The following is a 144,179-nucleotide window of genomic DNA, read 5'->3' on the forward strand; positions in this document are numbered from 1 at the left end:
AGCTCTGGAACAATTCGGAGAAGTCCTTCACCTGTCTGCCTTTCATGCTGCTGTCAAGCATACTGGAGGTTTTCACCCTGGCCCCTCGGTCACCCAATGTGGCTGCATCCAGCATCCAGTGCAAAGTGGAGATGAGTAGCTAAAAAAGCTCATTTCTCTAGAGTCCACTCCATCCCCAACCTCTGACTCAGCCAACATACTCGATTTCTCTGCATTTTCTTTTCTCATTAAAAAAATGAAAAATCATTAAAATCATTAAAAAAAAATTAAAAAAATACAAAAATCAGTTTTATATAAGACTGTAAATATTGCCTTTCTTATATTAACTCTGTGGAAGAGCAGAACAGGAATGCTTGTAACTGTGGAAATGTTACAGTATGGCCTTCTCATGTAAAGTGTCACCTAGTGGCTGGTTGGAAGTTTTGCATCCCGAGTTAAATAGTATGATCATATAAGCCATAAAAGCCAAAGGCCAATTCTTATGCACAATAACTGATGAAGAGGCATTTCATATTCTGTTGATCTTGTTAAAATTCCTTTTTAATGTGTTTCATTTAAGCCCTAAAACTTGCACTAAACTGCTGCCTTCTTGGGCCAGGAATACATTATTTCAGCTTTAGTCTTTTCTATTCTGATGAGTAAAATGGCAATTAATTGCTAAAAAAGTTAATTGCCAGTGATCCTAGCAGTGAAATTTTGCCTGAACAAAATCATTAGACCTTGTTTATGCTAATAAGTTCCTTGTGCATCTGTGGGGTGGCTTCAGGCAGATTCCTTGTGACAAAAAGATGATTGTGCATCTGAGTATGCGGTCAGTTCAGAGCTACTGGAAAATGTCTTACATAACACATATGAAAAAGATTAGCAGTTTCAGAGTCATCATCATCTATAGTTCTAAAGGATATTACAAAGGAGGTTAATTAATGTAATATACTTGTAGCATGGACCAGGAAACATAAAATGAGCTCCTCCATTTCTGTAAAATTGTGCAGTTTACAAGCTCCAGAGATGTTACATGAATGGAAAAATGAAATATGTATTTTCAAATCAGTAGAAGTCATCCATGATGCTATACTTTTTGGTTTTGTTTCTTCCTTTATTTTTCTGGGTGGCCATTTTTAACTTAGGTAGGAACTTTCTTGCAAAAGAACTGACCACCTGTATGTTAGGAAGATATGCAGGAACAGCAAAGGCCCAGCATCTCTGAAAATGGGGCTGGACGTATTGGCTCGGGCACTCAAAATTGGCCACCAGATTTGAAAATTCAGTTGTGTTTTGCCTGGGTCGCTCGGTGACCTGAGGGTCCCAGGCTGGAGGAGAGCTTGGGGCTGCTGATTCCCATGTTTTGCCCATGAAATCATGAACTTCATTACCTGAGATACATAGGCAACACCATTGAGCGATTTTATTTGTGACATCTTTGGTTTCCCTTCTGCTGCTGTCACATACTGCTGTACTTACCTAGCACTTGAGGGTGAAGTTGTTTAACCACAGGATATACCAGAGGCTAAGGATGAAGAATTTTATAGGAACAACTAGTAAAAATTTTGGTGATTACTTTTCTCTAGACCTCTATGCACAGTTTTTTTGCTAGAAAAATATTGCCTATTGCAACCTATTTTATTTTCAACCCAGCTAGTGATGAAGTGAACATTAGAAGATGGGTCTTGACTTCACAGTCCTGGTCTGTGCAAGGGAGAGGAATACGATGTCCTGGTGTAGCTAAGATGTAGGACTTTTCAGGCTAATTGCATTTCCCTGAGCCTTGCAGTGCAAAGATACAGCTGCACAACGGAGCTACTTTTCGTTAAGAAACTGCATGAAAACAGATCAGCTCCTAGCAAAGGCTGGCAGGCTGATAAGATGTGGCTAGCAAAGAGGAGGGCTTTTTAGCCTCTGCCCTGTGAAGCTACACAGTGGGGAAGGAGAGAGATTGCAGCAGGTAAAAGGTACCTCTAAACAAAGCTCAAAATTGTACGTGTTTAATATTGCAAGATAGTTTAAAGAAAACTGTACTGTGTTTCTTAATGTCAGTGTATAATATAGGACAGGTCCCAAGGGAAGCTCAGTCTATCCGATGGCTTACAAACCTTGACTCTGTCCCTTTAAATGTAATTGTTAGTAAACACTTCAATGAAAGAAGCTTTCATCAGAGAAAAAAGTGGCAAACTACACTGGCAAATAATATTTAAGCTACTGATTTGAACTGTAATTCTGCTCAGCATTATCATTTGCTTTGTAAATAGAAGTGCTTATCCAAACAGCTGAGCTTTCTGTTGTTGTTGATGAAAATGGGAAAATGTGGGGCAGAGGGAATGTGTCACTTCCCTTCCTTTCTGGAAGTCTGCGGTTTCCAGCTATTCAGATAAAACTGCTTGCGTTTCCATCGATCCAAGCCTTGCACCGCCACAGCAGCACGGGAGAACAGCATTGAAAAATAACCCCCTGCTCTGAAGGTGTCCCCTCTTTTGGGGGGACTCTGCTCTGCAACCCAGGTAGAAACTTCTGCAGCACCCTTGGAGAACGAGACGGGCGCCTGAGCTCCCAAAACCCACCCGGCCGTCGCAAGGTCAGCAGCTGCAGCTGCGTGCTCCCGTGCGCCAAGCCCACCACGCTGCAATGCCTGCAACGTTGGGTGACATTTGAGGGTGGCATCGGGATATTTTCATTTCACAGCCCCGAGTGAGCTTCCCCCCCTTCTTCTCGGAGCCAGATGGAAATGCATTTGGTTTCTCTTTTAACCATGTTACTTTTGCGAGGAGAATAAAATGAGCAGGAACAGCTATTGGCCGCAGCAACATAAGAAAGCCCTGCTTTGCCAGAGGAAACCACATAAAAGCGTGCGTGTGTGTGTTTGGGGGGAGGGCGCAGCGAGGGATGATGCCTGGAGCTTCTTGCACTCGGAGCTGCGATTTGTGAGTGAAACATGATGAAATCACCCCCTGGACAAATCACACGAGCCTGTCAACCTCACCAGGTGGGATTACTTGTAGCTAATAGCCCGAACTCCCAGAGCAAACAGAGCTCTGCGCTCACTATAAAGAAAAGGCGACGGTGCCGCGCAGGCTTTTCAAGAATTCTCTAGTATGGCTAAGAAGGGCTGCGTCCACTCGCACCAGGTAGGGGAGGAGAGGAGCGTGTTTGCTTTTAGAGGAGGAGTAGCAGCCTGTCTCTCCTGAATAAGTTCCTACAAAAAGGAGCGTTTCAGCTTCAGAAAGAAATGTTTTATTCATAAACCCCTTCTGGTTTGTGTTACTCTCCAACGGTGACGCTGTCAGCTGCTGCTCCAGTGATGGGAACTGCAGTGCTGGGGAGCTCGAATGTACAGAGGACCATCTCTGCCCCTTTAATCATAACGCTCTTAGCTCGAAAATCCTGCTTTTTGCACAGTTTGCTTACTTTGCTGTTTTACTTTTGCAGGTTATATCTTTATTTGCTTTTGCCTTTGGAGTAAATGTCTGCATGGGATTTACAACAAATCGTTTTAGGAGATCTGAAGAATGGGATGAGGGCCCGGTCTCAGGTACAGTAACGGACATAAATTGTACATCGCAATATCCTTATGTTATATACTGTGGTTAGAAACCACTCCTACTCCGAAACAGTAGTTTGCTTGTTCCTTTTCCCTCTAGGATATAGAGAAGAATAAATAACTCGCCGAGCCCAAGTCAGTTGACCTTTGGGACTCACCTATAGGTCTCCTATTTACTTAAACTTTTGCTCTGTGTGCATGTGACTATGGAAAATCTAGCTTATTTTAGGACTGAGCACTGTCAGTCTCGCAGAGACTGATCTCATCAGCTCCTACATAGCATTTGCCATGTTTTGTGCTCCGCACAGTTTCCTTCTAGAGCTAAGAGAAACTCCCCGATGGGTTTAAGGGTACTGGTTTTATTTTGGTAGCTGTTGAAGCGGTTTCTAGAAACTTGATTAATGCTTTCAAGAGGCGCTGGTGAGAAAAGCTTTTGGGATTTCTGTGGCTCCTGAGGTCATGCTGGTTTGTGAACAGTAGACGGCAGACATCGGACAGCGGAGAGGGCCGGGGAGAGGAGAGCAGGTGTTCACGCAGATGTGCTGTCACCGAGTCGTCTGTTTTTCTTTTGCCTCCTACTTTTTTCTTTGGAGGAAAGTAAGAACATGCCATAGAAGGGACTGTTGTTTGCGTTCTGGGGCAGTATAGGGTTTTGTGAGCTCAGGCATAGTCCAAGTGGAAAAATATATAAAATGGAAAACTAGTCTTTTTTTTCCTTTAAAAAAAAAAGTAGGCTTGACTTGTGTCTCTGTTCCTTCCTTTGGCAGGAGAAAGGAAACCTGTGGTCATTGACTTAGAGCTGGTTAATATAACTGAAGTGAAAAGCTTTCATTTGCAATGCCCGTCTGTAATGATAGCTTGTGAATTTTAATTATAAAATTGTTTACCGTGGCCGGAGTTTGTTGTGTTCCTGGTAATGTATCTGTGTCCTTCTCTCCCCCATCTTTCACAGGAGTTGGTGTCTAATCACAGCCACAATCAGGGCTGCTGATCACTGAGCAGAGGCATTTTAGGTAATCAAAAAGATAGCGGCTCTTGCTTTTGATCTTTATATAACAGTTAAAAAAATTTGCTTGAAAAACAGATTTATTTCCATTTTTATCTTCTAGTATGTTAACTGTAGAGCAGTTGCGTAGTGTGTGTAATAGTGACGTGAAGGGTTTGCATTTCATATAGTCAACACCTGACTGCCAGTTGCTTTGCTTTCGCTGGTGACCGTCTAGGCTTTAGGGCAGGGCTGCTCAGTTGATTTTTACTGAAGTCCCAAAGGTCTGATATTGGGGACCCGTTGCAGCTCATCAGTGCCAGCTCTGCTGAGCCAACCAGCACTGTTTCCAATAGTAGGAGGTTTAGCCCAGCATTCCAGAAAAATAGGAAGAAATACAGGATCTCTTGCAAGAGGGCAGGAGGTGGGGTACCTTTGGCAGTCTATTGAGAACTTGCTTACAGGTGGGACTGGACCGGCACCTGGCACTGAAGTAGTCCAGTCCAGGCTGCAACAACGAGAGACAGAAAAGTAATGGAGGGTTTTGTCCCTTCTGTGTTTATGCAGCTTGGTTACTTTTATTGCAGTAAAAAAAAAAAGGATGTGATAGCAAGGAATAAAGTATTATAGTCACATCTGTCTAAAGGAGGAAGTGAAAAGTTACACTGCAGAGGTGCTTTCCTTAACAAACTAAAAGCACTGTGATCAAAGAACCTATTTAGGCTCTCCTAATCGCATGACTTCAAGTTATACTTCATCAGGAGTCCAGTGCAATGAAATATCCAGAAAAAAAGATTAGTATAAATTCTTTTTCAACTTCACTCTGCCTTATTTATTTCCAAGTTTCTTGGTGTTTAGAGTTAATTATTTTGGATTGGCAAAACACTCTCTTTACCAGCCATTACTGCATAGACCAATTTGTTACTTCTCCAGAGGTATGCCATGATTGTAAGCAAATTTCAGTTTTCATCTAGCATAGAACTCCTCTACGAGTCAAAAACAACATGCGGTTTTTTCCTAGTCCCTTATAAATGCATGTCAAAGAAGTACTATAATGCCTAAAACCCCCCTCTTGTTCTCTTTTTACAGTGTACAGATATATAAGCCTTTATACATTTGAGATGTTTAATATTTGTACCCAACAGATTATTTCATTGAAATAATTTTTTGACTTAAAATTTCTAAAAGACATTAGAGAACCAAAGCTCCCATTTTTTCATAACTTTGCCTTTGTAGTTATTTACTTTATGAGCTTTCTAGACATCTTTGTAAACACTTTCAGGGAAAATGACCTTAGTAGTCTCTTGAAGCATGTTCCTTGGTCATGATAGGATGATAGCTTAAATTTTGGAAGGAGAAACTGAAGTTTTTCTATCCCTTCTCACTGGATTTTTAAGCATGTCATTAAAAATAGAGTCATATCTTTCTTGTATTGGAACAGTTAGGATGTATTTTTTATTTTATGTGACTTTTCATTGACAGTTTACTGATTGCAATGGCATTCTGCAAAAATGAAATGCAAGTTCATAATATGAATATTATCTAGCAAAACTGGTGTTCCAGATGTTTTGTATAAGTATTTGGTTGATCCATATAGGTTCCGTATAGGATCCATAGGATCCAAAATGGCAGATTCTTACCAGGTAGTCGTCTTCCTGTAATGACTGTGTAAGCATGTCTATATCGTGTAGTCCTATGACTGACATACTACTGGAAGTAAATGGATTTGTTTTGTTTTTTTTTTAAATATTGTAATCAGATAGAATCAGAGCAAGTAGTTTGATACGACACTTTCCAAGGTAAATCTAACACATTTACAATGGAAATGTAATAATCTCCATTGACTGAATCAGGAAGGCACTTTTGCCCTATGTAACTTCTCTCTCTAACCTATGACATAAGAGACCATCCTTAGATGGTTGTTTTGAGCTTAGCTGGCCAAAAAGAATGCATGGAAAAGGATGTGAAAAGCTTTATGTGTTAAATAAGGAGGGGAAGATCTTCATGTTGAGGACTCTCTGCCTGCTGCATGGTCTGATTGCAGGACCTGTGGAGGGATGCAGGAATTTTGAAAAGGGTTTTGAAATTATGTAAGTTTGTTCTGTACGGGGGTTTCTGTTACTTTGAAAATGCTCAACAGGGATGGAGCTCCTGATGATATATTTTCAAACTATTCTGCATGCACCAGTACCCATGCCATGGCATTGTGCACGACCTGAAAATCATGGTTTGGCTGCAAAGGCAAGGTCAAGCATGATAAACAAAGGAACGATCTTAATGTATTCAGAGATCAGAGGAATTAAACCAAGTCCTCTTTTTTGTTGCTATGTGGAAAGTGTCCTACATTGACTCAGGAGGTATGACTTGAATTCACTAAGTAATTTGGGATAATTTGTCACATCACTAATAAAATGTTTGACAGGAGATGTGAAAAAATAACACACAAGGTAGCTGGGCTAAACCTTTCTTATGTGAAATGGAAACTCTATTTGCAGTTATAGAAGATGAAGCCAGAGGGGACCTTGAACAGCTATGTAGACCTTCTGTATATCCTAAGACATGGTCAGTTATTACTGAAGTGCTCCTGACAGATCTTGGTCTAACCTGTTCTTCAAAATCTCCAAGATCAGAGATTGCACAGTCTCTGTGGGCAATTTGTTCCAGTGGTTTCCTGATAAATGAGCTGCTCTTTACAACAGCTAGACATTCCTTGAGTTGCAGTTGACTCTGTTCCTTATGTAATCTGCAATCAGATTTACACCTTCTCTTTCCTAAACGCATGTTGACATGTGTTTTTTGACCTTCTGAAATGATCTCCCTCTCATCCCTTTGAAACGAAGAAGGCAATGCCAGTGTAAGGGATATATAGTATATGTTAGTATGTAATACCTTTGAGTCCATAATACCTTTGATTTGCAGCTTACTGGATCTGTGATTATGTATTACCTAGCTTCCAATAAGGAAAGTAGTAGAAGAGGTTAAATAACATGGAGATATTATTTAGTAACAGATTTTCAGAAGCATTTGGCAGGAAGCAGCTGTCATTAAGAATAAGGAACAAGACTTTGTATCTCTGCAAATCTGAGTGTTAGCATGCTTTGAAACAGTTCTTATGTGATTAATTTCTAACATAGCTTTGTGGCCTGTTTATGTGAGCAAAGAAAATACTGATCTGTGTGTTGCCAGCATAGATACATGACCTTTAGCTCCTTGGAACTCCAGATGGCCAAAATATGGATGGCTCATTAAGAGCATGCTTGCAGGGTATGTACCTATAGAGTGAAACTTCACTGTGTGTATGATGTTACTTGCTCTGAGCATTACTGACCTAATTGAAAAAAAACACAAAAGCAGAGAGAGACAGAGTTGTCTACTATTACCTTTTCCAGCAGTCATATGAATGTGCCTTGCCACTGCCATGATCCATGACTGCAACCATGGTAGGTTTGGTTTTCTTACCCGTTATCTTGCTGTAGGGTTGATTTGCTGCCAGGTTTGCCCCTGAAGTGGTTTATGCTGGTGTCCAACCAGTGCCAGCGCCACTCCAAGGGAAGTGGTGGAGCAGCAGTGCGGGGGGTGGGACATCAGCTGCTACAATGTCACCTCCAAACTCTCCCTTCATCTTCTTTTCCATCCATTCTCACGGTGTTGGGATAATGCCATCTTGTTTGGGAAGAGATTTCCCCTAAGTTTATGTGGAGACTAAACTTTCAGCTATGTAAAAGAGTAGGGGAAAAATATATGAGAAAAGATCAGGGCAACGGTTTCCCAAAAGTGCCATTGCATCAGTCCCCTTAAAATCATACTGCTAATCATGGTGAGGTTTGCCAAAACCAAACCGTGGTCTAAAAGAAAACAAACCCCAAGGCAATTTCAAAGACTTAATTTTAATAGGTCTCTCAAGGAACAAAAGGCATTGTGAAATTTTCCTTGGAACACCTCTGTTTTTAAAGAATAACTTACATTCATTATTTTATGTCATAAAATACAATTAACCCTAGAAAGTAGCACTCAGTTTTCCTGTTTCATATAAGCTGCTATGTAGGATTCTCTTATAGGAAAAATGTATAAAATGTATAAAATATATAAAGTGTATAAAATACTAAGTGTTGAGAAAAGAACAGAGAAGTACATATTAGCTTTGACAGTAAGGGCCCTTACTAATAAATAGATTATTGAAGTCTAATACATTATTCATGGTTTTCAGACTGGCTGTCCTCCATTTAGTTATACACATCAAATATATTGATTTCTTACATACTTCTGTATTTTGTTAAGTTTTTATAATTTAGTGCTCTGCAGAAGCCCACCAAAAAGCCTTGCTTTACTGCTCCATTAATTTATAGAGCATCTTACAGTTTTCTTTCACACTTGACATTGATTTGGTGCCTTCCAGTATAGCAAACCAAGTCCTGCTGACTGCATGTAGATTAATTGCAGTCCTTTCCTATGCAAACTACCCAGCCAGCCATGAAAATGTCACTTGGTTTCTGAAAACAAAGGCCTGCTTCTGAGGAATAGCTGCAGCTCCTGGAATGGGGCCTTGGAGACTTCAATACATTTCTGCTAATGATCTTTTGATTGTTACAGAGGTAAAGCCAGGGCTGTTTCTATGTTTCTATGCAGGACGTTATCACAGCATGCTGTTTCCTTCTTTTTTTTCCTTTTTTTTCCCTCCCCAAAAAGAGCAACCTTTTTGGGATTTGTTCCTTTTTTTTTTTTCCTTTTTTTTGTTTCTTCAAGCAACTCTTCTCCTCTCCCTGCTCCCTTCCCTTCCCCAGACCAGGCAGCTGAGGTTTTGCTCATCCGAGTGGCTCCGTCCTGAGCCACCCGTCCCACCGCTGCCGGCCTGACAGATGTTGCCCTGTTTCTTGTTCCACACAGTCCTGTCAGATTCCCCCTGGATCAGTACCTCTGGCTCCTGCAAAAACAGATGCTTTGAACTTCAAGAGGCAGAGCCTCCTGGCTGCCGCTGTGACAACCTGTGCAAGAGCTACAACAGCTGCTGCTTCGACTTTGATGAGCTGTGCTTAAAGACAGGTACGATGGGTCTCCTGTCCCGCACTGCCAGGCGCTGCTGACACCTGGTTTCTGCCAGCGGTTGGGACCTGCCTGATAAACCAGCGCTCCCTACCATAACCTGCATCTCCTCACCTCACCTTGCCTGGCCAGGCAGGCTTGGCTCAGGCCAAAATGCAGCCCATGTTTCCTTGCAAGGAGCAGTAGGGATGCGCACCTATCGCTCCTCACTGCTGGGCTTCGGCCATGGTTTCCAGGGCAGAAAAAGCAGGGTACTAGTCATCCTACATGAAAAGCAGATCTTCTGATACTCAGTTAAAAGCAATAATCAGTGTTCAGGCACCAGTTTGACCTCCAGGTTGCAATGAAAAGACCCATAGTAAAGGCTAGAGGTTGGTCATTCCATGTCAGCCATCCTTTTTTCTCCCAAGTGATAACTTAGTATTGGAGCAGTTCATGCTCGCTTGTGGGCTGTGCATTGTGGTTACTTGTGAAGGCGCCTTGGAAGCTGAGAGCACTGAAGTGGCGCGGGTCCTCTCGGAGTGAGCTGCAGGTGACAGGCTGAGCTTGTTACCCTTGCCGCAGACTCCGATTTCCAGATGTCAGGATGCATATAACACGCTGGTAAAGACGTTTGACTTCAATTCATTGGACCCTGGGGGCTGGAAATACAACACTGGGTTCATTTTGTTTTTTTCATGAGTCATAGGCAAGGAAAACTTCAAAGAGGGCCATGAGTTATGTTTTACTTCTTAGCATAGTGCATTTAAATTATTAGTTGTACCCATCTCCTTGAGTGTTTGCACAGTGGTCAGAGTTGACACAGGTGCCTTCTACTTTTGCCATTAAACGTTTTCTTGCTTTATCACAGAATTACACTTACTAAGGCTACACTAAGCAGCCAGAAAAGAAGTCTAAAGATTAAAAATATCAATGCCCATGGATGTGCCATGCTTGAGAGTCCTGGCTTCCTCAGTTCTGTTTATAATGATATCATTTTAATAGTTTGGTACCAAAAAATGGTGAGCTAATCCGGTATGAAAAACTACTTTGGTTTCAGGCCAAAAACCTCTGAATTTTAGGCTGACGCTGTTTTGCCCCTGGTGTAAATGGCTGCAGAATGCGAGGCTCTTTTTGAAGACTTTCAGCACAATACAAGACGTTTGCTACCAAAGGGCAGATTTTCAGTTCCTCAGCCCCCTGTCCGCAGCACACCATGTCCACATATGTGTATGGATACCTGCATAGCCCTTGGGACTGGCGTGTGAATTGTCATATACTCCCATAGGCATTTATTAAGGCAATTATTGCATGTACAATCTGTAACTATTACATATTTATAGAAAAAAGTCCCAAATGAAGCAGAAAAGGGAGTAAAAGACATTGCTCTGATGTGGTATGTTTTTTACTGTGTGCATGTTGTCTGAAGTGATTTTTAAAGTTTCTTGTTGGCTGGGCCAGGACATGGAAAACCATATGCTTACATCCTTAGGCCCTATTCCAAAGTGTAGCAATGTACTGCCCTTGAGAGAGCACCCTAATTTAGACAGGCCGTTAGATCCTAACTTCATTTGCAAGATGAGAAGAGCGGGAGTGTTTTACAGCAGTTGTGCCATGCTTTTCCTTGAAGAACAGCTCTTGTCATAACTTTGCCATTGGTGCTGAATCTCACCCTGTGGGTGAGGAACTGATGGGAGTAAAGCATCAATTTGCATCCACATAGTCTCTTTTCAACTTTCTCTTACTTCCTATGGATTGAACTGGGGACTTGAGTAGTAGGGAGAAAAAGAATGCATTACCCAAGAAACACCAGAATTCTTACTTTGTGCTTCAGGCCCCACCATTTATCTGTCAAGATCCTTTCTTGTCCTCTCCTTTCCAAACTTTTTCTGGCACTGAGGTTGTACAAAGCCTGGAGTACAACACCTGAGGGTAGCAGAAGCACTTGTGTGTGGGTGGAGGAGCCCTCCTGCACTTGCAGGACACAAGGGTTCTTTTTGTTTCTGGTTGACATGCCTACTTCAGAGGTCTTGAAATCACTAAAATGGGGCCATAAACTTTACATCCAATTTTAATGACTAGAGTGTTGTCATTATGGCTTGAGTGAGTACTTTTTGTTTTGATTATAATCTCTCATTCTTGCTTACCTTGTGAATATTTTAGCTCGGGGCTGGGAATGTACCAAAGATCGCTGTGGAGAAACCAGGAATGATGACAATGCTTGTCACTGCTCTGAAGACTGCTTAAGTAGAGGAGATTGTTGTACTAATTACCAAGTCGTTTGCAAAGGTACGTCTTTGGTCTTTCTACCTTTTATCTTTCCAAACCCGACAGAAGGCAGCCCTGTGGGTAAAGAGTTTTCTTCTAAAGGAGGAACCCTCTCCTTGTTTTGTTCTGATTTTTCAGAGGAGGGGGGGAAAATGGGGAATTGCATTTGTAATTTTTTGGGCACTAGCAGAGGTGGATACTTCTAATTTGTTGATGGTAGAAGGACGTTGTCTTTGCCTGTGGAGATACTGATAGAAAGAGAAGAGGCGTAGGTGGATGAAGAAGAGTTTAAAGCAAAACACAGAAGTGTTCAGATGCATTTGTCTGCATCACAGGGAAAGCAGGGATATCTGATGGTCTCAGAAGGAATGGAGCATTCCTAGATATGTTATCTCTGTCTCAGAGACCTCTCCCCACCCCCACCAGAAAAGCTCCTGCTCAAACTACTTGGCCTAACACCTGTAGGCTTTGTTTCTTGTGGGAGAGGAGTTGCAAGAATACAAGGGCTGTAATTTGCAGATGGGTGGCATGGGCTTCATATGACCATGCCACCTTCTAGACACACCACAGCTGCAGTACAGCCTACGCTGGTTGGTGGGTGGATGAGCTGTGAAGGCTTAATTTTCATCCTCTACCCCGATCTTTTGGAGCATGTCCTGCCTTGTGTAATGTGTCTCCCATTCGGAGCAGGTCTTATGATCCTTGGTAATGAGCTCTACAGGTTCTCACTTTTGTACCTCAGCTAGTTCTTAGTTTTTTCATTCATTAACTTTACTGGCAGAAGGGTTACAGTTTGAAACTTTTTCTTCCACACCATTTTGGCCAATGGCATATGTTCAGAAAATGATAATAGTCCAGATCCTTACACTGAAAATGGGCTTTTCTTGTTTACTTGAGTTTTGCTGTTGGGAATCCAGATGAAATATGTATCTTCCAGCAAGTCTTCCCCTTCCCAAAGAAACCCAAGGCTGAAACCACTTAAATACTGATACAGTTTTCAGTTCCTGCCTTTTTTGTGAGCTCCCTCTTACAAGGGTCAAGACAGAGGAATTTACGTGTCTCCAGCTTTAATGTACATAATCTTTGTTTAATTGGCTAATAACAAATTATCTCAGTGACCCTGGCATTCTGACAGGAGTAAGCCTTATGTGAGAACAGTGTTTCCTCTTTATTCGTGCCTTTGCCTATCTGAGGATAGTGTGTTGGTTTTGTTTTTTTTCTTGGAAATTGTCCCTCCACCTCCTGTCATGGTCAGTTGGAATTGCTGTAGGACACATTTCCTGCAGATCTTTTCTATGGTCCTTTTTGTTTTGTTCTTTTAATTGAACTGCAGTTCCTTTAATAGTGCCATATTCAGGAAGTGAGCCTGATTAGCTAATAATTTGTTTTTCAATTGACCTGTGAAAGTGCAACTCTATAGTCAGCATTCAGCAGTGAAAACCTTAAGAAAATAGTTGATTACATAAAGTAATTTTAACTAATCTAGCTCTGAAAGAGTATTAATACTTTTTTTAGCAGTGTCTGAGTCTCACCTGATCCATGAGCTGATCAGCTCTCTAAACCAGCTGGAAACTATTTGGAGTTGTTTTTCTTCCCCAGAATGAATTTTGGTTTGTGTCTTTAGCCAGCTGAATCAGCTCATGGAGACATCAGAGCTGGTGGGGAGGAGGGTGGGAATTCACAGCCAGAAGCAGCACTACCTGTTTTTGACAGATCGAAAATAAAAAAATTAAAATAGATGACCACTGTGCCTAAAGTGTTACCACTGTCTCCTGCGGTCAAAAGGACACTTTTAACTCCAGTTTTAAGAGATACTTCTAGGAGTGCTACTTTGGATATTCTTGTTGAATAGAATATAACCAGATCATTTGTTCAGCTTTGTGAAAAGACTTGCTTATCATTCATGGGAAGTATGAGAAGACAGTCTATTGACTGGAGCTAGACTTTATTTTTTTGACATTTTCTGTGAAACCTGTAGCTGTGTCCACAGATTTTTTTTTTTAAACTCCAATGTGACTTTTCTGGTAGGAGAAACCCACTGGGTGGATGATGACTGTGAAGAGATAAAGGCTCCTGAATGTCCAGCAGGGTAAGTGTTTTGCACGCAACTGGAAAGCCAAATGCAGCAAGGCCAATGGTCCCTGGCTCTGCCCCGGACCTCTGAACACCGCATTTCTGCACTAGCCCTGTCACGCAGGCTGAATGGCTTTGGGCTGGATGTTTTCCTGTGCTTCACCATTTGTACAATTAGGCTGATAATATTGTAACGCATTTGCCTTTGAGCTGCTGGATGAGTAGCGGTGTATGATATGTGGGCTTGAGCTCTTGGTCTTTGATCACCTGCTGATGGGTTTGCCTGCTTCACTTACCCACATAGGGAAGGTAACCAAACTCCCTTGAAGTCAGTGGAAAGCTTTAGGTTTTTCTGATTTCAATAAAATTCAAGTTAAGCCATATGTGAACACAGTTCAGGCCATTTTTTTAAAATTGAATTTTGTACTTTTAGTGTTAAGTTCATAACTGAAAGGATTTCTAAATTGCAATGGGATACAGGCTTGACTTAGTGACGTATTTGAGCACATGAATAACATTGAGAAAGTAAGCACTTTTGAAACCAGTTGGCTCACTGTTATCCTTAAAGGTAAGCGTCTGCTCAGGTACTGCATTGCGTTGCAGCTCAGTCTGCAACTATTAGGAGGATAGTTTGGAGGAGATAGGAGCCCCTGCTTCTCCTGGTGACAGTGATGGCTGCTTACCCCCGCAGCAGGTGACTAACATTAAAAGCCCAGGTGTGTCCGTCCAGGACACATCTCTGCCTGCTTAGGGTCAACTCCCAGTAGCAGTAGTAAATAAAAATGTAACAAAATAACATGAAATACTGTCATCTTTAGTATGTGAGAATGAGGTCTGCCTCACAGAGCTCACTCAAAATGCCACATGGACTTTTGTTTGTGAAGAGAGAAGACCAGCTGTCATGAGACGTGTGGTTTTTAACTACAGATTGTATGCTAGGGTGGGTACTCATGCATACTATTTTTTTTCCTTCTCCATCTCCTTCTATAAGCACTTGCCTTTTTGGGTTATATGCTTTTAGCTGCTCAGGGAAGATGTCTTTTATGTTGGAGCTCAGACCTTTCACTGACTGTGAGCGAACACTGGATGTTACTAAGTGTGAAGATTATCAGTTTGTGCTGATCTGTTAAGTAAGCAAAAAAATTATAGGCATATAGCATATGCAGTAACTGTACTTTAGATTCTCTGGAGTCTCAGTGAGCAAGTGGAAATAAAAAAAAAATCATTTTGAAATGCTGCCTTACACTCCCACTGCTTTTGCTTTTAGCTTTGTTCGTCCTCCTTTGATCATCTTCTCTGTTGATGGTTTCCGTGCATCATATATGAAGAAAGGGAACAAGGTCATGCCCAATATTGAAAAACTGAGTGAGTACATCTGTTTTCTTACAATAAACAAAAGACAATCTCTTGCAGCCCAGTTGTTTTCGTTGTTCATTGAGCAACAGAAGTCAGCGTGGAGCTGGCGGGTAGAAGGGCTGCGCCAAACACAGGGAACCTCTGACTGAAAGGTCTAACAAAGATTAAGTCTTTTTTTCCATGAAAGCGAAATGGCAGCAGTCCTCTTTGGTTTAGATGGTATCAACTGGTGGCTTGAAAGCATCCTGGCTAAAGCAGCACACAGCCATCAGAGAGTGGGGAGAGAGCTGCTGCTTTGGGGAACGTTGCTCAGAATTGGTGACCTTCATATGGTTTTGTCAGCAAAGAAATGCACCTTCAGTACATGATATGTATCATACACTGTTGGGATACATACATATGTATCCCAACATAAGCTAGTTGGGAGGTGCCCACAAAATTTTTCACTTGATTCAGAAATGTTGAAGATACGGGTAAGTGGGTGCAGGAGCTGCGGTGAATGTGTGATAACTGGTTGGGGACGTGCCCCGGTGCTCACCTCCAGGGGAGCGGGCATCCACCTGGGTTTGTGGAGTATTGGATGCAACGCGTATTTGAGCTTCTCAGTATAGTGTAGCAGTTTGTGTGTGCGCGCCCATACCCTTGAAAGGTGGTGGTTTTTTTTTCCCCCTCTGTGTGTGCTGTCCCTTGTATTTTTGTAGCCATTTATGGTTGGACTCAATGATCTTAAAGGTCTTTTCCAACCTAAATGATTCTACGATTCTGTGATCTGGGGGGTTGTGGCCAAAGCCCATTGTGAAACTGCAGCTTTAGTATATTTGTCACTTAAAATTAGCCTGTGTATTCTCATGTTGTTTTACTTAGCTAGATACTTCCAGTGACTCTGGACTCTGGAAAGAGGCTAGCTCAGACAGAAAAACAGTCTATGGAAATGTAGCTGGTTCTGTAGTCCTCTGGCTGCGTTATTTCAGTCGTTTATTGTGAAGTACAAAGAGTGCGTGAGTGGATTAACTACTGTCCCGTGGGAAGACCTACCAATGTTAAGCAGCAGAATGTTCATTTAAATTGGTTAAAATTTAACCAGTTTCTGCAGCATTTTGAGTCACAGCAAATGACTTCCTCTGTTTTTGTTTTCCATGTCTGAGCGCTTCACTTCCTAATGTTTGCATTCACTATTGATTTTTCAGGATCTTGTGGAACGCATTCTCCTTACATGAGACCTGTCTACCCTACAAAAACCTTCCCCAACCTGTACACCCTTGCTACTGTAAGTCCCTGGGAAGGATTTTTTGATGATAAAATGTTGCACTGCAGTAGAAATGTGTGTTGTGGGAAGCAAGATTTTTTTTTTAATAAAACTGCTTCTCTGTCCATCCTTTTTGGTCTTCAGTTGTGTTAAGTATTTTCTTCAGTATTTTGAAGTTCTGAGATAAAGTGTGTCTCACCATTATACGCTGTGTTACAGCTTTCCTGTGCTTTCTTATGCCTGCTTTCGCAGTTATTTGTACTGCTGCGTAATTACAGGTCACAGTTTTTCTAGAGGGAAAAAAACACCCCTGAAATCCTACCCAGAATACAACTAGCAGTTGTTCCTTCACTGGAGTAGCTGAAGTCAGCGGGGCTGACTTAGCAGCTGACTTACAATTTACAGCTGCTGAGCGTGTCTGGATGCTGCGTTGGCCCTGCAGTAAAACGATCACTTCTGCACTCCGGTGGCACGGCTGGCAGCCAGGCTGTCCCCACCCTGGCATGCAAACGCTCCTGCGTGACAGCGACAGTGCTCCCAAAGCTGGGCTAAGGGACTCCCTACCTGTAGCTGCACTCTTTTCCCCTTCCTTTTTCCCTGCGCCTCTGCACAAATGTTAAATGGGAAGAGAAAGGAGGGGATGGAGAAACAAATAGCTGGGGATGGGAGAGGGCCAAGAGAAAGGGAGAAGAGCAGAAACTTCTTAAATTGCCTTTACTGCTGGATAAATTGTGATATAAAGCCATGGTTTGGGGTGACTTGCCTCATTTTTTTCTTGGAAACAACTCTTATCTCACAGAGGCTCTGGTGAAGATAAAACATTATAAAATGGAAATGCTAAGTGTTACTCTTGCAACCAGAGAATGAATTACTGTTTCCAGAAAGGGAATTCATGAAGAGGAACTGAAAGTTTAAATCAATCTTCTTTTCATAAATTTTTGCTTACTTTAGATGGCCTCAAACTAACTTTTAACCAGTGTGAAAATACTTCAAAGTATCAAGTAACAGGAGTTTTTATGCTTTTTAGCACAATTCAGTCATCTCCTACTGCTTTCATTACTACAGCCAGTTTTAAATGTGCTTATCTTAAAGTTAAAACATTTTCTGGTGTGCAGTTACAAAGATACATATTTTAAAATAATTTAGTGGTATTTGCAGATAGCTATGAAGAACTGGATTTGTGTGCATTAGGGTTTTACTAATTAATCTACTTCTGCACAAAGGGACTCTATCCTGAATCACATGGAATCGTTGGCAATTCGATGTATGACCCAGTGTTTGATGCCAGCTTCAGTCTTCGAGGGCGAGAGAAATTCAATCACAGATGGTGGGGAGGTCAACCAGTAAGTTTCAGATTCCCTCCTCCTCCTTCACCCCTCCCTCTCCTCCCCTCCCCCTGTGCTGTGGAACATAGCCAATAATAATAATTAAAAAAAATACATCTGTGAACAATTTGTACCTAATCTCCCCCCCCAGCTGGCCCTGTGTCTATCAATTTAATGTAACATTTTGAGTTGGCTTTTGCTTTTCAGAATAATAAAGCCATTGATTATGGAAAGGTGCTTGCATTGATAAGTATAAATTAGATGTGGCTAGGAAAAAACCCTCACTTTAGGCAGCAGTTTAACACTATGTTTTCGTCACCATGGCATAATGTTTCCTTTTCATTATGGGTTTCTCAGGATTTTGTCCTAGTAATGTTCTTGTGGCAGTTTTAGTATTAATGTTCTGTCAGCATAGCATGGCACAACTTCATAATTATTATTTGTTAAGTCCACAAGCGATTGCTGTTAGCTGACTTGCTGCAGAGGCTGTAGAAGTTTGTGAATTAATTTCTGCCTTGAGCACAGCAGTAGTGGCTGAACTAGGTCCTCTCTCCTAGATTAGTGCTGGACTTGGTGGTTTCTCTAGCTCTGAATCCTTATTCTGGGCAAGGAAATGGCCTCCTTCAAAGTATTCTGTGTCACTACAGCTAAGAAGGTCCCCTTGCTTCTGCTGCACTTTCCCCTATTAGTGTGTGTTGTGGTGGCTTACTTTGCCAACAAAAGTGGGTTTAAATTAAACTCATAAGTTTTACGTGCAAGCAGCCAAGGTGCACGCACATTTCATTGCACTGACTGCTTAGAGAACTATAGTTTAAAAGCTCCCTGACCAGTTAACCCCACAAAAGTGAGGTGATAGAGGTGGGGAAATTGGAAGAGGTTTGAGAACACCATAATCTATCATTGCTGTTTGCTAAAGTGATCAGTGTCATCTCCCAAATCTCTTAAGACAGAAATATCCCAAGAGACTAAAGGAAGTTACTTGAATGGTTTTAGGCTTAGCAAGTGTGTGTGTTATTTGTCTGCATGTGGTTTTAGTCTGCAACAAAGGCGAGACAAGACAATTTAGAGCTGCAGGCAGATGTGTGACAGGCAGATGTGTCTGGCTATAGCTGAGCCAGAATGAGGTATTTGTGCTCTTGTAAAATTTGTCAGCATAACAGTGAGCGTAGTCACTCCCTTGCCCAGCTATGACCCGGGTTAGCTTTTAGCATGGGTTGTGTGGAGAGGAGAGGGTGAGGAACGTGCCTTGCTATTATCCTCCTAGATGCGAGCAAAGAAGCAGGATCAAAACTAGGAGCAGTGAAAGGGTGGCAGCGGGTAACCTCTTCCTCCATCCCAGCTACAGCCAGAGCCACACAGCTAACAAACCGTGCCTACTGCAGTCAGGCATCGAGCTCACAGACAATATTGTGGCTCAACTGCTGTGTGACAACTTGTTAAGCAGCTATAATTTAATTATGCATTGCAAATTTAATTGTGCATCTAACCTTAATCACAATTAGGTAGGAGTTAGTGGGGAACTAACTGTTGGGGACTGTACAAATGTCTGTATTTTTAAACTAGGATATTTTTAAAGTACAACATAAGTCTATAAATACTTCATTACCTGCTGTGTTGAGTGGGGAATATTGGTAATTCCCACACCCATCCATTAGAAACACCTATGCTGCTCCAGAGAATAAAAGTTTTTCTGGATTGTAAACAAGGGTCATGAAAAATGTCAGCTGAGAAGAGTTCAAGAAAGTTACACAACAGTGGATGACCATGCACTGGATGAAATCCTCAGAGGACAGAGGGGAGTGTTGCATACACAAGTAAGGATGATAAAAGAAACCAGCTGATCTGAAGAAGTGTTAAAAAGGAAAAACACACAAATAATGTAATAAACTGGAAATGTCTTTGGAAAATTGGAAACAAATGCATAGAGGAAGGGCTATAATTCAATCCCCACACACTTAATATGAGGGAAACCTATAAGTTTGGCAAACCTGATAGAGTGGCCAGAGTGGTTGGGTAAGGAGGTGGTAGATTTCTGATAGACATATGATAGAAATGATACTCTCTATGCACGTGGAAGAATTGCACATTTGATAAGAGAATTGCAGATTTTTGTAAGAGAAAAAAATATCTTCGTCTATATAAGGATTAGATACAGTCTGTTTCTAACTCCTTTTTATAATTTTCTCTAAATATCATATTGACATAGACTGCCAAAAATAGCTGGGTATTGAAAGACAAGACAGTAAAATTAAGGGGGGAGGAAGGGAAATCTGGTCTGCATATCACAGAAATCTTGTCTGTCATATCACATATTCATCTGGTTCTTTTTAGGTCTTGGGTCTCAAATTGGAGTACTTGAACAACTGCAGAGTGGTACTTGGTTTGCACAGAATTGGGAATTATTATTTTTCTGCCCAGGAAGGCAGGAAAAGTGTCTGGGACCCCCAGCCTCGTATTATGGCTAAAACTGCCTAGAAGAGAATGTCATTTAATGTTGATAATTTCTGAAATACTTTCTTGCTCCTGGAAACTAGTCTATTGTATAGGCTTTGTTAAAATGTGGGGGTTTTGGTGTTTTTTCTTTCTTTTTTTTTTAATTACTTTTTCTAATACTCAGCATCTTGCTGGGAAACAGCCAGATTACCATGGACATCAGTGGGATTTGGCAGATGAGTAGCTGAATGTTTCTACACCAGGAATTATGAGAAATTAATTTTAAGAGCATTAGGAAAAGGAGAAGGGGGGAGAAGGTAGCTTGGAAGTGTTTTGAGCTGCTGTAGCTGGTTGTGGGACTTCCTGAAATCCAGCCTTCTGATTTAGTATACAACCTTGATTTATTATATAAGCTTAAAACCACATTGTTTTCAAAACAAAAATGTTTGACAGGAAACAGCCGCAAAACCACTCCTTGTATTGCTACAGCATCTCACAGAAATGGTGAGCATCAGGGCCCATGCTCCCAAGGGGGAAACTAAGTTTACTGCTCATTTGTCATGATACTGAGATTCTGTTTTCATCCCAAGTAACTTTAAGCACTAAATTAGGCCCCGGCTGCCTTTGGCTTCTGTTAAGCAGTAGTTTTCCATGTCTTGATTTGATGCAGTGAGCTTAAGCTTACATTACAGACAATACATTGCTTTTTTTTAGTGATCTTTTATGATCCTTACAAATAACCCCTTGGCCTCCCCAAGGTCAGAAGATGACAGGTATAAAACTGCCAGTCTGTGGTTAATGGGGACAGAGGCTCCTTCAGAAGGTAACCCAGCTTGGATCTGAGTTTGGCTCCAAAGATGCCTCTCTCTTCAGAAATATCTTAATTATAAAAGTATTGAAGGTTGTTTAGGACACCTTGTATGAAGCTTTACTTTCACTATTAACCTATTCTCTTTAAGAGAATACAACCCTTAAAAAGGGCCCAGCTTGACATGCTGAGATAATCCTTAAAAAGGGCCATGATGTTCCTAGATAAGTTACAGCATGTCGTGAAGCTGTCTTTACAGTCTGCAAGGTATGCCTGTAGACACTAAGCATCATTGCTACGCATCTTAACCTGATATTCCTGATTTTATCCAAATTTCACATTCTATATCAGTCATTGGGATAAAACCATTTTGCTGTCCTGTTTATTGGAGTTTTGTTGATTTTGACTATCTAACGATTACAGAAAGAACTTCTTATTTTCATTTTCTTGCCTAGTCAGCCTGAGCATTGGCAGGATAGTTACATCTGAGAAGCCCAGGCTCTGCAGAAAGCTGTCATCTGCCTTTTTGTCCTGAGCACATTTTGCAATCACTTTGTTGATTGGTGGGGGAAGCAGAAGGAGGCATGTCTATAATTGTCTTTTTATAAGTGTTTATTTTTGTCTAGCTTGAGCCATGAACAAGCAACAGGGCTCTTTGAGTCTGTCTAATTATTTAATAGGCTTCTTGTACCAAAATCTTCTGTCTGGGCAAGAAGGCAATGCTTAGTTGTCAAGGCTGTGGGATCATTTGTGTTCTGTTAAAGAGTAAGGAGTGTGGAAGGGGCTACTCCACGTTTTACCTTGTTGGCAGGACAAACTGCAAATGGTGCAGGAGTGTAACATTTGGCACCACCCTGGTATTAATTCTGCATGCTTGCCCCAGCCTTGTACATGTTTCTTTACCTGGGAAATGCTGTGATTTCCCTTTTCCCATCTTTGCCTGGATGTGAAAGGGATTTCCCATTCATGCATTACCAACTCTCCACTGCAGTGGGTGTATGTGCTTCCTCTGCTCCTGACGTGACTCTCCCTCCCTGGTTGGTGAGCAGGAGCATGTTTGTGCAACTTTGCCCAAGGGCCGGACTTCAGAGCCGTCCCTCCCATCAGCCCTGACCCGAGATGTGCTGCTGCCGGTCCTTTCATAGTGCAACAAATACAGGGCAGCCTTTGCAAAGTTATGGGCTCTTATTTATTCATGGAAGATTATAAGTAGGGAGGTGCCTCATTTTCTGTGCAGGTTTTCAAAGACAGTTCAACAGCTATCTTTAATAACTTTGTATGTAGTATCTCTGTGCAAACGTGTCTAGCAGTCAGAAGAAGGGAGAACTTGGGAATTCCATGTTCCATATGGCATTGTCACCTAAACTATTGCTTAGCCTGTCTATTTTTATCCATAAATAAAAGAGAAGAATTGTAGTTATTCAAGACGGAGGATATAAAAATGACAGTAATTCAACTTACAGGATATGTTTCATATACATCTAGAAAAGCATGTATATTATTTCTTGGGACATTTGCCAGTGTACTAGGGTTGAATCTGTGGGTCTGTAATTTAACAAGTCTTTCTGCATTGGAAAAGTTAGATATTCTCTAATTCCTGTGGCATGGTATGAAGACAGAGTGGTTAATCTTTGATTTTTTTTTTTTTTTTTAAATTTTTATTCCCATCCTCTCTGCTTAAGCAAATTAATTCAGAAATATGGCCTTTATATAGCTTGCAATACAATAAGGCTTGTCCCATATGCAAACGGGGGTGCGCATCTGACATAAACAGCTGACTATAAAATTCTAACATATTAACAGTTAAAACCAACGTATTTACATATGGCAAATAAATTACATAAGCTTACAAATGGTACTGACCTTGCAACGCCTAACACAGCAAACTTTATCATAAGTGACCTGAACAGACGTGACCAGCTATAGAGTGTATATAACGCATTGCATTTACATGCTGAGTACTGGAACATCTAGGATTAATTAGCTTCAAGACTGTGACTATAACCAACAGAGAGGAAATGGAACAATAACCTTTATTCCCTTCTTAATTTCAATTGTTTTGGATGGACAAGGTTGAGAGGGCATCAGCTGACTTTTTTTTTCTATCCTACGTTGACTGACAGTGTAGACTCATGTTAGCCTGTGAGAGGCGTGACTTTTAGTCTGCCTTGAAAGACAATGAATTTAATTTAAAGACAGTGAGAGATGTTCACTGGTGATTAGGCTGCAGTAACAGTTTGCCATGCTTTTCTGCTGGAGTTACTATCCTATAGCTGAGCGTAGTAAGGAAACTTATGTGCTCCTATCAGCTGTTCCAGTCTGTTGTCTAATTTTACCTAGCCAGTAAAGGGTCTGGCTAACCAAGGGCACTTCTGGTAGAGATTGCTACCACTAGATTCATCAGCAATAACTGTCACAACTCTAAAACACACTGGAAACTTGATTTAAAGCTTGTTCAATGCAGATGATAGAAATTCTTCCACCTAGATGACTGCTGCTTCTCTGCATGCTTAAAGATGTCTCTGCAAATGTATTGTTATGAGTAGCAGCTTTAGGTATGATGTTGAATAGTGTTGAATTTTCTTATTTTGGTTTTAAATAAACCAAAGGCTTTTTTTTTTTTTTTCTCCCTTAAAAAAAGGAGTATTTTGTTGTAACCTTGAGTTGAACCAGGCTTTGCAAAAGCCTGGCAAAGTCAGGATGGAGTCATTCAGACTCACTTCTCAGATGTTGTGGTCAGATATGGGCCTTTTGATTTGCTGGTCTTTGACTTCAACAGATCATTGTCTTAGCTGTTGAGCTGATTTCAAGTGTAGCAGACACATGTCCTCATCCAAACTGTTAATGCCAATGTAAATGGCTGCATTCCTGAGGTGAAATGCTTGGGAGCACGGAGGGTGCAGTTTTTCCCTGTCTGAAGCCGGTCTGGGTGCCTTTGGACTGCCCTTATTGCTCACTTAGGAGTGCGCAACTAGGAGCGATCTCCACTTATTTGCATTACTCCTGGTTCAGAAAGGTGTTCATGCTGTTTTCACATGGCACTCATGAAGCACACTCTATGCTTGACAGGAATAAAAAATAGCTGCCACCTTCTTGCAGGCATGCTGGGTATCTTGGCAATGTATGTAGGGCCTAATTATTCATCTGTCAAGATGACTACTGTTTTACTTGCTTGGCCAGAGGGAGGGTGTCTTTTGGCACATGTTTAAAATCGTTGCCTAAAATAGACAGGGTCATGGGTGATTTCAGCAGTGCTAACAGTCAGGAGCAGCACAGTACAGCTTCAGCTGCTGAGGGTGGAACTTGGCTGGTCTGATTTGGCCAATGAGGCAGGCTAGACCACTTGGACCTGTGCAGGCCAAAGCACTAGAAAGTCAAACTAGAGTTAACAGATGGTAAAATCCAACTGGACTTAGTTTGCTGGTACCTTCCCAAAGATATCTGCAAAATTATTTAAACTTTGCAGGAACACAAACACTTTCAAAGAAAAATAAATCTGCTGCAGCTCTGTAGGGACAATGGTTTTCCAAGTACAGCAAGACCAAAGAGCATAACAGCAGCGGAGCTGACACTCCTCATGCTGAATTTGTATTTGACCTCTTTTCTCTGCCATGACAGGGTTCTACTCTAGGAACAAATCTGCAATGCAAAGAAAAATGTAATTGCTTTATATGTGGGCCCTTTTTTACCTAGGAACCCCATGAACCGCACATGAATATGGAGTAGCTCCTGCAGGGAGACACAGGGTCCAGGCTGAAGTTATATACCCTGTGCTGATTTATATGACACAAACAAGCTTGTGTATGCATCCTTGCATTGCAGTCACACCTCTGACTGCAGCATATGGGCTCAGTGACATGATCAGTAGATTGCAGGCACACTTCCTCATCCCTCTTGTTCACCTGCATCCTTCTGTCCCATCCTGTCAGGGCTAGTATTCTGCAAGCATTTGAAAAAAACACCCCTGTTATTCAACAATTCAAAACCAAATTCCAATATAAATTCAAAGCCATTTTTTTCTTTTTTGTGGGCGTTACTCTGCAGCCACATCATCTTGTGGCCATTGTCACCATGCAAACCCCAGTGCTGGTAGAAGGCTGGGGCTGCAGAGGCTGGGGGAGATGCTTGGGGGACTCCCCATTTGGTGGCAGCTTGAGCATAGATTAATATGAAGCAACCCTGAAATCAGACTCTTGAAGAGAAGCACCTGAAAACAGAGAAGGGTGGGCTGCAAATCTGTGGCCATTGTGCTCCTGCTCTTGCTGCATTTATTTAGTAAACCACCATTTCTATAGAGTTACCATGGATGTATTCTTCCCTGGGAAAGAGGATACCTTACCAAAAAGTTAGACTACAATGAAAACAAATGATCTTTTATAGCTGTGATTTTAATTTAACTGGATTGAGTCCAGTAAGATTTGGAAGAGCAGAAGAGACATAAGTTAAGGGGTGTGTCCGGGGCACTGGAAAGGCAAAGATGACCAATTTTCCCATAAATAACTTAACAATATCCAAATGTAATTGCTGTTAACTATAGCCTCAGTGTGCAAATAATCTTTCATCAGACTGTGCCAAATTTATTTCAATTAAGACTGATGCATGAATAATTCAGGCATGATATTTGAATAACGCATGCGCAGATGACAGTTTATACGTGCCTGTTTGAGCAAGGTAGAGGGGCCTTCAATGTATTTTCAAAAAGCTGATTTCAAGTAAACCAAAGATTTTGTAATTATTAAGTAAGGGAACCATGTTTTGGCTTAACTGCTCGTGAAATGGATAGATTGCAGTATGCATAAATAACAGGAAGAAATAATCTAGTTGTATACATAATGCTGGCCTTTAAGGCATTACCACTTTTGAAATGAGTTTTGAGATAATTTGGATAGTTCCTTGCAGGAGAAATTTAGTTCTGTAGGGCTGCAAACTCATACTGTTTGCGTTCCTTGATTGTGGACCTTTCTGATGTTTGGTCATTCTCATTCCCCTGCCTTGTATAGATATTCATAGAATAGAAAAGAGAAAGAGGGTGAAGGGGGAGAGAGAGAGAAGGGTAATGAGGATAACCAGGGGTATGGTATGGCTTTCATTAGAGAAAGATCAACAAACCAAGGCTACTCTTGCTCGAAAAGGAATAAATAGAGGGGAATATCATGCATGTTGTATAGAAGTGGGAAGAGAAAGGATTAATAACCTGTTTTCAAAGTATGAGAATGGTACCCTAACCCTAGTGAAACTGGCAGGTTTAAACCAAACAAAAATAAAAATACACTCATGCAGTGTGTGACTACATTGTGGAACTTTCTGCTACAAACTGATGTATAGCCAGAAAAATATATGGGATTTGAAGGATTGAAAAGAGGATTTGAAAAATTCATGGAGATTGTTTCCATCATTTCCATCAATCACCACTTCAGATGAGCTCAAAAAGTTCTTAAACATCTATGGAGGAAGGTGTCCCTCCCTGCTTTCTTTATACCTCTGCTCACTCATCTGTGCCCTTTTTTGTGTACTCTTTTCTAACGCATTTTCTGTTGATGGCTACTGATGGTAGAATATGGGGAAAGAGGGACATTTATGCAGACACTGATTAGTGTTAAGCTGTGTCCTTTCCTAACTAAGTATCCTCCAAAACTTAAACACTAAAAGGCTCAGGTGAGTAATGGCTGGTTTTTGAAAATTAAATGGAATATTGGAGAAGTTCCTGGCCATGAATCTTAATGTTTTGCATTAAAAGCCACACAGAGATTTAGGAGTGAAAGTCTACAGCACAGCGGCTGATCCACTGCTACAGAATTTGCACAGGTTTGTCACTCCATGTGTTCGAATTAGGGACGCAGGCTGAAAACTGCAATTTTCAAAGCTAGGCTCAGGGTAGAAGAATGTGTCTTGAAAACATTTTCTTTTGATTTCAGAGGGTCATTAAAGATCTGAACACATTCTAATCCTCTTATATTTTCCTCATTAGATTTGGATTACTGCAGCCAAGCAAGGGGTGAAAGCTGGCACGTTCTTCTGGTCTGTGTAAGTGCCCTCTGTTTTCCGGAGATTTGTAACTAAAAATTCAGAATTAATTTGATGCAAGTGTTTATTAAGTCATTTTCCTTGCTCTAAGCATTCGGTAGCTTGGAGACCGTACCTGTAACCCTCCCTTGTTTCATTTGTGGAATGTTCCTGATAACTAAAGCTGATACTACAGTTTGGTGCTTTAAGTTCATGTGCTGATTTTTAGCAGTTGTCAGAAGAGATGATGTATGACTATGTAAAAAATTACTTACTTTCATTTCACTGTGTGTTGTTTTGCCTCCTTAGTATTGCTAGCAATGTTTCCTAGTCCTCTGAGTGTTTGTGGAAGACTCTTTTATTGTCCTCTTATGTCATCTGACATCAACAGCCTAATTGACTCAAAAGCCTGACTCATTCATTTTACAATCCACTCTGACCTTTGAGTAAGATATCCAATTTCCCTTTCCTAAAAGACAGCCTTGAGGATCTTTGCTGTTTATTCTTTTGTTCAATGGTTCAAAATTATTTTCTCTTGTCTCATCTAAGACGTATCTTCCTATCTGAAAATGAATGAATTTTGATCATCTCTGAGTTCTGAGGAATTCATGTGGATCAATCTGTTTCATTTTAGTGGCAGGATTGCAGGAGCAAAGAAAATGGGCGAACTGTCAAGATTGAAGTACTAAGGGAGTTTGCCTATTTTTTTGTGATTCCATTAGGAATAATACTCTTTGCTATTCTAAATATCATGTATCATATGGAGGAAATAATAAAATGTACCACGTACAAAGCTGATGATAGGTTTAGGCTTGCAAGACTGAGCTGACAGAGCTCCAGTCTGGTGCTCTACAAAACAAAGAAATTGTGATTCCTAAGCTCTACAACTACATAGTCACCATAAGCACCCTGGTCAATGCATGCTTGGGGATATAAAATGTTACGGAAGGTAACCAAGGATGTGTCATATGAATGGCAATAGTAAGGGAGTGAGACAGTCACTTTATGTATGAGTGAAATATATATGCCTTAAAACTGTATTATTTAATTTGGGACACAGAATGTTTTTTGGAGAATTTTCAGGCAAACTCTTTTAGGAAAACAGAAGTGTTAAAAACATCTTAGTCATAAATGACTTAATGGAAATAATGGATTTTTTTCATATTGCACAATTAATAAAAATTTCAAAACTGGGCAATACACAAGATTATTATTCCACTTTATGATATTGCCTTGTTTGCAAATTTTAGCATAAATTCTCATTTTTATAGTTGTTTTACAACTGAAAGTTCTCTGTGTAGTTGGAGGCTGAGAACCGCTGTTGTTCTACAAGGCATTAAGATCTAACTTATTCCAAAATGGCTGTTGGCATCTCTATTTCTCTGTCAGACGTTTCCAAAGAGTGCTGAATTCAATTCAGCATGGTGGATCCAAGACAGTTGTATTTGATTCCTGCCTTGGGATTCTGCTATTGATCTAATAGAATCTGGACTGACTATGCTATTTTATTAAAATAACTGTGTGGTCACTGGCCTGCAGAGCTTTCCTAAGATGAGATATTTGGAACTTTAACAGCTGTTTATAAGGTTAGTCATTCTCATAGCATGAGCTTGGCCTCAGCAGCCAAGTGAGAAGTCTCGGGATACAAACAGTGAAATAGGATGAGTCTGTCCTGCGGAGCGAGAAGCTGTCAAAGTTGTGCAAGTCATCGTGCTGATGGCCTGGTGTTTCAGATGGCTCTGTTTTGATGTGCACCAGCCTAGCCCTCAGTTTGGTTACTAGTAAGTCAATGGGAAGTTTTCCAGTGTCTTCAAGACTATCAGAGCAGGATGGTTGTTTAAACCTGTACTGATGTGAGCAATTTAATGGTTTTTCTCATGCCAGCTATTCAATGGCAGCACCATTGTGCATAAAAAAGGTTCATCTGGGTTAAAGCTACCAGAACGGAGCTTTATTCACTCCTATTTAGAACAGTTAGATCTACTGCCTTGAGTTCTGACTGCAGTTACAAACTTTTAATCATCTTTCTTTTGGAGTATGTGGACATCCAGGAGACCTGAAGTGATTCTGTTTGCAAAATAAGAATCGGTATCAGATCTGAAGTGATTCTGTTTGCAAAATAAGAATCAGTATCAAGCAAGAGAGAATATATAGCATACTAAAAGCAAATTATGTTACTATGATTGATTTTAATCACGTTAGAATCAGTTCATAGCAAGGCTTTGTTGATGCTTTTTGTATTCTATGATAACAAGGTATATTTTTGTATTTTGTGGTCCAGTGTCATCCCCCATGAGCGCAGAATATTAACAATACTGCAGTGGCTAACTCTTCCAGACAATGAAAGGTAATTCACTTATTGTCATCTGCTGTTGGATAACTGCTAGCTTGTCTTCTCCTTAAAAGTAGCTGGAAGAGCAAGGAGAAATTTAATTCTAAAAATAATTTTTGTCTGTTACACGCTATCACTGATTTAAGGATTTGTTTGGGGTTTGTGTTTAGGGTTTTGAGGGTTTTTTTTAATCCCAGCTTTTAACCATCAGCATTTTGATTCTTCTCAATAAATGTATGGTATGAATTTATTTCTTATCAAGAAGCATTTAGTCACATGGATTAACTTGGCTTGTTCTTATCCTACTGACTAATATGGTTTAACAACCTTATAGGCAATGGCAGTTGCAGAACTGGACCCTGAGGACTGGGAAAATGTTAAGATTTTAATTATGAATATTTTTTAGTACACAAGTTCCCACATGCTGCTGGCTGCAAAACTCAGGCGAGCTGCTGTTGTGATCTTTCCTACAAGACTTAGAAAGACCGTGTGTCCTCAGATGGTAGCCCATGTGCCTCCCTGCATGTGTTCTTGGATTTAATAAAACTGTAGAACAACTAATTGCTTGATCATACCATGGAAACATATGACTGAGAAACAGTTCTTTTTCCATAAAGCCAACTCTCATTGGAAGGTTGACTTGATTTGACTTGACCTAACAGGTCTGGGACTTTCTGTTGTTGTCGAAGGAAAGCTATCCTGAACAAGACCTTTGTTTCTTTCAGGCCTTATGTTTATGCTTTCTACTCTGAGCAACCAGATGCTGCTGGCCACAGATATGGTCCTTTTAACTCAGAGGTTAGTACAGATTTTCTTCTGCAGAAAAAGCACGTGTGTCAAATACATTTTTGGAATAATTGCCAGTGCTCCGGAGTAACATTTTTAGCAACTTTTTTTCACCCGTTTCTGCAGTATGCTTCCCCTCTGCCAGAGAAAGCAAAGTTATTGTCTAAAGGATTTATCCTGTGAGATTCACTTCTGAAAGAAGGAAGTGCCTGTGCCTTTCAGGAGGCTATTTCTCTGTGTGATATGATAATGCAAATGGAAAGATTTATTTGGCAAAAACACGAGTATATTTGGGTGCAACAGCATAAATTAACTTTCCTCGAACAATTTATCCTTCTTAAAAGTAATAAAAATATAATGCAGAAAATATTGAGGAAAAATGCAGAAAAGAAAAGGCTTTCTTTAAAGCTGACAGCCTCCAGTAGCCAAAGTAATAATTCCAGTCTGTCGTGAACTGTAAAAAGTTGTTATTTCCAGTTTCATATAGGCCCTGCAGGGGTTCAGAAAGCTTTGCCAGTACTGTTCCCTCAGGACCGGACTGTTGAGTTTGGCAAAAGTTTTGAAGCACCGTAAGGTATTTTATTGAAAAATTATGTGCAAAACACTACAGTAGTTTAACCCCTTGTTTGAGCTTTGGGTAGCTGGCTGGGACTGATGAGTACTGCTTCCCTGCCAACACTGTCCAGGTGACAAGAACTTAAAGACTATGCACTTGTCTGGGATTTGTGGGGAGAGCAAATGAATTCTGCACCCGAATATCCTACTGCTTCGAGTGGCTGGGATCTGGCATCTCCGATGATCTCTGACATCTAGCAAAGGTCCCCTAGTTTCAGTGCAAATGTATGCCTGCACATTGCCATCACAAGACTTTAGGAGTTTTTGTACGTGCTTTTTAAAGGGTAAACAAACGTTTGCAAATCTTCAAAAACTGAGGACTGTATCAAATACCTACCCTTTGGAAGGTAATACAAATCTCCCCAAGCAGCCAGGTACCTAGCAGTAGTTTCTTACTTGTTTGGTATACATCTGATTGATAGCTGTTCTCTACTGGAGAAGAGAGCAAAGAGAAGCAGCATTAATCTTTTTTAATATGCTTGAGTTATTTGGGCCGTTTAAATAAGTTTGCAGCAGTTGTGAACTTGCTGTGGGTAGCATCCCCGTTGGAGCAGTTTGAGTCATGGTCCCAGAGCAGCGGGTGTGAGAAATTATTCCAAACCAGCACTGAAACACCATACTGGATAGGAAGAAGTAGTCCTTTTTCTGGATAAGCGGTGGTTAAAATCTGCCAACACTCTTGCTAAATTGACAGGCATTGATATGACTCCATGTTGTCATTTGGCTCAGAACAGGAGAGATGTCTGACTCAGTCAAGCAAGATATTGGTAATGAGAGCTCTCTGATTGAAGGATATATTACTCAATGATGCTTTATAGTTCTCTTATTGAAGTGTTACAAATATCATGTGTGGCTTATGACTGACAACTCTGGTTTTATTTATCTGTAGACAACTACTTCCTTCTGAACAGAGTTGTGGGGCTCTTTCCATGGACTTAAAGGAGAATATGAAGATGATGACATTGAATTTGTTCTTTAAATTGTAGTCTTTAACAAACCACTTTAGCATCCAATGTGGTAATCTAGTTTCAGGTTAATTATAAGTGTCTAAAAAGTGAAGTGTAACTGTATCATCATAGGAAAAGTCATTATAAAAGCAAAAAGCCCCCAAAGGCTCTTATTGTTTGGGGGTTCTTCTGGATGGTTATCTGAAGGTTGACCTCTAATTGCAAGACAGAGCTTAGGCTCTTAATAAGTGTGAATTAATAGCTTATGAAAGTTTTACAAATAAATTGATTTATGCCATTTGTGTTAAACAGAAGAAGAGCATGAAATTGATTTTTAGCAAATTGAGAACAGACAAGTTAGCAGATGAGCGTGTATGGGTTTGCAGTTCAAACAGTGGACATAACTTTGTGAATGGAAATGTAAATAAATGAATACAGCTGTGTAAGTATACAGATGCTGAGATTTGCTAGGGGCCTGGTTTCAGGATAGAAAAGCTAGGAAGTATTTTATATTGTTTCTCTTGACACTGTTTTCAATATAATTTTTAGGAGCTATGAAATTTACATAAATCAGCTGGGAAGAAAGCCCTCAAAGGGATCCGTTTCAGCTGCTTCCTTGATACCAAGAGCACAACCTCCCTCTGAAATCATTCTTTTCTTGTATACAGCTGGCAGCAGCTAGACAGTTGGAGTAGTACTGACCACTTCATTTTTCTTCATGCAAAGGCAGATCAGCCAAACAATAATGTTTGAAAACAAACTCTTAACAATTCTGTGTTATATTTAAGATGGGCTTCTTACTTCTTTTGAAGAGTGAAGAGTTTATGCTGAGTTTTTCTTGCTGCATTTAGTAGCTTGAGGAATGGCTTTATACCTTGAAAACCTCTAAATCTTACAAACGTCCATTAGAGTAAAGTGAATGTTTACTAGAGCTTATTATACCAAATAATGTTCTAAATGTATTTTAAATGTATAATCTTAAAGCTCTAATGGCATCCATTACCGATAATTTTCAGCTTCCAGACTTCAGCAGATGGCACTTAGAGCTTCACAGGACGTGGACAACAGCCTATGTGCAGAGTGTCTTAAAAGCTAGAAATAAAGGGACTTAGATGCACTTAAACTTTATTGGTGAATTGCCAGTATTGTTGATATAAATGGAATACAGATTACGGCCAGTGTCCACTAGTGTAACTTTGCATGTCCTCTAACATTATGAATTTCAGTGTAAATGAGTTGGTTGTCTAGGTTTGGGGAGTTTTTTTGGCTTTGGGTTTGGGTTTTTGTGGGACACGAATAAACTTCCTAGGAACTATTTCAGTGGGTTCCATTATGTTTCCAGGAGTAGTTATGGGAATTATCAAATATGTGCTTGCTCTTGATTTACTTCTGCATTTTTTTTCTTTCCCTCTGTGCTTCTGCGGTTGAACTCTGGTAGGTTGGTCCGTCCAGGTCAAGAAGCAGAGCTTTGGCTGGCTAGTTACCCTTGTGATGTTACAGTTCCCTTCTGTAAGCGGGGAGGGATTCGTTTCCCTCCTCCGTAACTCTGTTCTGACTCTTCTCAAGCAAGACTAAGATTTGGCTGGTTAATAAGAACTTGGCTTTTTTTTTTTTTCCTTCTACCTAACTTTTTTTTTTTTAAATAAATATTCTAGAAATATACTACCATAAGAGCTCTAAAACACATTGAAATCTGGCACTGCTAAGCCATTCCTGCTGCTCCTCTAACATGCTGTCTTGAGACGGCCATTTTCAGTGTTCAGACCTGGGTCTCCTGCGCTCGCGTGTTTCTGGCATTGTGGAGCTCTGTCTGAGCCGATTCAGAGACAGTAAAATGAGAATCCTTCCTTTCCCTGCCGCTCCTCTCATCAGGACTGCACAAAGCTTGAAGCGTTTTAAAAACAGAAAACTCTGGTGCTGCTTTATTAAAATGCCTTTCTGGAGAGAGACGAATGAGACTGGACTAGAATCTCCTTTCCAGCTGCTTGCCTTGGAAGCAATGAAACAGCATGGCAGATGGTAACATCCTCTTCCTTCCCCTCCCTGTTTACATAGCTCTGTAACTGAACAACTGTGAGAAGCTGCCTAAGTACATAGAAGTTAAATATCATCATAAATCTCCGACTCTTCTCAAGCCCACTCAGCGTGCTCCCTTATACGCAGCATATCGTAGTTACTATCTCCCGGTGGGCATCATCTATCAGCGCTTCACATGCAATCCTGAGCAGTGCCAAGAGCCTGCGGCTTGTGTTAAAGTCAGTGAGAGTGGTATAGTTTAAAATTATGAGCAAGCTGATTAATGGGATGGTAGTTTTTTCCAATTATGTCTTAAAAATTTTTTTCCCATCTATAAGTCTGTCCCAGGTATTTGTGCATTTATGAACAATAACATTACCCAATAAGATGCCACACTGAAAGTGCTAGGAAATTAAATTCTGAAATTGCCCATAAAGCTGGTAATAAGGCCAGTAGCAGTGCAGCTTTCTGATGCACTGCCACTAATATGCCCTGCCTAGCTGATTTGAAGGATACAAGCTCCATGCTAACTGAGTTTCACCTTTGTAGCTTTGTCCTGCAGACCTGCAGTCCCCAAATAGTGGCCAGTGGGGTTCTGGTGATTTCACTGGGGTGTCTGGCCTGGCACACAATGGTGGCACCTGCTAATGCTACTGATGAGGGTACCTGGTGTCACTGATTCAGCCAAAAAGTGGATGTGGGAAACCTTGCAGAAAGCCATTTGGACTGGACAGGCTCTAGTACTCGTACCTGAACCATCATCCAAGTGAAATGTTGCGTTTCCACCAGCACTCTACCCCAGACACTCATTAAATTGTATGCAATGAATTTTACTTAAATTGGAATTGTTTACTTAAATTTTGATAATATTAATGGATTAATATTTGATCAATAAACACCCCCATATAACTATATATTTTCAAAACCAGAAGCCCCACGTATCTTCTGAAACACCAATTTCATTTGCTTTTATGCTATCCGCTCTTGTAACTGCTGTTCTGCTTTCAGTACAATTTGGTGGATTCCTCCTTAAAAAGAGACAGATCCTAAATTGTCCAAAACCCTAAATTTTTGAAAAGGCCACAGCATTTATGCTTCAGGATTATCTGGCACCGGTAGCTTTACTATCTGATGTGAGTTGAGACAGGCTTTTTTTCTGAGTCCAGACATCTCTCCCTGCCAGTACAGGAGAGTAGTTATGGCTCCCCTCTTACTCCGCCTAAGAGACCTAAGAGAAAGCTTCCTCCTAAGAGGAGACAGGAAAGACCAGTTGCAGCTCCAAAGAAAAGAAGAAGAAAAGTACATAGAGTGGATCAATATGCTGCGGAAGCTCGTCGGAAGAAAGTAAGTTTACATATGTTCCAAAATTTTATGATGGAAGTGCCACTTTTTAGGCACTGCTCTAGCTTTATTTTTTTCAACTTGGGAGTTCACTCCATGCTTCAGGTTGGGATTTTGCAGACAAAACTTCTATAAATGTACAGAAGGATCCCAAGGAAAGCAGCCAAACCAGACCAAGTCTTCTGGGAGCTATGTTTTTCTTGTTTCAGACTCTGTTTGCGTTAGGGAAAGTCATCTTTATAATCTCTTTATATTTTTAAATCCAGCCATCGGCTGGAGGCAATGTCAGATAAATCCCTGGGAAGACACTACCAGTGTTGCTAACCCTTCTGAGCTATTACAAATTCTGCAATATGTTGTAGCCTCCTTAACTCTCCAGCTCATGGGAGCCTGGTGTTTATTTGAGATTCTGTGTCTAGTCATTGTGGTTGTGGAAAAGTCCTGAAAATGTGACTCATAAAGTTTAAAAGGGAAAGAACTTTAAAAAGCTGCTTTAAAAATATGTATTTTAAAGTCAGTTTGTGACTTTGGAGGTTAGGGGATTCCTGATTACATGATTTCTGAATGCTGTATTTGCAATAGAAGAGGTGCATAAGTTTGTTTTCACAAGAAAAAGGTCAAATAGAAATTGCTTTTTTAGGAAAAGGTGCAAGTGGAGGAAAAGGGTATTCCTTAGTGTACTGTCTTTCTCCACCTGGCACTAACACACTGGGGTGGGTTATAGACCACTTCAGTATTATTTTCGTTTCAGAAATTTAACTAAATAATTCAAAAACTCTTCAAATAAACAACCTAAATATTTCTCCTTTAAGCTTTAAACAAAAGCCTTGACACTCCACTGTATCCTACAAGAGGCTATAAACACTCTTCTCAATAGCTTTTTTGTGGGGGTGTTTTTTGACTTGTTGCATGATTCAACTTAAAACAGTTATTTTCAGACCAATTCTTTAAGTGTGAAGACATGGCAGACAGGGACATGCAACAAATTGTCAGGTATAAGAAAACAGGAATTTTCCAGAGAACTTTTAATACAGATTTACCTGAGAGAACTGATAACTGCTATGGATGATATTGCTATTACTCACCAATTTGCCATTCCAAGTTATACCCTTCTGGCATGAAGTATAGTAGATAGCTTATAACATTCCTACTGATGTGAGCATATGTCACTCTTTTTTTTCCCTTTCTTTCTCTGGATGAAAAGGTCATCCAAACTTATCCCTAAAGAACTCTTCCTGATAAGTCAACTGTGAAAATTTATCACTATTATTTCGGACAAAAAAATCCTAATATTACACAGTAGTTCCCATCATATCTGCAAGTTAATCTTCTGGTGCTGTTTGAGAGCAATGGAATATAGTACAGGCTGGATCCTATCAGTTAAAAAAAAAAAAAAGACAAAGTGAAATTCTTTCTTCCTTCTAATCAAGCTTCTTCTAAGAGAGAACTCAGGAGAGAATCCAAATGTGGTCTGTATGTCTCAGATCCCATACCCAATGCTTTCACAATAGTACCAACTCTTTATTGTAGCACCATCTTAGAGATCCATATATCTTGAAAGATAAAATGTTTCTGTACAGCCTTCCAAAGTCTTGATATCAACATATTAGGTGAAGAAAGGTATATGCAAGAGTTTTATTTGTTTACCATTATCTCTTTGGAAGTTGCATCTGGGAAATAACATGAGCTGTAAGAGCAGCATGTCCATACAAAAAATCCTTGCCTGAATATGCCACCTACAGCCAGCCTTAGGCTGCAAAGACCATTTGGGGAAAAACTTGGGTATCGTATAGTGTAATAAAAGATAGCTGAATTTAAAAATTGAAGAGAGACAGAATGCAACGAGATAAAGAAGTATTGGTGAGGGCCTTTCTAAGAGCTGCTTTGAACACAGTCAAATAGTGAAAACTGCAAAGTTAAAGGTGGTGGGGTTTTTTTGTGGTTTTATGTGTGAGGTTTTTGTTCCTTTTAAAAAAACAAGATTTTTCATTTATATTAACTTTCTTACAGTTTCAGAAATGTCTCTGCAGGTTTACAGATTAAGTTGATGAAGAGGGTAGCTAAACAAAATTACCATCACTTGAAATCCTTGAAATCTCTGGAAGTATTGTTGCTCTTTTTTTTAATTAATTATTATTTTTTAAAAGAAGCCTCAAGCCTGATGACAAAAGTAAACATTAATGTGAAATCCATCTGGATTTCCAGCTTCCCTGAATAAGCTTTGGATTCTGAGTAAAAGTTGTATTTCCTTATATGATTGATCTTATACAAATAGAGTTTCATAAAAATGGAATTCCCATTCATTGAAGAAATTCTTTGTATTTGAGAGTGGAAGAATGCTGAAACAGACAATTTTCTTTTTTTCTGAACTCAAAATGTTTCAAATTTTTTTTAACTAAACTGACTACTTAGGCTTTCCTGAATTAAAATATTTCAAAATTTTACCTTTTGCCTGAACCACTTCCATATGTTGCAGAAACTGTTCCTCCTGTTCCCCACCATGATTCCATCTCTCATGAGCCACTTCTCCATGTATTTATAGTGCCACATGGGAGATGACATTTTCTGTCTCATCTTATAACCTACCTATCAGACTCATTTAACATCCATCCTTTAATGACTCAGGCAGAGGGAGAATTTCTGAACCGTCTCTTTCTGGGTCACACTAACGTGGTGTTTATTTTTTCTTCCCAGAAAATTCTGCCAAAATCTAGTTTTCTCTCATCCAAATTTGTTAGCATTCTGTTTGTCACTGGGAGGGTGTTTTGTTGCGGATACTTGGACCAGCCAAATCAAACAGACAAGCGAGGAGGAAGTTGGCATGTAGTGACAAGAAGTGTTTTCTTCTCAAAACCAAAACAAAACCTGAGTCCTTTGCCTAAAATCTTACTTTAAAATGTTTCCTTTATCTGTGCCATCTGGTAAAAAATGTTTCATTTTCTTATAGCTGAAAACACATATCCTGTGAATATGTCTTGGTGTTTTCTGTTTTGTTTCTTAATGAAAAGGGAACTTACATGAAGAAATCACAGTACTGTATCCATGTGTTCTGGGGCCTGCTGACAATTTTTCCAAAACTGTCATTTGAGATGTTGGAAACTCTTGGCTTTGAAGCTGAAGAACGCTCCCTCTGAGCCCCATGTGCTACTCAACTGACTTGCATGTTGTCATCCTAGTATCAGATGTCCTTTGAAGTGAATTTCATTAAGTGACTTGGCATATGAATGCCAAGTCCAAAACTTCATTTCATGTTCATGTTTTGACTAAACCATTCACATAAAGTAGCCTTTTAAAAGTACTGCTATTTATCTATAAGAAACAAAATGAACCCCAAAGTCACATGCGTTTTTCTAATATCTATACTTTGATTTACCAAATGTACATGTGTCCATGGGAGGCCTAGGATCAGCCATAAAGATCTTTTGCTGTCTTGTGTCAGCATCTCAGCAGGTCATTCTCATGATGAAATCACAGTGTGGATATAGGAAAAGAAATGGTATGATAATTGTAGGTGTAAAAGCTCAGCCAAGGCTTTGCCTCTTGACCTGGATGGTTATCCTATCAGAGTTTTGCCGAAGGACCTCCATTTGTAGAAGAAGGGGGAACACTGCAATGACAGAATTAACTTTTTTCCTTTCTGCATATTTATACAGATGATGGTGAATCCCCTGAGAGAGATTGACAAGACAGTAGGACAGCTAATGGATGGACTGAAACAGTTGAAACTACATCGATGTGTCAATGTCATATTTGTTGGTGATCATGGTAAAATCAACAATATTCTTTATCAGTATATAAATGCTTGAGCAATGTAGCTGTACATATAATATGTGGCTTAAATGAATGTTCCATTTAAGATATTTTTGTGCTGATTTTTTCTGGTAGTTTAAATCCCCCAAACTATCCAGTCAGTGTGGACTGGCCACTCAGCTCACCTGTTAATTGTCATTGGAGGACACTTCTCTTTCGCAACAGTGATCTGGGTATTTACATCTCCACTTGTTTTTCAAAGCTTGGCATTTTTGATATCACATCCAAGTGCAGTTCTCCTTGCATGTATTGGAAGGCTATAATGTGCCTAGAGTAATCTTTTTGGCAGTTTTTATGGAAGGAAAAAGTTTAGTAGCACTGTTCTCCTTTTCATGAGGAGAGGAGTAGGACTTTAGAGCGAGACATTTCCACGGCTATTAGTGGGTCACGTTATCCTACTAGGAGAAAGACTGGAATATCTGTAAGGGACTGTGTCCAGCTTGGATGGAAAATGTCATCAAAATAATGGAAGAAGGAGGAAAATGGTAAAAAGATATTTCAGGGTCAGATGGAGAGTCACCCAAAAGCAGAGATATTGTTTGGTAGGTCTCATTCTTTCGGACATCAGAAGAAACTTTACAATAGAAAAAATAGTAAATACTAGCAAAGACAAAAAGAAAAAGGAAGTTTTATTAAATAAAAATGTGACCATGTTTGAGATAAACCTGTTTTTGCATAACTTTTTAGCAATGCTACCAAAGGTCCTGTTCTGTTTAGATCTTTGTTTATGGAAGTCTCACAACAACTGCTACATTAGCAATAAAATGGCATATGCCTCCTTTCTGGCTGTGGGGAGAGAAGGGTAAGGGGCAGAAAGGATTTCCAGGGGAGGCAGTTTTGTGCTGAGAACCGCCTGTGACTGGGAATACATTCCTCCCCGCCACAAACGGCTGTAGGATAGAATTGTTTATCTGCGGCTGCCTTAGAACAGACCACCAACAGACAATACCTTTTGTGTGCGATTTCTCTTAAAATCCTTTGTTTAAAAAAAAAAAAAAATCCCCAAAGTAGTACACTAAACTAGAAACAGACTTTGATTTTTCCATGAGCGTAGTTCGGAGATGTGTCAGTGCACACATGGTATATGTGGTGACTGTTTCTACGATGTTGAGACTGGTATTTCTCTTGTGTAGGCAAGTGCTAAAATCACACTTAGTTTGAATTCTACCAGTGTCTGATGTTGGAATTAGATGACTGGAAAGAACAAGAATAAGATTAGTCATCCAAAGGAAAAGAATACATAGGCTGTTTGGGGTCTCTTTTTGTGCTATTTTGGAAAACATGTTTATTTTCAAGCTGGATTAATTTTGCATTTTCCTTCTGCAGGGATGGAAGACACTACTTGTGAAAGAACAGAATTTTTAAGCAACTATCTGACTAATGTGGAAGATATCATTTTGCTGCCAGGATCTTTAGGGCGAATTCGCCCTAGGTCTAGCAATAACCTAAAATGTAAGTTAATTTAATTGTACCCCTGTCATGGTTTAACCCCAGCCAGCAACTAAGCACCACCCAGCCACTCACTCACTCCCCCCTGGTGGGATGGGAGAGAGAATCGGAAGAGCAAAAGTGAGAAAACTCGTGGGTTGAGATAAAGCCAGTTTAATAGGTAAAGCAAAAGCCCTGCATGGAAGCAAAGCAAAACAGGGAATTCACTCACTACTTCCCATGGGCAGGCTGGCGTTCAGCCATCTCCAGGAAAGCAGGGCTCCATCACACATAGCCGTTACTTGGGAAGACAAACGCCATCACTCCGAATGTCCCGCCCTTCCTTCTTCTTCCCTCAGCTTTTATTGCTGAGCATGATGTCCTATGGTATGGAATATCCTTTTGGTCAGCTGGGGTCAGCTGTCCCGGCTGTGTCCCCTCCCAACTTCTTGTGCACCCCCAGCCTACTCGCTGGTGGGGTGGTGTGAGGAGCAGCAAAGGCCTTGACTCTGTGTAAGCACTGCTCAGCAGTAATGAAAACATCCCTGTGTTATCAACACTGTTGTCAGCAAAAATCCAAAACATAGCCCCATACTAGCTACTATGAAGAAAATTAACTCTACCCCAGCCAAAACCAGCGCAACCCCTTATGCCCTAAGAACTAGACTCCATCCCTTCCTTGGGCTGATGTTGTCTGAAGGGTGTAAGTTTGCAGTGTGTTGGCAGGACATTCAGAGGGAAGCCCACTGAAGACCAGCTGCTTGCTCCCTTCCCAGTCTGTAGTTCACAGACCCCACAGTGGTAGAGCTGTGTCAAGTGGATGGCTGAAATGTTCTGGGTTAAAACCCACCTTTTATAGCAAGGAGGAGCGGGAACTCTTGAAGCCAGTTTCATATGCCAGTTTACATGTCATTGTGAGTTTATTCATGCACTTCTCCCCTCTGTCAAAAAATATGAGACTTGGGGGATCTCAGCACTGCATGGACGGATATAAAAAAAGCGTCTGGTACCTTTTCTGAGCTAATGGAAAAAAAGTGAATTGTTAATTTTGAATTCAGTAGCTTCTTCATACTTTTGGCCCAGATGAGAAGCAGCGTGGGTTGCTAAACAGCAACAGGCTGGGGATGTTGAAGGATATAAGGGAGATTTAGAGCCTGCATTCAGGGCCAACGTTGACAGTAAAACTTGCTACGTTTTTGTACTATGCTGTTAGAAATTCACCCTGACTTGTTGTTTGAGATTAGCTGATCTTTGATGAGAGCACTCGGGGCTCAGGCAGGAGTCCTCTGGTGAAGCTAACTCTGTGATCGAAAGCATTACAGACCCAGCTGCCCCCCTGCTGCTGCGCTGAGGACTGCTGCCTCCAGGGCAGGGTACCAGGACGGGGCTTGTGCCAGCACCGTGGCTGCTCTGCTTCAGCGTGCCAGGGCAAACCTGGCTTTGCCAGCAGTTTACGCTACCGTGCAAACTGTGAAACTCATAAACTAACCATAAGTACCTATGTTTTTTGCAACGTATGCTACAAGGGTGACAACTTTTTGTAGAGGGGAAGATCAGATAGCTGGGCTAGCCAACTGACCCCTCATAACACTTCAGATATACTTTGGTTGAGGAGAGATTTCACAAAAAAATTGATCTTTGAAGATTAAATATTTTCAGAATAGTAGCAGAAATCATAAGACTGCGGTAAAACTTTCTTAGATACTGATTTATATATGCATTTATTTTACTATAAACTAATTTACCTGGGTATTTATGCTTTAGGAATATGGGATGAGTGTGTAAAGATCTGTTGAAAATAGTGCGTACGTTGATAAAACTTACTAGACTAGCATAAAGACTGAATTCCTACACTTCACAGTCTACTGAAAACTTATATTTCAGTTCTGAGAAGATTTTTTTTTTTTAAAGACCTTTCAACCCTTGAATTCCCAAATTGCTGAGAAAAATTAGTTTTCTTTGGAGGATGAATGGCAATATCTTCCAAAAAGATCAGCTTGTCTGACTGACCTCTGAGTCATACTACTGGTTTTCCCGCAATACCATTTTCCTCTTTTGGCCTCTGTCTGCAGCTTCCTAGTTTGAATATTTGCAATTGCTTATAAATCAGCAGTTTGAACATAGAACAAAGAAGCATATTCCTCAGTTTTAGAACTGGGGTTTGCCCCCTTAAATGGCAAATTACCAACTTTTTTATTCCTCCTTCATTTTCCTATTCCGTAATACTGTGTCAATACTGCAGACACACCTTTGCAATGAATAAGCCTGTAGCTTGTGTTTTGAGATTCAGTAGAGCTCATTTCAAGCTCAGCAAGATTGTGCCTTAAGCAACCAAAACAATAATAGTTAAGCAAGAGATTTTAATTTCCTAAGATTTTCTCTTAGCCTTTTTTTTCTCTCAGGACTGAAAAATGCTTTCCCTCCCCCTCCCCTCCCACTCTGGAAGAAAACAGAGTTAGTGTGGACTGTTGCTGGTTTTGGGCTTTCTACATCTTGCATGTCCCTTTAATAGTCCAAAGACGTATCCAGAATATTTTACTGTGGCTTTTTACTTAATCTGTAGTAGCCCGTGAAATGTTAAAAGAGACAAAAAATGCTACATATTTATCTTACTGCTTCTAAGGAAGAAGAAGGTGTTCATTCAAATGTGCTTTCAAAAATTTTCAAGGAAAGTCTTTGTGTTTGGGGATGATTTTTTATTTTAAAGGAAAGCAGTCAAAAGACTTAAAAGTATATGTTTTCAGAAAACAGAATAAATATTAAGCTAAGGCCCAAATCATAAAAGAGTGGGCAACACTACCTAAGCAACTACAATATCACTAAGTAAAGAGTATACAGCTAAACTTTACTTCATCTTCAGGATATCTTATCTGATATATATAGTGTACTTTTAGTAAAGATCAGCCAACTTTTAGGAAGAATGCTTCTGTAAAACTACATTATTACCTTGTGTTTTCTTCTGTAAATTGTCCATCTTTTATATTTTTGTCTTTTTTTTTTTTTTTCCTTTGCTTAACAGATGACCCTAAAGTGATTGTTGCCAACCTTACAGTAAGTATTTAGGACTGGGAGGTATCTCTGTCTATACCACACTGCGCACTTCACATCTTAATTTGGGGCATTATTCAGCATTCTCTCCACACTCTTTAGGCAGGAAAACCAACCATTAACATGAATAAAGAGTGTGAAATGGTGCCCTTCATGAGTACAGATTAATGTTTGTCATAAATTCCACTGTTTGCTGCTGTAGTAGCTTTCATAACCTTTTTGGGCAGTGCAGAGCCAGAATATCCCTGACTGTCTTGACTCCCTGAATTGAATCTATTTATTCATTCCTTCAGAAATGGAGAGTAATCTTTTAGGGTAAATATTTTACTAGCACTTTGAAGACACTGAAAAAATTTATTTGATAGCCTTCGACTATAACCTTGCTTTTAATGGGAAAGAAGTGTTTAAAATAAAAGTTGATTAAAAAGAAATATCCAATTTTGTAACCAGATGGCTTTAAATATATCTGCAGATGAGATGTATTTTGAGCATTCAGCTTTCCTCTGAAACTTAAGCTTTGGTCCAGTTAGAATAAAATTCTTCACCCGTGAGCTAAGTAAGTGTGATGTTTTGCATGATGCTTTCAAAAAGACTGTCATGAGAATGAAGCTTTCCAAATACATCTTTGAATGACTCCCTGGGCCCTGGTCTTACGTAAATACTGCACAAAAAGGGCTGGACCACGTACTCTAGATGTACACTTTGTTTTCAAGACATCATCAATAATGACCTTAACAGCTTGATTTCTGTAGTTCAAGATTTCATGTGCATCTAAGCTAACTGACAGCAGTGTCATTTGTAACCATTTATTTTTCAGTGTAGAAAGCCAGATCAGCACTTCAAGCCTTACTTGAAACAGCACCTGCCTAAACGCTTGCACTACGCTTACAACCGAAGAATTGAGGATGTCCATTTACTGGTGGATCGCAAATGGCATGTGGCAAGGTAAACTCTTGCTTTTGCTTCCATCCTGGTTTTCAGCCTTTGTTTCTGAGGAAATGAGACACCTGGGATTGCCCTGTCTGTCAGCATCCCGCTCCTGTACCCCGTCAACAAGAGTAGTTTTGAACTCCTGGTGAGGTTCAATCACATTTGGTGCAGGGGGATGTGGCTCAGAACACAAAATTGTTTTAAAGTTTGGGAAAATCAGTAGCTGGATAGAGGGTAGAAACCCAGACTGGTTTCCTCAAGCAGCTGTGTGGTTTTTGACTGATTAGCTCAAATATAGGAGCTGATAAGCTTTTTTTTAATGAGGTGCAAGCTTATTCCAACCAGGAAGCAGGGAATATGGGAGGAAGGGGAAGGCATATGTGACCAGGGGATGTTAGGGAACAAGAGGCTGAGCAGATGCAATGGGTGAATGGAAAGAAAATGGAGATATTGGCAGAGTGGGTGAAAGCCTGAGAACATGTGGAAGGGTATGACAGGGTGGCCGTCAAAGTGCCGGCAGTGTATTGTGTTGCAAAACAAATCCACAGAAAACCAGGATGCTTTAGCTCAGAGAAAACCCTGTTTGGGGTTGTTCTTCCCCATATGCCTCTGAATTTTCAGTTATAAAATATGGGCAATTTTTAATATTCTTAGCTAAAAATTGAGCGAGGAAAAACAAGTTAGCACATATATGTATAGAGTGAACAGGAGAGGAGTAGCCTTTGTTTATGAATTGTGCACCCCTTTCTGGTTTAATACATATTCTTTTTCTTGCTATGATCTTTTGACACATGTTGTGTATTACAGTATGAGAATGGCTGGGTGTCTATGCATAAAGCTGACTCAGTGGTTCTTGGAAGATGACACAGCTTTTGGCTCATGGTAGTCTGTTATGAGCTTTAAATTATGGTAGGATTTTTTGCCCGTATAGCTGCCAGGCAAACACACGGTGTGTTGTAAGCGCCTTTTGACATCTGTGCTTATCTTTCCATGAATTATGCAAGGATCGCTCTGCTGAAGCAGTGAATGAGAAACCCCAATTGCTTTCTTGCATAACTCTGCTAGCTGGCAGGCCGGTGGCCCCGTGCAGTTTCTGTGGCTAGGGTTCATGTACATTTCAAAGAATCACACTCTGAGTTTTAGGCCTGTAAAAGTTTTAGTTTTAAGAATTTTACTGGAACTGATGGGATGGCCCAAGTTGATTTACATTTAGTAATTTCTTATTAATTACATCAGATGTTCTTTGGCTTATTTATTCATTAGATTTTCTGAAATCTCATTCACCAATAATTCATTTGTTAATGTAACTGTAATTCATTGTATATTCACAGCCAGGAAAATGGTAGTTACAGACCTGATTGCTGTAACTCTAGTAATTTACAAGGCCAATATCAAACTTTGGATGAACATCATTTTATTGCAGACGAAGAAATTAAGTTGTAGGATAATCTGGTCCACTGCATGTATTGCCTGCACATGGCCCTCATAAAACTGTAAAAAAAGTACTCTGGAACAAGCTGGTAATTATAATTCCTGTGACACAATACTTATTTTTCCACATATTTTGTAAAAAAAATACTCAGTAACAAGCTGATAATTAGCGTTCCTATGATACAGCACTTATTTTCTCAGCTATTTATCTCCTTTACAATCTTTCTCTTTTCCCTCCAGCTTTGTGCTCTCCATTTTTGTTTATTGGGTGGAAGGTGAACAGGTGAAAGCACTTTTCAGCATTGTATGACATGCAGCATTGTAACATCACAAAAGTGCTTTCTTAGAAGCCCCTGTTGGCCTTTTAAGGATTGGAAGAGTACGGTCCAAAATACCTCCAGTCTGTAGGAGATGATGCGATATGAGAAAGTCTGAGAAAATAAGTAAATAGATGCTAAGGTTGTTATCCATGAGTAAGAGCTGGCTCTTAGGTTTGCACCCTCTTATAATGGGAGCAGAGGGAGAAACCCTGGGGCTGTTGGATGAGCCTGCGGTCCCCACTACTGCTATTCAAGAAAGATAAGCAATGCACTGCCATGTAACCTCATCCCTCCTACCCAACGCACGTTGTCACGTCAGCCACCATACCTACACCTTTGAGGAAATTTTCTAATACTTTTTCAATTTAGGAAAGCTGTGGACGTTTACAAGAAACCAACAGGAAAGTGTTTCTTCCATGGAGACCATGGCTATGACAACAAGATAAACAGCATGCAGGTATGAGCAATGCAGTAACCTTTGTGGGAGGGTCATTGAAGTCAGAAGAAATTGGAGGTCTCTGAAATGTACATATTCACTGAAAAAAACCCTACCTTTTAATGCTCTTCTTTTATATTCTTCCCTCTTTTTTTTTTTTTTTTTTTTTTTTAAGACTGTCTTTATAGGTTATGGCCCTACATTCAAATACAAGACCAAAGTACCTCCTTTTGAAAATATTGAACTTTACAACGTCATGTGTGGTAAGCTACCTGCTTGAGAAATTGCAAGAGAAACATGCTGTTTTAGCTAACAGGGCTTCATTTAGGCACCTGTGAGCTCATGCCCTGACTCCCTCCCAGTGTCCCTTCCCCAGTCCCCCTTTCCCAAGCACTTGCCTTTTGGCCAGGAGGGCTGAAGGCACTTCTCAGAGGCCTCAGTTTGCTCTACTCTAGCAGCTGGCCAATAAAGGGGGTTAGCATAGTTTTGCTGCATGCAGCTTGGCAGAGATCGAATACACACCATTACAGTGCGTGGTGTCCACACCTCAGCAGTTTAGGAAGGAGGTTTCTGTTGAGAGACTGCTTCTGCACCTGCATGTCTCATGGAGCAGCTCAGGGGCATCACTTAGTTTTCTATGGTATCTCCTGGTATGATTATGTTTCCTGAACTCATACTGTAGCTGTGAAGAAGAATCTGACGATGTATACAGATGTTCATTAGGATCTTTTCTTTAATACTGATTTTCCAGGGCAATAAAACTTTCAAGCCAAAGGTATAATTCACTTATTTAAATGTTTTGTTCCAAACACAAAATACCAAAAAGGTAATTATCCCTTATCTATAAAGCAGGTGACTAATAACACTATGTTCCAGATGGTTGGTGTAAGGTCAGCGTGTTGACCGTAGGTTTGCCCTGGAAGCTGCAGAAGTAGTTAAAACTGTTTTCCAGTGTCTTGATGCAAATTAACCTTCTTGTCATAAGGGCTACTGTACTATTCAGGCAGCATCTGCAATTTTATGATTTAGACAAAAAGTTAGTATTTTTAGTACATTAAAAGCATTCATTAACATGTTGTGGCTGTAAACAGTATTGCAAATAAATGTCTTAGCTCAGTAGAGATACTCCTGAATACACATTTGCAATCTAACCATCATTCATCTTTGGTGGTTTCATAGATCTGCTTGGATTAAAGCCTGCTCCCAATAACGGCACCCACGGAAGTTTAAATCACCTGCTGAGAGCCAATGTTTATAAACCAACTGTGCCAGATGAAGTTGCTAAACCACTCTATCCTGTCGCTCTACCTTCTGCATCAGATTTTGATATAGGATGTACATGTGACGATAAGGTAGGTGTTTAGGATATGCTGCTGCTTCCACTATTAGCAGTAGTTGCCTAGTAAAGTTGTAGCCATTTTATCTATTTTGAGAGGGTTTGATCTGTAAGAATTCCCCAGATCCTTCCTGTGAAGTGTTTGTGCCCTTTTGGAACAATTATGGCTTTTTGTAAAACAGGAAACAAAAAAATCGTCAGTGTTTTATAGCACTAGTTTTGTTTTGCTAGATGCCTAGTAAAACGAGATGTCAGAATGCTCCAGTGATCCTAATCTTGTTCCTTTTTTCTATTCTTGAGAAGAACAAGTTGGATGAACTCAACAAGCGCTTTCATGTCAAGGGAACAGAAGGTAAGAGCCTGGCACCTCAGTTAAGAAAAGCTGTTTTTGTTCTCTTTTGCAAGGTACTTTGCGTCATTGATACCCGAGAAACTCGTGTTTTGGTTTAGTTAACGTGTAGTAAATCGTCTTTTCAAATAACTGTCAAAATAGCACATAGACATACATGAGATACATGGGCAAGATTAAGTGCTGCTCACATGAGGGAGTACACACTATGTTTTGTTGTAACCAGGACTAAAGTATTGCTCAAAGTGATACGAGTTTTAGCTCTTCCTTTCCATCACCTTTAGGAGGTTTAATCTCTGCTGTGGAAGCAGAGAGATGACGAAAGGAATGGGCACATGAGGCAGTACTCAATTCAACCACAAGCTATAAATGGGGTAAAAAACATAGACCACATCTGCACACTGTGTTTTACCGGTATTGTTCAGGCTTAGGTTTCACCAGGTCAATGGTAGAAAGGATGGTAGAGCTGCTTTGACAATCCCTGACTGGGTCTTTAATGCTTGGTTTTTAGGGTGCAGGTTATCCACTGAAACAATTGCAGAAATGCTCTGCTGGTTCAGGGATGCTCAGTGCAATTCTGTCCCTCATCAGTGTTCAAGTCAATGTTACTCCCAGGAGAAAGCATCCCCTGCTCTCCTGGACACTAGTTCCTGCACCCTCCCTGCTGTATGCCAGTGCTGACTTTTGTGCGGCTGCGCTCTCAGCCGCATCAGGGCTGTGGTCCAGGTTAAAACGTAGCAACGGGACCAGAGGCGAAGGAATGGGAACTGCTTTTCTGAGCAGCAATACTGACTGAAAGGCACACCAAAGCAGAGCTTGCCTTCTTACAGCTGTGATCCAGTTCAGCATGACAATTCACAGCATTCCCCTCACCATGCAATTGTCCAAATTAGCGAACTCTGAAGCTTTGAGTTTAGACATAGACTTTTGAGATACTTCAAATCGTATTACTCAGATGACTAAGGAGGTTTTTTTTTTAATTCCCTTATGAAGCTACTTCTTCAGTTTTTCTCTTATGAACAGGCAATGCAGCCTATCTTTTAGTTTCTCAAGGTGAAATTATTCCTTTTCTTTGTGAGTTAAATTGTCTTTCTGCAGCTTTCATCTTGTTAAACTGATTTTTCCAATTAGTGAAGAGCTACTCCCTGCTGTGGCAATTTCTGGCATCAGGAAAAAACACCCTCACCATTGCACTCCTAGATATCTCAACATCTTTATTTTGGTTTAAGGTTTTGATGCTTCTTCACTTCAGTGGTATAAAAATAGTATTTTTGATGTATTTTAAGATATAAGCATTTAAACCAATTTCACTTGCTTGTTTGTAAGTTAAGTGGAATGAAGTGCCCCTTATTTAAACAGCAAGCAGTTCTGCTACATGCAAGTTATTTTGTGGTATTTTATGACAGGCTGTAGTACCTGTTCACGGATCTTCCTGCGTTTCATTGGTAATTCCATTCTCCCACGTGGTACACCATGCATATTTAGCTGATGTTGTTATTCATGTGCAGAAGAAAAAGATTACTTCAGCTTCTCTTGAATAAAGCAAGTTTATCATCTTTGTCCTTAGACAAGGCTTTTCCTACTTTTCTTTCTTGTGTCCTATAAAAATATCCTCTACTTGGACTCACACACTAATAAAACATGCCCTTTTCTTTCAGGTTAAATGCCTATCTGTGAACAGTGTTAGGCCGCTTTCCTTGTTTCTATGTTTCGATTTCCAAAAGTGAGCCAAGGCTGTTTGCCAAATGGTTATCAAAATCAATGAACTGTGCAGCACAATGCAAGATTAGCCAGGAAATTTATTTTTCTTCTATCATCTCTTTCAATGATGTTTTTGTCTTTTTATAAGCAAGCTTGTCAGAGGTATCTAGTGACATTTAATCATAACATATCACCAAGACAGAAGAAAAGCAAGTTTTGCAGAGTTGGAGGTGTCTTTTTGTAGCCAGTTAGGAAAAGGGTTGGTTGGTTTGTTTGTTTTCTTTGCTATTACTGACAGAAAATAGCACATCAGTCTTCAGAACACCATCTGTATCAGCCAAGTGGAAAAAACTACTCTTTTAGTGAGTGAGCACTTTTGCCTCCCTTTTGAGAGGGACTTTACAAAAAACACGGGAAGGAGAGAAAGTCTGGAGAAGAGTGGCAGGAGTGATCGGATAGGGGCTGATTTAAAACTACAAAAAAAGTGCTTACCACCTCATGTGTGACTGAAATATGGATACAAAGATCCTTGTGGAGTCTCCTGTGTTTGGAGAAACACCCTCTCTCCAACCTATGACCTCAACAAGCTTTCAAGTGCAGAAGGGACTTTTAACCTCAAACTGGGTTGTGAGCCTGGAATGGGGATCCCAACCAAAACTGTTGAAGAACTGCTGCTCTCTCTGTTACAAGATTTCCTTAGCAGTTATTCAGGGTCAGTATCCCATTAAGGATCACTGTAAAATCAGCATGTGTTGGAAAGCCAACCCCTTTTTTTTCATCTTTAAGGTTTTCAGTAATAAATGTAAATGTAATTTCTTCTGCTCTGTAGAGAAGCATCTTCTATATGGGCGTCCTGCAGTACTGTACCGCACAAAATACAATATCTTGCATCACCATGACTTCGAAAGTGGCTACAGTGAAACATTCCTGATGCCTCTCTGGACATCCTACAGTATTTCCAAACAGGTTAGTGCTGTCTTCACTCTTGAAAAAGTGCTTAAAAGTCCTGGGGAAATCTGTTTGGTACCTGTATTCTTGAAGTCCTAAAATTCCCCTTCCCCAAGGAGATTTTCCTACCAGAAATTATGTCAAATACCATTGTAAACAATGGCAAAATCCTTTTTTCCTTCAGGAGAAGAGAGTTTTAAGGCAATAGGGCTGTATATTTCTTTTCCTGTTTTCATTTTTTTTTCTAAGTTTTGTTCGATGGAGGTTTGTTTTATTATGACGGAATAATCAGCGACTTCATTTGAATTATTTCCCATGGTGACTTCTGCTACCTGAAGGAGGGGCTCTGCAGCAGATACAGGAGAAGGATTTGGTTGTACAGCTGGGTGGTTTATTTTACTCCACACAAGGCCTTCCATGTAATCTGTCAACTGCATGAAATCTTTTTCTTTTAGCTATAAATGCTGGAATTACTTTTCTTGTCGTTTCTGTCTATGTTCCTCAATGCAGGCAGAGGTATCGGGTGTCCCGGAGCACCTGGCCAGCTGCGTGAGGCCCGACCTCCGCATTTCTCCAGGAAACAGCCAGAGCTGCGCAGCATACAGAGGCGACAAACAGCTCTCCTATGGCTTTCTTTTCCCTCCTCGTAAGTTCAGCTAGCTTTTTAATACCCAGAGGTTTTGTAATTTTCTTTTTTGTTAGGGCAAGCCTGAGGTATGACCGTCCCCTGCCCCAGATATAAACAGACTAAGGGTTTTTTTGAGATTGTTGGGAAAGAATATAGGTAGGAATGATTTAATTTCCCCCTGCTCCGGGGTGATTTCTTCCTCTGTGAGGAGCTGCTCAGAGGAGCTGCTCCTGCACCAGTGTCACATATGGGGCCCAATGGGATGGATACATTATTCTTGCTGCACTTGCTGAGGACCAAGGGCCCAATGCCACAAGTTGCCATCATGGCTGTGGTCCCTCAACTCCACAAGAGATGCTCCAAACTGGTGCCCAGCTTCATGCACTGAAACAGTGAAGTGTCCCAGTTTAGTTAATAAAAATAAAGGTGAACAAAGCATTGCACAGAGTAGGAGTACAAGCTAGAAGACAATCTACAAAAGCTGGCCCTTTAAAGTCAGCGGATAGATACTGACTTACATGAACTGGGAATCTAGTCAGAGTTTTTAATTTTGAATTCAAACAGCAGTAACATAAATGTATATTTAATTTATAAATCCAAATTATACTCTTGCATGCTGTAAAAATTTCTACCATCCTATAGAAATAGCGCTAGTAGAAAACCTGTGTAAATGAGTGTCCTGGATTCTCCTGGTACAGTTACATTGGTTCAGTCTTGGAGCAATGATCTTCTGGGATTAGTAATGTTCAAGGGACACAACCGTCTCACAGTTGTGAACTTCATTGCTCTGCCTTCCTCACTCAGTGGCTGAAATATTTTATGGTGGATTTCTGATATGGAGTTACTGGTGCAGAGGCTTGCTCAGAACTAGACAATAATCCTGCACTCCTCTCCCTGGAAATTGCCTCTTTTGTAAAAGCCTGCAGAGCAGCTCTCTGACTTTTGAGACTGCAAAAATAAATGAGCTGTAAAAATATTTTGAACTGGTTGACAGTTGAAGCAAAGATAAAATCCTTACTTTCCATGTTCAGCTGTCACATTAAAGACAAATTTTATGCATATAATGTACACTTCTGAATATAGCATTCAGATTGCTGTTTAGATGACAGTATTCCCTTTGGTTAATCTCTGAAGCCATTTTTCAAAACATTTTTATATTCTTTGAATTTCTGGTATTTCATGTTATTAATATTTTTCTATTTTATTGTTTTCAGAATTAAGTTCCTCTGCAGAAGCAAAGTATGATGCTTTTCTAATAACAAATATCATTCCAATGTATCCTGCCTTCAAAAGTAAGTGCCCTTTCCATGGCTTTACTTCTCTTTCCCAACATGTTTTTTTTTTAATATGTGTGTTGGACTATGGAATGAATTGATGAGAGAAGTTTAGCACATAAAGTTCAGTTACCTGTAGCCAGCAGATAATACATGTGGGCATCTGTATAGTTCTAGGTATGGGCAGGCAAAATACCACAAGAAAGGCTTAAGTTTTAAGAAAGGTTTATTTTCCTTGGTGCTGGGCTAAGATAAGAAGACAGACGTGCTGTAGTTCAGCAATTTTGCTTCATGCCACAGTAATTCAGTTTGTGCAAGACCATTCAGATTTTCTTGTCTGTAGCCCAAGCTAGTGCAGAATGTACTTAGGCAACACGTTTTTACTTCTCAACTGGAGCTGCCTGGGAGTGTGCACAAGCCTGGGAGTCTGCACTTAGCGTGTTGTTGTAGTTCAGGGACAAGTGATTATTTCTGATTTTTCTATCCGTGCCATTAGAGGGAGACCAAACATATTTATTACCTGTAAAGAAAAAGGAAGAGGAAACCAATTTATGGAAAATGAGGAATGACTTAAAGCTGGCTGAAACTTTCAGCACTGCAGGGATATAGTATTAATGTTTCTTTTGTCTGCACATCCCTTTGCTCTCTAGTTTTGCCAAGAGGTAGGAAAACTGTCAGACTATTCTGGTGGCATTCTTGGCTTGGCAGGAATTGAGAAGCCTTGGAAGAATCTCAAGAGCCTGTTCTTGTGAGATTTCCAATTCAGATTTTAGGCCAGAGAGGTTTGGATAAACATCAAAGCCTATGGGAGGCTTTTTCTTTTTAACCAGAAAAGAGTGTTTTGAACTGAAAAACCTCTGAGTAGGAACAAGTGGTGATGTTTGCTGGAAATTTGAGCAAAGGCACTTAACTGATTACAGAGTGCAAAATTATTGGGGATTTCCCACTCTCAAATCACTTCATAAAAATGCTCTTTATGCTAATGTTAGTCTAAGCAAATTAGCTGAGATGCTAATCACAGGAGAACAACCCACCACTAGCAGCTCATTTTGTCTAGTGGCCTTCCTCTTCATCACAAGCGGGTGAAGGATTCCCTGAGAATAAATGCTGGAACTAGTATCATTCCTGGGGAATAACGAACCACTACACGTGTGCAGGTTGCAATGCTGAGAGCTGATTACAAGCTCATTATATGGAGCTTTTTCCACAACAGGGAAAGCAGGAGGTGGCAGTTTTATGCTATGCTGGCTTTGGTGGCAGTGCTGGATGCAGAGGCCCCCTCCTCTGCTTTGTTTTTTTAATTCACTGTCCCATCCCATCCCCCCAGGCAATAATTCAGTATCCATCTTTTCTGTAGTGAGTCTGGCTTAAGCGGCTTCTGCTTTGCTGGAGCTGCAAGGTGATGCCCCTGGGCTGGCTCCCCATTGCACGGGTGTTGCTGTCTATGTGGCTGTAGTGGGAACCTAAGTGGGGAACTGATTTAGCTGGAAAACTCAGGGGGGAAAAAAAGCTTTCCTTTTTGGGCTATTTTTATTGTTAAGGCTGATGCATTGGAGGAGTGAGCAGCTGGAGGAGTGGTACTGCCAAGTGGTTACCGCAGCTGAGGTTCTTGTTAGACCATTGCTTGTGGAGCCCTCTGCATGAGCCCGAGCAGGGTGTTAGTGTGGCACTGAGCAGTCTTAGGACAAGGCGTACTGGGGAACTTGCTGAGGCTGGCGTTGCCATCAGTGCCGGGGAACCATAGACTAAGCTAGCAAGACAAAAGTTAAACTTTTACAAGTCCGAGATGTTTTGTTTACACATGCTTCTGTTAGTGTTAAAATAAAAGGGAAAAAAGAAGGAAAAGAATGACGTAACTGGAGATTCCAGTGTGTTTCCCGTCTCTGCAAGCATCTTAACTTGTTAAGGTTGAGGAGGGCATGGTGGGAGAAAGAGTGTCCTGCTCTTCCCAAAAGCTGCTGTAATGAAGTGCCATAATTTGGTCATCCTTGAGGGCACCTAATTTAAAAGTTAGACACTTTGTATCGAAGGAGAATTTAACTGGAAGAATATGACCTTTGTATTTCCCTTTCTTTTAAAATGTTTTGATTTTGTTTTTAATCACTGTGCTGTTTCCTTTCTAGAATTAAAAAAAAACAAAACAGCACCATTCCCTGTAACTAGATAAGAAAGACAAAGGAAGTGTTTACAGGGACATCAAAAGCGTGTGAATAGCTGTTTCTACTGCTTGGTGAAGGAACAGCAGGCTCTCTGTGTGATGTCTATAGCAATGCCAGGCTGGGAGTGGTACCGTGCATTTCCTTTATCACTGGTTGGGGAAAAAAAAATCAACAGAGAGCAAAGAAGTCTGAATAGGCTTTATTGACCAAACTGAATGAAGCTGCAGTAAATCTGTAATGCTTAGTCTTTGATTTCCCCTACCATCGTGTGAATGATGTCCACAGGATTTTTATTTTCAGGAAAAAAAAAATGTTTATAATCTTGACATATTTTGACTTATCCAAATTTTTGTGTGTGTTATTTTTTGTTGGTTTTTTTTCCTCACAGAGGTATGGAACTATTTCCAAAGGGTTTTGGTGAAGAGATATGCCACTGAACGAAATGGAGTCAATGTTATAAGTGGACCAATCTTTGACTATGACTATGATGGTTTACATGACACGCCTGACAAAATAAAACAGTAAGAGTTTGTCTTCAAATTAGTTTGCTGTTGCTTCTCTTAATGATGGCTTTATCTTAAACAATTCATTACCTGCATGTTATTCAATTTTTGGGAGGAAATATAATTTTCTAGCTCTTTCTAAAGTTATTGTTCATCAAGACTGAAAGCCTCTGTAGGTAGGACAGTGGTAAAAATAAGCAAATGGCAATTCAGCAGGTAACTGTTCCCCTTGACTTTGAAATTAAGCGTTCATTCATCCTTGAGGCGAAGATGAATTCTGTTCCAAATAATCTATTTTCTCTAAAATTCTCCAGAACTTAAGAGCTGACAACTGGATACCAGAGCAAACCATAGTAGTGCTATTGAGTTAGATACTCAAGTCTTTTGTTAATTCAGTAATGCTTTCTCTCTATGTCCCTGAACTGAAGAAGCCTTTCAGCACTGGCGTGTGGTATTTCTATAGCACAGTATCAAAACATGAGCTAAATGAATGCTCATTTTCAGATAGCGTTTAGGAATCAAACACATCTCAACAACGTATGTGTGTCCTCACACGTAGGGGAGGAAAGACCATGCTATTTGTGTAACCTTCTTCCAGACAAGTTTATCCTTTGTGGATAAATGTTTGCTTTATTCCCTCAGGTTTGTGGAAGGCAGTGCCATCCCTGTTCCTACTCATTACTATGCCATCATAACCAGCTGCTTAGATTTCACTCAGCCAGCCGACAAGTGTGATGGACCACTCTCCGTTCTCTCATATATCCTCCCCCACCGGCCTGACAATGATGAGAGCTGCAATGTAAGTTCTGCTGCACTACTGTAGCCCTGCGGTACATATATCCCTGGGACATGTGAAACCCCATTACTATTAAATGCTAGTGCTCACTGAGGTCTTGAATGAAAGCACAGGGTAGTGACTCTATTAAGAGCGTCATGTTCAACTCATTAGACAAAAGCACTCCTCCGTGATATCACAGAAAATATGGGAACTATTACTGCACCTAAAATTGTCTGGAAGAACTGACGTACAGTAAGTTGACAGTAAACAACCTGTAGGCTTCTACGTTTTGGCAGACACTGTCAGTGTAACTTCAGAGCAGACTGGGGGGAGGTTGTGTGCACAGACACATTGTGCTGGCAGCCAGCCTGATGTTTTTATTGAGGTCTGTTTCCATATGCAGGTACAATATAGTCTGTCTGCTATGGCAGTCTGGGTGCATCAGACAGCATGATTACATCCAACTCACACAGTATTAAAACTATATGCTAAAATCTGCCGAGGGTAGAGTGCCAGATCTTGCTGTTTCCAGAACATGGCTTGATTCAAGGGAAAAGTTTGGGTTCTTATTAACAGAGATGACCAGACACCCTCCTGGTTCCTTTCCTATCTTCCTTTAGGATGCAAGAGCCTATAGGGTAAGAATCTTGGTGAAGTTCAAAGGCTTTGATCTGGTCAGCACTGCAGAAAGTAACACGCACACTCGGCAGCTGATCGTGCAGCAGGAGAGCGGTCGGGTCCCCACGGGCTCCGGCGCTCTGCAAGGACAGCAGTCCTCCCAGGCAGCTGGATTTAGACTTGTCCTTCCGCCTGAACTCGTTCTCCCATTACACAGCTGTGCGGATTCCTGCACACAGACGCTTCACTATAGGCTGCCAGGAGACCGTTTCCTGAATGAACGCATTAATGTTATGAATTTTGTATTGGCACAAAAAGTTAAGACTCCCATTCCAGCTACAGGCAGAAATAGTCATTCCAACTCTGTACACAATTCACCTGGAACACTGTCTCTTTCTCATTCATCAAACATCGTCTGCTTTCAGGTCCCTCTTTTTAAAACCATGCTTTTGGAGCAGTATCCCTCTCTCTTGAGCAGGTCTGGCTTCCCCTTGTTTAGAGTCTTAACTGCTTTGGGCAGAGATGTCTTCCACCAGAAGACTCGGAAAGTCCTACATATATTGCATCGTGGTTCTTCTCTGGACTGCTTTCCTCTGAATCTCAAGATCCAGTTGGTGATCTAGAAGTTACTAATCTGGCAGTTATTAGTGCCCCGTCCTTGTATCTCTGCCCATATGTAATTTTATGACAAAGCCAATTTTTTTCCTCCCTATATTGTGTGTCATGGTCCTATTAAACTGCTGAAATCTTTTATGAACTATTTAGAATAATGGCCTCTTTTATTCTTTGATTTCTTGTATTCCAACCCAGGCTTCTTTTCTCTGTAGGTCATGCTACTTATGGTGTATGTATTTACAGTTCTGGGAGGAACTTCAGTGCTACTACAAGGTCATTAGCAGATATTGTTCTATGCTTTTTACATAGCAAAGAACCACTCCAAAAATATTTAAATGTAGCTTTTGAAAGAAAATACAGTTAGGCAAAATTTTGCCATTCAAATACAGTGTCAGTCTTACTTTTGCATATGGTGTTCCATTTAATTTGTTCAAAGAAGTGATTGTGTAAAACCTCACATACTTCACGGATGAAATGCATGGGATAATAGAAGAATTTTTCCTTAACCTCTCCACATCTTTCTTTTAAGATCTGAAGAAATATTAGCTTCCCCCCCGACTCTGCTCTTGTTGCACACACTTTCTCTCTCTTTACACGGCCGTTGGAGAACACCACTACTCTTCTCATTTGAATTTGTTCCATTTCCAAACTGTGTTTATTCATGGTGAGGTTATACCCATTTATTCTTGTGTCAACATTTTTCTATGGCTTAAATAGCCCTTCAGTGGGCTTCTTTGGGATTTACCCTAGTGATGATTTATGATGATTCTCAAGGCATATACTTCTCTCTATTCATGGGAGACCCAGGATCTTTTTTTGCTCTTCTTGTAAGAGAGGATGAGCATTTTAGTAGCCTTCCTATGCATCTGTTCCAGTCTGATTTCCCCCCCCCCCCCCCCCCCCCCCCCCCCCCCCCCCCCCCCCCCCCCCGGAACATGAATGAGATAAAGTACTCCAGCTGAGATCTCAAAATGAAAATGATTTTCTTTCCACTGGACACAACTCCTCTGATACTATCTAGGATTTGCTTTTTCCATAGCTGTGTTATAATGGTGGCTCACAATCATGCACAACCAGTACACCCAGGTCCTTCTCTTCTATCTGCTGTTTCACCTGAGAAGCTCCCAGCTTAGCAGAAATTTTTGCCATCAGTGTGAATAACCCAATTTCATACTGTACCAGGGACTCCCGCATCTGCATCCTCCAGTATGCTATTCCAGTCTTCCTCTGCATTGACAGGAGCTCCCAATTGGTGTGTTTGTTTTTTTTTTTACTAGCACACTAATGACCTTGGCACAAAGAGCATGTATGAAAACATTACACAAAATCCTTTCCAAGACCAAAGCTGAAGGAACCCTACTAGAAACTTCCTCCAGGCCACTATTTTTCCTTTCAGCAAAACCTTTAAATTTCTCTTTTAATAAGCGAGTTCCTCACCCACCTGTCTACACTCCGATCATGTTCAGCTTTCCAGCTAATAATTTGATATCCAGAGAGATTCTTTTGTCCAGAATATCTGGTCTCTTTTCCAGTGGTTAGCCTCCTAATGGGTTGCCTATTTCTATTTACCTCCATGTTTTCAATTGATATTTTTTCCTTCTAAGACTCACTGTATGATTGAGGTGAGACTAACCAGCACAGATGGAGAAAACTATCATTTTAAATGTATACACTTCATTCGTTGTTCTGCAGTAATATAATACCATGTTAACTGATCACTGTGTTTAAAATCCTTGCTGCTGGACCTGAGGTTTCATGGGCCAGTTGTGGAATGGAAAAACTAAAACCTAGATCAGTTGATGGATTTTCTCGGGTCATGCAAATGCTGTCTTGCTGGACTTGGTTTAAACCAACCTCACAGTCCTGTGATTTATTCGTATTGCAGATCTTTTGCAAACTCTTAGGAGTCCTCCTTGTATTCAAAAAAGTGAGCTTTGTAGCAACTGGACTTCCCTCTGAGCTTTGCAAAATGCAGATTTCCTGCTCAGAAGGAAGGCTTGAAGGCAACAAAAATGTCACAGTGATTGCATTTGCAGTAATAACCCTGTTGAGGCCCATTTGCAGACTAGCAACCTGATCGCCCCGCTGAAGGCTGAGCAGGAGGCTTCCTGCGGCCGCATGCTGCCAGGCAGCGCTCCTGGAGCATGGCACTGCAGGCAAAGGGGAGAGCAGGGCACGCTCCCTTCTCTTCCCTCTTAATTTGCATCTTTCTTTTCATGTTCCAGATCTGGCTTTGGACCTCAGGTTGCTAGCAACATGGAGAGGAAAGTTGGTTTGGAACTGAAAAGCTTCAAAACAGACAAGTGCTGACTGGGTCATGGATGTTTGCTTTAGAGCAGCCAGTTGTGACCTAGCTGGTACTTCGTGTCCTCTCTGTGCAAACGATCATGCTCACCCTCCTGGCCTTTGCAGGGTGACCCACTGCCTGGTCTGTGGCACACCTACTGCATTGAGTAGGCTCTGGCATTGCTGAAGCTTAGTCTTGATCAGTGAGAGGATCACTTTGTAGGAGGACCTTGCTGAGACAGTCAGAAAAGGGCTCATTTTCAGGAGTAAGCCCAGAAATAGATTTTTATCAGCAAGATTTCCAAGTCACACGTGTAGAGTCCAAATGCTTGGAGGCACAACCCTCCATTCCTAAACTGCTTCCCCAGCAGTGGTGTAGATGTACCAGCCAGAGAGGCCAAAGGGGGAAAAGTCCTGTTTGCTCTGTCCTTTTCCCACGTCTGCTCCCTGCCGTGCAGTCCCTGGGGCTGGCTGCAATGCTCATGGGACTTGTCGCTGGGCTGGTTAATGCACTCAGACAGCCAGTAACTGCAGTGTTTTGCAGGGCTGATTTTCTGATGTGTTAGTGAGTCACGTTAGTTTGTGGATGGCTCCAACATGTGCCGGAGCTGGCACAAGGCATGCAGCAGGAGCAGTCCTCTAAGAGAGATTACAACCATGCAACCTGACCCCGATCACTCTGGCAGCATCACCTTCCTGATTTTTTTTTTTGTATTGGGAAATGCTTAGTGAAAGTCTTTTTTCTATCAGTCAATAATGTGTATGTTCCAATAACAGAATTTTACAGGTACCAACATAAACCATAGTCCCAACTATGTAATGAATTGTGATGGTCTCCTGACAGTAAAGTGGAAAGATTAAAATAATGTTGTGTTAGATGAGGTGCTGGTCAGATGAGAATAATGTGTAGGGGTAGGGTTCAAAGCTAAACCGCCTAGAGTCTGGGCTTTGGTAATACACAACTGATTAATATGGACCTCTTCCTGTGAGATAAAAAAATATGTAGTGAGCAATGGATCTTCTAAAAGCATATGGCTGTTCTTCTGAAACACCTGCAACATGGGGCCAGCTTTTCTTAGACAACTATGGTCAATGTCTCAACCCCATCCTAAAATGGGTCCCGAAATAAAACTGCAGGAATCATCTTGCATGTTAAGTTTCAAATCTGTTTTCTTGGAACTTGTTTACATTAGTCATTCTTGAATAGTGCACAGAGATTCTTCAAATGGACCCAATGTTTAGAAAAGTTGCATTTGCTTTCGGAGCTTATTTTTGACATGGCATGTTATAAAACTTTTTTTTTTTTTTTTTTTACATTTCAGAGCTTGGAGGATGAATCAAAGTGGGTTGAAGATCTTCTTAAGATGCACACTGCGCGTGTGCGTGACATCGAACAGCTCACAAGCTTGGACTTCTTCCGAAAGACCAGTCGCAGCTACACAGAAATCCTTTCCCTAAAGACATACCTGCATACGTTTGAAAGTGAAATTTAGCTTTCTAACATTACTCAGTGCATCCTTTTATCAACTGGTGTATATTTTTATATTGTTTTTATATTTATTAATTTTAAACCAGGACATAAAATATTAGTATTTTAATCCTGTATCAAATCTTAAATATTAAACCCTTGTGTCATTTGTTTTGTTTCTGTAATGTTTAACATAGGTATGTCTCTTGGTTTATTTAGTAGCGCTTGTAATACTGCAGCTTGAGTCCTTACTCCGAGCTTTTAAGTGGTGCTGCAGGATTTGATACGTGCATCAAGGAAATAGTAATTTCCCATGCTTCTTTACCACACTTGTAGTCCTGTACTGTGTATCAAAATGCTGAACATGTAAAATTACATTCATTTACTGTTAACTGTGTGACAGACATATTTAAACCCTATAGACAAATAGCATCTTAAATATAATAAACCACACATTCAGTTTTTTTAATGTGTTTTGATTTCCTTTCACAGGGACGTTCAGAGGGACTTGCAGGGGGCTGAGTGCTGCCAGATCTCTCTTATTCACCGGGCAGAGCCCTTCTCAAGAGCTTAGGTTTGCTGGTAAGAGGACTGCCAGGAGCCCTGCCCTGGTACTCAGCAGTGAGGCCATGAAAAGACACCCCCAGTAGTCATTACTGGTTAGGTTTTGCCATAGGGGCAGAGCTGGGAGAGGAGGTTGGTTGGTGTCATAAGCTACCAGGGGTACCCCACGCTTGAGGGCACTTGGCCCTGCTCTGGAGCTGTGGGGAGGATGCAAGGTGACAACATCTGCTGTCACCGGTTGGGCTGTGTCGCATCCCTTCTCCACCGCTGCTGCTCTGGGCTGGTTCCTGGGAATACCTGTTCCATCGTCTCTTGCTTTGACTTTGAGGGAAGCTGAGGTAAGGCAGATGTTGACGGAGGTGACATTGCTAAACACCCAGCAGTGGGCTTTTACCTGGGAGGAGAAAATCTGATTTTCATCATCTTGTTCTAATGGACAGAATTTGCAGAGTTTTCCCTTAATCTGAGGCTGAGTCTGAGGCTTAATGCCAGCCCTCATTCTTGAAGGAAGCCCCTTGGCCTGATTGCACATATATAACTTGTGGTACTGTGAACCCCATACAGTGCACGTGATTTACAACCATCACCTACCTGGTCAAGTGAGTGAAGTCTCTGTTGGCTACTTCTGTGCAGTCCCAGTCTCACAATTCTGGCAAGCCCCTACGAGTGACACTGATGGCACAGTCCTAAGCCAATGGAAGAGACACTGTTGTATGCTGGTATATAGATAATGGCCTGATTGGGCTTGGGCAGCTTTTATAGAAGGCATATGGTATGGAGCATTAATGTTAGTGTAGTTAGATGATGTAAAAGATAAGTTATTGTTTAGAATGCCTCTTGAGGCTGAACCCACTAGTGGCACTATTACAAAGCCATCGTTTGGGCTTACAGATTTCCCCCTCTCTACCAAAGTGGTTTGTGTCTATTTTCTCTTCGAGGTTTGCAAATGCTGGAGGGAAGCGGGAAGGGCTGGAAAGCATCTCAGCCATGTACACGGATGAATAGCCAGGTCTCCTAAGTAAAATTAACCTGGCACAATTTTAGCAACTTGCATCCCTGTGGCATCCATCTAAAAGAAAGTAGTAAACTGGAATTAATCATGTTAACACTGATGATAAAGTTCTTGTGACCAGTAGACAAAATTTTATTATTCTAGGTGCCAAATTCGGTTTAAATTAGAAAGGCACAAAACTTGAATGCTTTAACATCCCCCCAAAATGCTAGGATGGAAATTCTAATAACTGCACAAAGCTCTGGGAAACATCCTATTCTTGCAACTTAAAAATTGTCTCTTGTGGTTGTCTGGTAGCACAGAAATATTTTTCTGTAAGCTTTTGGCAGGGCTTCCTGCCATGATAAACTTTGCGTTCTTACATGTGCTACAAAGGGTATTTCCTCTGGATTTAAAACAGTTTTCAGTTAAGACCTAATTTCTCCAACACCGACTTTAGCAATGATATAATGTGGTTGTTCATAAACTAAACCAAAGACCACCACTACTCTGTTGCTTTGACTTTCATCTCTTGCTTTGTTTTTTTAATGCAATCTAACAAATGATGTAATTCTTTTATTTTCTCCCAAAATAAGATGACAATTATACCAAAGAAACATTTAAGCTCTGAAAGATACTATTCTTCTTGTGTTCAGAGAAGTTTGGTTTTGAAATACAGTAAGTGATGATTGTTGGGAGAGACAGTTTAACTCTATCTCGGTTTCACTACAGAATGACGATTAGTGTATAGGGAAATGTGATTTTTTACTCAGTTGCTTACTGTGAGAATAAATACAAGTAATTTACTTCTGTTCTACTTACTTCTCTTCAGTCCTTGGCCCCATGCTTTTGTGTGGTATTGCTGTTTTATTTTACCGTGCTGGCAGAAGTAGCTGTGCTGGGGAGTGTTTGTGGTGACTTCTGTGAATTGCATGGGGGTTTTTTCCTGTTGAAAGATGCCTTATCAACACAAAAGCTCCAGGGCAAAGCTAAAGCCTTGTAAATCCCTCTAAGCAACATGAGCTCTGCAGGAACAACAGATATTTTAAAGGAAACTTGTAATTTCCCTTTGGTATTCATCAGGGTGAATGTTAGCTTAAGGCCGCGTGTAGGAAGGAACCCCTCTGCTTTCCATTCCTGTTAGACCATTTTGAAAATATGAAATACCACTTGCTTCTGTTACATGTTTCCTTTTCTTGATATTACTCTGGCTTCTGCAAGAGGTCCATTAAGGAGAACAAGTGCTGAAATTTTCTGTCGAGCAAACACCAGTTTTGAAGGTTTGGGTAATTACTGTTTGCAATTGGTGATGTAAATTTGAGGCATGTTTAATGAGTTAGAGGTGGTTCAGTTGAGCAATTGTCAAGGCAACAAAAGCCGTAGGTGTCCTGCACACCTAACAAAGTCCTTTTGCTCTGGGAGAAATCCTCCAAAGGTAGTTATGCAACTGGAATATCCCTGCTACAGGAAACTGTTACTTTTTTTAACCCTTTTTTCACAGTCACATACCAGAACAAAATCCTCAATAGATAAACACTGAAAGCAGGTCAAGTAACCTGACCAAGAGCATGGTTATGATGGCAAAATTATAGCAAGAGTCACCATCCTATACTGGCAGCAGTGACATAATTAATTACCACTGATTATATTCTGTCCTGATTACATTCATACTTTCTGCATGCTGCTAATTCCCTGTTCTTCATTTCCAGCTTTTAGTCCCTTTAAGGTGTTAGGTGCAGTGTTAAACAGTTTCTGCACTCACTTGGACACTAGCACTGTTTTGGTAATAGTGTTATAAAGCACTTTCAGCTCCAGATGAACTAGAAAATTAAAAACTATAATCGTCAGGTCTGTGCTGTCTTGTGAAGGTTTTCCAGTATTCACAGGGATATTGTGTGAGTAAATTTAAATACCTGTGTTTAATTAGGCCAATCTTGCTGTGTCCCTGGAGGCTGATCCAAAACAATCCTGCCATAGTCCCCAGCTTCTCAGTGCTTTATATGCAAACAGTCGGTCAACTGATTGTGCGAAGATTTTAACAAATGAAAACATGCACTTTTTGTAGGAGAGGCCAGAAAACAAAAGCAGTGATAAAGAGATAAGAGAGGAAGCTTCCCACTTCAGGAGACAGAAGAGGCTGAACAGGTTGAAGGTCCAGGAGATGCTGCCAGAAGGGAACCGGGGCTGGAGAAGATTTATTTGGCAGGTTTATGAAGTCCCTGTTCCCCCTGCATCCGGCTTCTTCCGATAGATCAGTCCTTCATGTACAACAGATGAAATAGCTCCCTACTTTCTGCACACAGCCAGGAAGCAGAAAACTTCTCAGGAAAGTTGAAGGAGTTCCCCTCTGAAGGTGTTGCTAGTTGCAGAACATGAACTCCGGAAGTGTCGAGGCCTGTACAGCGAGGACAGAGTGCAGGATCTGATCTGAAAGAAACAAATTTGTAGCAGCTGGAGCTGACATTCCAGCAGTCCTTCCCTTCAGTCTCATGTCCACCCCAAGCATCTTTAATTAACTTTAAATTCACATTACAGAGCTGTGCAGCTTACTTCAGCTGCTCTCTGCAGGAGACAGAGGAGACATTGCTTGCCATGTAATTGGGAAAATTCTGCTGTCCCCCCCCCCCCCCTTTTTTTGTTTTAAAACTGCAAGCCCCCTGCCCACAGAGGGGCAAATGCTCTTGTTCTGCCCTGTGAGAGAGATGGGAGAAAACCAGGCTTTCCTGGAGCAGGGGAGTGTGTGGGTGCTGCAGATCTGCCACCTCCCCTCTGCTCCGGTACAGTGCTCTTCAAACAAGCTTTGCACTTATGGCAGTGAGGTTTATTCTGCTGTTTTGGCACGGAGAGACAAATGAAAATTCACAGCCTTCCTGGGAGGCGGCTGTTATCGCAGGCATGGATGAAACTGTGGCATGGAGAGGCTGAATAATAAATACGTTTAAGGACATGCATACAGCAAGCCCAGTAAAGCTGGTCACAGCACGCCTGCGTTGAGTTTAATATGTGACATTTTAAAATTATTTCTCATAGTGCTACCACTGGTGGGAGGGCGGAGGGTAAGTTTTGTAAAGCAGAAGCCTCAGAATCATGTGGCTGAAATAAAATTTGAATACAGGGCTACAGAAGAAAAACTCCCTTCCTTTGGGGACAGTAAATCATGCTGAATAAGTTTTCTATCAATCCCATCCATCAAAATGCTTGTGATAGGCCTGGTTCCTTACGAGAGTCCTCCCCTGTCTCCAGAGGGATGCCACAGCACGTGTCTGTCCATCCTGTCTGTAGTCCTAGTCCAGCTCGGTTTTGTGACTCTAGTTTCAATTTCCCTTGCTGCAGTCCCAGACAACCATTGCACTTGACCTGAGATACACGGTATAGTCATCGTAATACAAGTATACTCTGATCAGGATAGACCTGCCAGCAAATGATTAGTACCACGTTAACTGTACGTCTTCCAAGTGGGGCCATATGTGTTTGAAATGTTTAAAGTTCAGCCCTTGTTCAAGACAGGAGAAAAAAAGGCATTTTAAACATTGTGGAAAAATACCTAATCTCGTTTCTTTGCACTTGTTGTGTAAATATAAGATAAGAGCAGTATTCCCAAGGTTACTGCAAACAGCCCATCACTACAGAGTACAAGCTAACATTTACTAAAATGTATGTTGACATAAAAAGCAGCATTACTGCAGTCAACTGCGGTAAACAAAACCACTGGTTTCTTTGCCTTTACAAGTCAAAAGTTTGGGATGTAACCTATTCAGACCTGCCCTCACAAAGAAAAATCCCTGCCCTGCTATAGCATCCACAGTATGTGCACAGTTGTTCTGGAGCCTTACCTTACTTGTTGTTTTCTAAATATGGTACGGAAAGGCAGATGGAGGTCATGGTGGTTTCATCTGCAGGTTTCACCATGGAGAGATCAGCAGGCAAGGAAGTCAGTAATTGTGGATTAGCACAGCTGTAACTGATTGACCCTAAAACTGGAATTTACTAGAAAAGAGGTGGGATTATTTGTCATCATAAACCCTCAATGGAAAAGGATGAAATCCTTTTCAGGGGATATTTTCCTGAGAAGTTTTCTGTTTCATGGCTGTGTGCAGAAAGTAGGGAGTTATTTCATCTTTGTGCGTGAAGGCCTGGTCTGTCGGAAGAGGCCGGATGCAGGGGAAACAGGGATTTCATAAACTTGTCAAAATAAATCTTCTCCAGCCCCAATTCCCTTCTGGCAGCATCTCCTGGACCTTCAACCTGTTCAGCCTCTTCTGTCTCCTGAAGTGGGAAACTTCCTCTCTTATCTCCTTATCATCACAGCTATTTTTTTTTGCTGGCCTCCCTGTTTTATTTCAGCTTTGATCTGTTCATCATCTGCAAATACCATTAGTATTAGCCTAGCCAGTGCAATTTCTGGGCACAGGCGTATCTACAGTGTGCACTGCCACCAGCTCTCCCAGCTCTTAGCTCTGTCAGGTCTTACACACTACTCCTGCAGAAGAGAGGACGTGGAAGATCCTGATATATCCCCAGTTTCTTCTCTAGTACAGTTAAAACCCCAGGGCCAGCTTTTGCAGGTAAAAACCCTCTTCAGAGTATTTAAGGTGGTGACCTTTACCTATGTGCATGGCTTTGTATGGAGGCATTTAATGTCACTGAGGGTATGACGTCAAAGATCTGATGAATCAACCAGAAATTCTCCACACAGGCCGTGACCAACTAGACCATTACTAACAACTGAGAAAATTAACTATTAATAATGTCAGTATTTTCTCCTCTGGGACTAGACAGTTCAGACCCAATCCAGACACGTCAGAGGTCAGGATCTGTCTCAGCATTGACTTCAGTGGGAATTGTGGCAGACCATCTCCTCCGGTCATCTGCCCGTTTTCATCTAACAAAGTCCCTAGGACATTGGTGATGGCTGTAGTTTCACCTACTCTCTTCCTGATGCACGTAGTCATTTGTACTTCTAGTCTTTTCCGTGTTTCTAGCTGGCTGTCGGAATGTGTTTTGGGGTACATGGGCATGGTGTTCTGGATCAACAGCAACTGCACGCTCCTCTTCCTCCTCCATTGTACAACCATATGAACAGTTGTCCCTACCCACCTCACTTAATCAGATGCTCATCTGCCTTGACCACCATTGCCTCCTCATGCCCAGGGGCCCCTGGCTGAACTTAGGGTCTGTAGTCCGATTACTGGGCGCATCTGCAGAGTCTAGCGACAGAGACAGTAGGAAGCAGGTCTCAGATGATATGTTATCTTCTGGCAGGCTGTACCTAATCTGTGTGGGCTGCAGCCTGGTCAGATGTTGACAGTCTTTTCCCATGTGAGAAAAATTGAATTCCCAAACATTATTCACTAGGAAAATCCCCTTTAATTTTAAAGGTTCTCCTTACTGGTAACACCAGAAGAAACACTGCTGCTTCAGGGATCTAACACCTGACATTTTTATAATGATTCCTTTATGGCAGTAGAGAAAAAGAAGTTTGCAGAAAAATACTTCCTTTTGTTTCTTTATTTTGTTGAAGATGAAAACCATTATATGTAGCGTGCTCAGCCGGCCTAGCAGGCGTCCAGTCTGAACTACGGGTGCAACTCCATGGCTTTCATCTTCCATGCCTCATGATATATTTCTAGCCTTTCTCAAAAGGTTTCCATATGCATTCATGAAACCTGGGAGCCCTCCTGTGGTCAAAATCATGAGCTATTCTTCTGGTTGTTACCCCAAATCTGATGTAGTCAATCCAGTTTTAAACTTTATCTTTGGAGTATTCATTGAGAAAAGTTTCAATTAATTACAAAAAAAAAGTTTAGATAGTTTCCTGGGTCTTTGGGGGGGTGATCTCATTACACCTCACTCCCCTTGGCCATTATCTGATGCTGTCCACATCTCTTTTCCAAGATTGGGGCATTGCCTGACAATCTGCCTATTACTTCATCTTTCTTCCCTCCATACTCCTCCTCCCTGTTTGCTGTCCTTTGTAGGCTTCTCCTGTTCTGCTCTGATCTAGCCAGGTTCTCATCACCAGTCTGTTTAAGGACCTTCCAGTTGTGCATTAAATAATTTAATTAACATAAATTCCATGTTTATTGCCTCATTGTCTTCCAAGTTGGAGAAGTATGTGATTCAGAGGGCTTTGGTGTGCTTAGTTTTAACGTTGCGCTGAAGTTGGAGAAAGGTTTTATGTTTCCTCAGGGACTTCATTTTGTGGTCTTTGCCCAGCCCCCCAGGAAAATTCTGTTTCCACATGGGCAATTGCTTGCTTTTTAACAGTGTTTCATTGTACACAAGAAGCAAAACTGTCAGTTATCTGGAGCAGGTTTATGAGGGAGTAGGAAAGGGTGAGATGAAAATGAGGAAGGGCAAGAGGAGTAATAGCCCCTTTGCTTTTGCCTTTGACGGGCTAATGCTGTGTGTTCTTCCCTGCTGTATAACTGAAGAGGGGAACCGCCACACAGTTGTGCTATCTAGCACCCATGACATCATGGCTGTTTGCGGTCTACGTCGGAGATCCCAGGATGGCCCACTGGAGATGTTGGATTCACTACACAGAGTGACTAGCGGAGAAGGTCTGAGATCCTCAGCTCTTCCCAGTACCCTCTCTGCCCTGAGCGTATTCATGAGGGTAAATACTTCAATGCTTGTCATTTGTAACATAATACAGCACATACCACAAGGGCTTGAAAAACGCTTGAAGCTTCTAGCTTGTACAACTGTTACAACATTTGAAGATATGGAGGAGCATGGAAAATCCCATCATCAAGTACGAATTGAGTTGGTCTCACAAGGCTAGCCTAGGATGGGGCAGAGTTTGGAGCTTTGCTTGTATCATAAGCATTACCTGACAGAGAAAGAAGTACCCAAAACTTCACAGTCTTAGAGGCTGGTCTTCTGAATTTCACTCAAAAGAGTGCACAAATACTTTCAGTAGTGAGACTTTTTCAGATCACTGCATCCCAACTTAACACTGAAGGCAACTGGTCTAGGAAACCACTAGTAAGAACTGCAACAAGCTGTAGCTCTGGTGGAGTTAAGCTGTTGGCCTCACTGCTTTAACTGGAAGCTAGATCCAGAACTGTAATGATAAAAAATGACAAGCCTAAATGTGTTTATGGTCAGATTATTTCTTCTTATCCCTTTTGTGTCAACATCATTCTTATCTTAACAAGCCCGCCTTCCTCACTAGTATTTAAATAATCCACCCCCTCCTTTCCAAAATATTGTTTTGTTTTTTTTTTTAAGCTGCAAGCACATATCTTCTGAATAAGAAAAGAAACTGTTGCAACTGATTCCTGGAAAAGAGGCTTGTTTAATTTTTATATTTAATTTATGGCTTTAGATTTATGGGAGTACATACCTACATTTTATGCCCTGGGTACCTTTGCTTAATTCTGGTTTTACAATATGGATGTCATAGAGAGGATTGTATTTTCCATTCTCATAATTAAATGTACACCAGCAAATAAAGCTTGCACAAAGATAATAATTCCCCAGCAGCCACTTAGTCCATCTCCACATAATTTACTGTTGGTTTTTGCCTAAGGATATATTCTTGTGGGACTTTCTGGAATGGTTTAACAAGTCACCACCTCCAGCAGAAGGTTAAATTTCTTGGCGTTGCAGAAGCAGATCGTGTGATGTTCCTGGGCTTTGGACAAGGACTCTTTCAGCTGCACTGAGTTGGCTGAAGAAATTATTGCCTCCTCTCCCTGCAAGGGTTATTTTTTCCTCAGTGCCTGCAGAATTGCTCCCACTAACCCACTCCAGTTGGAGTAACAGATTATTTCACTGAACAGTTTAAAAGCTAGAGATCTACTCATGTGGCTCATTTTACTTGGAAATGAGTTGGGAAGCAACACAGGATATGCCTAGTTAGAAAACCAAAAAGAGTGGTAATTAGTGATGGAGGGAGGGACTGAGTTGATCTAGTGGGGACTGTAGATATTTTCATCTGAGACAGCTGGAATTAGGAGAGATGATCCTTCACAGCCCTTGTCTGCTTCAGACATTTAAAAAAATCAGCCTGATTATTTTAAATCACCTTTACTAATGGTTCAAACTAATCCAATTACCCATGTTGGTGCAGGATTGCCCTGCAGTGCTACGAGGCAGCTGAGCCTGTTAAACAACGCATTGCTACCCAAAGGTATGGCCTTACCGACCTTAAGCTTCAGTGTGCTCTCAGCTCAGCCCATCTCCTGGCTCTTCATCCTGGGGCTGCTCTCAAAAGCAATAATTGGGGGCTCAGCTGAGGGGCTGTCAGGTGTTAACAAAGTAAACCTCTACTGCTGTTCATGAAAAGTAAAAATGCGTATGTCTGTAGGGTATATCCATGTATCAAAGAGTATGTCCTTAGCTGCAGTGGGGCAGAGTTAAGCAATTTTTTTGGCTATACTTTCTTCTAACTAGCTATGTCCCTGCTCATTGCAGGGGGGTTGGACTAGATGACCTTTAAAGGTCCCTTCCAACTCAAACCCTTCTATGATTCTATGATTCTAACTATCTCTTGCTTAAGAGAACTTCAGTCCAAAGCATGAGGACTTTGTATGTGCTGAGGTCATTATTTTAGTCTTTCAAGGCAGTTGCCTGACTACCTATTCGCTCAATTAGCCACATGACTTGATTTTTAATGGTGCTGGCTGTTTCCATTGACTCCAATAGGATTCCTTACTTGCTCATAAGCCCTGAAAATAAGGCCCTGACTTTGCTGAGCTCTCTGTTCAGCAAAGCATTTCAGGAGCTACCTAAGTCCAGGTATGTGTTGGTGTTTGATGCAACTGCTGGGAATGCTCTGTGTGTGAAAAATACACTCCTCTCTGGAATGCCAAGTATTTCTGGCCTGGTAATGTGGTCGTGCCATTTGTGTGATCTCCTCCCTTCAACAGCCTTTGTCTCCTTGGACCTGTTTCAACTCATATAACCATTGGGCAAAGGTCTGAAAAATCTGGGTCCAACAGGTGTCATAAATATGAGTGATGGTCCCCCCAGTGCTCTCCTTGGGAGAGGACCTTTGCAAATTAACATGCATAAACTGGTGGAATCACAGGCCTGCTAGTCAGGAGGAAGCAGAAAATGGAAATGCTGGGGGTATGTTTTGGCATCTATACACTTTTGTATGTCCTGTATATGCCACTTTTCTGAAAGAAAACAACCACCCATGAGGAGGGATGGGTCTGATAGGATGCAGTTTCAGCCTCTTCCACTGTACCAGACACTGTGCATGGAAAATCCCTGTTAGATGATCTTATTCTTGCCTGTGCGAATGTTCCCTGCAGTGTGTTCTCGCTTCACTTCAAATGACCCAAGGGCTGGGGTTTAACCACTTCTCTGGCAGTCTGTTCCCCTTCCCCACAGGCCTCCTTCTTGGATCTTTTTTCCCGCACCCAACATTTTCTTTGCTGTTTCATGCCTTGCTTCCAGCTGAAGATCCTCTCACTGAACCCTCCCAAGCCCCTTTTATGCAATGCCATTTTTTTCTGTTCACATTTTTACCTTTTCAGTGGGTATATTGGCAAAGTTGAAAGAACAGGAGAAGCCATTTTTGCAGCACTTCACTGCAAGCTCAGTGTATGCAGGATCTCTTCTTCAAAATGTGCTTAACATTTGAATGAAAAAGCTCCTATTATTACCTGATTCATCTGTGTTTTCTTTGATACCCTCTATTTGCAATGTAAAGAGCAGTATTTCCCTCTGAAAGGTGCTTAATCTCTTTCTGCCTTTCATCCTGGTCTTATGCTGAATTACCTTTAGATCACGACTCTCCACTGTGAATTATTTTTTGTCCTCCCTACCCAGGTAGGGTATTGCCAAGCCATTTACTAACCACATTTATTGAGGGAACAAGGAGATAGGTTTTACATTGGGTCTTACATGCGGTCAAAACTTGGGATTGTCCTGGTTACCCAAGCTGTACAAATTAGTAAATTTAGAAGTGTGAAACAGTTCCAAGAAGTTCCTTTCCAACCAAAAGGAATTTCAGTGCTCCAGACTTTTCTAGGAAAGATGAATATTTCATCCCGCACAACATAATTTTTTGCGAGGATAGATGAACACTGACTGTTACAGAAAAATAGATCAAATCATGTTAAATAACAGTTACTTCTTTCTGGCCTGGCCAGTTATTCAAAACTCTGGAGTCTCGAAGGCTGGTTAAGTTAAGAGGAAGAACCAGTAATGTCGTTCCTCTGATACTGTTTATTTCCAGGAAAGTCTCCTATAATTTAGCCTGGGATTTGAGACGATGGGTGCAGTGAAGGACAGACTGTCTATGGCACACCCAGAGCCTGGCTGGGACTCCTGGATGCTGTGAACATGCTGAAGCCATCAGCGCAGCACCCTGGTACATCCCAGGGCCCCAGATCAGATGCACAGGATGAGCATGGCACGTCTACCATCTGCTGGGACCAGAGCTGCACCCAGAGCCTCTGAAAGCCATGACTGACAGGCAGCAGTGACCAAGTCTTCCATATGGAAGCTGCCTGGACAAACTTCCCAGCTGGAAAAAGAAGAGGCACTGCAGGAAACATGGCCTTAAGGTAGCTCTAATTAAACTGAAATTAAAAAGTTGTGTTTTTCTAGATAATGCAGGACACTAACAAAGGAGAAAACTCTTCTCAGTGTCTCTACTCTTTCCTAACTCTTTTGTATGGACACCCACTCCTTCACAGAACAACTCCTGGGTGAAATACTGGGGTGTTGTACAATGGATATGTTGTACCGTGCGACTGCCTTGGCTTTAAACATATGCCTGTAATTGGAATGTGGATTCAATCAGTCATGTCAAATCTGTGTCAGTGTGTAATCCAGCAGGATACTTAAGTGTGTGCTTAGCTCACATCTGTATACTTAAATCCCTTTGATTTTTGAGGGCACTTCAGCATGTGTTTAGAGCTGTAAAGCATTTTTCTACGTTGGGTTTTACTTTGGGAGAGAAGTACATTGGGGTGTTGGAAAAAAATATTTATAAACTGTGAATCTTTTCATATCCTTTGGCTTGCCTGCTGTGTCAGCCTTCCCCTCTGCAAAGCAAAGTAATAATCTCATGTACTTGTTCTAGATCGCAGTGAGGATTAGACAGTGCTACACTGCACTTTCTAAGCGTGGAATGCCATGTCCTACTGCAGTCCCAGTGCAGGTCCCGGACCTGACTAAAGTCTGCACAGGGATAATTCCTGTTACCATGGTAATGCGTGGCCTTGTATTAAAATGTGTTTGGTCTCTTACACTAGGAATCGTAGGACTGAACTCTTCTACATAGTGATACCATCTGTGACTATGATACATGTTCCCTTTGGAAAGAAATCAGAGTTTCCAGTTTTCCAAGTCTGTCTAACCATGTCCTTGGCAAATCACTCAATCATTACTCCAGTTCCTAACCTGTACTAAAAATAATGTAGATTGATTTTCCAGAAATGGTAATGTATGGTTGAAAACAACCTTGATCTTTATAAGTAAGCATCTACGAATTATATGTATAAATTTACTTGCCCATTGCATTTCTGTATAACTTCTGCATGCTGGAATAGTAATTGTTTGCTCCATTAGCCTGAGTTTATTCCAAAATGCATGGGTTTAGGGGGCTTCTTGTTTGTTTATTTTGTTGTTGTTTAAGTATGCTGAACTTCAGTAAATTCTTATATTTGTTGATTATGCAAAATAGCATATAAAAGGAAATGAGAAAATAATTACGTATCTCTAACGGTGCCTGCAAAACAGCGGTGATTAAACGGCTGATTAGTGTGCAGTGAGCTTAGCATTTCATGGCCTACCAGGTAGTGAGCTTTCAGTAAAAACAAACAAAGACAGCAATCTTTGTTGATGAGATATTTGGTATTATAAATTATTGAACAATGTAAAAATTGCCTTTTATTTTGGTTAGATAAAGTGCCTTGGCCTGAGGTTGCCTGGGAAGTTGAGAAAAATGTTTCTGCAAAGTTTGGAGGGCGGCGGTGAAAGACAAAATAGATTTTGGCATTTTGACTCCTATCTTGATATGGGCCATTGACTACCCTGCAGTGTTTGTGCTGGTGCTGGTTTAGCTCACAAGTTTCAAAGCTTAATAAAGAATCTCTTTAACTCCTCCAAAAACACACTTAGCTTGCAAATGCCTTTCAAAATCTGTGTTTTCCCTGTATTTTTAAGTGCTACATCATTCTTCTCAACTGATTTCTTCTCAGTATAGATGAAACTTTAAATATCGAACCATGGAAGATTTGTAAGCACTTAACGCTCAGAACAGTTCTCAAATAATCTTTAAATGTTGAATTAAAATCTCTGTTTACAATGAGGTAAAAGATAAAATACATGTGTAACAGGTGTTAAAGTTGCAAAATGTTAAGTAGCATCTAGGCCAAAGATATAAATATCAAGCTAGCATCTTTTCATATACCAATTAACCTGTTTTACATATACAGTTCAGTCTATTTTTGACCTGTTGTGTTAAATCTGTTCAAATATATCAGTAAAGCTAATGTGTTAAGAAAAGAAGATGACCTCAAAACATGCAAAATCAAGCAGCAGATCATGGGTATTTTTTCTTAGTGGGGAGGCTCAAATCAAGTCCGATTTTTTTCTCAGGTTAAAAGATGAATTCAGAACACAGAAATTCTTAGGTTTTTTCTAAACTTTGTAGTAGAGCAAGCCTCCCGGCTAAAATTTTCTTAAGCAATGCAGGGCATAATTTAAGGTAGTAAATTTTCATTGAGCAATGTTCCTTGAAATAACTGCTAGAGTGAGAGGTAACTGTATGCCTAAATAGGACCTAAATCTGGGAGCATGTCTGAAAGGTTTCCAAAGAGATGCCCAACTACTTTGCTCCCCCATCTCGTTGTCTTTCTCTGGGAAATGCTGTTGCAGCCAGCTTGGCAAGGTAAAAGGGTGAGATGAGAGAGCTCACAAAAGAGACCAGTCATCAAATAATCTAAGAAGGGAAGAAAATCCCAAGAGGTCAGGGAAGCCCCCGCAGCAGACCCCACCAGCAGCATCACTCCTTGAAGCAACACAGTGGTTGCAAAAAAAGCTCGGTGAGCTTTTCTCCAGTCTCTGTTTCTGTGTAGAAATATATAGATATAGGGCTATATTTCCAGTCCCCCTTGTTTCCAGGGCTTGCATGCCCCTCTGAGCAGTTTGCCCCACTACTTTCCAAGGGTCCCTATGGGAGCTGGCTTGTGGGCCCCTGCTGGGGTGGCAGCGGCAGGAGCAGCCCTGGCTCCCAGACCAGCTGGGCACCAAGGCAGGGAAGAGGTGGATCAAGCCATGCTTGCGTACGTGTTTGCAATTTATTTCTACAGGTACTTGTACCACAGTTTGAGAATCCCATCTCGTGTACAAAAGAAAAAAGGGACCTCGCATCCAACCTGTATGAAATCCACAGCTCCTGGCCAGGATTGCCCGAGGGCATTTCTGTGGTGGAAAGCCAGGGCAGGAGCTCCAGCCAGCTGCAGCCTCAGCCGCAGCCTCAGCCTGGCATTGCGGGGTCATGGAATCATAGAATTATTTAGGTTGGAAAAGACCTTTAAGATCATAGAGTCCAATGTACTGGTCATTTCCCAGTAGCTCTTTTCTCTCTGGGCTGTCCCTTAAATGTGGCAGAAACAGGCAGCAAAGCCCTGTTTTGCAGAAACGTGTCTGTGGTTGCATTTATTCTTCTTCTAGCCAGCAACTATCTTAAAACTCCTTTGGTTGTTCATCTTTTGTTTTGTTCTGTTTTGTTCCTGAGGAGGATGGGCCACAAAGATATTATTTTAAGGCTTCTCATAGAACTAGGCAATACTTATTTTTTGATCTTTTTTTTTTCTCTTCTGAGTAATATTCAATGCAAAAAACTTGTCTGGAGAGGATGGAATTGCAGCAATGGGCTAAAAGCCCTCAGTCTGGGTTTGAGCCTTGGCTCCGGGTGATCTTGGCTGTGAGAAGAGTGGGCAATACCCAGCGCTCTCGGGCGGGTCTGTGCCTTTTCCTGAGAGCGAGCACACCCGGACACCGGAGGAGCTTGTGAACTCCACGGCCAGCCAGGCTTTACTGGAAGAGAAATTACAAGAAGAAAGCTTCAAAGAAATTTGGGATTAAATTAAGAAGGTTTGTAAACAAATCTTGCTCCTGCTCATTGTGTCCTTACAGACAAGTCCTTTCCTTCAAGCCTGGGCTTAGTCCTGCCACCTCGTACCAGCCTCTCCAATTGCATCCAGCCCTCCCAGTCCTCTCCAGGCATCTGGGAGAAGCACCTCGCTGCACATCCCACTTTCTGCTCCATTGAAGGGGCAAGGATTTGCCAAAGGAGGGATGTTCCCGCTGCTCACCGCATCCTCCTGCTTGACAGTTTTCTCCCCTTCCCAGGATTTTCAGGGAAGACACCATCTCCCTTCCCCACGGACGACTCTGCCTGACCCGCAGCGCAGGAGCCAGGAGGAGGCAAACTGGTAGCGTTTCCCTCTGTTGCTCAGCCAAATCCTTTCAAAAGAACGTAACGTATTCACATACAACCAGCTGTGAGCAAAACACATACCATCTGTCACAGCAATTTAAAACCACTGTTCTCATGGCCCGACTTCTTGGAAGTCATCGTAAATGCCATGGATCAAGTTAGCCTAGGAGTCTGGACTTTGCAGTCACTTTAAGGATGCCTATTGTAGGGCAGATGAGCATATTTCCAGTGAGCACTAGCACTGACGTCAATAATCTTTCAAGGGTGGGGTGTCAGGCTGCATTAGAGGCTAAATGAACTGGCAGAAAGCCTACAAAACCCAAGAGATTGTGTGCCTGTGAAAGGTCCCAGGCCCTGCCAAGTCGGAGACTGTGGGAGCTGGATATGGAGGGTGAAGGACGCTTTGTGGTGGCCCCACTCATGCTGTCCACCTCCGCCCGATCCGCTGCCACCGGCTGTGGGGACCAGGCATTGGCATGCAATTCAGAGGCCTGGGTTCAGCGTTTAACACGTATGGCCTTGGGAAGGTCATACTTAGGTTGTTTTTTGGGCTCCCGAGGTGCTCAGAGACCAGCTTTGTAACCAGGCACACAGCCTATGCTGCTGTGGGTATGGTGCATAAAGGTGGACAAATTTGCAGCATGGGAGAGGGATCTCCTGCAGAACATGTCCATCAGCCTGCACAGCTGAGTGATGTGGCCTTTTCCTCCTAACAGGCATCCTCTGAGAGCCCAGGGGCACTGCATGCCTGACTTGGGATCTGTGGTGGGACAGGGCTGTGCACGCAGCAAGAAAAGGTCCATCTTCACACCTTCGCTGCCATGCACTGTCCCCTGGATCCTGCTGCCTGTCTCAGAGGCACTGAACAGTGCTCCTTTGGGTAGGCATTTCTGAACATATTTAACGCGCACCAAATTGAATTTCTACTGTTGCATTGCTTTTTCCCCGTTCTTCAGTTCTAAATCGAAATCTCCTAATGGAGATCTAAGTACACAGTGACAACATTATGACCTTTATCAACATTTGTAACCTCAACAGAAAGAAGATGTGTGTTTGTTTGAGAAAGTCTATTTCTCATGTATCTATCGCCACTAACTGCGTTTCTTGCCTCCCCTTCACTCCCAGTTCTTTACTAACTCAGCCCCATCACAGCTATTCTGTTATTTTGCCCATACTCAGTGCCAGGCAGATAAATCTGTAATTCCTTCAGTTGCCCTTGGTCATCTCCTCTGAAAACTGGCCAAACTTAAACCTTCTTACTGTCCTGTATGTTTCTTGATACTCTAACAAACTGAAAATCACTATTTAAAAACTTAACTCCTGGGTGAGACCACTTGAAAGTGATGTGGGCTTGCCACTTTATTTAGGTCTATTTTTCATACCCTTTTTCATTATTGCATTTCACCAGCACCCCAGTCAGCACAGTACAGAACTAAGAAATTTTTTTCCTGCAAATGGAAGAAAAAAAAAGAAAAAAAATCCTGGAACTATGATTCATAGTTCTTCCACTTTTACCATCTAACAGTGAATAATTACTACTCTTAGGAGGCCTTTTTCCTCTGATATACTTAGGAAAAAAAGACCCTTCCTACTGTCATTCTGATGGCCATACACCCCCCTTTGTATTCCGTTGCTTCCCGTTCCCATCATCTACCTTTGCTGGTGTCTGAGACACAGTTGTTATCAGCAGTTCCTTCCTTATTCATTATGATATATGTGTTTTTGGTTTGTTTAATATTTTGTTGCTGGGAGAATGGTGGAGGGGGATTGTTTGTGGAGGTTTTTACAAAAGCTGATTTAATTTCCTCTCTAAGCCAGCTTGTGCTTTTGTTTTGTTTTGCTTTTGTTTTTAACTCCACTTGACCTCTTTTGTGCAATGTGAGAATGTGCCTTTTGGGGCACTTAGTAAATTTTGTTTAAATAGTTCCCAATTATCACTCACATTTTTCCTGTTTAAATTCTTTCATTGAAATAATTTGCCTCATAATTGTTTTCAGCTTTGTGTAATTTGACTTCTTGAAAGCACGAAGTATATAGAATTGCTGGTTTGGATTTCATTCTGGTTGCATGCAACTAATGTAAACCAGCCTCTCGCATTCCTTCCTTTGTGACTGTCAAGACAAGTCTAATACCAGTACTACCTCGAGTTGAGTGCCATATTTCTTATGTAAGAGTTTCTGTAGGTGTTGTTACATGTCCATTCCTGTAAGAACTGTGTGCTCTCTAGTCCTTCACTTCACATTTTCCTACTTGTCCTTGGGGATTCCCCTTCTCCCTTCTCAAGCTGAAGGTGTTTCTTGATGCTGTCTACCATGATCAAGTGAGTAAGAAAAACCCTTCCGCCTGCCTTTTTTCCATTACCAGTCCTTGCCTTATTGTGGACAAAGTAGAAGAGGAGTTGTGAATTTGTGACTCGCTGCTTTTCGTAAGAGAGCTCCAGTTTTGCACAGCCCTTTGCTGCAGGAGGGCAGGGCCTGCCAGAGACTCACCAAAATTATTAGTATCATTATTCTTTAATCCACTAACCTGGTTTGATTTTGGGGCTGAACCTTCTCCCCACCCCCATTTTGGGCATCTATCACAAAGAGGAACCACAGAAAGTGTGGTCTGGAAGGACACACCCCACATGAGGCAGGAAAGGGGTCAGTATGGAGCCTGTCCCCATGGACTGGTGGTGGAGACAACTGTAGAGGTTGTGAGGACCCACGTTCAGTTCACTCTTCCCCTTGAGGAGGTCTGTACCTCCTCTGTACAGGTACCTCTCTCCAGGCACATATACCAACCCTCATGGTATGGGCAGACCACTCTGGGATGTCTCCTGTGCTCCTGCTGATGCTGGTTCCCACTGCAGGTAATCCTACAGGATTCCTGCAGTGAGAGGAAGCAATAGTCATTCCCCAGCTTAGTAGTTGTGGCTACTTGGGTTCCAGACGTAGTGAATATTTCAGTAAAATAAATTGACATGTTTTTAAAGAAGAGACCCCATTCTAGAGCTCCGTGTGGTTGCCTCTGAGTTAGAAGGGAATTTAAATTGGCTCTCCTATGCCCGTCTTGGGCTTACGTCCCTGGATGTTCCTGAAGGCTAACACAACATAACATTTATCCAGCCACAAGGTATTTATTTGCTTATTCTTTTTGCCAAGTGATTCAACTGTTTCTTGTGTGCTTTTAAACTTCTCTCCTCAGCCATATTTCATTGCGAAGCATCTAGGATTTTAATTTAATGGTCCTAATTTGGTCCATAAAAATCTGCATGTTTCATGGGAGAAAAATTTTGTGCCAAAAGGGCCACTAATGAAAGATGATAACAGCCTTGCACAATGAAAGGAGGTATGGTACAGGGTGAACAAAAAGCCCTTTTACAACCTTATAAGGTTGTTCCCTTCTGTTTTGCTTAAGGCTCTATTCATTTTAAACTGAATGGTGTCTCTAATTCCACACTCTCTAATTTTTCCTCCTCCGGGAAGGGATTGATCAGTATCATCGCCTGGGTCACCACGTCAGATCTCAAGCACTGCTACTGTTTACTCTTCCCCAGAATGCTAACTTTGGTTTATTTACCCATCATTAGTAATCCCTGAGGTTTGGCTATTTTTTCCGAACCGTATGATGAAAGTAATTTTCAGTCTGCTTGGAGTAAGAAGTCCACAATGTCTTTAAAAGCACAGCTGCTGAAGCAATCTATCCTACATTTGTAAAGATAAATTTGTATGGTTTAAAAATCATTACACACCAAGAGCAATTGTTGTAATAGTTGCAAGTTGATCTGTCTCAGAGTTTGTTCTTGGTTTTGAGTTTCTGGACACAGCTGCCTATGACAAGTAAAAACATATAATCATTCGAGCACATGCTAGGGAAACCTTCAGTGCTTGCTAAACACAAATATCGGTGGCAGTATCTTCTTAGAGAGTGGGTTGAATAAGCAACAGCTAATACAAATCACGATAAAGGGAACTATGAAAAAAAAATCTGTGTGGTTTAAGAAACGTCTCAGTTATGACTATCTCTGTTTCAGAAAAAGCCTTTGGTTCCTAGTCACCAAATATCCCCGCATCCTGATAAGGCTGGTGCAGATAGGCAAAATCTGCTATGAGCTGTGATTTCCTCTTGCCCAGTTTACTCTGGTTTCAGGCAGGGGTGAGCTGAACCAATGTAAATTGTGGTTTCAAGCACATTTTCCTGTGTAATTAAGAAGATGGTTTAACCGCAGCAGCTGCAGGGGCTGCATCTTGGCTTTTGAGTCCCTGACCGGCCACCAAGCCACCCTGGTGGTAGCAGGAGCTGCTGAACTCTTCTGCCCGGCCTGGAGAGACAGGCCACCACTGCTATTTCTGGAGAAGGCATGGAGGGATGGGTCCTCGGTGGTACCCAAGGTCCTCCCCTGCTGCCTTGGGCTGCCACAGGCCCAAGGTGAGATGCAAGGTGAGGATGAATGCAAGACAACGGGGGCAGCCCAGGGGCAACCTGCCTGGAGCTGCTACCCACGGCTTTGCTTGGTGGGCCCAGCCCGAGGGATGGCGATTCCCTGAGGTGGTCGTTCAGCTGCAGCATCTCTCCTGGACGCATGGGTTGAAGGGTATTTATGCAATTTAATACACAGGAGGAGGTAAGTGTAAGCAAGGCCTGAGCAGCACATGTGGCGAGGTGTTTTAACCTTGGTAGGTTTGCTTGGCTATTTTGCATGAGTGGTGTGCCTCAGTCTGCCTTAAGTAAATCAGGAGAATGAGTTGAAACCTTTCCATTGAAAGACTTTTATCATTTTTCCAAATTTCAAAATCAAAAATGTTCCCCAAGAATGTGACCGTTTTGAAAAAGTTTTGCTTCGGGGAAATATAAATTAAGCCATTTAGATAAAGCTTGAAATGTATTGCTTGACCTTTTTGGAAGGAAACATGTCAACTTTTTAGTTTAAAAAAGACTGCTTTAACATTGATGCCATGTTTTTAAAATGTGGTATGCCATTATTAATCAAATGAAGCAAAGTGATTTTGTTGAAAAGAAACATCTTACGGTTCCAGAATGACTTTTAAAAAATGTTTTTTCATGTAAATATTGACTATTTTTTTTAATAATATGGAAAGAAAACTGATTTCCAGAAGTCAAAACATTCCTTGGACTAGGCACTTCTTGACTTTACATGGCTGTACATTACAGTTTACACCAATTCTCTTTAATTATTGTAATATCAGACTGGTTTTTCATATTTAACATAACTTGTTTTCATAAGAAAAACGGCAAGACAGTAGTGCATTGTTTTGATTCCATCCTCCTCGGGATTCTTTCCTTTTTATTAGAAAAAATTCAGCTGAAGCTTACTGCTATTTCTCAGCAATTAATTGTTTTAGGATTTTATTTTTTAGTACATTTAGCCAAAATCCTCCTCTGTAAACCTCAAAATATTCAAACAAAATGGTTTTTTTTTATGAAGCAGCAGTTGATTTGAAGCCAATATGAAAATTCAGGGATGGGAAAAAATAGTAGTTTTAGCATGGGAAAAAGAGCCTTTCACTTTTAGGTCACTGGTTCAGATCCTGCAAAGAACAGACTGCCCTCAGCTCCGAATCAATTAAATGAAGACTGATGATGCCTCACTTATCTGAGCCAGGTGCCTGGCCCATATAGCATGTCATAGCCTGCCATATATCATAACATATGATAATATGTTCTGATCTGGTCTCTAGTCACAGACGTCACTGCGTGCCATTGCACTTCACAGGACTGTGGGTGTGAGGGCTGTAGGGTGATGAAGACGACCACATTGCACCCCATCTTCAGCCTCCTGCTCTTCCACAGACCTCATGCGTGACCCTCAGCACATCCACCGAGGTTACAGCAAGCCGTGGCAAGGCCAAGCGACTTGCCCAAGACTGATGAGGAAAACCCAGATGGGTGTTCATGCTCCCTCATCAGTGGAAGGAGAGAGCAAATCACCTCAGGAGCTCAGTCCAAACAATGCGTGGAGTGGGGAGCAGCCTTGAGCCAGCGCTTGAAGAGCAGAGCACCATTCTGGGTCTCACACTGGATGAGGCCTGTCTCCTGAACCGAGACTTGCAAGGTTGGTCTTTCTGTCCATTCAGACCTAGCATGCAGATGGTGAACAGAAGTGACCTCAGGAAGCTGGCTTAGTTTTTAGGCTGATGTCAGGGTGACTGCTTTTTAGTAGGAGCTCTGGGTTTGCATCACTTCAGGTTGAGGAAGGTCTCCAGCCTCAGCTCCCACTTCTTGGACACATGCCTTGTCCTCTAGACAGAGAAGGTGGGTTGTGGTTGCATGCCATGTTCCAGCTGCGTCTTCAGAAAAAGTGGCTGTAGCTGCATTTTGTGAAAGATCTCATCCTGTTGGTATGCATCAGAGCCCAGATGTCCCTGCTGAAGGGGCCTCAGAAAGAGCTGTCCCATCCAGGTGATTGTGATTTTTGGTTCCCAGTAGGGTTTACATAGGAGCTTGGTGACTTGGTGTTGAGCAAGCAGAGCTCTGAGGTGCCAAGTGGCAGAGCCTGGGCAGCTCCCTCCCCAAACAGGAAAGCTGCTGACTCACGGAGTTACTCCAATTGGAATTTTGGATTTAAGGACAGAAGTCTCTCCACCTAGATGGGAGACTTCTATGAGGACTCTCAAAGATGGCCTTTGCTTTTCAGTTGTCCTGTGGAGTGCGGATCGGTATTTCCCTACCTCACAGGCATGCTGTGCCACAGGAAGCAGAGAGAGATGGCGACTTGGGATGATATGCTGTCCCCTATATGAGCATCTCCTTGGTATTGTGCTAGTGTTAGGGGCGGGAGGTGTATCTGAAGACCCCTGTCTACACTGATGGGGACAGGTAAGTCCCACAGAGGGACTTTAAAAAGAAGAGTTCTTTGCTAGCTCCCCGGTGGAGTGAAAACTAACTGCACCTTGGGAGTTCAATCCCTTTCTTCTGAATGGATTTTTTTTTTTCTAGATTAAAACTAACAAAAGAGGAAACTACTGTGAAGATTTGTGGCAGGCCTCAGAGGCACTGTTCATGGGGGAGAAAGTGTGGGGAGACCCCACTGTACACTAAATCAGCTGCTGGGATGGGTTGGAGGAAAAAAAATCGTTTTTTCCTGTGAAAGTATCTGCATTTGCAGACCACTTCTTAATCTGACTCCCTCTAAATTGTCCCTTTTTCAGCAGCTGAACCTCCAGATGTGCTGTGACTGGATGGACTGCTATTTTATGGGCATATGACTTTCTAATGCACTAATAATGCAGCTTCAGATATGCCCATTAAATGCACTGGAACATGAGAAGTTTGCATTAGAAAGCGGGTAGTGATAACAGGCTTAGTGGAAGGATGATAACAACAGTGGGATCATTTGCTTTACATTGTCAAGAACAATATCAGTACCTTTTACTTGACTTTGGTCATTTGAAAAATGAGGGAATGGAAACTTATAATTTCTTTTGGAAAACAGAGCAAACACTTGCATCCAAAACCTGCCCTGAAACGAGGAGATAAAGTCACAGAAAAAAAACCTAGTTTTTAAGTCTCCTTATCCTGGAAGGTCACGATGGACATAGAGATGGAATGAGTTACTGGTCAGGCAGTTGGGAAAAGTATATAAGGAGAAGAATGCAAAAGGATAGAGATGAGCTAAAATGCACCACTTAGTGCCCTCATGTATGGCAAACATAGGTTATGTAGCTCTGTGAGTCATAAGACATCCGAGGAAATATCATCTCAGTGAGCAGTGCTATGCAGTTGAGAAACATGTGTTTAGGGAAAACCCAAATAAAGCTGGATTTCTTTGTCTGTGGGTTTCTTCTCTTTTCTTTCTCTGTTTGTTTTTGGTTTTTCACAGGCTTTTTGAATTCCTCAAGGAGCTTCCAGGATGAAATAAGATGAGATTAGGTCTGGTCTTCTTGCCGTACTTCCTCCAAGCAGGATCTGAGGTATCATGAGAAAAACAGACTTTGGGTTATTTCAGACCCATAAGCTCCCAGATTCCAAAAACAGTCTGTGAAAAACATGAAAAAAAAAATATGTATAAATGCTAGTTCACAGGTATACCTCTGTGAGGAAGAGAAGAGCTGGCTATCCCCTCCCGGATAGCTCCAAAGCTGCAGAAGGACACAGAGCCATTGCCTCCCTGGAAGCTGAGCTGCCTTGCCTTCAGCTCCCCCGCAGAGATGTGCCAGCCCAACGTGCGGGAGCTGGCGAGCGGTGGGGCATGCTCCTGCGCTGTGCCACGTGTGCCAGCGCAGCTCCGTGTCCGCACGAGCAGCTTGCCGCAGGCTGGCTCCAAGCATGGGAAGCGGGGCTTGTGCATGCCTCTGAGCATCGCTAGGCTCACATGTGCTTGCACGGGAAGCAAAAGAAGAGAAATTCTCTTTTTTTCCAGAGGGACTTAGGACTGTTTCATTAGATGTCACATTCTTTTCTTAGTCACGGAGGCTGAGCAACGTTGGAACAGCACATCATGGTGGGGTGCCATGGGCAATGGCAAGCATTAGCATCAGCATAGTGTTTGTGTAAACTGAGTATATCTACATGATCTTCCTTGTATAAAAAAACAAATTTCCATGGCTCTTCCATCTCTTGAAGCCATGTGCTGCTGATATATTTTTTCCCAGAGTACAGCTTTGCCCAGCTCTACTTTCATTTTTTTCCCAATAAAAGGTCAGGGATAAAGAAGAATAATGCAAGTTTCTGTTACAACGAAACAAAAATGAGTTGGTTTACTGGCTCAAGTCCATTCTTGAAGTAACTTTGTCTCTTTCCTTCACTAATCATAGAATCGGTTAGGTTGGAAAAGACCTTTAAGATCATCGAGTCCAAATGTTGCACAAGAGATAAATTTGTCTCCACAGGCTTGGCTTGGGAGAACTGCTGTTTCCATGTGACAAACAGCTTTTTAGGGGTAGTATGCAATGTCTTCCTCTCTGCAATCTCTTTTCCAGAGTTTTTAATCTTACTCTTCTCTTGCTCCCTCCCTCTTCTGTGTTTGTCTAAGTGAAAGACGCCTTTTGCAGCACTGGGATGCAGGCGTAGGGTCAAGAGAACAGAACATATAATCAGCACTCCTTGCCTTGGTTTTTGGCCCTGCCGCTGATTTGCTGTGCAATTTAGAGTAACTGATCCAACCTTTCCATATCCAAATGATAATGTGCCATTTGCTTCCCAAGCAGCCATAAATACTGTCCGAAGAGCCTTACCAAGTCCAAATCAGAAAGTGCCAAAGATGAATTTTACATAAAATGTCTTCTGAGCCTTTAAATGCATTTGCAAAGGTTCACGTTAGGGATGGTAAAGGACCTCCAAAGAGGCCGACCCACCCCTTCTGGCAGCTTGAAATCCTCCTTTCTTGCCTCCTCGGACTTTGCATAATCTAAGCCTGTTGCCATGTGGGGACTTTGCAGCTTCACAGTGCTTATTTACCTCTCCACGAGAGAGTAAGGACTGAATGTGAATTTTCCTTTCCAAAGGCACCATAGAAGCCTGAAAGTGTGTTAGTAGTAAAGAATATGTCACTTCTTACAATATACCTACACTGCTCCATGGGGTCATGGCTACACTATTTGTAGTATCTGAGTAAGCTTGTTCAGAGACAATTTGGGCTTCTCTACCTTGTGGTATCCACCGACACCAGAAACGAAAAGGCTGGCCTTTAAGGTCCGCCGGGTTTCTGAGCACGGCTCTGTGCAGTGCTGTGCGGTCCTCAGCAAGGTCATTTAGAGATAGTTAAGGCATTTCTGCACAGCACCTCACTGTGTCCTGTAGATAAACCCTCTGTATATGTGTGTACGTGTGTGTACCTGTATATTACAGCAGATTAAACAAGTATCTGCTATTCAAAGATCAATGTGTATTTAGAGTTTGGAGGGACCTAAAAACATAAACCAAGAATTCAAGAATGCCCAAAACATATAAGAAAACTGTATTTGGGCAAGACTCGAAGTAGTCATTTGTGGCTAGAGATCTCTGGTTTGCACTGCTCCACCTCCTCTATGTGAGGAGGAGAACCAGGCCTTAAAATACAGACCCACAAGACTCAGGGACTTTGAAAAAGCAGCTCAGGCCCATAACTAGTTAAAGAATGAGGCAAACAAGAAGGAGCCCAATTAAACTATTTTATTAGATGTAGAAGAACCATCGGTTGTGAAATTTACTGGTAGCCAAGTTTTCCTCCCTGCCCTACCACTCATAATTATGCCTTAATTGTAGCTACTGGCTGTGACACAAAGCTCATGCATATAAACAAGTCCCAGGATGTGCTGCAAAAAATACACTGTATGGGAGGCATTAGCAAGAAGACAATCAGGAGCTGGAATTGTGTTCCCACATGGAAAGCTGCGGGTGGTATAAGGAGCTCTGTATCCATATGGTTAGTTATGTGTAATGTCTTTGTAATGACATTAGTACCCCACCATTGCTTTTTCTGGCACATTTCTAGCCTTGAGTCACTTGGACCGACAGTTACCAAATTGTGGTTTGCAGACCACTGGTGGTCCACAAGCTTATGGTAAGTGGTCCACAGCTGGGCTGCAGAACCAAAGTGAACAGCTTTCAGTCATGTTTTCTATTAAAAGTTTGATGATACAGGGTACATGGTGGTCCACAAGAGGGTCTTAGCATTAATGGTGGTCCCATTACCCTAAAAGTTTGGAAACACTGGGTTAAACAACCCTGCAGATCAACAGTCTATTTATGTTTTGTTGTTTGAAGTTAAATGTTACAGCATGTCCTCTCCTTTCATGTGTTAGGAGCTGCATTGCCTGCTCTGCTTGTCAGTTTTAAAAACAAAAATATCATGAAGTAGTGACAAATAATTCTTAGTGGTCTGGTCTTCCCAGTTTATGATTTATTTAGCTCATCATTTCATATGTATTACTGTAGTCACATATCAGAAGTATTTGCCCAAAACCCTGTAGTATTTTGGGAGGAAAACAAGAGGGGTGTTTTTCATGTTTCATTCACTGAAGTGGGAGTTGGGCAGATGTGGGGGGTAGAGCTGAGTAGCAGAGAGACTTTGGAGAGACAGTCATTGCAGTCTGTTCCTGGAGGTTAAACTGAGATGAGTAAATAAGGAGATGAACCTTATTTTCTTTGGGAAGTTCTGTTGGTCCTTTTATTGCTTCCTTAAGTTAAAAACTGGGAAATTCTCTAAAAGGGAAAGTACCTCAGTTTAGGCTGGATATTTAAGATTAGGCAAAGGAAAGAAGCTGTTCACAAGGTTTGTTTGATCTTTATAAGCTCTGGCTAGAGGCTTACAGCTCTTAAAGAAAACTGTTTACAGATTTGTCAGCTAGCAAATAGGAGTAGCCTAAGGCTATACCTCCAGCAAAGGCTGGTTCCCCTCCCATACCTTGGTGGTTACAACTGTTGTCCATCATTCAAAACCATGGCTCCCCTGAAACAGCAGCCTCTTAGTCACCAGCTCTAGACTATTCTGGACCGAGCAAGCTGCATTGCTCTTGGGGAAACTGCAGGGAAGAGTTCAGGATGCACTGGAGGAGAGGAAGAGCACAAACATGACCTTTTAATTCAGGGCAGAGGGCATTTAGCTGGGAAGGAAGTGGCCTGGCTTCTCCTTTCTGCTCCCAGAGCTGTTTTCATATCTTATCCAATGTCTGGTAACATCACAGAGAGACTCCTGGGAGCAGGGACAGGACCTACGGTTCCTTCTGCCCACAGACTTCTGACCTCCTCTTGCCTTCTCTGTCTTGCTGAGCCATGTGGTACTTATCTCCCGCTGAACATGGGTCAGGGTGAGTTCCCACCAGGTCTGCGTATCCTGCTTCCCAGACAAATGTTTTCACTGCTAAGATATAACACACTGGAGAGCAGCACTCCTGCCATTGTCACCTGAAGGAAAACAGAATTGCAATTGTGTGTGTATAGGTGGCTGATACTGCTGGCTGGTGGTCCCAGAGCAAAGCTGGTACCTCAGCCTGAACCTCTGAACTGGTTTAGGAGGCGCAAAAGACCAATTTTGGCATCCCAGTTAAATTCAGATGTTAATGAAGTGCCCAGCTGCTTCCTCTGGTAAGACTGTGCATAGCCAGGACTGTCCAATGTCTAGGTCTGTAAAGTAATCCAACCTCCAACTCAAGCCCTTTGCCACTGCAGTAAAACAGATGGTTCAAATGAATTTAACAAGCACTGTCCTAGAAATAAGTTGGGGTTTGTGCTTTTTCCCTTCCTACTGGAATATGCTGCTGACTTTCTCCATTGGGAGCCCTTTTTAAATTTCCAGCCTAAACTTCTTCATTGCCACTCTGTGCCCATGTGTTCTTGGATGAGCTTTTCTAGTTTACTTTATTAGCTCTTTCCCTTCTCTGTTTTTGGTCTACTTCTCTATCTTTATAGAGGGTAATCACAGTTTTTCTCCATGAGTGTTTGCTTCAGGCTAACCCAGACTCTTCTAGTAGTGTATCGTAAGGCAGGCATTCCCCTCCCCTGTTTCCTTCGTAGCTCCTCTAGCTTAAATTCACCTTTACTGAAAATGGGTATTTAAGAAAAAATGCATATCAAATACTATTCCTCCAAAAGAATCCTTCACCTGTTCTGGGTAAATCCTGGAATATCAGTTATACTCTGTACTCACAGAATTATCTCTCCTTGTATATGCCATGACACATCCCTGGCTGCCTCACTGTGGCAGCTAGGATACATGTCAGTCATTCTCCTCCCCTGATGTTCTCAAATCACAATGCCATGTTTTCTGTCAAATGCTCTTCTTAATTCCCAAAATCATAGAATCATAGAATATCCCAAGTTGGAAGGGACCCATAAGGATCATCGAGTCCAACTCCCTGCTCCTTGCAGGGCTACCTAAAACTAAATCATATAACTAAGAGCGTCATCCAGAATATTTCTGAAAAACTGCACAGATGCATCTTTGTAACTTATCTCTTTTCATGACTAAATCCTTGCTCTGTAGGATTGTTGGTCTCTCTGTGAGATCAGCGAAGGCTGTCTCGGCCCCTCAGGCCCATAGTGGTGGTGTTAGCCCTTCCAAGATCACAGATGTAGGAACAAAGATGTGTTTGGAGAGGGGCACACTCTGCTGTCTCATAAAGCTGCCTGGAAATTTTTTAAACTTTTTTTGTCAGAAAATGTGTATTTGTCAAAACACATTAACATGAAAATGTACAAACTACTGGTCTGTGGCAATTCAGATGTCTTCTGGGATTGCTTTTTTTACTGGAACTTAATTAATTTTATGGTTCTACAGAACGTTTTCTAGTTAGTATATTTTTTCTGTGCTTATACCGTAAAGTTTCATCCTGTTTCTGCTCCTCCAGCCCCTAGGTTCATCCAAACGTCCCTTGGTACTGCTTTGCTCTTCCTGTAGGCTGATCAGGGCTGCTACCTCCGAGCCATCAGCCAGGCTCACTGGCAATCTCCCCATGCTGGTGTAAGCCAGGGCCAGATGCACTGAGCATCTGCACCTTACTGCGATAAAAAGAGTGACATGTCCTAACAATACTAGCATTTGGGGATGGTAAAGCAGGGCAGTAAGAAATCACTTTGCATGGACTCCTCATGCAGACCAATATCCTGTTTTAATTTGGCCCAAACCAGAATGCTCTCTGGTTAGCCAAGAAGATGAAGGGTTTGCCAAAACACAGTGGTTTTCTTGCTGGATCTGAATGGCTTTGTAACTTTCAAACTCCCAGAGGTTGGACAGTTTCAGTTGTTGTTGGTTAGGCACAAGTGCTATCCCAGTTACAAGAGCTCCAGATGTTTGTGTGGAGGTTAATTCCACATTTGATTGATTCTTATTATAATTTATCATGATCCATATTGCATTAGAGCTATAAGTACAAGCACCATCATGCTAGGCACAGGTAATTAGGTTTGTTTCCAAGTGGTGATATAAATATTTGAAAAATACCTGGAGAAAGTTTATGCTGAGATTTTCATCTCTCTCTTATTCAGAAACCATTTTCTGTAAGTAAAAGTCTTACAATTTTTGTTTCAGGTAAGCACGTGCTTTGTGTGTGCTGTCTGATACTGTTTCTTGACTCTCTCTCTGAAACAGTAAAATTCAGAATTGAAACAGTAAAATTCAGATCTGAAACAGTAAAACTCAGAGCCAAAACAGTTCAAAGTTTAGAAGTGTCTACAACATGATCACGTTAGGGGCAATTTTCTTCTGGTGGTAACTTCATTGCAGTCCGTGAGATGGTGTGGAACTTTATTTTGGCTAAATCTTACAGGTATAATTTAAGAGAACACAGAATTTGGGGTTTTTTTTTCATGCTGTTATCTTTATCTCTACTGCAATTAAAATACTGACTTTTTCTATGACGAAAAAATTAACATTTGTACAATTGGCTTTTATTCAGAGCTCTCAAGACCTACAGGAAGCAGATCAAAACAGTACTGCTCTGCAGAGAGATTGTAAGACACAGTGACAGGGTTGTGCTCAGGTTGCCTGCTACCCACAGCACTGTGTAGGCATCAGAAATCAGGTTTTACATTTCCTTTTGATGTAGGTCAGACTGAACAACACAGTCTTTAGAGGCTGGGCCTGGGCTACATCATGTTGGAGGTGATTTCACAACCCTGTTTCTTATTTACGTATGTGGTATGATTCTGGGACTTGGGAGGTGGACAGAAGGACTGCCTGGAAAAATAAAATGTATTAAAATACATCTTGATACAATTCTCTCATAATGATTTTCTGGATGCAAATATCAAACAACTTCAAAAACATGAAATCAAACAGTGGAAAACAGACCTGCAAATGGCACACAACAGAGAGACCCCTGAAGGCTGGAGGACTGGTCCTCACTACACGTATCTCAGCTGCCAAAGTCATTTACGGGAAGTGTCCCCTGTGCAGAGCTCCTCTATGCATACAGAACAATTTGTGAAGATTCCTGTGGTCCTTGGGATCCTTTCTACTGATGACCCAGATAGATACCTTATTAATACATTTCTATCACTTCTAGCTTCCCAGCCTCCTATTCTTGTGTTATGCTGTCCTGCTGTATTCCTGGAAGTGAAATGTAAATACCATCTTGATCTGAAACATAGAAATATCTAAAAATGACCTTGTGAAAGCAAAGGCCCCAGGCAGGCCCTATGAAGAGCTCACGTCAAAAAAAGCAAGACGGTAAAAAGAGGCTCTGAGAGATCATAGGAGCTAAGATGTGACTGATGTTGTAAGTAAAGGAAAGTAGTTCCTGTGACGCAAGCTATTGGATTACAATCCATATAACCACTGCCTATTTTAATGATTGTCAATCATTGCAAGTAATTTTGGCTATTTAGATGCAATAAAACTGTCTGAAGTTACTTAATTCATTAACTTTTCCAAAGGGACAAATTCAAGCCTTAATTCATACTTCCATGAGAGAACATATGTCTCAAAGCTGTAGAAACTGGAAGTGCTTTGAACCAGGTAAGGTCCGTGTATGAGTCCCATGTTGAGGACCATGAGAACATTGTAAATGAGTTGCTCGCTCGCTTCTTTTAACCCTTCTTTTAAGGGTTAGTAGGAAGTGAAGATCTTGGAGATACAAAATGTGGATCTGGCAGAGAGAAAATGCCCAGAGGAATCAGGATGGTGTTCCTGTGATCACTCAAAGCAGCTGTGGCATCCACTGACCTTTCCCATATTTGGTCTGTAGTCAAGAAGGACATCCTCGCTACAGCCATTCCATCTCCTGCCTGGCTGATTTCACCTTATTTCAGAGGTAGCATAGACTGTTTGGCTCATACAGCTTACTTCTCTGTCTGTCTGCAAGGGAAAACCAGCTCCTACTGCCTTGGCCCCTGTCATCTTGGTTTGTCATCATGGAGCCTCCTCCAGCTGCTATACCCAGTACACCCAGTATCTTCAGAGGGGGGCTTTTGGGTTTCACAGTAGTTGCTTTGACCACAGATCCCAGATAAGATGTGAGTTCCTGGTTACTTTCTGCTGTGGGGATTGTAAGATCAAGATTCAACTCTTAAAGTAAATAAGAGGTGAGACTGATGAGGGAACCTGTTTGAATCACACCTCACACAGGCAGCTTTATCGGTGGCATTCCTAGATTGGGAGGGCTTGAATTTGCAATAATGTTAATTGTTCTCTTGTAAAATGGATTTCGTTTTTAACACAGATACTTCCTTCTGTGGCAGTAGTTTTTGCAGGCTGATTGCCTGATCTCCTGTGCATTGGAGAGGCTCTGTTGACTTTCCTCCATGTGATTTGAAGTAAAGTTCAATCAGGTAAGTCCCAGTGTTGTGCCAGGATCTAGCTCACTGTTGTCCCATGTTCCTACATGCCATCTGTATGCCCTTTGCCCTTGGCTACAACCCTCTCTTCCCACAGGCTTCCTGTGAATTCTTCTCTGTGTGGTTATGTATACCTCCATCAGAAATTGGGCTGGATGCGGGATTTTCATTTCGTGGTAATATGGGAAACGACTGCGCCTAATGGGGAGAGACCTTGCCAAGTGACACTATAGATCTGCACTAGGGTCTGAGAATTTCTTCCAAGATTTCTTTTCTATGAAATTGAGTTTACCCCAGGCCGTGAGACACCATCTGTAAACTCCACGGATCACAGAGGGCATAAAATGCGCATTGTCTGGGGTTGGCTCTGCTGCGGACGGTGTCACGTAACAGCGGGGGTGAAGATACCTTTTCAGTGGTGACATATTACAAAGGTTACACAGTTGTACCCCATCATAGCTGCCATATGATACGGTCCTGGTTCTCTGCGGCTCAGCAGGCTGCTTTTACAGCTGTGGCTTGAGCGACTCATGGTCACTAATAGGTGGAAAACGCAGTCAGCTCAGCGAGGTACTGAGGGAGCACAGCCCCTCGTCCAACCCTTGTTAGTGCCGTGCTGTGCAACACGGCCTCGGGCTCCCAGGATGGGGTGCTGCTGTGTGGTGTCCCCTCACCACGCCTCTCAGCATGCAGGCACGGCAACTTTCTGCAATTAAGAAGTGCCACATTTTCCATTAATCACTTAATCCACCGTCCATAGAGCGAGGCTGGTCTGAAAGCCATCCTTCCCTGCCAGGAATCCTAGGAACTCAAAAATATGTGATGGTGAACATCTAGAAACTAGCACTTTTGACAGTGGTTACCCCCCTTGACCTGGCGGGTGTGTGAGCAGCCCTGCTCTGGGCTTTGCAGCATCATCCTGCGCTGCAGGACTGTTGCAATCCCTGACTTTTTACATTGTGGAAACTGAGGCAAACAAAGGCTGAGTAAGTAGACCAGTGCTACACAGCAAGCCTGTGGCAGAGCTGGGAACCGAATGCAGACTTTCTGACTCCCGGTCCTGGGCTTTAGCTACCCACTGAGCTCTGACGTGGGACGAAGTGAATCTCACCAGAGACATCAGATAACCACAGTTTAATTTGGTTTCTCTGTGCTCCATACCCTGGGGAGATAGCAGACCTCTGGCCACGAAAGGCAAGTTATTGAGAGATTTACTGTTAATTCCTCCTTATGAGGTCCATCTTGTTATGTTTGGAGTTGCCATAGGTTTCTGTTTGTTTTGTCTGTTTTTTTGCGTGTGGGGCTTGTGTATTTTATTAAGCCCTTGGCTAGTATCTTGCGCATGTTTAAGATTTTATAAGGGTTTCTTTCGAGGTTATTCATTATAGCTTTCAAAGGTGGCGTATTCTGCAGGCTTGCTATTGAATGCCAATCTTTGATAGACTCGTGTCTCACACAGGGGAGAATACCATTTCTCATACGCTCATAATTAGTGTTCCCAAAGGGTTCCCCAGCTGCTTTTCATAGCTCTACACTCACGTTGACCTTGGACTTCGAATACTCCATGGCTTGTTGAAGTACAGTCATCAGAGAGAGAGACTGAGAGAGAAACCTCCTTTTATTTTCATCATTTAAAAAAGAAAACTCATCCAAGAGATACCTTGCTAGTACCCTGTATTTTTGGATCTGCCACTGATCGGCTGGAGACCACGGGGAAGGGAGTTGACCTCTCTCTACCTCATCTGGCTTTTTTCTCTGCCTTGTCTGCTGGTGCTGTGGGCAGTGGAAGCTTTTTTGTGACCCTAGTTATCGCCCTAAGACTTTTCATGTTCTTAGGTTTTGGTAGTTATGTCCTTAAAAATTCCATTTCAGACACACAGCAAATTAATTAGGTTGGGGAACAGATTTGGAGTGTGTAGAATATTCTGTTAGAAAGAGAAAACAGCTCCTTTTTTAGTACAAGTATGTATTTTTTGATTCAATGTGTAAATTTCACACTTGAAATTTAGAAAGATTTTTTCTTTGATCTACTTCATATTACTTCATTTGCTGGTTGATTTAAATTCTGGAGAAACTATTTCTATTATTTCACTCCACATATAAAAGCAAGAGCATTGTTTCCATTAGCAGATTTCCTTCCTCTGGGAAATGCTGAATTTTATTCTAACTGCAATTAATAAGATTTAAAAGAATAAATCTTGCTTAAAAAGATATGGATTGATAACAGCCATGAAAAGGCTAATATTTTCTCTAAGCCTGAAGACAGATTTGCTTGCACTCTTTTTGTGGATGTCCCTGTGTTTTCCACAAAAACATGAGTTCTAAGAATGGGTGTCTGATAATTTTTCAGCTGCCTCCCCCTCGTGGTAAATCTGAAAAACCTCTTTTCATGGAAATACTGAAAAGCTGGGTAAATGCTCAGCACTTGCATTTCAACAGATTCTTTTTTTTTTGGGGGGCGGGGGGGGGAGGGTGCCTTTAAAATGCTGAACAAATGTGAATTATGGCAAGAACATATCAGCTCTTTCCAGGAACCAAAAGCTCAAGTCAGCTTAAATAAAAGAGCACAAATACCTCAAAGAACTTAGTGTAACAGCTGCAACTGGCTTGAGGCTTTTTCTGTCTCTCAAAACCATGCTCTTGCCCTTCCCTCTCCCCTCCCACTTCAGGCAGATGTGAAGGTTGCAGCAGAAACTTCTCCTCTCTTCTTTTTTTGTGTGCCAAGTGCCCTGGGAAGCAGGGCAGGGACTCGCTCCCCAGCCGCGGGGCTCCTGGTCTTCCTTGTCTTTCTCCATAGTTACGGTTCTGCCGCTGTACATGGGCTGCAAATACTGATCCCTAGGCTTTGTGGTTTTTTTCACACTGATATGGAAGCTAAAATGTTCACTACAGCTTGGAAGAGGAAACATTTGGCAACCGCATTGACTAATGGTCAGTGCAAGTGAGAGATGAGCATTTCCTCCACAAGCATCCCAAGGAAGAGAGATGCAAAGCCGTGTTCCACCAGGTAATGCGTAACCCAAAACACGGTGATTTGCAATCACATGAAGTAAGACTGTCTTAAGTACATCTGTATCACACACAGAGAGCAGCCTTTTCACAATAGAGCAAACAGTCACCATTCCTGAGACCATCGTTTCCCCTGAGCTTGTTGTCCTTCTAGTCTGTAAAGGTCTTATGTGGTGCCTGGGACCCCTACGGTTCTCTAAAAAGAAAGCATATTTCTTCATTTCGTCTGCAACATGGTCCTCTGAAGTGTAGGATGGACTTGAAGGGGTAAAGCTAAAAGGAGGAGGACAGCCTTTGTGGTTAAGGCTGTAGATGGTGACTTAAGAGAAATGGGCTCATTTCCTGGTTTTACCACAAATTGTGTGTGGTGGGGAAGAAGCTGCTCATATATTCTGAGCTTTTAGTGCCTTGTGTGCTAACCAGAGAAAAGATCCTCTCCTTCCCTTCATCTTTTGTGTCTTTCCCACTTAACTGGAAAGTCTCTAGGATGAGAAACTTTCTTCTGCACTGTATATCTACACCAAGCAAACAAGGGCCCCGATGGGGCTGGGGCCTGCCATAATGCTAATAGTAATTTGGATACATTTAAAAATCGGACAGCTATCCAGGCTTCTGTCCTGCCTCACTGTTAATGTCCCCATAACCAGTGACAGTTGTCATAAATAACGTCAGTTGGCCTCATCCTTCCGGATGCATCCCTACTTGCAGGAGCAGGCCCAAAGCAAGTTTATCATTGACAAGACAAAATGGCCTGTAGCCACCAGATGTCCCCCTTCTCCATGGTTTGGAGGAGAACTGGGCCATCCCACTGAAACCCGTATTTTATTGTAAATTTGAAGTGAAATGCTGCTTGTAATTCTGGCCCCAAGTGATGGGCTCTTTCGTCTTCCCTCTAAGCAATGCGGTGGTGGCAAAGGCAGCCCTCAGGATGGCCCTTAGCATGGGCCTGGTATGAGAACACCAGAGTTTAAGGTGCAATCACAAACTCGTATCCCACAGAGCGAGAACATTAGTTACAGAGTGCTAAAGTTATATACTTTCAAAAGCTTGAAATTCTGATTCTTTTCCCCAAAGAGGTGCATTTTGTTTCTGAAGCAGACAACCTAACATGTTACAGTCTGAAGATACAGTTTTTGCACTGGTGAGGGTACAACTTCTTAAGCATTTCAAGGATTATAGTTGTTTATGAACAAGGAGGATTAAATCAGAGGATTTAATTCTGCCTCAATTTCTGGGATTTGCTTCTTTTTGCACAAAAACCCAGCTTTCTATTGAAGTGTAATTCTTTAATTAAAAACAGAGGGGGAAAAAAAGGCAAAACAACCCAAACTAGCAATCCTCCCACAGGGGCTAACATGCTTATTTTTCCGTCCTGGTTGTCAGAACACAGTCCTGGGTTATGTGCAGGCTCAAGTCTCTGTTTGGCCGAATGGATAGATTCTTTCTTTCTGAATTCCTCTGAATCAGGCAACATGAGGTGCTGAGCCTGGGTTTCTAATGAGCCAGACCCAGTGGTGCAGGAGAGCAAATCTCCCTCCCTTAACGCATCTTTTCCTCTTTAGAATATCCTTTATTATATCCTTTAAAATATCCTTTATCCTTTACCTTCAGCAAAATTAAATTTGATATGCTTCAAAAAGCTCTGATTAGCTCCCAGCAAATGTTTTTGCAACCACAATGGACATAACATGGAGCCTGAGGGCTGCGAGACTCATGGAGAAAGGGAGAAGGTAGGATGCACGGGGTGCATGGGGTGCATGGGCAAGGCCTCTGGCAATGGGATATGCATGTTTAATTTACCACTTGAGGGCACTGTAGAAGTGAATAATAAGGAGTGGGCTTTGAGAACTGGGATAAAAAGAATTTTGTGGAGGAAAGCATGGAAAAAATATGGAAGAGGGTGGAAAACAGACTCAGCACATGCTGACAGAATGAGAGGCTAAAGAAGAGAAGAGACAACCTAGGAGACCAGAGATACAGGCCTCCCTGTATGAACTGAAATGCAATATTTTGGGGGCAATATTTTATTCTAACATTGAGAATAACAACAACCAGGTTAACATCCATGAACACTGACACGTTTTAGGTCAGTGAGGCACTTTTCTTCATTATTTTAATGTGACCATTTGCATGCCCAGGGCAGATAAATCTACTTCTTGGGATATAAATGATTATTTTTTCCTGTTTGCTAGTCTACAAATCGTTCAATTAAATCAATTGATCAGCAATGGCTATTCCCTCCTCTTTCTCTGAGTGGAGAGGCTTAGTGTGAGATTAATTTTGTGTTATTCCGGCAAGCTCACTGGCAGGCAATCTTCTGGGCTCCCTCTACGGTCCGTGGAGGGAACACGAGACTTTAAAGATGTGCTTGATCATAAAGAAACAGGCTGTTAGCTCTAACTTTATGCATTGATAGGAATAACAGTGTTAACTGCAGGGATTTAAACAAGTATAAAACATATTTACTAGATATTTGCAAGTAAACCGTTCCTCTCACAGCTGCATGGTAGGTCTCTTGACTGATATCAGCGTAGTATCTCTGGTCATAGAACAGGTGCTCATACCTGTGTAATGCATAAACTGGGATTGGTAATGGGAAAATCAGAGCAGAACTTTCCCTCAGGTCACACTAAATTTTGTGCCTGCACTAGACAACTCATATTACAAAATTTAGCATGGTAAACATAACTAAAATTGCTTTTTGAAACAAGACTTAATACAGAAAGCTTTGGTACAAGAGAATTATTTTATTATTGCTTCAAAAAATTAAGAAGAAAAATAAATTCCAATGTAGTAAGTTGTCAGAGGAGAGAAATACAATCCTATTTCATGAAGTTCAGATTTGTTGTAAGATATAAATACTAGGACTAAAAACAGTAACTAAATTTCTTCCCGTCCATCTCCCCACACACCTATAAATAAATAAAAATAGAGTGAAGATAAATTATAGCTTGGACTAGAAAGAAAAAAATAGCGAGATTCTATTTTTTCTGAAGTTTTTATTGTACTACTCCTGGAATTATACTGGGAAACAGAAAGGGTGAAGCCGTGATCTTACTGAAATCAATTGTAGAATTTTACTCATTGTGAGGTTTTCACTCTAGTGTCAGGCATTAGCCGAGGAGGCTGACAGCTGCTCTTCTTACATAGTCAGTGAAGGCAAAAAAAGGACATATTTGCAATATGTCTTTGACTGCTGCATTAGAAAAATTCAAAGCAGATTAAATGCAAGAAGCACGTTGCTTTAACGAAGTCCTAGAGATGAAACAGTCCTGGAAGTAGCTACAAACATCTCTACTGGGTATATGTGCTGTAGGGGGTAACACTGGCTATCATCAGCATCACTTATTGAAGGTACACTTAGCCTATCAGTTCCTAACACCAAAAGCTGTTAAATTAAATGAATAAATAAATTTTAAAAAATATTGCTAACCAGCTTATTTTTGGGACACTCCTTGACTGGTACTAGAAAAGGAAAGGTAAATTTGTTCAGAGAGTATGGGATGAACAAGTCAACCAGCATATTTTGTGCTTGTTCAATCAACATATCATACTCAGTACATATTGCTATATAGACCCATACACTGAATGTCGAGTGATGTTCCCTGAAACACTCAGATGGGAATCCTTGGAGATATGAAAACAAATTGCTGACATTTGAATAATTTAACTTTGCTTGTTTGGGAAAAATCACAGCCCTAAACCAGAAATGTTCAGGTTTTTATCATTGGAGTTTACTTATACAAATGTCACAGGTTTGACACACCACTGTTGTGTTTTAATTAAATCGGTGTCATGGCCTTTTGCAGGAACAGGCTGAAATTGGCCCAAGGACTAAGCTAGTAACTGTCCATATTAAAGTAAAACAAATCTAAATGAACATAACAAAACCGATACCAGATGAAAAGCTGTATCAACTGAGTTGAGCTAAAAATAGCCACTGAATTGGTATTATGTATATAGTCTAAAAGACAGTGGAGAACTGGGTCAGATCTTTGGCTCCTTTTGTCCAGAGGAAACGTTTGTGTTCCTTTCCAAAAGGTATTTTTCCTGCTGAAATGCTACGGCATTGTAAGAAGACATCGAGATTGCAATAGTTCTGGTGTTAATAAAGATAGCTAATAAGGATTTGAACACTGTAGCTCTTTTCTTTCATGAAGGTTGTAGTGCTCGTAACAATGCAACTGCCTTCTCACAAAATGGGTTGAAGATGTGGAGATCACGTTGAGCAGCACTAAGGAAGGTTATAGGGGGCATTTTGGCACTGCGTGTACTGAAGTGGAGACCGTAGTTTAAAGTGCTGGGGAAATGTCTATAGACAAAAGGAGTTACTTGAGTTAGAATTGAACTCATATACCATAGTGCACATAGTCCCCTTTTCAAAGGAAGTAATGGACGATCCACAAGAAGTGTCTCAGCAGGAAGCTGGGTTTATGTCTCTTCAAAAATATCAGAAATTAAACTCCTGCCTTTGGAGGGGAAAAAACCACAAACTTAAGAGTAGTGGATGATCTTAATGTACAAGGGGTTGTGGGTTCATATCCTAGATGAGCTCTTCAACTTGCCTGCAAAGTGGAAGCTACTTATTGAACTGCTTCTCCCTGGTGCCTGTGCTTTGCTTGTATGATGAAATAAAAGGAAAACATAAGGAATTATGTGAAAATCTAGGTAACATGAAAGGAAAGCAGAGGGATAAAGGAGAAGCAATGCAACAATGATAAGCTGATGCACAAGTATAAATGACTTTGGGTGTGAAAGGAGAAGAGGAACTGTCAAAGTGACACAGTGAACCACTTCTCAGGAAATCAGTGGTTGACTGCATTCCTCTCTAATTACTCCTGGCTCAGGATTAGCTGGGTTTTATTAATCCAAAGACTGTTTAAATTTGTGCAGACAGTCAAATGCTGCATTGCTCAGTAGTTGATGCATCTCTTGCAAATCAAGATGCATGTAATTTGCAAGATGATCTGGAGAAATACTCGATAGACGGCTTGCGTTATATTAGAAAAGCATTGCACAAAGCAGCCTGATTCTCAGGGGGGGCAGATAGAGATGTGGGGTGAAAGTAGTTTTAAATAATCCTTCTTCCCTCTCTCCTAGATTCGAACCTGCTCCTTAACCACTCCTCAGGCACCTAGAGGAGTCCCGGCCTCATGCTCTCCAGCACTCAGCATTTCCTAGCACGTAAGGTTGCTGGGGTGCAAAATCAGGAAGAACTTTGCAAACTCTCTACATTAGAGAGACATGGACCTGTTGGAGCGGGTCCAAAGGAGGGCCACAAAAATGATCACAGGGATGGAACACCTCTCTGTCCTGGTTTCGGCTGAGATAGATTTAATTTTCTTCTCAGTAGCTGGTACAGTGCTGTGTTTTGGATTTAGTGTGAGAATGATGTTGATAACACACTGATGATTTAGTTGTTGCTCAGTAGGGCTTTTCTTGTTAAGGACTTTTCAGTTTCCCATGCTCTGCCAGCAAGCAGGTGTGCAAGAAGCTGGGAGGGAGCAGAGCCGGGGCAGCTGACCTGAACTAGCCAAAGGGGTATTCCATACCATGGAACGTCATGCCCAGTATATAAACTGGGGGGAGTTGGCCGGGAGGGGCGGATCGCTGGTTGGGCATTGGTCAGCAGGTGGTGAGCAATTGCATTGTGCATCACTGGGGTTTTTTCTTTTTTTTTTTCTTTTTTTCCCCTCTTCTTTTTTTTGTTATATTCCTTTTCATTACTATTATTATTATTATTATTATATTTCATTATTATTATTGTTAGTATTATATTTTACTTTAGTTATTAAACTGTTCTTATCTCAACCCACGAGTTTTATCTTTTTTTCTGATTCTCCTCCCCATCCCACTGGGAGTGGGGGGGAGTGAGGAAGCAGCTGCGTGGTGCTTAGCTGCTGGCTGGGGTTAAACCATGACAGTCCTTTTTGGCACCCAACGTGGGGCCCGAAGGGCTGAGATAACGACAGGTCTGACCAAAGCGTGTTAAAACGAATTTGTTATAAGCATTCATTATATTAGTTTAATAGTCACTGGTCACAATGTTGATTTATTGGCTCTTAGAGTTGTGGTGTTCATTCTTAAAAGTTGTGTTATGTATCACCTCACTGGCCATATATACTCCCTGTGCTGCTGCTTATCACCCATGGGAGGTGGATTAAGGTTTTCACTTCGCTGTACTATGTAACACTGGTTTATGGTACAATAAAATTATCGGTCATGGGACTAATCCAGTATTTGTACTCAGCATTGCCGTTATCTCTGTGCTTCGGGAGCTATCTAGAGGAAACTATTAATAATTACATCCTTTACCTTTTCTCTTTGGAGAGCCAATCTATGTGGGAGGCACCTTCCTTCACCTTCCCCTTCTCCTCCAGGCTAATTACAGTAGAGTTTGAGAATTTTGAAAATTTTTAATATCCTTGGAATTTTGAAACTAACATGGTCCTATTGCTAGGAACTAGCATGTTCCTGAATGTGGTTCACGTCTTGTTCAGGGTTAAACAACTATTTAAGAGGATCACCCAGAGGTCTGCCCCAAGGCTGGAGAGGTATGAGTGGCAGGGTGTGTGGGGTAGCATGGGCAAATGCCTAGGACGGTGGGCACCTCCAGTGTTTTGGAACTTCACCCTTGAACAAGTGCAGAATCCTGAAAAACTAGTAGAACATTTGGAAAATGTATGCTGTCACCCTGACAATTCCAGGGAGACACAAATCACTGCAATGTGCTGGGATCTGGCCCATGCCTACCGAGCCCTGTTCAAGACTATTCAGTACCCTCAAGGGGAAGAGGTGGTCTCTGGATCTGACAACATGACAGGCACTGCAACTCCAACCCCAGCGACAGGCACTGCATCCACTCCAACCCCAGCGACAGGCACTGCAGCCACTCCAACCCCAGCGACAGGCACCGCAGCCACTCCAACCCCAGCAACAGGCACTGCAGCCACTCCAACCCCCATGACAGGCACCACAGCCACTCCAACCCCCATGACAGGCACCACAGCCACTCCAACCCTGGTGACAGGCACTACGGTTACTCCAACCTCTGTGACAAGCACTGCAGCTGAACCAGAGAACCAATCCATGCCGGTATCAGTCACTCCTCTACAGAAGAAGAAATACTCTAAAAAACCAGCTCACTTAGCGAAGGATGAAGGTGAACCAGGGTCATCACAAGAACAGGAGGAAGAGGCAGAACTGGAGATAATCACCAGATCCCTATCTTTGAGTGAGCTGCGAGATATACGAAAAGACTTCAGCCGTCGTCCAGGCTAGCACATTATCACCTGGCTGCTCTGATGCTGGGATAGCAGAGCCAGTAGCTTGGAATTAGAAGGTAGGGAAGCCAAGAAACTGGGATCCCTTTCTAGGGAAGGGGGCATGGACAAAGCGATTAGAAAAAAGACACAAGCCCTCAGCCTCTGGAGGCGACTTCTGGCAGGCATGAGTAAAAGGTATCCCTTCAAGGAAGATGTTTTATGTTATCCAAGCAAGTGGACCACCATGGAGAAAGGTATCCAGTACCTGAAGGAATTAGCTGTGTGGGAGATGGTTTATTATGACCTGGATGATGTGCAGTTACCCACAGATCCAGATGAAGTCCACTGCACACGACCCAAGTGGTGGAAGTTTACACGGAGCGCACCATCATCTTAAGCCAACTCATTGGCAGTAATGGACTGGAAAGACAAAGAGGGACCAACGGTGGATGAATTGGCTGGCCGACTCAGGCAATATGAAGAAAGTCTCTCTTCCGCCCTCATCTCAGCTGTGGAGAAACTGCCAGACATACTAGCTGAGAAACTGTCCCGAGAGTTCCAGTGATTTGAGGATAAGTTCTGCCTCCCACCTGTATGGACCAATATCTCAGCTATTAGGAATAAGCATCCCTCTGCTCAAGAGAGAGGAGACGATAGAAGGTACACATCACGGGGTACCCTGGGGTCTTACCTGTGTGAACATGGAGATGATATGATGAAGTGGGATGGAAAACCTACCTTGGTCCTAGATGCACGGGTATGTGGATTGCAAGCAGAAACAATCACAAATGAGGGTTCTTCCAGGAAAATTGCTGCTCCAGTCTCCGGTGAGCAGTGTGAGCGGTGTGCGAGACAGAGTGGAAGGGCTGATCTTACTCCTGATCCTATGAGAAGGAATTCTAATCCGCTTTTACAAAAAGTGAGTAGAGAATCCTATGACCAGGACTAGAGGGGCCCCACCTCCAGCCAGGTGGAGGAGAGGGACAACTGGGTTTACTGGACTGAAACTGGACAACTGGACTACTGGACTACCGGACTGAAAACTGGGTTTACTGGACTCCCTCCTGGAGTGAGGGAGCGGCTGCATGGTGCTTAGCTGCTGCCTGGGGTTAAACCACGACACTCTCCTATGAAGACAGGCTGAGAGAGTTGGGGTTGTTCAGCCTGGAGAAGACAAGGCTCCAGGGAGACCTTATTGCGGCCTTTCAATACTTAAAGGGGGCTTATAAGAAAGATGGGGACAAACTTTTTAGCAGGGCCTGTTGCGATAGAACAAGGGGTAATGGTTTTAAACTAAAAGAGGGTAGATTCAGATTAGATATAAGGAGGAAATTTTTTACGATGAGGGTGGTGAAACACTGGAAGAGGTTGCCCAGAGAGATGGTAGATGCCCCATCCCTGGAAACATTCAAGGTCAGGTTGGATGGGGCTCTGAGCAACCTGATCTAGTTGAAGATGTCCCTGCTCATTGCAGGGGGGCTGGACTAGATGATCTTTGAAGTTCCCTCCCAACCCAAACCAGTCTATGATTCTATGATTAGGAATTAACCAGTGCAAGGGCAGGGAGTGTGCACGTATGCATGAGCACACTCCTGATGAGGGGCAAGACTAGTCTTGTTCCAGCTGTTTGAACAGCATAAAGCAGGCAGGGATGTGTTGAAAGCAATAGCAATGACTACAATGAAATTTATTATTGGCACAGTTAGTGGGGAAAGGCATGCAAGAGTCCAGGTGAGGACCCAAGATCTATCTAACCTTAACTGAACCAGCATGGGTTATAGCACCAGGGTCTCATACTTTCAAGGATGACCTAAAAGTTACTAAAAAAACTTCAGCCATTGATGCTTGCTCACCATTAGGTTTACTTTAGGCTTCATTGGCTAAAATGGGCATTTAGATGTCTACATGTAGACAGCAAATTTAGGAGTCTTAACCTGGATCTGAATTCCACCCTGTGTGTATCTCAGGAATTGCCAAACTGGAGGTTGCTAGCTCCTCCAGAGAAGGAGGACGCTAGGCCAAATATGCTCAGATTTGGCCTTCTGCCTTTTTTTCTCAAGAGAGAGTTGTTTCCTACCACATGGTTATAGAACGGCTGTGGCATAAGTACTACTCTGGTATCTCTAACAGAGAGACACACACCGAGCTAAGCTTGGTCCCACAGTCTAGGCAGCTGAGTGTCTGCACAACTGTACTTACGACCTATTTGCACAATCCTGTTCCATACATGATTTAACATACATGAAACTGCCACCCTTAGGCTCTATATTCCTTGGGGATATTGCCATACAGCATCAAGCACAAGCAGGGTCACAGGCTGCTTTTGTGAGGCTGAAATGCTGCAAGACCCAATTAAATACTTCGTTAGTACTTCAGACCGAAACCCAAACTCCAAATCACGTAATTATTCTTCCCCACCACCACTATGTTTCAGGGCACACCGCATCCAAACCTAACTTTATTTACATCATCCTATCTCCCAGGCTAACTTACTCTGAAAGAAACCTCCCTTCTAATGTGTGCCTCACAAATTATTCACCCTTTCCTGCATCAAGACACTGCATACCTGTTAGGGCAGCGATTAGGATGAGGTACACTAAGAAGATCACAAGATAGGGTCTTTTGATTTTAGGAGTCTGTAGAGCCTTTTTCTTCCAATTGCTTTTAGCTGTTAAAAGTTGGTAGGACTTTTAAAGTAAAAACAACTTTAGGAAAAAATATTTTTAATCACATAAAGTTTATTTACTTAGTAAAGTTATATTACAATATATACAGTTTCTATTTACATATACACCTTTCTAAGAAGTGCAGCACCATATGATAGAGTTAGTAGTTTAGAGGAATTTACAGAAATTTTATTTTTGCATCCAAGTAGTTATATCTACTGACACACACTGGTGAGAACCAAGTTCTCCTAAGACGCTGACTTCAGGGGGTTTTCGATTAGACTGCTAGTGAAGTTACCAAAGAGAAATTTAATTGCTGTCAGCTATCAATCTGCTATGCTTCAGGGTAAGAGATCTTAGCTCTGTCATTTCAGGGGCTATGTGCAAACTTAATCCTCAGAGAAAGCCAGAGGTACAGACAGAAAGTATTTGATAAGACACAAGAATGCAACACTTTCATCAGTAAGATTTTTACTGTCATCAGAAACAGAGTTTCATTAGAATGGAAAAAGAACACTGCTTAAGTGTTTATACACATTATGCAAAGTGAAAGTTAAGAACCTGGAAGCTTATGTGATATGGTATCATGCATTCCCCAAGGAATCCATTTACTCTTAAAGAGCCCAGTCTTACAGCTACTGAAACTTGTGGCATGATCCCCTTAACTCAAGGAGAAAGTCTAACTGTTTGCTTTGTAATCTTTATGCCACCGTCAAAAAAAAAAGAAGGCTCTGTCCAAGGTACAAAATTTCCTTCAAGTGAATAAAAGACATTTGGAGGGGGAGAATGTAAAATGAGGTATTTAATAAACTACAGGAAAAAAGAAAGCGCCTAGACTGTTCTGAAAAACATCTTAGATATTTTACATATGCAGTTGTTACATTCACCTGATTGTGGGTCAAGTTTTGTATAAACTATTTATACCTTTTGCGCTACCTAATTTATGCTTTTTATATTTTTGCTTCGCTAGAGGTTGGCTCTAATGGTTGGAAGAAAGCATTGTTACTCTGAGGACAGTTGTTGTGACAGACACAGGTGTTGATCAACATCATCGGCTTTTTTAGGACTTTGCCCTGAGGACAGCGGAACTCAACTTGAATTGTTTTGGTGTTGTGTGGGGTACAGCATCGCCCATCATTGCAGAGGCCACAGTAACGAGGTTTGTATGTCTGCACACTAGTGCAGTTCTTGTATTCAAAGCGAACAGCTTTCAGGGACTTCTTTGTTCGGATACATTTCTTCCCTTTCTAAGAGAAATATGAAGAGACATTAGATATATCATTGCATAAGACAGAAAGCAGTTAATTGACATGCAAGCATATAGGTCTACTCTGAAAACTTAAATTTGTTGTCTTTGCTCGTTCAACAGCTGTAAGACTCTGCAGCTACTTCAGTAGTTACTTACAGGTAACTCCTGCAAGATCTGCCCTTTGACACCAGTGTGTTATCAGGCCAGTAACAAATGACAAATAATTAAAGCCCACTCTTGTCACCTGAGACCAGCCAAACCAACATTCATTATGAAACTATACTCTACTGGAAACCTTCTCAGGCTAGTGTAGTTCCATCAGAGAATCAGGAAGCCAAATAAGCAAGTTACAGGACTAGATTCAGGGGAAAAAAAGAGGGCTAAAACGAACCTCAGAAGTCATAGCCCATTCTTGTGACCGAAGGCAGAACCAGCTTTATCCATGTTATTCTTAACAGATGGTTGTCTAACTTGTCCTTGGAAGTCTTCAGTGACAGAGACTCCACATCTGCCCCAGACAATCCTAACAGTTCACTATTCTTACTTCTTGGAAGGTTTTCACTCAAGTCTTAATTTTTATGCAGTCTAAACTCACCATTTCTTGTTGTATCCCCCATGGACTCAGAACAGGCTGCAATATCTGAACACAGTTATGAGAATGCATCTCTGTTCTCTTGCATTCAGAAAAAGTTCAGTTCATTCAATTTTTCCCTAGCTGAACATGTTTTCTAGACCTCTGATCATCCTTGTTAGTCTCCCCAACTCTTTGCAAATGTTTCATATCCTTTTCAAAACATAGTATTTAAAACTGCACAGAGTATTCAGCAAAGGCCTTAGCAATGCTTTCCAACACTCCGAGCATTACATAAAGTGATGCTCCTCTTACGTAGCTACATGTTATTCTCCCTGACAGTAACACTTGCATAATGTGTACAAGCACCAAAAAAGTCAGCTCCCTTAGAAACACATTTATTGCACCTGAAGTGTCAGTGTTGGATTTGCTTTTGGAAAAAGCATCATAAGGATTAAGATAAGGTTACCCAAGCAGATTTTGCAGGATTTCACTTATTTCTCTGCAGTTCCAGACGCTCAACAGACTAGAAATCTGACATACCCATTCTGCACGATGGGAGCAGCTCTGAAGTATACATACAGGTAGTACAACTGCATTTGTGCGAGAAGTTAGACTGCGTGAGCTGTCAAAATAGTCTGTACATGCAATACCTCTGATCTGCTCGAGATGGCTCAAATTATCATAGAATAGTTTGGGTTGGAAGAGACCTTTAAAGGTCATCTAGTCCAGCCCCCCTGCAATGAGCAGGGACATCTTCAACTAGATCAGGTTGCTCAGAGCCCCATCCAACCTGACCTTGAATGTTTCCAGGGATGGGGCATCTACCACCTCTCTGGGCAACCTCTTCCAGTGTTTCACCACCCTCATCATAAAAAATTTCCTCCTTATATCTAGTCTGAATCTACCCTCTTTTAATTTAAAACCATTACCCCTTGTTCTATCGCAACAGGCCCTGCTAAAAAGTCTGTCCCCATCTTTCTTATAAGCCCCCTTTAAGTATTGAAAGGCCGCAATAAAGTCTTCCCAGAGCCTTGTCTTCTCCAGGCTGAACAACCCCAACTCTCTCAGCCTGTCTCTCAGAATCACCTTCCTCGACCTGCTGGAGGTGCAGCGCAAAGCTACTAAGCAAACACAGCAAGTCTAACGCATTCCAAAAACACTGGGCTTGCGGCACAGATGCTAAAAGGTGTATTTATGTACACTTGCATCTGGAGCATTCTAGACCATAATATTGCAACCTTGGAATTACAGCTGAAGAGACCCCGCTCCCCTGCCAATCTTTGCAGCATACCTTATCAGATGGCTCTTCATTTTCACAAGGTCTTATCATGCAAACCCGTGTCTGCTTCACCATCTCACACTGCTGATTTCTGTTGGTAACACGGGTGGAAAAGCCCATTCCACAACTTTTGGAACAAGCACTCCATTCTGTTGTTTGCTCAATACAATTGGCACTTGAGTCTGACACATCGATCCCAAGCGTGGCCTCTTGTCTGTAGGCTGGAGACAAAACCCCACAGAAATTTATTACAAGAAAAACTCATGTGAAGACCCAGTATCTAACTGAGCTCTACCACATCTGGGAAGAAACACGTGAGACAAAAAAAAGGTCCAAAATCCATGCTTTTGACAGGATTTAGGAATTTTAAAAGCTGCCTTTTTAGGAGCCCTGGATGGCAACTTCCTACACCTGAAAATAACAGAAAGGTGCATATCAGTGTAATCAGCAAAGCATTTAGATTCAGTCCACTCAAGTACACAGCCAGAAGAATTTTGCCAATTTTTTAACCAGTTTAGAACTCTACTTTAATAACTCTTTATTCCTCACTCTTTCCAATGGAAATACATCACAAATCTGTTCTAAAGCTATGTCATAAAAATATTTATATTAGATATGACTTGAGAGAGGCTGAATGATTTATCTAAACTAATGAACAGCGTGGAAGTAAAGTTCTTTACTCTGAGAGTCATAAAGTCACCCGATCTTGTCAATTATTGACAGATTATAGCCAGGGTGATGGTGGGGAGGGAGGAAGTAAGTAATTTCCAGGAGTTATCACAGCTACTCAAAGCCATAGCCAACTCTGATCTTCATCCTGCCCTCATGGCAGTGTTAAGCTGTATTATGCAAATATTGCTAACCGTATAGTTTGGTTCAGTGGTTATCACAGGAGTAAACAGAATGAGGCAACACGACTCAGCTGTCAGTCACAGCTTTTGCTGTTAAGCTTCTCTACAACAGCATTTTTGCCTTTTGCATGGTAAAGCTCCAAAGAGGTGGCCTCCCAAGAGGGATGGCCATTGCTAGAAAGAATGCAGATAATCCATCTGTAGGCATTTTACAGATTAGCCTGTCACTGTCAAACAAATCAAAGAAAAGGAAAAAATAGTACAAAGGGGGCAAGCTTTTTGTTTATACCTTATGTGCCTTACAACTGACACTTCATAGCACTCGGACAAGTTATTAGAGCATTTCTTCCTGGATCCTTCCTTACTTGTTTTTCAAATGGATTAGCTGAGTTTCAGCACAACTAACTGCTTAAGACCACAAAGAGCAGTGACTGGAAGAGAATGCCGTGCCCTCAACTCTCAGTAAAAGTAGCTTATGAAAATTCATGTTGAACTAATAGTCTAATTTAAAGGGGATGGAGACATAATTCAGTAAGAAAGCAGGGGGAAAAGACTATGTAGCTTTATTTTTTCAGTTACAAAAGCAGTTTATGAGTTCTGCATTTTGGAATGGGATTTTTTTTCAGATCCACTCACTGCGTTTATAACCATCGCTTCTCCAAGTACTTTGTAATGCTTTTGATGCCAACAATAATGATGAGAGCTCTATCACAGACAGGCAGGAATTTGTTGGCATTTTAGCTACCACGCTGACCACTTGTAACAGCTGGGTAATTTAAGGGGAAAAAAAGTCTCTTGTAGACTAAGCTGTTAGAATAGCATTTGTGATGCAACATATTCTTGCAGAGCAACTAGCAAGACTGCGGCTTTGATCTAGGGGTGGAAATAATGTTTGGAGGATTATGAGCTTGCCCTTGTTTTATTCCACTCACTGAACAACCCTGTACCAGATAAACAGCAATTTCAGAACTGGGAACTAACTCAAGTTAACTACCTTTTAAAAGTGCTATGCACATTCATCCTCTGAATATCTTTTCTTTTACCTATCAAGCTCTGCCTTTATCCACAACCACTGTATACTTACTAGTGACAGTAGGTGAGAAAAAAGAGCAGAAAAAACAGACCGCACAAAGCAATGTGTCTTAGATTTGGCAACCCCATGGATACTTCCAGTATGGTATCACCTCCTCCTCACAACGAGTGTGATAATTAGTTTTAGTTTCCTCACCAGCCATAGCAAAACCTCCCAAAATCACTTCATCTTTAGGGTCACAGATCCACTTCTCACAGCACTCTCCAGGGACTTCGATTTTTCTGGGGAAAGGACAGTCGGGGCCAGGGAGCAGCAGGTCCAGGTTACAGCGGGGCAGACAGCCGATCTGTCCGTCTCGGCAGGTGCACTGGTACTTGCAGCTGGGCTGGAACGTCTCCCCGTTGCGATAAATCATCCCATCAAACACGCAGTTGTCTCCCTCCAGCACTAGTGAGAAAAATGAACGCGCTTCACTGAGACAGAGGGCACTCGGCACCCTCCCCGTGCCTCCCAAAACACGGCGGCGGGCGACCCTCCCGGTCCCTGAGCGGGCCACACTTCACACCCCTCCCGCAGCTGCCAGAAAGCCCTCGGCCCGCCGCGGCGCAGGCAGTCCTGAGGAAGAGCCGCTTCGCCTGAGGGAAGGCGGGAGAAGAGCGGGACAGCGACAGCCCCAGCGGACGCCGCGGCCGGCCCCGGCCCGGGGAGGGTCTCCCCACCGGCCCGGGGAGGGCTGCCGCAGGCGGGGGGACGCCCTGCCGGCCTCCCAGCCCCGGCGCCCCCGGCCCGCCCGCCGCCACCTACCCATGCAGATGCCGGCGGCCCCGCCGCCGTCCTCGGGGCCGCGGTCGCAGTAGAGGCCGCTGCTCTCGTCGCAGGGCAGCAGCGGGGAGCAGCTCTCGCCGCGCTGCCGGGCGCACACCAGGCAGCAGGAGCAGCCGTCCAGCACGGCGGGCACCCCCGGGGCGCAGCGCGGCGGCTCGGCCGGGCAGCGCCCGCCGCAGGACCGGGGACACGCCGGCTCCCGGCCGCTCACCTGCCGGGAACAAAGCGGCCCCGAGGGCCAGGTCACGGGGTCGGCCCGGCCGCCGGCTCCCCCACCCGCCGGCCCCGCCAGGCGCCCCGCACTTGCCTCGCAAAGCCGGAGGAGGAGGAGGAGGAGCAGCAGCAGGGCGGGCAGGCCCTGCCCGCCGCCCGTCGCCATGGTCCCGGCGGCCGCCGCCTCGCCTCCCCGCCGCGCCGCTCGGCTCTGCCGGCAGAGCCATTGCAGCCGCTTATATAGAGGCCGTTGGGGACCCCCCTCCACCACCACCCCCCCGCGGCGGGCAGCGCGGGCCGGAGGCGGGGAGCTGGAGCCAGGCCGGGCGCTCCGCTCCCCCCGCTCCTCCCGCTCCTCCCGCCACCTGCCCCGGCGGCGCCGAGCCGCTGCCCCAGCCCTCCGGCTCAGCCCGGCTCCGGGCGGCACAGGCGGGAGCCCTCTGCCCGGAGGCGTTACATGGAGAGGGGACCGGAGCCCCGAGGGCAGAGCCGGCCCCTTCCCGGGGGTCGGGCCGGCCGAGCGCCTGAGGCGAGGGGCTCTCCCGGACGCGGGCTGCCGCCCTCAACCCGTCCCTACGGCCCCCCTAACCCGCCCTCTTTGCCTGCAGGCATCTCCCACACAAGCTATGCTGCCGGTTATAAAGTGTAGGGAAGCACGATGCTGCCTCTCTGCTGTTGAGGGGCTACGCCACGGTCTCTGGCGCGACCGATATGGTTGGGCAGTGCTTGGCGTTCGAGACCGGCCGTCCCAAACGCAAGCACCTCTCAGGGCTACACCGCTTCTGGCCCTGGCGTGAGGCCTCGAGCTTTGCGGGCATTACAGAGGCCGCAGATGGGCCTCATGAAGATAAGGGGTTGTGGGGGTGACGTGTGCTCCTCAGTAAACTCTTCAGTTTCAAGTCATGGGCGCTGTTCATTACCAGAGGGGTGCGAGTGTATCAGCTGGTGGGAAACAGAAGCTGTACAGGGAGCCCTCCGTGCTCTGTGCAACACGGTGAGTTGAAACGGTAACAGACTTCCCAGTGCTCGCATGGCGTGTGCAGCCGTGGGAGATGCAGAGGCGACATGTCAGGCCTCAGGAATGCTTTGGAGAAGTAACTCCAGTGCTCTGTGCTGTGCAGTTATTTTAGTGTGTGCAGGACGGATTTAGGCCAAGCATAAGGGAGACTAAATCTGTTAACGGGTTTTACTTGTCAGGAATTGCCTTCTGCCCAAGGCAGGCCTTCCTGGGTCTTGCTAGGATACAGATATTCTCTATCCCCAGTTGTCTGGGGCAGATAATATGCACTGGATTCTGTTGCGGCTTGTTAAAGAGAAAATATTTGAAAAATAAACAAAAGTTGTAGACAGGCTAGTGAAAACAAGATGCCTTTTAAGCTTAAGACATGACACAAGTGGTACTCATGAATTTACAAGGCTGTTGTAGCTCTATGCCAAAGCAATACTCAGCACAAAAACAGAAATAACCAGATACGAGTTTTGTTTTGGACAAAAGTTACTGTTCCTTTCTTGATGCTGAATGGCAACAGCGGGGTTTCTGGAGAAGCCTGTCATTCAGGGGAAAGCAGACTTCACCGCCGTAGAAACACATAATCTCCGGTCACATAATGGCCCTTCGTTTTCTCATTCACAAACAGCAGGACCAGCCAAGGGGAGCACTGGGTTGTTCAAACCTTATTAGCAGCTTGGGCATGAGTTTGAGGTTATTTCAGTCATCCACTGCCTTACAGGTCATTTCACCTTCCTTATCTCCTTTTTTTTTTTTCCCCTTGCTTCTTTGCCTCTTGCCTCTGATGTAGGCAGTCAGCGCAAAGCCGCTTTTTACGGTACCTTGCTTGTGAACAGAATGGCCAATGCTTTTGGCCAGGCGTTTTTGCTAAAGATTTGCTGAAGAGAAGCAAGGCTGTTCCTGTAGTTTTCCCAGAAGCAGGGCTGTAAGCCAGAGGGGCGCATATAAGATCTGTTTTTGCCTGTCCCTCCGTATGTGAATCTGATGAGGTTTTCAGTGCTGATAATCATTCACAGCCACTGAAAGTTACCTTCCCTTTCAATGAGATTACTTCACGCCACTCTTAAATATCTTCTGGTCTATAAAAAAGGTTTCACCACATAAAACTGCAGAAAGAATCAAAGAAATGAAAAGAATTTTTACCAGTGTACTTCATTTGGAAAAAATAATTGTTTTACATGCATTTAATAAATTTATTAAGGCCCCATTTGTTTATAAAATACCGGTTATGAAAATAAGGTGATGCTGCAGTTTAGTACAATAGGGCTAAATACATTTTTGCGGACATTTCAGTCCCTCCAAAGCATGCATAATTTGGAGTCCATTGGAACTACCAGTTCTAGGATGCTGCTTCATCTTCCTAACAGTGAATCTTTTTGTCTGTACTTGTTTTACAACTTTTTTAAGGGTGACATACTTTTTTTATCATATGAAAGTACCCTTTGTTACTCCTCACAGTAAAATAATGATCAGGTGGAGGGGGTTTCATGCTGGCTCAGCTGGCAATGAATAGCGTTTATTCATGATACAAAATTAGTAGGTACAAATAAATATTTTAGTTTCTCTGGGTTTGCTTTTTTGAAAGAAGTGTATTTAAGTGAGTTAATATTTGGGTCGCCACCTTGGCTCTAGCTGTTGCAAAGAGTAATCCCTCCTAATATGTAAAGAAATTAACCTCTGCTCTTCACTCTGCAGGGAGACACAGTTGGAGAACAGTGTCGAGAGGTGTAAGTTCAGGAGCAGAGTCCAGCAGCAGAGTCCCAGGATTAAGAATACACTTAAGGGCTTTCCTGCATGAGGGTCGCAGGCAAGGAAAGTGTTGCATGGTACCCAGTAAGAGGAAAACAGGTCAGTAATCTGTAATTTCTGACCATTAGGGACATAACTTGTATAGGTATATAAAAGGCTAACTAGGGGCTGTGGAGGAAAACAAACACTGAAGTGTTCTCTAATCTTAGCTTTAAAATTCAACTTCTAATTGCTGTGAATGCTTAAGGAAGCCAGGTAATGTGTCTCATGCTGCACTTAAGCATTGTCAAGACACAAAGTGCTTTTCAGATATCTCTTCTTTCTGGAAGGGGTGCAGCTTTGTACTTATTGCAAAGAGCGTATACCCAAAGTCAGCAGCAGCTGGTATGAGCTCCTGCGTGGGCCAATATCAGCCTTTGCATGCAAAGATTTCTCACTCTGGATTTCCGTAAGTCTGCCTTGGGCTAAATCTCTGGCATGATTGTCTGGAAATGATCTTTATTCAGATCTTTACCTCCATAGAGCTAATAACCCTAAATGTGTCACTTTTACCCATCCTGTTTACTTCCATACCACCAGATGGTTTATGTACGTTTTACCACCAAAATGCCGAAGGAAGCTCTGCCTAAAAGACTGGAAGCAGAGGTTACAAATAAAACTGGCTTAACTCTTAGAGAGTTTCTAATTGTTGATCCTATTCCTATCCAGAGATGTCTCGATATGTATCAAGCATTACGAAAATTCAAGCATTCATGGTAACATCCCTCTGTTTAAAGCCAGCCTCCTATCCAGCCTCCTGTGAAGGCCACTGCTTCACAACAAGCAGCCCCACAGAATTCTCTTCCATTCTTTATATATGGCAAGTGATGCAATTTTTAGAGAGTAAAATTTTCATAAGTGCCACATCCTTCTCTTTCTCTTTCTGCTCTTTTGTCCTACCATTTTTCACCGATACAAGTGTGAGGTGGATGATTCATCCCTTGCCCTGCACTGTCTCATAAATTTATGCCCTCTCTGGTAGTCTACCTCACAAATCACAATCTTTTTTCTTGAAAATATTGTAATTTTGGATTTTTAGCTAGCTCTTCTCAGCCTAGATGACAGCTGTAAATTCCTAACATCTTTTGGGGCTGTTAATATTGTGTAAATATGGAACAAACAAAAATTATATAAACACCCCAGTAAATTCATAATATCAGTTATATTATCAGCTTTCCATACACATTGACATATCAATAGCAAGCCATCAAACTTGATAACAAACTGCATTGGTTCCTCCCTCAACATATGGTAGCAGCATAAGAGGTTCTTCAGCCACATATGAAATGGCTATAACTAAAACAGCCCTATCTGTCTGAGCTGGTAGAGATGCTGGAAGAAGATTTGTGAAGTGTGAATCGTGTTGCTCGCTTGGATGACTGGGTACCTAAACTAATAGTTAGGGTCATCCTGATGGTCATTCTCGTCTAGCCTGAGCCATTCAAATCAACCCTCCCTGACTACAGCATGCTTTGAGGTATGTACCACAGTCATTGTGGTTCAGAAGAGATCTGTCCAAGGTTCAAATGTACTCTCCTACATTTGTCTCTGCTTATATGACTAGTCTATAAGTACTGTGGAGTTTTGAAGTTGCTGTTTGAGTTCATGAGGTTTTAGCCTTCTGCCTCCTTGACTTCCATACACACTACAAGAAGAGCTAATCCAGACACGAACATTTAGCTGGGCTTTTGAGTCCATCCTCAACATTTAGGGCTATAATATTGGTGAATGGTGTGATTAATCTTGAAAATGGTACCTGACCTACAAATATGAGACTCAGATGCTGGCGACATTACTTTTGATGTCAGTGTTAATGAACTGTTTTATTTCTCATCGAGCTATTGAGAAAAGATGAGAAGATTGTTTCCTGTGAAGATCTATGCAAATTCGTGAATGGTCCCGGCAGCTTTGGATGAAGACTCAGTGTTTCCTATTCATGGTAGGACACCTGTTCCCATCAGGCAGCAGAACTCTGTTCATATTAGAGGTTCTATATTTTGATGTATATGTCTTCTTCAGCAGGATCAAGTGGATAGCGTCAATACTCAGAAGATACTGAGTACCCAGCTAGAAAGATTCTGAGAAGGAAAATGGTCCTGAACCAAAAAAGACTAGTCCACTGGAAAATTATCAAAGGAGCAACAGTAGTTCACCATGAGTAAGACAATTTGTTTCTGAAAAGATCTGTTCATGCTGAGAGAGTTTACTGGTAATCCTGTTGCATATACCACGATAGGGATATGAAGATATCGCTGGCCATTGGAGATAAATATGGTCATGTATGCTCTTGCCAAGTAAACCAGGCCAGTGAATTTTCCCACTAGTGCCTCCACTGAACCCAATGACTTCTCTCTTCAAAAGATATTCTGCTTCAGCTGAAAGATGGATATTCCGGGAAAGCAGCTGGTTTGTTCCATGACTAACACTGTTAACTGTGTCATTATTTTAAGTCGGATTGAAGGTGTAATTATTTTTAATGGCAATATTATCAGAATCAGTCCCCCTGACTTAATCGTGGTTGTGTTTTTGAGTTGAGATTAAAAATTAATTATCCTTTTGCCTATAAAATTCTACTGCTTTTTATTTTGTGCAATGTTTCGTGTGGTGTTTTACAGTTCCACTGAGCCTATGCAATGATACCGTCAGTTTTGCAATACTAGAGTTGTGCAAGTGACAGTGATTTGGATTTTTTTTTTTTTTTTGAGATATGCCTCCTGTGTCATCCAAAAAAGAACAGGTTTGGCAAATTAGAAATTTGCAAAAAATGTGTTGGAAGCAAAATATTTTAGAGGGTTTTTTTTAAAAAAATTTTTACATACAATTGAAGAAAACTTTGGAATGAAATAACATTTTGTTTAAAATTGAAACATCATTTAGAAAATGTCAAAATGAAATATGTGGGGATGGGGAGTTGCATCATTACCTTTGACTCAGACAATTCTGTGTGCTCAAAAGAAATTCACAAAATGTTCCAGTTTATTCCAATCCGCATGTTCCACCAAAAAAGTTCCATCAGTGTCTTTCCTCCAGACCTATTTCAGCTATAAAGCCTGCTGGGAATACTTACAGCACAAGTTACCACGTGAAGTTACTACGTACGGCTTTGTTATTTTGGGGAACATAAGAAGAATTGTAGGTTTTTAAGAAAACTTCTATTATTATTTGCTCATTTATATTTGGTTCTAGTGTCAAAATTCTATGGTGTGCAGCAAGAAAATTTGCCCTTTGTAGTCAGAAGAGTGCAGGTGGAAGTGTTTGCTGTGGTTTCGTGTGGGCCGAGATTTTTAGAAAAGAGAGCCAAGAAGCACAAACATGGTATCCATACTGTTACAAATAGTACAAATAGTAGGGTAGGAATGGCTCATGTCCACACTGCTTAGGGCTGTCATTCTTTAGAGCAGATACTCTGTACACACGAACTAGCTTTTAATTTTTCACCCCCTGGGATTCTCTGTACCCTTACGGCCATAAAACATAACTATTATTTTGAGGAGGGCGGGATGACTGAACAAAGTGCTTGAAGTAACATAAGGGCTATGCTGCAGCCCACCAACGTGATGTTTTTATACAAGGAATCTGAGGGTAGGTGTTGCCTGCCATGGGATTTGGTATGGATGCCTGCTCGTGTTCAGGATGGCAGTAGGTGTGTATATTCAGCAATATGTACTCATGTTCTGTAGTGCTGATTTCTACTATGTTGGGAAGCAAAGAGATGAGACTTGTGCCAGAAAAGGGTCATTAATAATTGCTCTCAAAAGAAATGAGATAGTCTTTATTTGCTTATTTAATTTGATTTTAAAGTTTATTAACCCTAAATGTATAGTTATGCTTTGTATCTGAAATTACCAGACTGATATTACTGAGAATCTACGTTGGGTCCATTTTACTGCATGAGATGATAATGGATAAACAGAATTGGGGAAATTTTCCTTTCTTTATTCACTGAGTGAAACTCATTTTGGTGCAGAGGGTCAATAAGGTCCTTGAGGAACGTATCACCTAATTCCTATTTCACGAGCTTCAGTAAGAGATACATGGACAAGTCATGTGGAACATATGGGGTTTTCTGGCTCTTCCTGGAAGAAACAGCTATTAAATGCTTGCCTCTTGGATTTCTTTTGAGAATAAGAATACCTGCGTGAGTAAGGGCTGGAAGAAGAGGCTGGCAATTTGAAGAGCCTAATGGTGGTAAAATGGATGTTCTGCAGTCAGAAAGTTAGTTCAGCAGAGTGGGGTTTCCCCGTCTTTTTTTCTTCTCTAAAGAATAGCCGTTCTTCAGGGCATGTCTGAGAGAAAGAGGTATGGCTAATGAGATCCTAATTCAGCTAATTGACAGTTCCTGATGTTTCCAAGTGTTGTTACCAAATGGCATGATTTAGGGCTGTCCTTTGTGCCTGTTTCCCATATCCTCATTGGTCTCTGCCAAGTGCTGAATAATCTGGCCATAAGTAATGAAAACATATTTTATAATTTTCATTTCATTTTCCAATATGCTTTTGTCATATTCTTTTGCGGCCATAAATGAAAAAGAAAAAGCTTGGGAGAATAAACAAAAACTTACAGTGTGTCCTGGGAATGAGCAGTTCCAGAGATTTTGAATTGGGAGAGCTCCGAATTAGAAACTGTAAACTACCGAGAATGCGAGGCAAGGAAAACAAATGAAGTACAATTAAATTGGACGCTCTTAGCTTGAGCACTTTTTATAATCTCTGTTGTTGCTTTGTGCCACAGGTGTAGAGGCAGTCTCAGAAGTAATTCTTATCATTTAAGGTTTTTAAGGTTAAAACTAGCTTTTGCTCATAGAGCAAATGACTAGCCAGTAAAGACAGAGAAGTACAGATGTAATACATTCCCTACAGAGGAATACTCCGTAACAAGCTCTGACCCACTGTGTAGCAGCTGCACTCTCTGAGCTGTCTTAAGGGTACCTGACAGCCATCCTGTCTCAGAGTGAGAAGGGCAGGGACATTGAGTACACATAAAGAGGGTTGTATCAGGGACATACCTGGCATGAAGTGTTCCTTCTTCTAGCTGGAATAATTTTGAAGACTGTACATTTCAGGTCAGATATATGATTTTGAGCATCTATCATTTCTCTCAGTGTGCTGGTTTTGGCTGGGACAGAGTTAATTTTCTTCTCAGTAGCTAGTATGGGGCTATGTTTTGGATTTGTGCTGAAAACAGTGTTGATCATACAGAGATGTTTTCGTTATTGCTGAGCAGTGCTTACACAGAGTCAAGGCCTTTTCTGCTCCTCACACCTCCCCACCAGCGAGTAGGCTGGGGGTGCACAAGAAGTTGGGAGGGGACACAGCCGGGACAGCTGACCCCAGCTGACCAAAGGGATATTCCATACCATATGACATCATGCTCAGCATATAAAGCTGGGGGAAGAAGAAGGAGGGGAGGGACATCTGGAGTGATGGCGTTTTGTCTTCCCCAGTAACTGTTACATGTGATGGAGCCCTGCTTTCCTGGAGATGGCTGCCGATGGGAAATGGTGAATGAATTCCTTGTTTTGCTTTGCTTGTGTGCACGGCTTTTGCTTTACCTATTAAACTGTCTTTATCTCAACCCACGAGTTTTCTCACTTTTACCTTTCCGATTCTCTCCCCCATCCCACCGGGGGGGAGTGAGCGAGCGGCTGGGTGGTGCTTAGTTGCCGGCTGGGGTTAAACCACGACACTCAGTCAGTAATACATCAGCATTTTCTCTGTCATCTGTTCTGAGCTCCTGCATTGTCTGCGAGTAACATGTTTTGGGCTGGCAAGCTGGATGCCCTTCCAGGGAACTGTTCCCATCCATAGTTCCTGGACCAATTGTCTGATCTTCCCAAAATCTCCTTGCTGTTTCTGTAAGTTAGGACTTAAAAATACTCATAAGGAAATACTGAAATTTTGGTCTTGTTGTGATAGCCAAGCCTTTACTGCTGGCACTCCAAAGAGATTTTTTCTCCTTTAGACAGCCATATGATATCAGCACAGCATACCATCTAACTGCATGTGCTGATTCTCGCCAAAGGAAACATACTGAATTGAGCTTCACCCACCCAGAGGAGTCACCGAGTCCGAGCACTTTATCAGCCATCCAGCAAAGAAATCGAAGACATGAGAGATGGAAGAAACGATTGGCCATCTAATCTCTTTTTCTGTTTTTGCTGGTCTGGTTGCCAGGGAGATACTGTATTAAAAGGAGTGGTCCACATATTCGCTTCACTTATAAGCTGCCTCATTGTAAAAACAGCATTTAAAAATAAAGTTTAAAAATACTTGTGGACTGAAAATGTTATTGTGTCATTGTTTAGCCAAGCTCAAATAATTTAATACTTTCAATATTCCTTGTAAACGATCCGTTCAGACTTTTTTCTGTGCTTCTCTAAATTCTATCCAGGTTTTCCTACTGAAATCCATAGAGCAAAAAAAGTCTATTCAGACCAGCATGCCATTTTTTCTAAATCAAAGTCAGGGGCTTGTTTATAGAGTGCTTTAATACAGTTCATTCCCTTTTCCTATTTTCCTTTCTTTGGTCCCTCTAAAAAGCTTCCAGGACAGACTCCCTCTGTTTTCCCTTTTGTGGAAATGGAAGCTGGATATGAATTCAAATAACTTTTTTTCCACATGCTTTCTCCTTGGGCCACATGTGCTTGCTGATACATATGCTTCTAAACTGAAAATAAACTCAGTGCAAATATTCACCGAGGTTAGCATGACATTCACTTGCTCTGTAAACATTACCGAATTCGAGGAATGGGCAGAAGGTACAGAAGTCTATGGGTAAAATTTGGGATTACTTTTTAGTCTTCTCTTCAAAGAAGAGATTTGGGAGGGATGCAGGAGGTCCTGGAAGAGAAGTGGTCCTGCCCCATAGGAAAGGGAAGCTCCATTCCTGGGTAGGGTTCAACCTGATAGTATGTACCATACACTGGTACAGCTTCTGCAGCTGGGGAGCAGTTGCAAAGAGGATGGTGTAGCTACCAGGGAAAAATTTCACTCCAGCTGGTTATTTTATAAGTTCAGTTGTAGAGGTGGTGTGACAAGAAGCTCCAGGGCAGTGTTTCTAACTTCAACTTGCTGCTTCTGCCAAAGCTGGAGACAGTACTGGAGGGAATTTACCAAGGTGAAATGACTGGAGAGATGGTAGCCACCTGATCTGGCACATAACACTGGGTCTTGTGAGAATTTAGCAACTTCTTCTAGCCTTGAAAGGAATTGATATCCTAACAGACTAAGTGCTAGACACACAAAACTGTCTGTTTTGGAACACTACAACCTCAAAATTTTTGCAGAGGCACATCGAGTAGGATATAACACTTCTGAAATTGAACGTCATCCCATTTGCTTAATGAGTTTGTTAACAGATAGCTATAAATAAAAGCAAATGTTAAGCAAATATGAATGTGAAGTTTTCTAGATTATTACTGCATATAGAGGTAAATTTTGTAATGTGCTGGAAGTGTTACCAGCCATTATCTTCTGCGAGTCCACGCAGCTGAGGAAGTAGATTGAAAAGCATTCCTGATAGTGTAGTAAATTACTTCATTACTGACATTCACATTACCTCCTGCTTCATGATTTTTGAACATTTGTGTGAAGTGTTGGCAAGAAAATTTACAGAAAGCTGGAGCACCCTGCATTAGTATTCATATACATTTGTATTCATGGGCATTTGCACTATAATCATACCTTTCTGCCACATTGAAAAGGTCTCTTGACCAGTCCTGCAAAATACAAAACAACTGAAACTTTTATGGTGATGTGCAAACAATGCTTCAAAAACTGCTGAACAGGAGTCTCATTGTGAATTTCAGTGATTGGCTGTTTAATGTCCAGATTATCACTAAATCTAGATAGCAAGCGAAAAAAAGGAGGAAATCTCCAAATAAACATTAGCAAGACAGTATACTATTTGATGACTTCATACATCTGTAATAGGTGAGATTGGGTTGAAGATCTTAGACCCATGGCAAGTACTGTACTGGACATCGTGTGACAGTTTTGTTGGAAGAAATTAGGGACTCTAAAGTGTAGATGGTGTCACAAGATCCAAGAATGGAAAATCACAGCCTACATATCAAATCAGAGTGTCAGCGACTGCTTTCTGTACCGTCCCACTGCCACAATGAAATAGTAATTCAGAACTCGGGCCATAGGGATGTAGTCATTGATCTGAATGTAGATTTCCTTACTCTTAGAAAAGCATGGAACTTCAGATCCACTAATGGATGATACTGCTTGTCCTTATTATCTGTTGACTTTGGTGAATGATGGTTCTTCAACAAACATAAATCCAGGTAAAAGCCAAAATATTACAACAGCTGCAAGGGTGAAAAGAGAGATGATGACAGGAGGGAATTGTACTTGGATGCAGCAGACAACAGGGTGTGTTCACAAATGATACTCAGGCTTCAATACATGAAGTCTTTATGTGGAGCAAATGTAGCTGCTACTACTAGGTGCTACTGTAGTGTAGCACCAGCATGCTGTGAACACAGCTGACCAGGAGGTAAGAAACCTCTGCCTAGTGAGGAAGACTGAAACGTTTGGTCAACAAATAGCCATTCACTTGTTTGTTTAGTGAAAGGAAAAGCTCCTTCTTCCAGGCTGCTTGCCATCTGTGCACAACTGGATTTTCCTGTGCGGCAGTCTAAAAAAAGAGGGGAGAGAGGAAGGGAGGATAGTAAAGCAAAGCAGAGCTGTGCTCTGATCCGTTTCCTTTCGTCTGATTGCTCTGCTCTTTAATCTCTGCAGCAGCTCATATAGGTGTTAACAAGACTGGCAAAGGCCATTGGTGTGTCCTGCCTACTGACACCCATTCGTCCTTCAGTACCGATGCCAGGCAATTATAAATGGCTGTAAAGTTCTTTTAGTTTGTAAAAATTTCCAGAAATATTTGCTTCAGTATAGCTTTTCAGTTGAAAAGCTGCGCAGACAGCAGGTTAGGTATGTGAAATCCATGGCTACAGCAGTATGTTTTAAAGTCTCTAGGCTGCAAGTTTGTTCCTCTTGCCAAGAAGAGAGGGAAAATTTTATAAACTGGAAACAGAAATAAAAGGAGGTCAGGGACAAACCAGGAGAAAGGAGAAGAAAAGCTATAGAAATACAGGCACAAAAGGAGACATGTATTAATAATGCAACTTTTTAATCAGTTGTTATGGCATTCAAACCTTATCTCCAAAAATAGTCATGACAAAATAGGAGGCTAATACTGGGATCTTAGCAAGTTCAGTAAAGCAAATTTTAAAACTTAGTGCTTGGCAGAAGTAATTCACTAATATGGTACATATAATAATTATTAATAAATAACTATATTATGTTTTTGTAATGGATGTTATTGTAGATTCCTAGAATAGTATGTGGTAGGCACAATATGGGTATAGAAAAAGACACAGTCCCTGATCCTGACAGCTTTGAATCTAAATAAAATTAACAAGCTTATTTCATCATAAGGATGTATGGATATTAGTGGAAGCTGAAAGCAGAAGTTATAGTATCTATGATCATGCTAAATATTTTCTGCAAGACATTCTTGAACTGATGTATTCATCACTCCAGGTTTCATAGCGTAAGATAAAAAAAAGTGTGTATTGCACCATCCAGATATTGTTCATCCAAACATTGTCTCAGCAATATCAGCTTGTTTTAAACAAATGTCAGTTCTTTGTTGAGTAGATGATCTATTCTCTTTTCCTCTTTTTGACAAAACTATATGCCCTCCTCCCTGTATAACATGATTTCTTGCCTTTCTACTCTGATTCAGTTTTTGTGATTTACTTTTAAAATATTTTCATTTGAGTAATTTGGTTACATCTCCTGTTAACGTAATTCAGGATGTTTAATATACATGTAAGAGTGATAGTTTTTAATGTAAAGTCTAAATTAAACCTTTAAAACCTCTCTTGTGAACAGAAAGAAACTGACAGCATTTTAAGAAGATGATACTTTTTCTCAAAAACATGTTTGTCAAAAATGGTCAAACTAGGCTCTAAAACATTTACTGAAGAGATAGCACTAGTTCCAGTGAATAAGTGGAAAGGTAGTGCCAGGTTGTATAAAAATTAGTAGCCTAGATTATGGAATTTTTGCATTTAAAAATTAAGCCAATTAATAACTAAAATGTCTTCTTTAGTAAATAAGGATTCTACTGGCAATTAAACAGGTTACTCGTAAAAAGGCTTAATGGAGCAGCAATTTGGAAGAAAAATGTGTACTAATTTTTATGCTGTTAATGTTTAACAGAAAAATATAGGCATTAACCGTTTTACATATGATTAGCAGATGTAATTCAAAACTAAGTTTTGGTCATGTCTGATGGTCTTGCTTAGCTGATGATAATGATTATGAAGGAATATATTACTTTGTAATGTAGAAAAACCTCTAGTTCAGCATCCAGGGAACAAGTAATGATATCACAGGTATCACTACTAGCAGTGTCAGAACACAGACCAGGGATCAAAGGAGTGGCAGGCGGCTGAAGGAGCTGAGTACATGGGCTGAGTAGCAGTGAAAATTCTGTACTCTCTCTGATACAGTGATTGTTCAGGAACATTCAAATTATGACTTATACTAAAGGAAGGGGGAGAAGCTCCTCTCGTGGATTCTCTATGTGCTCTTGTTTTTTAATACAAAGTATTAAAATCTTTAAAAACAAGGTATTAAAACATTTATGAACATGTTAAATATGGATGGAGAAACACCTCATCATCAACCAATAAGGAGTTTGTCTTGCAGAAGGAGTGAAAAGCAGCTCCCCAGAGTAGTTCAAAACCAGTGGCTTGCTTAATCTGTTTCACACTTCAGCTCAACTTTCAGCCATGGACATGAGAAGAAAGGTATGTGAGTGTTCATCTGTGTGTTTTCATAGTGAGTAAGCTCAATACTATTTCACCCAGGTGGTTCTGTACTGTGGTATGGGTGGAAAGTTGACAAGGTCCACTAGACTTCAAAGATCCACAGGTTAATATAAGCAACGCACTAGGTGAAGTGTTAACCTGCTGTAACACCACTTGATCTCCTTGGGGAGATTTTTCTTACTATCAGATTTTGCTGAACATAGTCCTTCTTGGTTTTCTTGGTCTTTAGAACCTAGAAAGCAAGCTTTGAGTGTGTTAAAGAAACAATTAGAGGAGACAAGACAGTCAGGGAAGAAAGCAGTGCAGGCAAAGCCTGAAAATGCCTGTCTAGATTTCAGCAGTTCACTATACTGAAAAGATGCCTTTTGTTTAGTAAAGACACCTTGTTTCATCACCAGAAGAAGGTGAGCTTGCACTTGGAGACAAAGAGAAGATGCTGGAGGATGTAGATTTCCAGTTCTAATATATACTCAATATAATATAAGGTTTGTATGTAAGGCTCATATAATTTATTGAATAAAGGCCCTCCTTCGATTGAGATAGGGGTCACAAATCTCCTTCAAACTGTACTCCCGTATCTCTTGTATTTTAGGTGATTTTTCTGCATTAAAATGCCATCAAAAAGAAAGACATCTCATTTTGCTTGGCTTTGCTATAATATGATGAAGGGCAAGGCCTGGAGTGGTAAATTTGGGCTAGGTTTTAGGGCAGAAACCTTGGTAGCCTGTCTCCATCTCCCCAAACCTAGCAGAATGGGTTAGGACACTGATGTTGCACGGCTTGCTTTAAACATACGCAGTGATCCAAACTAGATCCACCTGAGGATATTCACTGCCCCAGAGGTGGTAGTGTCCTGGCTGCCCAGCTGCCTAGGAATTCCAGGAACAAGAGACAGGATTCCCCATAAATGTTCTTTTATTCAGGGAATTTTTATATGATAATGTTATGCAATTATGTGATCAGTGTCTTAGTTCTATTCTGTCAGCTCAGTTTTTGGTTCTGCATTGAGTAGAGCCCAAAAACATTGCGGTTTTTTTGCTCCAAGTAAAAATGTGCTTTTTTCTTACACAAAGTATGTGATGGCTTGAATATTTTGATAGCTTTTTAAAATGCCAGTGCTTGATTTGATGACAAGAGAAGAATCTTTCTGTGAAATTAAAGAACCTGCTTTGCAAGTAGCAGGATCTTGATGAAGCTGTATTGACTTAAAATTGAACTAGCTTTAAAGTATCCTGTTTTATAACAACTGCCAGTTTTTAACAGTCTCAACAGCAAAAATAGAAATATACCATGCTTGAAATTGCTTCTCTAGCATGCACTTATTGGGGGAAATATTTTTCTTTTTAATGATATTAAAGTCTACTTTTTCCGGTATGATTTCCAAAACCCAGAATATTCTGCTTTAAAGACCAGTGGGTTTAAGGTCCTCATGTTGTAGGTTTCCAAATTAACCAAGATTTTTCACAACCTGTTTTGTTCTTTCTACTTTTCAGATTTTAACTTTACCCAAATAGACATTTTTCTCAGAGTACTTCTATTCAAGTAGTGTCATGGGGGAAGAATGGATAAAGTATTATTATATCTTACTGTGAATGTTTTGGTTATCCAAATCTCACTCTAAGTTTCAAAGCTGCTGGAAAATTTTAGATATGGAAATCCTCTATAGCTGTCCCGTGGATTTAATGCTGCTCCCAATGAAGTCAGTACTGGTCCTGTTCCCAATTTCAGTGTGAGTGCTTCAGCCAATACCTCCAGATTTACCCAGACCTGTGGAGCTTAACATCTTGGTCGCCCAGATTAACAAGGAGATCTCTGCATCAGAGGGAGAGACAGGCTTTTCTGAAAACAAAAGGATGAGATACTTGAGCCTAGAGGAAGGAGGAGGAGGAGGAAAGTAAGGAAAAGGAGATCAAAAACAAGAGGACAATAAGAAGGGCAGCGAGGAGAATTAGCCTAGTTCATTGGTTGTTTTGCTTATGTGCAAATACTTGGGTGCAGCTGGGAAGTTCTTTCCTGGAGTCAGCATGAAAGCTAACTCCAGCACAGGGCTCCATCGAGCATGTCCCTCGGCTGGCTGACTTGCTTCTGTGTGAGCCAAACCACTGAAGTGTAGATGAGGGAAAGAGACAGAGATGCCAAATATTGGGATGCAGCTGTCTGAGTTTTCCATATAAAAGTCAGCAAAATAGAGATCTACATATTTTGTAAAACTCAATCCGGTTTCCAAAAGAAGGTCATAGAATTAAAACAAAAACATCCCAAAACATTTACAAATGACTTGATTGGGCTTTGAAGTTCTTTCTTACCTGACAGATGGCAAGCCCAGCACATTTGCTGACCTGGAGAAAATCAGCCTCTCTCCCCACCAACCGTGGAGAGTATAGTTCATACTTTGTAACCACATTTCTTAATTAAGTACTTTAAGGTAATTAAGCCTATAAATCTTTTAATTGTTTTTTTTACTTCTCAGGATTCAGTCATTTTGTAATTCTTTGATTAACCTCGTGACCTCTTTTCATGTTTTCTTTTCTCTTTCCTAACTGACATTTCAGTCATTTCATATTTCATTCAAAAATATTGCTTTCCTAAATTCTTTGACTTTCTGCTTTTTCTGCTTCATAGCAGTCCTGTCTCCACTCCCACTCTGAGTCTTATCCAATACATGTTGATGTTAATAATAGAAAAAAATTCCATCAAAATCAGCAGATTTGGGGCAGGCTTGTTCTCTAGGGTATTAAATAACAGCAGGTAGGAGGCACATGTGTGAAGCACAAGTATTAGACCAAGGGGAAAATCCTGACTTTTCCAGACTTCCTGTGATCCTGAGCAAATCACTTAAAATCCTGGCACCCTGAGGTTCTCCAACTGTCATACTAATGATGATACTCACCAATATAAAGCAATTAAGATCTTACAAATAAAAACAGTTATACAACTTGTGTGCAATATTATTCCTCCTGAGGATAGTCCCATAGCATGGTCTAGGAAACTGGAAGTTTCTCAACTCTTATGTTGAGTCTTCTGACCACAGAAGACTTTTTAAAAGTTGCTGCACTGTATTGCTTTTCAGATTAGTCATTATACAATACTTAGCTGAAGTCCAAGTTGGTGGCCTTCCAAAACTTCAAGAGCCTCTGCTCTAGGGGAAAGCAGTCTGATATCAGTGAGGGCAAGGGAGTGAGTGGTAATGCTGACAGATGTCCCAGGGTAGTATCAGATGGCAAATTAGGCAGAAAGTGAAGATAAAAAAGGTTGTTAGTGGTGTAGAGGCAAGTTATACAGCAACTTCGGGTGAGAAATCAGGGAGTTACTCTTTTCCCTATGGAGGTGATGGTGGTATAGAGGTGTATCACACCATGGCTCACAGGGCTGCACAGACCTCCCCAAGATAGCTCTGGAGCTGGAAGGAGTTGATCTCTGGATCAATCCACTTTTCAATCTGCTGGAGCTTCCATGTAAACGTAGCACCAACTCCTTGTTTTCCCCAGCAGAATGATCTCAATTCAGTGAGAAAGCCCCTGATGGACCTTTGGGTGTCCAATTATTCAGAGCAAGGGACCATTCTATAATGATATTATCAGAAGGTGGCAAAAGAAAAATGTAAGACTTTGACAAGAAAATGCCAAAATCCATTTGCTGCTCAAGAGATGTCATTGGAGTCCAGGTATCCATTGCAATGCTTTTCCAATAGGATGCCTGGTCAGGGGAAAAATAGGTAAAGTGACTCTCAGCAGGACAGTAAAGTTCTTTTTATTTTCTTTCCCTTTTTTCTTCAGAATGGTTTCTTTCTGTAAGAATGGAAAGTAAAGCCAAAAGTCTCTAAGGTATCTTTTCAACAGACTTCCAATCTGTAATGATGGCTCCAATTGCCAAAATATTTAAAGGGCCTCTGAAAGTCAGACAGTGCAGATATAAAACCCCTTCTCAGGCCTGAAGAACTAGATTATAGTATTTTTATGGAAAACTTTAGAAGAGGACCATAAAAAAGGCAGGGATGAAATCTGCCTCTTTTTCTGCTAAATAATCCTTTTCAGGAAGTCCATTGCAAGTTGCATTTAAAACTATTTTGGCACCTGCCTACCTATAGCATTTATCTAATTTTCCTTCAAGTTGCTTCTGTCAGTTGAAAAAAGACTTTCTGGTGGCTGAAACTGTACTAGATTCATTAACCTCTGTGTTAATGCAAAACCAAAGTTTTTGAAGACCCTTCCTCCTACCTCAGCTTTTTAGTGGATCTAATTTTGGGGGGTCATTCAATCTCAAGTATATTATGTGGATAGCAGAATGAAGGCCGTGTAGGGTTACTGTTTTCCTTTTAGGTGGAACAGATTTGCAGAGACCTGTTTGATAAAGAGGGTAAGGATATAAATAAGCCAGTGTACTAATAGGAGGAGGGAGATATGTTTCTCTTATTGCTTCCCTCATTGCCAAACCTAGGCTGTGGACCTGGATGGTGCTACTCACCTGCTTTAGTTTGCATGCACATCTCAGTCATGCCTTGGCTACATGTAGGAATGACACTTTTCTCCCCTTTTCTTTTGTTTCCAGTGGGAGAAAGTCCAGGCTTCTGGGCCAGAAACTTACTGTGCTCCAGCAAACCCCTTGGCTTGAATGGTCAGGAGACCTGATCTACCCTGTGGTAGTCACTTGACCTGAAATTTAGACAAAGACTATGAGGTTAACGCTAACTCTCCTTTCAGGGAGAGAAGAACAGAAATACCTTTTCTACCTTTCCTATCTCTCTAGCTTCTTAGGTGACTTCTTTGTTGACTGTGCTCTTCCCCTTCTTCACCAGTCTGACCCCAGCACTGAGAAACCCATTTTAATGAAAGAGGGAAGAGGAAGAACTTGAACCTGATGAATGTGAGAGATTGGAAGCCACTGAAGGTGAGGATGACGGTAGTTAGGTAAGGCTGAAGATGTAGTCTTCGCTTTTGGGATGTTGCTGTTAAAGTCCAGCATATGCTTATGCCAGCCTGTTTAGAGGTTGGGTTTTTTTAATATGGCTATTTCCTGTAGAAATTTTCCTATTGAGTCTTTACTTTGTTTGTCCTAGGTTTTTTTCTTTACAAAGTAACCTGATGTGAAAACAGCAGAAACACCACTTTTGGCAAAGGATTAAAAGAAATGAGAACTGGCTCCACTTTGTTAAAACTGATCCCTCAAGACTTTCAAAGGACATATCAAAGCTTGCTAGGAGGCTTTGATTAGACAGATAAAACAGATATTATATTGTTTTAATGCAGTTGTTTAAAAAATTCAAGAACAGGGAAGCAATCCTGAACATTAGAGTATAAGTACAATACCTATACAATTACAGCTATATTGGAATGTCACTTTTTACTATTATGTCTGTTGTCTAACATTTTAGTACATACACGGGGGGTGGATAGTTAACTAGACTAGACATTCCCACTAACAGTTCTATAGAAAAGAGTGGAACTTTAACATTATGATATCCACAGTTAACAACTGTTTAAGAAAGTAGGTTCTCACGACAGAAGGGAATTAAATCATCCATAGGAGATGCTCTTCGGGTTTTGATTCTAATCAAAAGGGGAGCAGCTGGTTATGAATGTGAAGGAGAAAGGCAACAAGTGTGGCAAGGAGCTGGTGAGTTCCCTGTTCTTAGGAAAAGGAGAAGCTTCCTGAAAGCAGGAATCAATAAACTCAGGATTCGTAGGTAAGATTTCATAAAGATGTAACCCCAGGTAAAGGGAGTTAAGGAGATACAGGAAGTCTTCAAAGAAAATGCTCTAAAGGAACAAGCATAAACTGTCCAAAAATGGTGAAAGGGTAAAAAGTTTAAAGAAGTTCTGGTCACACGTTTAGCTCTTCACTGACATTTAACTCTAGAAGGAAGCACATAGGAAATGGGATATAGATTGGATTGGATATAAATCAATAGCACTAGCCAAAGTGCAAAACCCAATATACTTGGCTAGGGACAGCAGATTAACAAGAACACATTCTATTATAAGTTAATATTATTAATATTATATTATACATTAATATTAATTTATATATGTATACACTAATACTAACAGGAAGCACAATGACATTTCCAGTTTGCTGTTCATTAGAGAGAAGGAGAGCTATCAAAAGATGATACCCAGAAAATTCAAGTGTTTTCTGCATCTATTATAATTTAAAAGCTCAGCTGGTAACTAATTGTCATGGTTTAACCCCAGCCAGCAACTAAGCACCACGCAGCTGCTCCCCCCGCCCCCCTCCCAGTGGGATGGGGAGGAGGATTGGGGGAAAAAAAGTAAAACTCACGGGTTGAGATAAAAGCAGTTTAATAACTAAAGTAAAATAAAATATAATGCTAACAATAATAATAATAAAATTATAATAATAATAATAACAGTAATGAAAATGAATATAACAAAAAAAAGAGAGAAATAACACCCAAGAAAAGACAAGTGATACACAACGCAATTGCTCACCACCCACTGACTGATGCCCGAGCAGCGATCCGCCCCTCCCGGCCAACTCCCCCCTGTTCATATACTGGGCATGACGTTCCATGGTATGGAATACCCCTTTGGCTAGTTCGGGTCAGCTGCCCCGGCTCTGCTCCCTCCCAGCTTCTTGCACACCTGCTTGCTGGCAGAGCATGGGAAACTGAAAAGTCCTTGGCTTAAGATAAGCGCTACTTAGCAACAACTAAATCATCAGTGTGTTATCAACATCATTCTCACACTAAATCCAAAACCCAGCACTGTACCAGCTACTAAGAAGAAAATTAGCTCTATCCCAGCAGAAACCAGGACACTAATCCAATACTGGATAACGCCTCAGTCTAGAACAAACTTAAAACAAATTAGAGAATCCTTAGGTGAGCTGGGTATTTTGAAATCATCTGAACTTGACAAAATTCATCCATGGGTGCCTAAAGAACTTGCTGAAGTAAGCTCAGAAAAAAATAGCAGTTATCTTTGAGAATCTGTGGAGATCAAGTTTAATACTGGATATGTGAAAACAGTAAATATAGCAGTTATCTTGGAAAGTAAAGAGCTGGGAAATTCTAGTTAAGCTAAAGTGTTCTAGAACAGATAGATAATTAAAGAAACCATCCTTAGGCATTTGGAAGATAACAAGAGGATGAGCAATGTGTTTTTTCAAGGAAGAGTCATATCAAGCTCATCAAATTTCCTTCTATAATGAAGAACTCATTCTAGATGAGTGAAGCAAAAGATAACATAAGTTAACTCTGAGACAATTTGAATGGTATTAATGACAAGCAAGCTAGGAAGATGTAATCTTGCTGAAACTGTTATGCCCACATACAGGACAGAGTTGGAGCCCAAAGAGAAGGTATCAATATGTTGAGTGAAATCTTCAATACTGGAATAAATGACTTGAGTGATGGAGCAGAGAACTGTAGTATTAAGCTTCCTAAAGATAAGCAGCTGGGAGGGACTTCAGGAATGCTGGACGACAGGATAAAGATTCAAAGAAATTGTGAAAAATTGGAGAAATCGTCAAAATGATGGTCTGAAATTCAATGGAATCGGTGTAGATCATCACCAGGAACCACCAATTGCATGAATCCAGAATAGGAACAGCTGGATAGGTGGCTGGTCTTTAAAAAAGGATCAGAGATTCAAGATGAACATGGCCCAAAAGTGTCATGATGTTGGGAGAAGGTAAACCAAACAAGGGTGTGGCCTCCAAAATATAATAATCCAGGTACTCTGTTCAGCAAGGGGCATACAGTGTCTAATGTTGGGCACTGCCTTTGAAGATATGTATAGATAACTGGAGGAGGTTCAGAGCAGCAAGGAATTATCAGAGGGCTAGAAACAAAGATGTATGAGGATAGGATGACTTATTTGGGAATCTTTAACTGAAGACAGACAAGGCTAAGCATGGAGGTAGGTTAACGGTCTGCCAAGTGTGTAAAAGTTAGTTCCAAAGACTAAAGTAGTATCTAGTGAATAGGGCAAGAAATGATCAGCCTAAATCACAGCACAAAAGATTCTGGCTTAACATGGGTATAAACTTTTTAACAGGAAGGTTTGTGGAGCACTGGGACATGCATTACTCAGGGAGGATTGCCTGAGTAAACTGTGAAATTGCAGTCAGTGGTGGTCTTTAGAAAGAAGTCATAATAGGCATTTATCTCCTCAGCCCTTTCCTCCTTGTGCTCAGACACTGCCTTCCTTACAGCTTGATCATATTCTTGAAGTTGTAACCAGAGAAAGAATTTCTCATTCACTGCAATAAATTCTTAAACAGTTGTGGCAGGTTAAGTGCAGAAATAAAATAGGAAGTAAAGTGGGGAAATACAGGGAAATCAAATGAAGATAAATATTAGGTTGTTGCATGTTTTTCTAACACCTTTAATGCCCAAAGCGTGAAAGCCTAAAGGAGAGAGGATCTGTAACATCACTGCAGTGAGGGTCCAGGAAAAGAAAGGGACTTGAGAGAGGGAGATGATTAATTCTTGTGACTGAGGTGTAAGAAACTGATATTTGTCCACAAATGTTGTGCTCTGTGGCAGAGATACTTGGAAACATAAGATGAAGTTACAAAATATTGTACTTGTTGATTTTTCTTAAGAGGACGTGACATTGCCTCCAAGTACTAAGCCTCCAGTTGTCATACCTACCATCACTACATCTGCCTCTCGCTCAGAGCACTGAGCCATGCTTTCAACTTTTGCAGTCCTTGCTTCTCTCCCCAGTTTTGGCCAAAATACTGCCTGTTGAATAACTTCATCCTCAATGCTGTAAATGCTGTAGATCTTATTCAATGTTGGATGAGAGCAAAGAGAATGCATTCTTTTGAAGAATTTCATGGTAGGCTTGTCTGTTCTCTGTATTGTGATAGATGACCGAGCCAATGCCCATTTGAGGGCATATTTATGAGAATTGTCATCACATCAATACGCTAATTGAATTCAAAGGATGTTTCCGCTCACTGCTTCTTATCATCCATCCGCAAGCTAGAAGGAGCAAGACAGGGACAATTTCTTCTGTGTTTGTACAACTCTGAGAATGCATACATTATATATTATACATAACTAAGAACTTTAAAAGCCTAGTGCTTCAAATTGATCTCTAAGCTAGGATTTTCTCACTTGTTTTATATTTAATGTATTAAAACCTGTCTTCTGATATAACCGAAAGATAAATCTTGTACATTTTTCTGCCCTGTCTGCTAGATGTCTCTCTAGCAACAGCTGTACTTATAGGTGTGCTGCTGATGATACAATTCTAATGTTATTGCATGAATATTATGAGTAGCAGATGTTGTTTTCCTGAGAAACCTATTTCTGGAAAGGTATTGCCTTCAGTGCATAGTAACTTCTGCAAAACAGTTTCATTCCACTTTGGTTATAGAATTATGATAACAGAAATCATGACAGTGAAATAAGAATCTTAGCGCTGAAGATATGTGTAATTAAAAATGCTAAGGGTGCATATTTTTAGCTGCTTCCATATCAGTTCTTATTAATATCAGACATAATCTTGTTCTTGGGATTAACTTTTTTATTTATTACAATTTATCATTTAGCAAATTCTAGTGAGACATCCAGTGCTAAACAACTTTACGTCAACAATTTAATCAAAATCACTCCCTGGAATATGTTTATATTTTAGTTCTGAGTATTTAATCTCTAGATATGCATAATCTGTAAAGAGAGGTGGGCACAAGGTACTTGCAATTTAAGGCCATAGTCGCCAATGCACGTGAGGTGCTTCTGGTGGGGTCCGGAAGCAGAGGCAGGTAATGTACAGGATGCAAACTCAGTTGCAAAGTAGTGAAAGCAAACTTTGCTTTACCAACTTTCTCTTGACAAGCTTTTCAAGACAGAGAAATAATAACTACAATCATTTTCTTTTAGTTATGTGACTAATCTTGGTTGGTTTAGACTTCATTTCCCTGCTTTTTATTTCAAAGATTTATTAAAAGATTGAAAGAAAAAGGGAGTAAGTCTTGAACTAAGATAAAACAAAAGATGATCTATACTGTCTTGTGAGTCTTTTTTTTTCTGGCTCTGTTTTGAACATTTTTTCCTAATGTTCTGACTAGCAAAATGCCACTACCAGTTTGAAGAGAGACAAACTCATTCCGTTATGACACAGCAGCTATGACAACCTCTTTTATTGTTGCTTAATGGCGTGTTCAAGAATGTCAAAACAGCTTGCAAATATTTCTGGTTTTGCTGTTTCAGGGACATGAAAACAGCAGCTTCAATTGTAGTGAAATATTATTCAGAACAGCTTAATACTTTGGGAGAATTTCTTGGCTTTAGTGTGCTTGCCCATATTTCTAGTGATAAATTGTCCACTAGTCTTTGAAAAGTTAGCTTAAAACTCTTCAATACAGTCAAGTAAGCTATACTCAATAAATTAACAGAAATGCCGTTTAATTGGATGTGGAGACTAAATACTTGGTGGTAACTATAAGATTTTCATTTCTCATTCACAAAAATCAGAGAATAGCCCAGCTCATCATGACCTGTGGTTGCCATTTGAAATGACTGTGTATGATTGCCTGCTTTGATATGAAATGGATTCTGAATGGTGTTTGTGAAAATGGTGCCAAATCATAAAAATCGCCATAATAAATGACACATTTATCAGCAAATTTCAGCAGTCAGAGGAAGGAATTTGCTGGACACAGTAGGTTAAATTTGTTTCTGGAAACAGAGTTTAAAAAGATTAGGCAAAACTATTATCTGCTCTCTCAAATGTATAGTGTGGAAAAATGTAATAAATCATAGGATCATAGGAAAATTCACGTTGGAAGGGAACTCAGGAGGTCTCTATCCCAACCTCCTGCTCAAAGCAGAGTCAGCTCTGAGGTCAGACTGGATTGCTGAAGGCTTTGAGCAAGCCCAGTCAGGGTTGAACCCCCCCCTCCCAGGATGGAGACTGCACAGCCTCTGGGTCATCTGCTCCAGTGCCTGACTGCCCTCAGGGGGGAAAAGTCCAGAGGTATGCACCTCTCCTCCTTCGGCTTATGCCCAGAGTCTCTCATCCACCCACCAGGCACAGCTGTGAAGAGCCTGGCTCCCTATATTCTTGATGGCCTCCTCGTGGGCACTGGCTGGGGGCTGCTGTTAGGTCCCCCCAAAGTCATCCCTCCTCCAGACTGAACCAGCCCAGCTCCCTCAGCCCCTCCTCAAGGACAAGTGCTCCTGCCTTAACCATCTCAGTGGCTCTTAACTGAACTTGCTCCTGTTTGCCAATGTCTTTCTTGTGTTGGGGGCCCCAAAATCGGATCTCAGTAATACATTTCAAACTCAGAAAATTATTTCTGTCTTCATCTTCCGCACTGGAGAAGAGCAGCTCACGAGGTCACCCTCTGAAACTTTCATAATGCAAATCAGGTCCCGGGTAGGGTACCACAGGCTTTGATTCTAGGTCTAGAGTAATGATTTCCTTTTATTCCCACACTGATGTTTCTTTTCCAGCACTTACACTGTTTTTTCCCCCAGACCTGTGTGATAAAATCAGTTCACATTTCCGTCTACCAGTGGTACTGCAAATGTCCATTTTCAATTTTCTTTTCATTAACCTGCACCTCTGATCCAAATGTAAGTTTTGCTCTGCATCAGCTAACCTTGCGAACAGGAGATACAGCAACAGGCAAACAATATTGCTTTGCTTCCAGACTGTCTGCGGGGGAATAGGACCTTTATTCTGTCGCCAGAACTCAGTGTTCAGTATCCTAATGCTGGCCTGACTTTTGCTGTCTTCACAGGTAATGGAGGGTAGAAGGAAAGAAAATTACTTTGAGCAAGACTTATTTAATTAGAACTACTCGAGGATGTCAAGAAAAAATCAGTAGAAGTAACACTGTCATGACCGTTTCAACATAAAAGCAGTCCAAATTTGCCCACTTTTTAGGTGCTGTGCCTCCAAAACATGCTTATTTCAGCGTAATTCTTCTCAGTGTTTCAATATGTCAGAAAAAAACCCAAACAACTATGTAAGGTTGCTAATTGCATTGGCTGACTCCATGCAATGGAGAGCATGCTGAGTTTCTGTAGCCGGACAGGCCAGACCTGTCCCTGACCTGCTGAACTGGCTCGGCACATGCTGCCTGGACTTGCTTTCCCCAGCCGATGTGAAGGGAGGAGATGCACCTTCAAAAAGCTGTAGGAGCGAGGGCAGATCCCAAACTCCGAGCAGGAAAGGGCAAGCAGCTTGCGATGGGCATTGTGGGAAAGGGAGCCAAGGAAGAAAACCTCTCTGAAATCAATAGGACTTGAGGGAGCCCAAAATGTCACCTATGAGGCAAGGGGCTGGGTACACCACGAGGCTCTGTCACAGCACTGCCCCCCACCATGCTGTCTCAAGCCATCCTAATTTGGCCCTCTGGATTACAGAAGGACCCTCAAGAAGGGCTGGCTTTACTAAGTGGAGGTAAAGGCAATACAATCTAGTTCACTGATCTTGTTGTTGTCTTTTTAAGCTGCAGAGGAGCATTATTTTCTACTGATCTGGCCTCCTGAATAGCCATGAGGGAGAAAAGCTGACTGAAAATGGTGCGACACTAGTCGGAGGGGTGAGAAGCGACTACTCTTCAGCAGGTCTGCGCAAGCTGAACCTGAACCTTTTCACATTCCTCCATGACTACCATAATTAATATTTTGTAACTTGCTGTTTTTTCAAAGCAAACTAGAAATAGAAGGGCTGCGTGAAAAGCTCAGTGTATGCCCCACAGGTGACTGAGGCAGCTGCACTGTTTTCATCTGGCCGTGCTGCCAGCCCACTGTCCATAGCTACACAGTAAAGAGGTTTCTTTTCTTGGCACCCACAAGGGTGGTATAGCCTGCAGGATTTTCCTGATTTTGATGCATTTATAGTCAGAGAAGTGGAAAAGAAATTCTTTGAAAAGGGAAGGGGGAATATTATTTCATACTGAGGTGCAAATCATAAAAAGCCTCCTATCTCCGCTTATATATGGCAATGATAATCTTTGCATGAGGAGGGAAAGTGGCTCTTATTTTTAAAGAGGTGTGGAAGAACAACTTTCTACGTATGCCAGCAGTTTACAGCTGTTATATTTTTATTAGCACTCTGGTATAAGTGCATTTCCTCCCCACCCCAAAATTGTCTACAACTAGAGATTTAAATCTGAACCTTCTTCCATTCACACAGAGGTTTTCAGAGGATCCTGAGCTTGGACTCCCACACAGGTCCCATTTCCATCTGACACTGTGCACTGGAGAGAGGCTAGGATGAAGAGTGTGCTGTGAAGAGGAGATTCAGGACTGCTATCCTCTAGACCTAAATTATAAATAAACACGATACATGCACCGTCAACCATGTAAGTAGCTTTTGAAGCGTCACTAGAAAATGTGTTTATTCATTGCCTCCTTATACTTGTGTCTTTTAGATTCACATTTTCACTTGACCATACTGGTTAGCAAATGATCCCATGAACCCAGCTGTCCCAGAAGCTGTGCCTTTGAGGGAAAGAGGCAAGTGGGGGAGATCAGTGATAAAACTGCATTTGCCTGCAGCTCTGGAGCAAGGCTGCCGTTCATGCAGTCCTGGGCTCCTGGTGCGGCGGGAGAATGAACCTGCTGCCTCTCTTGCTGTGTGGGCACTTTGGCTTCCACATCCTGGCAGTGAGGTGGGGGGATGGACATGCATACCCAGGTCTCATCCTGGCACAGAATGGAGTCATGGCCAGGTTGAACATATGGCCTCAGAAGTGAGTTGGAGTCCTGAGAAAGATGTAATCTAGGAGCAGGAACCCTTGTCACCTGAGCTCAGGTGACATGTATAGAGTTAGCAAATAAAGGTTACGTGATGGACTGCAATAAAATAATTTTCAGGTTCTGTTTTGGATATGGCTGCAGGCTCATCACAGCTCTCAGTGAGATTCTAGCACAGTAGCATATCTTGAGCCTAGGGGATGGACCTTTGCCTAAATCTAATCTTGTCAGATCAGAACACTGCATCCTTGACCCTGCTCCATACACCTGGCTTTGGTGGGTACGGTTCCCAAACGAGAAAATGAAAGGACTGTGGAACAGAAATTTCAGCCTTTTGGGGAAATAAATGCCTAACAGTATGTAACAGGTTAGTGTTGTTTTAATTTCAACAGTCCTTGATGGATTTTCCTTTGTTAGGTTAAGAAGTGAATATAGGTATTTCCCAATTCCCTTTACCTGATTAAAGTGCCTTGAGGATTACATAGAAGCTCAGGAGTACTGTGTTCCAGGTCAGTGGTTAAATACTGCTCTGGTTCTAGTTATATTCTTCCATACTCTACCAGCGGGAATATTTACCCCCCAAAATTGCAACCAACAGAAACATGAGAAAAAGAACTTACTGTCTGGTATGCACCTTGCCTATCTCCTTTTATTTATTTATTTATTTTTAAAAAGAATGATATGGTATAGAGTGACACCCACTTTGAACATGTTTTCCCATTGCTGCTCTACTAGCTCTGAAAACTGCTTTTGTTTGGATATTGTTATTATCTGCTAGAGACTGATAGGAATGTGGAGTCACTCACTGAGAAAGGGAAACATGGTTCTCATTCAGAAGGAATGCAGCTTCATCCACGCAGTTTACAGCACAGTTGTATTTGAAGTCGAGCCGCGGGATCTTGTGGCAGTAAAAATCATTGTGATTTATAGGAAAATGTCACTCTGGCTGTCTCCTCTATAAAAGCTTTTTACTACTCTTGTTGAATATAAATCAGAATTATGTGGCCAACAAAATGATGGTTTTGGCAAAATGTTGTGAAGACAAAAAATAAACGGGTTTGAATTGTCTTGGCTTTATTCTGCAGAGAGATATTACTGGAATTTATTGCCTTGCCAAGATCAATATCCTTGTCCTTAAAAATAGGTGTGTGTAACTGTATGTCTAAATTCATATCCAAATTAATTTAAGGATGTTCACCATGAAGTTTACCGTCAAACCACAATAACAGTAGATCTTAACTGCTTGAAATTAAGCTGACAGAATTTCAAAGTCTCACTCTGGCCATATTTGTAGCACCAGACTTCAAACTCTTTGGAAATTTTGTCTCTTTCTCGGGGGAAAAGTGATGGGTCTCAGCATATCTGACTCAAAGTTAGCAAACTTCACCCAGGAATTTAAGTAGGACATGAACCTCTCCTCCCACACTGCATATTAGTTTCATTTCTAAGGAAAAATACGTGACAAGAAGTAAATGATCAATGAATTCAGTTGTTTGTCACAAGTTCAGTGTTTCTGCCTCTGGAGTGAAGCTGGTAGGGAAATGGATGAGCGTTAGGGGAAGGTGAAGGAGGCCAGTAGACAGCGAAGAGAGGCGACGAGAATTTGAGGCTAGTCCTGCACCACCTCTTTCAAAGCCACGGAGTTAGCCAGGAGTTGCCAGCCTGTGGCATTTTAGCCACACGTGGTTCCTGGGTGTGTAGTCAGTGTGGTTGCCTGGATTTGGCTGTGGACAGACTCAGGCTACGGGGACTGCGGGGACAGTATCTTCAGCTTGCCCTGAGATCCAAGCAAAGTCCCAGCTCTAGCCCATTCCTGAGTGGAGCAGAAGGATTCATGGAGACCCAGGGACACCTCTCACTGTTAATTGTTCCTTGAATCTTCTGGGGATGGTGGATCTCGGCCAAATGAGGATAGCGGGGCAAAAGGATTAGCTTCACCTTCACTTGCTCTACCAGCACTTACAGCTATGTAAATAATGTTTGGAGAAACTCTGTGCTTGCAACATACAGGAGACTGGGCTAGATAGAGATTGTAACCCTCCCTTCTGGCCTCTATGAATTTGAGTTCACAGATCCTTCCCTGTACTTAAAAGACCTCTGCTGCTGGTAGCTGAGCACCTGTGCGTGTCATCTGTTCGTAATTAGTTGTACAGCAGTTGGAACAGACAGCAACCTCCTGACTGGTAAATTATTCAGCATATCCAGTTCAGAGTGGTGCCCTGATCAGAGGCACCGGCAACGATGTACAAACCACAGAAGAGCTTGGGCATGCATTGGGAGGGCACACAAGGGACTCACCTGTCCTACGCAACCGACTCCTTCTTTCTTAGAAGTCCACATCTCAAAGAATATTGAGCAATATCGTACAGGGGTGTAGAGGGCAAAATAATCCACGGCTTGCTTTTCTATCAATGTCAATAATGTTCTAAAAAGTGAGACGCAAGGAGTAGCCCCAGGCTGGGCATAACCTTGTTCTAAGGCTTTGTTCTTTGTTGGATAAAGTATCATCTAGGCCAAACTAGTTGAAATAGCGCTCCCCAGGTAGCTCACAAATGGAGCAAAGAATATTTCCATGTCAAGTCATAAACAAAAATGGACTGCGGGATGATTTAATCAGAACTGCAAACTGACTGCATAAGCCAGAGTTGATATGGACTTCAGAAGCAGCGTATAACATATTTGATATTCAGAAGTGTGAATACATGTGGTAATGAGCCCTGATGTATTTTTATACCATTCTATTTGCTGTGCATGAAAAATGCTGGTATATCTCTGTGAAGAGTCATTATGGCATTCCTAAAATATACTGGTCCATTTTGACCACTCTGCTGAGTATTCAGGATTAAGGGATACAGATTTCTGACTTCTGAATTAGAGGTATGTTTTGTGATATGTTATATTTCTGCCTCAGTCTTCCCATCTGTGCAATGGAGGTAAAGCTATTTACTTTCTTTCTTCAAGGAAGCACTGGTAGGATTAAACAGTTAATATTTATTTAGGATTTTAAAAATGGAAAAGATGAGACTAGCACAAATTGAATTTATTATAACCATGCGTTTCTTGCCTTACATACATAGTGAAAGGTGTTTCCCTTTGCCTCTATTATCAACAGATTGCGACAGCCCAGAACATTCAGCAAAAGCAATCGCAGACTACGCCCACATATTTCTGAAGCTTTTGGTGATAAGTATGCAGTCTGCATACCTACAGGAATAAACATGTACTGGTTCACATAGAAAATGAAGATACAGCAATTTAAATCAAGTGCTGATGAATTGTGTCTATCCCCCTCTAGCTATTTGCTGCAATTAAAAAAAAAAATTAAATCAGTACTTTTACTTCTTCCTCCATAAGACAATAGGCTTTCATTCCTCTTTCTTCTATCATGCCAATGTGTCAAAAATGTCAGTGTGGTATCTTTCAAAGTCACTTGAGTGGGATCAGATATTGAAGATCAAAGTGAGAAAGAAATTGGAATGAAAATCACATTGACATTTGAATAATACAGAGAAGTTTAAATGTTAAAACTGTTCAGCTCCTGGAGGTTTATTAGCTACCGTATTTTTCTGAGGACTGCTGTATACACAGTTTGTTAGCCAATACTTCTGGCAGGACAGGAAGCAGGAATATGGAAAACTATTATAATATGGAGAACTATTATAAGAATTTCTTCAGTCTTTTCAGAGACACATTCATGCTTAAATTTGCAGTGTGATACACTTGATAGATTAACATGAGCACACAAAATTTTCAAGTTTTGGTCTGTAAAATCCAGTTTTTCAAATAGAAAGTTTTAAGTCTCCAGGCAAGCAGATTTCGTTGGTTTGGAGGAATTTGTGGTTCTTTTAGACTCTGAAATTAAGAATGTGTATTTATTTAGTAATTAATTCCTGGATTTGGGAAGAAAATGTTACTCACCAAAATACAAAAACACTTGACCGTAACATAAAATGCATCTTGTTGTTTTCTCTATAATTGTATTTGCTTTCAAGCCTCATCAGTGACAAGAGCTACGTGAAACCAGTAACTAAAATAAGCTTTCTAGAACAGTAGTTTTGCAATCACTGAGCCCTTATTCTGATGGTAGGTAGCAAGGTCCCAGGTTCTTGTAGTCAGTCGCAGCCCTGGTTGAGCCTCCTTTGCTCCTGTCTTTGCCCTGGGCATTTATTAATCTGTTTTGGGCACACAGTTACATTTCTTATGTTTCAAACTTCTTCAAGTAGCAGAACCAGGCACTGGCTGTAGTTTGGGGTTGCTGGCGCATTGCAGAACCTCTCTTTCTTCCTTCTGAGCATGGAGAGCCCAAGACTGAACCATTTTCAGGAGCAATGTCTAACTGTGTAGAGGAATGTGACAGCAGAACCAAATGAATTTAGCAAAATTACTACTTTGACTAGCAAAAGAAATGTACATATGCAGATAAAATAATAAATGCACAGGTGCCATCACTGCTCTTGTTTCTTTACTATTGGAGAGTGTTCTGGGATTTTGAATTAACGCACATTACAGAGCTTAGAGTCCCTCCTCTTTCCAATGTCTGTTATAAATGGATTTTCTGGTAACATC

At 41.7% G+C, this 144,179-nt stretch overlaps 2 protein-coding genes across 3 annotated transcripts; one reads left to right on the forward strand and one right to left on the reverse strand.

The window, feature by feature from the left end:
- Window positions 1-3,073: 3,073 nt before the first annotated feature.
- Window positions 3,074-61,615, forward strand: ENPP2 (ectonucleotide pyrophosphatase/phosphodiesterase 2). Of its 2 annotated transcripts, XM_050890841.1 has the most exons (27): window positions 3,074-3,119; window positions 3,421-3,523; window positions 9,402-9,557; window positions 11,700-11,825; window positions 13,833-13,893; window positions 15,145-15,242; window positions 16,421-16,500; window positions 17,703-17,822; window positions 27,014-27,069; window positions 29,330-29,395; window positions 30,106-30,178; window positions 34,933-35,088; window positions 38,739-38,850; window positions 40,222-40,347; window positions 43,343-43,374; window positions 44,189-44,316; window positions 46,422-46,509; window positions 46,664-46,751; window positions 47,668-47,840; window positions 47,949-47,957; window positions 48,125-48,176; window positions 50,704-50,840; window positions 51,333-51,468; window positions 52,665-52,742; window positions 55,272-55,404; window positions 56,029-56,185; window positions 61,006-61,615. In XM_050890841.1, exons 1-27 carry the CDS (start codon window positions 3,087-3,089, stop codon window positions 61,174-61,176), a joined length of 2,748 nt encoding a protein of 915 aa, XP_050746798.1. In that variant the 5' UTR covers window positions 3,074-3,086; the 3' UTR covers window positions 61,177-61,615. The 2 variants fall into 2 exon arrangements, with proteins under 2 accessions (XP_050746798.1, XP_050746799.1); XM_050890842.1 differs by lacking the exons at window positions 34,933-35,088; window positions 47,949-47,957 and having other exon boundaries at window positions 48,128-48,176.
- Window positions 61,616-106,316: 44,701 nt separating this feature from the next.
- Window positions 106,317-112,446, reverse strand: CCN3 (cellular communication network factor 3). The gene is made up of 5 exons (XM_050891849.1): window positions 112,375-112,446; window positions 112,047-112,278; window positions 111,438-111,689; window positions 109,371-109,579; window positions 106,317-107,503 (listed from the first exon to the last, which is right to left on the reverse strand). The coding sequence occupies exons 1-5, from the start codon at window positions 112,444-112,446 to the stop codon at window positions 107,207-107,209; spliced, it is 1,062 nt and encodes a 353-aa protein (XP_050747806.1). The 3' UTR covers window positions 106,317-107,206.
- Between the last annotated feature and the right edge of the window lie 31,733 nt (window positions 112,447-144,179).

Source organism: Gymnogyps californianus, chromosome 2, assembly GCF_018139145.2.
Source record: "Gymnogyps californianus isolate 813 chromosome 2, ASM1813914v2, whole genome shotgun sequence".
Classification (NCBI taxonomy): Eukaryota; Metazoa; Chordata; class Aves; order Accipitriformes; family Cathartidae; genus Gymnogyps; species Gymnogyps californianus.

Bases quoted from the DNA above. Each gene is read 5' to 3' on its own strand.
- CCN3 (XM_050891849.1), bottom strand. From the start codon at position 112,446: ATGGCGACGGGCGGCGGGCAGGGCCTGCCCGCCCTGCTGCTGCTCCTC. The intron at 112,279-112,374 runs GCAAGTGCGGGG...TGTTCCCGGCAG, and splicing joins TCCTCCTCCGGCTTTGCGAG to GTGAGCGGCCGGGAGCCGGC. The intron at 111,690-112,046 runs GTAGGTGGCGGC...TTTTCTCACTAG, and splicing joins GGCCGCCGGCATCTGCATGG to TGCTGGAGGGAGACAACTGC.
- ENPP2 (XM_050890841.1), top strand. From the start codon at position 3,087: ATGGCTAAGAAGGGCTGCGTCCACTCGCACCAG. The intron at 13,894-15,144 runs GTAAGTGTTTTG...TTTTGCTTTTAG, and splicing joins GCTCCTGAATGTCCAGCAGG to CTTTGTTCGTCCTCCTTTGA. The intron at 15,243-16,420 runs GTGAGTACATCT...TTGATTTTTCAG, and splicing joins GCCCAATATTGAAAAACTGA to GATCTTGTGGAACGCATTCT.